At 37.2% G+C, this 144,179-nt stretch overlaps 1 protein-coding gene across 1 annotated transcript; it reads left to right on the forward strand.

Moving 5' to 3' along the window:
- Positions 1-13,039: 13,039 nt before the first annotated feature.
- On the forward strand, positions 13,040-79,377 carry LOC132151646 (contactin-3-like). The gene is made up of 23 exons (XM_059559909.1): positions 13,040-13,408; positions 20,792-20,929; positions 23,409-23,553; positions 36,319-36,494; positions 40,285-40,380; positions 43,625-43,828; positions 45,142-45,244; positions 46,635-46,819; positions 54,882-55,018; positions 56,064-56,193; positions 56,664-56,814; positions 56,899-57,026; positions 61,425-61,600; positions 67,018-67,135; positions 67,801-67,959; positions 69,871-70,020; positions 70,360-70,430; positions 71,776-72,010; positions 73,146-73,255; positions 75,865-76,051; positions 76,875-76,987; positions 77,955-78,120; positions 78,934-79,377. Exons 2-23 carry the CDS (start codon positions 20,827-20,829, stop codon positions 79,026-79,028), a joined length of 3,138 nt encoding a protein of 1,045 aa, XP_059415892.1. The 5' UTR covers positions 13,040-13,408; positions 20,792-20,826; the 3' UTR covers positions 79,029-79,377.
- Positions 79,378-144,179: the final 64,802 nt, after the last annotated feature.

Genomic DNA, 144,179 nt, shown 5'->3' on the forward strand with positions numbered 1-144,179 from the left:
GCCAGAGAGCATGCAAACAGGATTGAGGGTGCACAAAACTAGGCAAGTAGAGAATTTCAGAAATAGGGAACTATACCTTTGCTAAGCTCCAACTCCCTTGGTTACTGTTGATAGCTTAGACAAGCTATATATAACATCTAATAGGAATGAACTTGAGATATCTGTCAGCACGCTTTAAATAATGCTCATGAAGTGATACATATTGAGTAGTTATTACTCTTAGGTGAGCTGGAAGGAACATACTGCCCTATTTCTTTTAAGAAATAGTTACACTATAATCTGAAAGTTTGAGGTCTGTATAAGTTTTTTTTTTTTTAAGTCTCTTTTGAAAGTCCTCACCAAAGCTGCATTAATTTAATGAAAAACAGAATTACAAAAAATTATATCGTGAAATGTCAATGAAAAGTAATACATTTCTACCATTATTATTATTATTATTATTTATTTGTATTATGTAAAAGCGGAATTTTTGCTTGTTTGTTTGTTTGTTTGTTTTTTGCAGCTATTCCTCCAGTCTTCAGGGTCACACAGTCCTTTTTTTTATTTTTTTTTAAGGTGAGTAGGTGTGTGGCTGAGGATGCTTAACGTGTTTTAGGAGAAACTTTATGTCCATCAGGTATTATTCAACCCAGAAATAAATTCTATTTCTCTTTTGCAGAGCTTATTCTGCATACATATAAAGCAAGACATCCACTTTAGAGAGTCTAAACCAAATTTCATTTGAGAGTGAGGTGCAGAGAGATCTGCTTAAACTGACTGGCCTTGGTGATGTAAGAGCTTCCTCAACAAAGTCTGATATACAATTAGGAACTCCAGACTTTACACAACTCTCAGGAACACAGCACAGTTTCATTTTATTGTCCATATAGATAAACAAATATATAGTGGCATACCATACCATAAAATGGGAAATAATATAATAAATTCTAGTCACCACTGATATGTATTTGCATTTAAATGGAAACAACAATGAAGTCCTTCAGATATTATTCTAATATGCTGATTTGGTGCTCACAAAACATTTCTTATTATCATCAGTGCTGACAGTGATGCTTAACTGTTGTTATTATTATTATTTATTTATTTATTTATTTATTTATTTATTTATTTTATTTTATTTATTTTATTTATTTGTTTATTTTTATGGAAACTGATAGTTTATACATTTTTATTTTTTTATATATAAAAATGTAGTTCAAAAGAACAGCATTTAAAATGGAAACCAATGTATTTATTGTCACTTTTGATCAATTCAGTGTGTCCTTGCTGACTAATAATATTAATTTCTTTCTTTTCTCTATTTTAAACAGTAGATACAGAAGTATGTGATTAAAATGGCAGAGACTGCAGTTAATACAGCGAACATCACAAAGATCATGAAAATGAATAGAAATGTTTGTTTCTACAACATATACTCACAATTCTGAAAAAGTCTTTGGAAAAAGTCTAACTAGTAAAATGTTTACACGTTATGTGAAAACTAGGACAAGTATATAAATAAAATGAGACTTACTCATGTTTATGATCTCCGCTGAATAAAGTGCTTCATTCTTTTTTTTCTGAGGAAATCCATTTCTCAAATCCTCAACCACATCACATCTTTTTGGGGTGATTTATGTCTTATTCCTCTCATCGCAAACAGTAAAATAAAAAACTTGAACAGTCTCGCTGCTTTTTCTTCTGTGTGGGCGGATTCAAGCCGCGCGCTTCAGTTTGAATCTGAATAGCGCGTTCAGCGCGGGGGCGTGGTCACATTAGATATAATGAAGGGAAACGTGAAAAACGGACATCGCGTTGTTTTCATATGGATTACTTGATCACAGAATATCTGTTTTCGGGGGCACTTGTTTAGTTTAAAAGAAGACATGTCAAGCTTTCTATAGATATATCTCTCATGTCTCTTCGTTGAGTATTCACGGAGTTACAGTTCATTTTAATGATGTGTTTTTTAAATGAAGATCAGCGCAGACAAAGGCTGCAGACAGCACACCTTGTTTGTTATCTTTATTTTATAAGTGCACAAAGTTTTGTTGTTATTATGTCTGTATTAAAAAAAAGTAGACCCTTTACAGATTAGATTGATGTATTGCTCTTATCTGTACGATTAAAACTGAAAGTGTAATTTAAGTTCTTTTCGGGGTTCTACAACATATACTCACAATTCTGTTCTACTTACTATATTAATATGCATGTAAAGTAATGTAATTTTAAGCTTTACAGGAGTAGACATTACTGATGTTACTGATTACTGTACTATCTTATGTTCATTTGGGAATGAGCAGTCAACAGTTTGAAAAAGTGAGAGATAAAAAAATAAAATAAAAATAAATAAAAATAGGCAGAGAGAAAAGAAACTAACAAAAAGACAAAATTCTCTGTGAAGTTTTACAGTCCAGATTGTAATGAAGTCCCCACACACCATGTTGCCACACTGCTGTGGGGGCAGATTGTGTCTCGATCCTGTAACATCTTTTCTATTCAAAAGACATTGTTTGTGGGCAAAACTACAACTGCTCTTGTAGCAAGACTTAATGTTGTCTGTTCTTCTATCCCTTATGCACTTGCAACCCTAGACCTCAGATTTTCTGCATTGCCTCCAGTCTTCATGCTAGTAGTAATCTATACGCAGTTGTAGCCATGTACGAACTGTACCCATTGTGAATTCAAGAGCCATCACCACCTGAACCCTGGCTAAGCTTTGCTATCCACAGCTGCGGTGTGGAAAAAAAAACCCTCCTCCGAGCTTCTCTCAGCAGCCTGTGGGCTGCATAATGAGTAAAATACAGTGACTGATTGCTGTTAGGATGCCAGTGGCTATTTGGCTAACCATGAGGCTGTTTGAAGTGCGAAAACAATGTGAAGACGGTAACATCATCCACAGTGTGAATTTGTGTAATTTAGTGCAAACTGCTTTCTTACATCTACACTCAATTTTGCAATTTCAGGTTTTTACTAGAGCATAAATCTTTCTTCAATAAGCAACAACAGATAAAATATGCAAAGGAAGTTTCATCCATTTGGCCATTTACAAACGCCACATTTGAGTCACAAAATCTGGAAGAAATAGAGCAACCTGTGTCCTATCATTCATCCTCAATAGCCTTTTACCATAAAGCGCAATGATGAGTTAGGCAGAAGATGCGGAGGGGATGTTGGGAGCATTCTTGGGTTTGAGTGTGAAGCGTGTATGACCTGATTGATTGTGTTGTTATTGTTAAGGACTCTGCTCCGTCTGCCTGTGGGATTCACACTCTCCATTCATCCACTCGTCTCTGCTCTGGCTCTCATAAATTTCACAGGCAGATCCGAGCTCTGCTGGGAGCTTAAACAATTGCCTTATTGATGGATGCCCACGTACTGTATGAGTGGGGAGAGAATCTTTACATGAGCTGCTCCTTAAGGCCTTGTGGATTTTGGAGTTTGTTGGCTACATATATATGTATATATATATATATATATATATATATATATATATATATATATATATATGCATACAATGCAAAAGTGCATTTATGTATTATGCATTTTCAGCTTGAATATATATGTGAAGCTAATATTGATGTAATTCCTCTTATTAATATGGATTCTTAGAAGTGCTATAAGAGAACTGAAAAGATTATGTGCGCAATTCAGCACCTGAACTTCTCAAAAATGCATACGCTTGTAATATTTCTATAAAAGGTTATTTTAGACTTACAAAAATATGCCCTCTATAATATATGAAACTTTAATAGATAGTTATATTTTAATTATTTATATAATGAAAAAAATAATTACAACTTAAACCTCAGCATATCACAGAATTCTTTAAAGGGTTAGTTCACCGAAAAATGAAAATTATGTCATTAATAACTCACCCTCATGTCGTTCCAAACCCATAAGACCTCCGTTTATCTTCGGAACACAGTTTAAGATATTTTAGATTTAGTCCGAGAGCTCTCAGTCTCTCCATTGAAGCTGTGTGTATGGTATACTGTCCATGTCCAGAAAGGTAAGAAAAACCTCATCAAAGTAGTCCATGTGACATCAGAGGGTCAGTTAGGGTCAGTTAGAGGGTCAATTTTTTGAAGCATCGAAAATACATTTTGGTACAAAAATAGCAAAAACTATGACTTTATTCAGCATTGTCTTCTCTTCCGTGTCTGTTGTGAGAGAGTTTTAAAACAAAGCAGTTTAGTGATATCCGGTTCGCGAACGAATCATTCGATGTAACCGGATCTTCTTGAACCAGTTCACCAAATCGAACTGAATCGTTGGAAACGGTTCGCGTCTCCAATACGCATTAATCCACAAATGACTTAAGCTGTTAACTCTTCTAATGTGGCTGACACTCCCTCTGAGTTCAAACAAACCAATATCCCGGAGTAATACAGTTAAAACAATATTAATAAAACATGTTTTTTAATTAGAGACAGAAGAAAGCCCTGGAATATTTCTTAACCAATTTCAAGTGTTATCCTATAAACACTATATATATATATATATATATATATATATATATATTAATATTATATCCCATATATTAAAAAGACAGCATACTGCATTATAGAAATGATGCATGAAGTGAAATGGTTGACTGAAATAAATGCACTGATTTTCAGTGTATCAGAGTGTTTGGATATCTTTCTATAATTCAAATAATGAAGCAACATCAATCCTAAATGCTCTTCTTCTGAACTGCTCACCTCAGCAATGCCCTGCTTATTTTGTTCCTTTTTTCAAGAACAAATACTGCTATAACATGTTTAATTCTTGCATGCATTAGCTCAAGGCACACAATGAGTCAGTGGGGGAGCTGGCGAAATGGAGTGCTGAAATATTTATCAAGGCATTGCATATTCAGCCTGAGGTCCTTTGTGAGTGCTCTTGTGATCTCCTGCAACACCTTTGCAAATTAAATATTGATAACATTTAAATAAATAGGCAAATGGCACGCCCTAGCTTGAAAGGATGCCACGGTGGATAAGTGAAGATATCAGTGGTGGCTGAGGTGCCCCTTTATCATGAGACAAAAGAGTGATAAAGGGAGATCCCTACTGTATCCTGCCTTCTTGGCCTGCCTTCTCGCTTCACACTGAGCAAAAGCATTGGTTCAGAGACAATGTGTTTAACCAAATAAGGTCATAAAATAAGAAAAATAGTATCAATCGACTTAAAAGGTGCTGTCACATTTACTGTTGCACTGCAAACATTTTGCATGTGAAATCTAGTAATTCTAAAAGGAATGCACAAAAAAATTTAAGAAACTTCCCCTTGCAAATTTCACTCATTTTCAAGCTGGTCACATGAATGTTGAGTAACAAAAACCTGCTCAGTGACTTCATCAAGACATTTTCAACTTCAACCTCTGGGTAAATTTGAGTCTTCTAAACATAATATTGCATCCTCTGGTAAAAAATAAATAAATAAATAAAATAACTTTTTTTTTTTTTTTTGCCTTCGTTTGAATCGGGAGAGAAATATGCAAAGATCAAGCAGCGTTTACAAGTGAAACCATTTCTAAACAAATATCAGTGGATTTATTTTGATGTGAGAGAAAACATGGAATGGTCTTTTTCACTGGAGGAAGCATTATTATGGATTATGGGCTGGTATTTCGCCCAAAAGCAACGCATTGAAGATAAAATGTTTGTTACAAATACACAGCATTCCACTTCAATAGACTGTTAGTTAAGTGTTAATTGATTGACTGAAGCATCATGTTATGTAACAAGATGTGTCTACATTTTATACTTGTAGTCAGGTGTCATTCCCTGTTTTCCAAACTCACGTCATTGCCTCTGGGTTTTCTGATTTTCTGCTGCTGTCTGTGTATGCTGTTATAAGATTTGCTGCATAATACAGATGCATACTGGTTAGAAAATAATTATAAAAAATAATAAATAAATAACAACTGCCATATGTCTAGAAATCTACAAAGCAGCCACAAGAGTGATATGTGGATGAGTAACAAATCCAAATGTATGTTCAATAAAAACAATTAGAAATGCCATCAGAGAGAGTGAGAAAGAGAGAAAAATAAATGAGAAACAAACTGTTTCTGTTTTGGCATAGCCAAACATTTAACACATGCATATAGACATTGTACAGAAATTTGGTGCTTCCATATTGCATTTCCGTTCCAAAGGCATAAACCATAGAAATGCCACACTATAATAACACATGTATTGGTTCAGACAATGCTGTGTAGAATCACCCAGCACCAGGGCCTTACACTTTCTTTAACCTATTGAAAAAGATAAGAAAGAAACCATCAAAAGCTCACTCACTTCATGTTCTTCCAGCATAGAAAAGCTCAATGGGAATACAGCATCATTTATAATACTTCTGATTACAAACAGAGCAGGATAAAGAGATGGATTCAAAGGGCTAGTTTGCATTAAGGTCTTGCCTTTCTGGCTTCTGTGTGCATATGATTTGTTGTTGAGCATATAAATACGGTGATCTTTTAGCTGTCAGATGCAGGCTTGCAGGGGACTCCTGGGATATGATCCAGTTTTAAAGATCCCCTTAGGAAATTCAGAATCCCTAGTGGTGATAAACATGCTATTAATAAGCATATGTCAAAAAGCAGATATGTAAAATACTGTACTTCTATTTGACAGTTACTTTGTAGCAATCCAGAAAAACAAGGTGTTCATTTGCACAGTGTTTTGACAATATTTCAAATTAATTTTAAAATAAATAGTTGTTATACTTAGTTATTAAATGAAAAGGCCTACCACTCTTTGATATCCATACAAACTAGATATAGAAATTTTATTTTGATTCTGTTATGGATATATGCATATAAATAGTTTTGTCTGCAAGTCGTTCAAAACGCTTTCTGTTTGCAAACCAGTTTGATGATTTAGACCAATTATGATTCCTTTACGAATGTGGCATTGCTGCTGCTGGTTCTGTTTTTAAACAGTTGCCAGAAAACGGAGGAAATATTTCTAAAAATTATCTTAAGGTCAGAACAGCAATCTCCATTATCAGACAAGAATTTATCAGAGTTCAAAGATTATTTTATCACAAGATGAAGTGGGACGCAATGGATTGAAAAGCTAGCAATAGGTTTTTGAGTGAGTGTTGCAAACTTGCTCAGTCAAGAAAAAAAAATCCTCTATCTGCTAAAAGAACCAAACACAGGCACTAAACAAACTCGGTAAGATTGATATTGGCAGCTGCAACACTCAAACAGGCACAATAGATATTTCATTTCTAAAAAACTCAACAGACATTTTATATGGCTTTGTCTATTGAGAGTCTGAGCCCATATATTCTTTCCCCTGAGGAACAGTTCACCAAAAAAAAAGAAAAAAAAAAGAAAATCTGTCATCATTTCTTTGCCATCATGTTTTTCTTCGTTAAAAACACATACACACACACGCACATTCTTTAGAAGACTTTGAAATATAGTGTACAAATCATATGGATCACTTTTAAAATGCTGTATCATTTTTCAGGACTCTACTGCTTCCCTACTGCGTGTTCTAGTCCGAGTGTGAGGAGCTGAATGAACTGAGGTGAACAGATCATTGTTGTTTCCTTCATGTGAGTAATGAATGAAAAACACACATCAGAGCAAGCAGTAAAGGCCCATTAACACCAAGGATGGACTATAACTAGAACTAAAGTTTAAAAATAACAATAAAGATATAGTTTTAACATTCATTTTAAATGTAAAATAATAGCAGATAATATAGTTATCATTAAAGTAATCTTTTAAAGTTATTGTTCTTGTTCTTGTCGTGAACAGGCCTTAAGACTCTTCTTTTTTACTGAGATTTTTACCAATGTTGCATATTTGTGGTTACGACGAATAAACAAATCACTTTCTGAAACTAGTTATTCCTGAGTCATAAAAAATCTGTTCAAAATGAAAAATCCTTCACCAACGACTAATCAATCAGTAAAAGCTTGAAAGATTCAGTTCTCATTCATAGTAACTGCATGGAAAAGAGTGTGTAGCATAACCTTTTTTGTCTTCAATAGAAGAAAGTCAAAAAAGATTTAATATTATTTAACTGTCTACTCGGCAAAACTATATTCACATAGAGTGTTAGATGTTTCACAAGAGTCCGCAGCACTGCATCGTGTTCAGAATAAACTGGAGTCCTGACCACAACCATGCAATTATTTACAATCTCGAATCATCACTCTGTAAACCATGTGGCCAAAAAACCTTAGCAGCAGAGTCTTAGGAGGGCACCTAATTGGGAGCAATGTCTGTTGTGGGTCAGAGCTGAGCGGTACAGATCTCCCTCTCTTTTTAATTAATACCAGTGGGCTGTCACAGCCTCCAAATGAGAAGTCATGAAAGATGAGTGTGTAGTCGACCATGCAGCTATTTGAAAAAAGGCACTATGTGTGTTTGTACTGATGCCTCGTTCCCTGTGTTTTTGTGCACTTGCTTCTGTGTTCTCTGTTGTGGATCAAACAACTTAGTCAATAGGGCTGTTTGGTGAGCTGGACACGTTGAGAAATGTTCCAGCAGTCCTGAGTTATGACATACAATAAGAAAAGCAATGTGAATCAATATTGCACAATAACCAAACACTGATCTTGTATGACACAGGTATGATGAAGTGACATGACAGTCAAAGCATAACAATAACATACAAAGGGCTAAGTGTGGAACTCAAGATGAAACCCCAACTATGATTTTGCATGACATTGTGTTTTTTTAGCATTTCTTAATTGTTGAATGAATAAAATCATGCTGGGTTAATTCTTAAATAATAAAGACACATTGATTAGCCCTCTATATGTACAATATGCAAACAATGGTAAAATAATAATAATAATAATAATAATAATAATAATAAAACAAATCATGCAATTTATTTATTTATTTATTTATTTTTAATGACCAGCAGGATGTATTTTGATAAATAAACACATCTAATTGGTTTATTTGAATCAATCTCATCATTACACATAACTTTATTGCCATTTTATGAGCATCTTGCATTTGGAAATAGAAAAGGAGTTACCCTGATGGAGCATCATGCTACAGACAAAAGGGTTAAAACTGAAGGCTGATATGAACAGCAAGTTATGCTTAACTTAACTTAACTTAACTTAACTTAACTTAACTTAACTTAACTTATATAACTCTTTTGAAAATTTCTTCAATTAATTCCTTGTCCAGGCAGCCAATGTTGGAGATACTAATGATTTTCAGTATGTTTCATCAAATTGTTGACCAATTTTTTAGATGGTTGATATTAAATGGCATTTTACAGCTTATATTTTTTTGTAAATGCATTTTTTGCAACTCTTTTTTGCAATTTTTTTTTTTTTTTTTGTGATTTGCTAAAAATAAAAACTAACCAAATAAATCAATATATAGGTCAAGCGTTAGGTTTAATTAAAAGTTTCCCCACAACAGTTTGATCGTGATTGATGATTATGCCATTTATGATTGATGACAAGTCATTAAAAGTTTCCCCAACTGTTTAGTTATGATTAATGATGAGCCATGATGATTGACAAGTCATTCAGGAGTTCCATTAATAAATATATTTTAAAAGCTAGAAATAATGATTTTCTAGGAATTCGGGGCATTGTAAAATGGCACTGCAAACAAATTAGAAGAAAGAGATTTATGAGTTCCATAAATAAATTAAAACTTCAAATATATTATACTTCAAATATATGGTGCAATACTCCTCATCTGACGAGATTAGCTTTGATTTGGAACTTCATTCACCTCATTTAAACCCAAGCCATTCAGAAAATAATTTTAACAACATTAACTGCATTTGGAAACAATGTCTTCAAGAGTATTCATGTAGATTCAACTGTAGATGCCAATTAGAAAAACAAAAATAGATACACAAGAAACACAATTCAGGAGAAAACATATCACAAGAGAAAACAGCTCATCGGTGTCTCAAGAATGCCCAAGTAAGACAAGGAAATACAAGGAATACAATGAAAAACACGTCATGCTGAATAAGCAGTGAGGCGCCCTTGATTTACAGGTACTCAAAGCCTATAGGGGAACCAGATGGATCTGTGTAACCTGCCCAGCTTTGAAGTTCACAAACCCAGGCTGGATATTCACCAAATGAGGGATCAAATTTTGTTGGATGCCATTTTTTCCTCTCTGTATTGGAAGATAAAATAATGTGAGAAGATTTATAGCCAGTGTCTCATCCTCAAGTCTGGATAATTAAATTTGAGGGTAAGGCTGCATTTCATAATAATGTTTGCTTGGATGTTTAGGTCGCTGGTTCAGCTAGGAGGCAACAACCTAAAGTTACTTGTCTATTAAATATTATTAAATATGTAAGCCATAAAACCATAAATTGTGCAAGGATTATATATATCTTTCCTCCTTGTTTATATATTAACATGCCTCATATGTTCGTATATTTTCTCCATAAGAAGAATTTTTGAGTTTTCACACAGCTATTTATATACAGAAGCTCCTACACCATTTTTGCAGTGTATGATAAAGTATACTTTTTCACTCTGAAATTACTAATCTTTTTTTTCTTTTCTTTTTTTTCAAAATTACAAAGAAATGGCACTTAACACATTGAATTAAACATGAAATTTTGGAATAGAAAAATACTGAAATAGCATTTTCTTGTAAAACACACTCCATATTTAATTTACAACTTTGAAAAAAAAAAATTACCGTGACCGAATCTGTCAAGCTCCAAAAGGATAAGAAAAACACCTTAGAAGTATTCCATATGACACATAGAACAAATTCCAAGTCTGTTAAATCTACTTCACTTTTTAAAGAAAAGTCTCTATTCACTGATATTAGCCCCTTTTAAAATAAGATTTTTAAAAATGTTTCATGTAAAATTGTATGCGACCTATGCGGGTGGGAAAGTAAAAATAGAGTTTTCAGTTTGGGTGAATTACTCTTTTAATGTTTATATAGCTGTACAATACCAGTTTATGCTCACCTCAAGCTAAAAGTCGCATGTGACTGGCCGGTGCAAACAAACAGTCGGCTTCACTGAGTGTTGCACAAAGCAACAGGTCATGCCGTTGAAAGCCAAAGACGTTTTTTTCACTAGATGAGGGTCCAGTGCACATAATTAAATGAAAAAATTTGCTATTATTTACCAGACATTTCTCAAAGACCATTTGCTCCATCTCTCATTAGTGTCTATTTTAAATCTGATTCGTAAAAACGCCACTGCCCTTTGAACCAGGGACGAAGAAAAATATCCATCCATGAGCCACAATACCATGCCATGAATCCAGTCTTCAAATATCACAGTCTTTATCGACTGACACTGTTAAGTGTTTAGTTTACTCTGCAAAAAAATATTGATGTATTCTTGGTTATCCCTTAAATATGTTTTATTGCAAATATTACAGGATCAATGATTGGTTAAATTATAACAGGAAATCTATTTTATTTGGTGATGAAAATTAACAGCTTAAACCAGTAGCAGTGTTTTAGTACCTCAGTCCAGATAAGACGAGACTTGGACTCTTGTCCGAGACTAAGATCATATTTTCAGGAGCATTTGGACCTGGCCTGCACTCGGACTTGAATTAACTGGTCTCAGCTAGTCATAGACAATATGTGCTTGAAATCTGACTTGAGGTGGTCCAGAGTCCAGTTTAGTTCATAGTTCAGTCTGGTTTAAGTTTGTTCAGCTGGTCTCCTTGCTTTACCAAGGTGGCCCCAAACCCTCCAAAACCATCAAACCAGTCTGGACAGCAGAACTCAGACAGATAAAACCAGCAAACCACCTTAGGCAGGATTATTATTATTATCTTTCAGCAGTCTATTACATTGAAGGACAAAGGTTGTGAAAGGTTCAGAAGAGGAACAGTAACTGTGTTATGGTGGGATTCGGCAGTAGGGTGTGCTGTTTTGTAGCCGAATTCCAAATGACCTGGAATGGCAGGGTTATCTGAGATTCACTTATTTCCTAGTCAGTTTAAATTATGGCAGACCGGGGCTAATTGTCACACAAAGGCTATATGTCAGTACCCATACGGTTTTGAGGCAAAAGTGCAATTACACAAATGAATATTTTCTCTAGCTGTATCTTTTGAATGTTTGTTTAAAAAATACTAATAAATACCTATAGTTCATATTACATTAAACCTTACATCAGTACATAGGATTCTGTCCTCCAAACTAAAAATTTGAATTATCATTGCATTTTAATTGTTGTTGCATAATCAAATTAACACAAAATGGCAGCTTACAGTAGGATTTCATTTATTGGGGCAAGTTGTCACATTTGTTTTCCACGCTGTAAAAAAAAAAAAAGCCAAAATATTGCTTTAACATACATATATGATTTTTTTTTTCTGTTTCATGTACTGTGTTGTTATAGCATGACAATGTGCCACACTGGGTTGATTGCTGTGTATTGATGTGTGTTTTATTGGTGAACATGCTTAAGTGCTTTTTTGTAGCCAATACTTTAATTGACTTTCAAAAATAAACCTGCCCTGACAAATATTCACAGGAGTAAAACATGTGACAACTAGCACTCACCTCCCCTAAGTCGAGCTGTGAACAAACTGACAGTGCTTCGGGGGAATACTTTTGTGGAACAACTGATTCTTCTTACATATTAGGTTTATCCTCAGCTGCCCTTGTCATATATCAGCATAGCACATATCAATGCAATGACATAATAATAATAATAATAATAATAATAATAACTCATTTTTTTCTTTTCTTTTTTTTTCTTTTCTTTTTTCTTTCTGGTAGTCAGTAGGGTATAAAATACATAGGATTATTCAAATTAACTGGGAATTAAAGCAGAGCCATTGCATGCTATTACATTTCTAATATTGCAAGATTGCAAATGAAATTCTTAATGTACCAGTTTATGACTGCACAAACCAGAAAATAGCGAATGGCACTACAGGAGAAGGCAAGCATTAGACAAATGATGCAAATGATCACCATCACATAAAAATCTTCCCTTAGAGGCACTTATGAATTTGGGGCGTGCTACAAAGCCACTTTCAGCTGGAGGTGCATCAGCATGTTAGGTACCACAACTGCGCATTTCATCCACAGAGCGCCAGCTGGAGGAGGAGACACGCATCATATAGCCTATACCTAACCAACCGTCTTTCTGGATCACTCTCCTGGTCGGAACCGATCACGAGGCACGTGCGTGCAGTGGATACACCGGGGCGCTGTGATTCGTGGACTAATTGCGGGGCGCTCTCGGGAATACGAGGAGCATCTCTGTGCACGAGATGGAATAAATATAGTTTTTCTGTCCGACTCCATAGGCTTCGATATTAGAAGGCATTTCTTTGGTGCTAAAACTGAGAGAACGATATAAGGAAAGATGTTACACACGACATTATGGAGTTAGAGGTGCTGAGGTTCATCCCATCACTGAATATGGAATAAATTCCCACGTCTTCTCTTACTTCGGAATACAGTGAACGGAAGCGCATCACGGTGAGTTGAATCATCAGCCATGCACTGTTCAATTATTTAGAGTTAAACTGTAGCTTAAGCCAAGTTTTGTTGGAGATGCCAAATAATGTAGCCTAAATGATTGTACATTACGAGTATCGACCATGATTTATAATCGGATTCTTTAAAACCGTGCCACTTGTTATCTTTTAGTACTTTAAGGAAAGAATATATGGAGGTAAAAGCAATGCAATTTTTAAAGCATTAGACTCGGCTGAATGTGAGATAGCCTAATTTAAGATTTAAGAGGACAGAGTTTATAACACATAATAATAATAATAATAATAATAATAATAATAAAATGTTTAAACAGGCTTAGACTTTTCACTTAGATTTCTTAGAGTATTAAATATCAAACTAAATTTGTGGTGATTTAATTCATTCAGTCATTCATGACACCACTAATTATATCAGAACTCTAATGTGCATCTTTCATGTGTAGCCTGTCAACAAAACCTTTCAGCTATAAGTGTAACATAACATAGGCTTCATGTGAACAAAACAAAAAGAACAACTTGATGTTCAGTAAGAGATCACATCAACATCACGACGGGTCCATAAGATTCACAAAACAATATTCCGATTTAAGAGTCATTGGTTCGAGAATTGGATTACCCTGTTTGAATTTTATTCACTGAAAAGAATCGGATTACAATTTTTTTTTTTCTGGAATCAGACCATACTCAACGCTCAGTATATTTTGGAGTAAGAACAGGGCTACAAGAGAGTCATTTATTCAAGAGTTGTACTACATGAATCATAATTCTTCGAGAATCAGACTAAACTTGTCGCGTTGGTGAGGTGCGGTTATAGCACTGCGGTAAGAAAATCTCTTAAGGTGTAGTAGCCTATGTATGAATTCAATGAAGTACTTAGCTACTTCTGTATCGATGGTGGGTGTTCTTCATGTATGCAGGAGTGCAGTTATTTATTTACCGACAGTGCATCTGCCATGTTGGCATGACTTTTGACACGTATGTTCCTTGACAAATTATATTTTATCAACAACAGTGAAACAGTTTTTGTTGTTAAAAAAAGAAAAGAAAAAAAAAGAAAAAAGATTTTAACCACAAGTAACATCTTTCTTTTTAGACATATAGCACGTGAACACTTGTGTTTGCACGTGTGATTTATTAGGTGAACTGCAGGCTTATCTCATAGGGCAGAAGATCACTATAGGACACAAACATCTCTCATATCTTGCAGATAACCTTGTATTCCCTCAGACTTAAGAAATTATGTATAAGGGATACATACTGGCAGGTGCTACCTATAGGTCTTCAAAAATCTAATTTTTTTTCTTATTCAAGTCATCCGTAACAAAATTCCCCTTTAATGCATTCCTCACACAGTATGGAAGGCACATGTATATGGAATTCCATGAAGAGAAATTACATGGAATTGTGCTTTCCAAGCCTGAAAAAGTGATTTTTCTGGTTTTGCGCTGTTTTTAAACGGATAGATATTGCTAATTTGTAAAATGATATAACTTGTCAGCTTGAAACATCAGTTTTTTTTTTGATGATCTTCTTTGAGTCATATGAATGCTAATAAGAATAATTGTTTAATCAAATTCCACAGAGTAATCAGGAATGACTGGGAAAAGGATGGAAATGAATTTGTTGAAACATTTGAGAACACCACAGTTGTCAGTAAGACGGTAAAGCCACGTAATAGTTTTCTGATCTGACCTGGGTTAGTTTCTTTAGAAGTTAACCCTCAAACAAGTGTTAGGTGGATCAATAAACTATCAGCTTCTCCATAGTTCAGCCAACACGACCTCTATTGCCTGGTTTATAATCTCACAAAGATGTGACTAAACTGTGGAAACTTTAGTGCCATTATGTATTGAAGGCGTTAGACAGAGAGGCATGACAGACAGGTGAAAATACACATTCGGCTTTCTATCCGCACCACATCTGCTATTCAAATAGGAATGGGATCCTTCTCTCGTGTGATCATGTTTATTTATGGATGCATCTGGGATGCATTGCTCATCTAATTTTGTTGCTAACAACCACAGCCAAATTAGAGGTGAGAACACTGGGAAACAGCAGTGTGCAGAATTCGGTCGAACCACTCCACAGCACAGCTTGGCTTCCTCTGAGACTTGGCGTATAAAGTTTATTTAAAGAGAGACTAAAGATAAATTGGAACATGTGGGAGGAATTAATTAGAGATAAAAGTAATGTTAGTTTATATAACAATGTTTTTGTCTGCCTTTCTTTAAATCTATCTCTCGAATTTGCTTTCTGCAGTCTGGATCACAAACTTTTTTTTCTCTCTCTCATTATCTTTCTAAGTCTATCTTTTTAAAATCTCAGGCTGAGGCCTAAAGGAATACTTCACTCCAAGATGAAAGTTGACATTGTGTTGTTCTAAACCCGTATGACTCTCTCTTTGGAACTTAAACAAATACATTTTGTAGAATTTACTTGTGGTCCATGTGATGCTATGTCCCAAGTCTGCTGAAGTCAAGTCAATTAAGTTTGCAACCAAATCACTCACCGTCTCTGATTCATAAACAAATCGTTCAGACTGATTTTGTGAACCAGATCAAACAATGTATTCAAGATCTTTTAAAGTTATTTTGAAACATAATATAGCACAAAGGTTATTAATTTAAAGAGGTCATTTAAAGAGGTCATGAACTGAGAAATCAAAATTCCCTTGATTCTTTGACATGTAAAAGGTAATTATACTATAAAAAAAAAAACCCTGTAAGTTTCAGAACTCAAAAATTTCTCTTTAGTCTAAAATCAGCCTATGCGAAAGCCAATCTGCCACAACAACCAGTCATCACTGCCTGTTATATTCAAAAATATAATTTTTCTTATAGTTCGGTATTGATAATTATTGTCATTTTTATAACCTTTTTTAAAACAAAAAGCTCTATATATATATATATATATATATATTTTTTTTTTTTTTTTTTTTTTTTTTTTAACCACTGTCTTTTTAAATTAACGCAATTTATTGAGACAAACATCAAATAGTTTTTGTTTTAACAATCAAACACAAAATAAAAATTTAACAAACATCTATTTTCTAATGTTTTATATGCAGATTAAATAGATCTTTATTGTATAGGTCTAATTGTCTCCCGAGGCCACAGGAGGGTGCAATGAGCAAAAAATAATGCAGCGCATTTAAATTGTTAACGCAATCTCTCTTCTAACAAAACGTGCATTACGTCTAAATTAACTCAAAAAAATCTAATGTAATTTTGTAAATTCCTTAAACAATTACGAAAAAAAACAGCATCATATATTTATGCATTGCTTAATCCAAAGAGTCGAAGCGCCATTCACACAGATTGCATTTGAAGACATATGAGATGCAGTGAAAAGGAATAAACCTCCACAAATTCGTGACGTTTTTTTCTAAAAGTTTCAACTGTTTAAACTTTGCATGCCTTTCTATACATCTCTTGTGTGAGTCGCGAGTGCAGCAGTCATAGTTGTCTGCCTAAAAAATGTGCTGAGTGTGCATCTATGTGAATGGCTAGGTTTCGGTTTTAACCTTTGTCAGGATCTTCTCCACAATGAGCTTCTATATTCCTCTAATATTTTGACTGAATAACGCAGCAGTGGAGCATCTCGTGGGCTAGAGTAGACTAACAAAACATTAAAATGCAACAATGTCACTTAAATTATCACAACATCTCACATGCCACTGATGATGTTCCCTGATGCACATTTAACATTCAAATGCAATTTTAAATTCAACAAATATTCATTATTTATTCACAATCTCCTCATCACAGGCAGGCACAGCTCTCAAATCAGCATGTGTTCATGTTTGTGTGTGCTGTCTGCGTAACTCACAGCAGGTGCCTATATCGTGCGCTAGGCCTATATCGAACATTTTTTATATCGATGTCGAACAAGGTGTACCGTCGATAAATATCTATACAGTTTTATCGCCCAGGCCTACTCCCTGTTTAGCCCCGCCCACTGATTCGCATGTAGTGTAAATAACGAGAGAGGCAAATGCAGGTCTATTTAGAAACCAAATTATAAATATGCTCCGAAGTCAACAAGACACTGTACAGTACCAAACTGTGCCAAGTCCTTTTTCTCTCTTTTCCCCGCGGCACTTTTATAGAACACACCTTTACATTTTAGAGGAAATCTGTTTCTAACAATGTTGGCCTACCAATCTAAATACTGTGATAGATAAGTATGGTTGAATTATGTATACCGCTGTTCAAGAAGTCTGCTTTAGTTGTGCTCACCTCTGTATTCATTCATGTAGGTCATTTGCACTCAAGGTGCTTCAAGGGGTAGTTCACCCAAAAATTACCCCATGATTTACTCATATTAAAAAATGTCCTAGCTCTTTCAAGCTGTATAATGGCAGTGAATGGGTGAACTATCCATTTCATTCAGTATTTGTTGCAATTGTTATTTTAGTATCATTTATATACTATTATAGTATTTATTTTTATTTTTTTCTGCTTTCATTTAAAATGTTGTGATTTTGTTTTGTTTGTAATTATTTTGTTTTCATTTACATTTTGGTTTTAGGAAATAATTATATTATTTTTAGTTTAGAACTTCAACTTTATTTCAGTTAGTTGTCAAAGCAACATTTATATATTTTACTTTTTTTAAGTTTAAGATGTTCATCTAATATTTTGTCTTATTTTATTTTATTATTCATTTCAATTAATGGAAAATATTTGTAATGTTTTAGTTCACAATAAAAACAGTGGTTAAAGCAGACATCATCACAGTACATTTTTCTCCATTGGATTGCTAAGGTTTGATGGTCAGGCATGGAACATTATTTACTCTCACTGTCAAAAACACAATATACTGTCAACTTCACCACATTGTTACAAGAACTGATGATTTATAGCAGGAGTGTGAAACCAGCTCCCACACCAAATGTTTAATGTCAGCCGAAGTACCGCCAAGCAGTTGATCTACAGTAATTATAGACTATACGTACACGTAATGCTCAGGTTCAGGGCTTTAGTGTAAGAAGTAATTTAGCTGACACTTCTTTCCAAAAAAGTATACTTATTAAAGCGATGATCCCCGTGGAATAACCTGGGGTTAAGTGGCTCGCTCAAAAGTATGATGGGAATGGTTTTAGGGGCTGTTTCCTCCAGAACCTCAGTTTGTCAGGGGACGAGTTTGCCATGTAGGACACTTCATCAATCAATGGTTGCTTTTGGTCAGCGTTCTTGTTTTTATTGACCCTATTTTTAGGGTGCAACCAACCAGCTAACAACCACTAGCCTAACCCTAACCCTTAAATCTGACTGGTTGAAAAAACATCTGGTTGAAAACACATTTTTATCATCAACAGTAGGTTGCTGGCATATCGTGCACCATAATCATAAGAGCTACAGTGCTTGGCATGTTCATTAAAGCTTCTCGTACTGACTATCATCTCTGTTATACATAGTGTTATCCAATTGTCACATGTAGACCATTGTGCATGCTGGTTCAGTCCTCAGATCTTGATATGTATGAAATCAGCCTGAATTGCTTCCCACTTGTCTGACATACTTTGCAAAACAGACACCTTTAAACACTTATTACGTATATCCATTATGTGCCAAAACAGTGTTTATGCTAACCAAGTAATGGTGCAATAAGAGCACAAAATGGTTTTTATGGCATGGCATTGTTGCAGAGGTGATGCTGCACCACCTCATTACATTTGCTAGTTGAATGCTGATCATTTTGCTTAATAAGATGATTGGAGGAAGCTAGTGGAAATGACACCACAGCTCAGTTTTTTGGAAGGCTCTTGAGAGATTGGTTGTAATTGCAATTCATGCCCTGTCTCTCATGTTGCTGGATGTGACATGCTCACTATTTGAAATCTACATCCAGTTTTTTTTAAATCACATTTTCTTTTTACCAACATAAATCTGCTCTTGGAAGCCTTGCTGTGGGGTGTGATTTATCCTTTATTTTGTCAGCTTGCCTGTTAGCATGCTTTTTTTTTTTTGGGTGGTTTGGGGGCGTGGGGAGGGTATGGGGTTGGTTGCATGCAGAGGTCATAATGAGAAACAATAACAAATGTAATGTTTTTCATTGGAGGACTGTAGCTACAGTTCCTCTTCTTTCTTGTCAATAGCTGAGCTATGTAATCCAATCTGACAGAGTTTCCTGCGGCATAATGTGCCCCCAAACTTAAAAGACACCGGGCAAATCCACCCAGAGACCCCCTGTCCCTGCAATTACGACAGACACCCAGCAGTTATACTCACTAGGATATAGCACTAAACAAGGGGCTTCTCTAAAGAAATTATAATGAAACGATAGCAGATTACCCTTTCTCTAAGCCTTCATGCCTTTATTCATTTAAAGGGCCAGTGCATCAGAAATTAGTATGTGCTTATGAAAAAGAACTGAGGAAATAGTGTGTGCAAATGGTTTAACACCTCAAGGGGTTGAATAAAGACTGACTAACTGGTTCTGTAGATAGAAAAAAAAATCACATAGCCTCAGGCCATAGAGCTGGAACTGTGACAGTTAGGGATTTTCAAAGCAAAATAAAGCGAGTAAAGGAAAATCTCCAATACTCACAGGAGTGAGCCCCTCATGAAATAAAAATCCCAAAAGGGCATGCCAGTCTGTTAAGATAGCTTTTATAATAGTATAAAATACAGTAAATGTAGCTTTTTGACCCAGAAGCCTCTATGATGGACTTTCTGAATGTACAGTATATAAGTGCTAAGTTATTTTAGAAAGGAACATTTAAAAGATGAAAAAAAAGAATTAGGGACAATCAATCAATTATGAATTATGAATAAATAAAAGTAACTGTAGCCAGATTATGAGTAAAATCTATTAATTTTCTGATTAATCCAGATAACATGTAATCGTTTATTACACTGTACTGTTTAAGACGCTGTGTTAAGTTGAAAGTAATTTAACTTTGAAAAACACATCTCGAGACCACTGCTTTTTGTCCCATTTGGTTGCACTCCATCTGTTATGAATGCAAGAATGTTTCCTGCAAGATGGCATCACACTGTAATTGAGATATGCATGAACCTCATATGTAAATGTCTGCATTTCAATCAAAATGAAAGGTCCTCTGAGAAGTCATTGCGAATTATTCTGTCAGAATCAACCCTACGCAGGGCCTCAGAAGATGTCATTTTGCCTGTATATGTGGGTGGAATGCTATGTGCTAGTGAAAGCGGCTAACAGTATTTAGGTTGGCTTCTAGCTCCTATTAATAGTCAAGAGAAAGTAGCTTTTGAGGTCAAAAAATTCCAGCCTCCTGATTTCTCTGATGTTGCAGGTTTCTGTTTGTTTATAAAAGCAGCATGTCTGTCATATTTGACTCAGAATATCTTATTTTAATTATTTCTGTAATTAATTTCCCCCACAGATTATACGTCTCACATTCAAGGGAGAAATCATTCCATGCACAAGCAGTTGGATGAGAGTCATACTTGCCCCTGGCAACTAAAGATGACATTACTATGGAAACGACTTGTGGCGCTATCAATCATTGGCTGCCTTGCAGGTAAATTATTGTCTTTTTTTTCTATCTGTCTTATTGTGGGTTGAATGTATATGTGTCATGATAGGAATATTTTTGTTACTATCGTAAGCCTTGAATTCATTCAGTCCTTGGAGAAGGTTTGAGACAAGACACTGAAGTTGGATAAGTTTATATGTCCAATCATGTCGAGTACGTTGTTATTTTGAATGTCACAGAACTTAAATATAATGTTTTGTTCAGAATGGAAATAATATGATATTGAGAAAGTAACCCCCTTTTTGTGCTTAGTTTTCGAAGTAATAAACTTCAACAAGAAAGCACCTCTCATATGTTAAAAAAACATTCATTTATTAATTTATTAACATTAATTGAACCCCAAGTTATTTTTCTTTATATATATACACTGCAATTCTCAAAAGTTTGAAGTCTGTAGATTTTTTTTTTGAAAGCTCAATTTATTTGTAACAATTCAGGCTAATGTCCAATTTATGTTAATGCATTTTAAAAACGAACCTTCAGAAATCATTCTAATATGCTGATTTGGTGCTTAAGAATAATTTCTTATTTAATGTCAATGTTGAAAACTGATGTGCTGCTTTAAATTTTGTGGAAACCATGGTCATTTTCTCTTTTCTGAATAGCAACATTATGAATGTCTTCACTGTTATTTTTTTTTCCCTTGCTGAATAAAAATATTGATTCCTTTTAAAATGTAAAAAATTTACTGACCTCAAACCTTTGAATGGTAGTGTACTTACAATATATATTTTTTTTGTTTTATCCATTTATGTTTATCAGGATGTATCTCACTGCCTCTTTCTGCCTCTGTGGATGCAGTGGATTAGAAATGCAACTCAGAGGGAACTTATTTTTGTTCGTTGATGGCAGTATTTACAACAGGTTTGATTAATGACAGTACATATGCTATTGTGAAGAGAAATATAGATTACATTATTTTATTTTAATCTTCTATTCATGAAACTGAAACACAGAATAATTATAACTGGCACATGCATCAAATAGTTATAGTTACAATAGTTGTAATTTTAGAAATGATACACACAAATGTTATTCTGTTGATACTACCTCAACAGCAGCTGACACTGGAGTTTATTTTCCTGTAGTATTGTGTTTCAACGTGTTTGCAGAATTCTCTGACTGTATCGTAAATGTGGCTGCGGGATGTATCCCTGTATATTATTAATTAATATAGAGAAAATAATGGCTGGAATAAAAGTCTCTGGAATCTATTTCTATATATTACATGGGGGCGTGATGTCTTCTGAAGCACCATTCTTGAAACATGAAGTGTGGGGAGCTGTAAACGATGTGTGAATAATGGTGTTTTTCTGTAGTCCTGGATATTTTTAGTATCAAATAAAAGAAACTGTCAAAGCATGTATAGTATGTGTGTGTGCTCTTGTTTTTGTGACATATCAGGACACAACTCTGTATAATGACATGGGTATGACACAGTTATTACAAGGAGAGGTTGACTTATGAGGACATAACCCATGTCCCCATTTTTCAAAACGCTTATAAATCATACAGAATTAGTTTTTTTGAGAAAGTTAAAATGCACAAAGTTTCCTGTGAGGGTTAGGTGTAGGGTTGGTTAAGGGCGATATAATATACAGTTTGTACAGTATAAAAACCATTACGCCTATGGGATGTCCCCACTTTTCACAAAAACAAATGTGTGTGTGTGTGTGTATGTTTGGATGTGTATAGCATCTTCACAACAAATATCATGTACATTAATTCACGTTTTTGTCAGCCAAATTTCTTAAAATGATAAATTATTGAAATATAAACTTCTTCAGGGATATTTCAAGTAATTATTTTAAGACATTTGCATGTTTACACTTCTCTGATGTTGGTTAATGGTCACATCGACATGCAGGTAAACATAAAATATTTATTTTTTAGTGTTTACATAATTTTTTTCTTACATTTTTATTATTTAAATAATATATCATTTCAACAACTCACAAGCGCACTGCAGTTCTTACACTAATAGCCCAGATTGGGAACCCCTGTGTAATGTTATGTTTAATGCATTTTATCATGCTTATATCAAAGAATGGAACACATTTTCTTTCTCTCTTCTTTTTTATATCGATATGGTACATATTATGGTAAGTTTAATTAAAACAAGTGTAATTAAAAAAAAATAATAATAATCTAAGAAGTGGTCAGATTACATTACCTAAAATGAGTAACTTAGATTAAGTTAATAACTACCATTATCATCATGCAATCTGTAATCATTAACGGAGTACAATTTGTAAGTGTGTGTATTTACATACATACATACATATACATACATTGTGTTTGCTCAGCAGCAGCAGCATAGCATATCTCTTATGTAAAAATGAAGCTTATGCACATTACATTCCTCATGCCAGTAAATGCTGATTAAAATCATTCACTCAGAGAGTTGTCATGATTGAACTGTATTATTATTAAATGTAATACAAATGGATTTTCTCTGTCTCAGTCTCATCAGCACAAGCAGAAGACCCAAAGTTTCTTGGTCCAAGCTGGAAAAAGGAACCAGAAGATCTGATACTGCCCATCCATTCTGCTGAGCAAGAGGCTGTATTAACCTGTGAGGCATCAGGACTCCCTTCCCCTCAGTATAGGTATGAGTCTGATGTTTTGTGCTAGCAATTTATGGAAACTTTCATTGCTATTACAAACCATTTAAGTGGTTGGTTTGGCAAATTGGTAGCTTATTCCCATAAGGATCAACTTGAAAAGTCATGGCACTGATTGCCATTGATTTTCCAGGTGAGAGGCAATTTATTTGCCATTGCATAATACTTCATGTTTGCCATTGCATAAATCCAGTAAACTACTGTATTTCTAACAGTCTATCCTAGTGGCATCCTGCTGCCATTTTCAATTTGCTTTCCAGAGTTTCACCAGTTTCAATTTTAAATGTGCATCAACTGCTTTACTAAAGACTAAAAAACAAAACAAAACAAAAAACAGTAGTTTAACCTACTTATGGAGATATGTTTAAGATTCATTACATCTTTGGTGTGTACTATAAAATTACATGTAAAGTCCAATACTGTTTTCACTCTATATAGTAGGGGAATTTAGCATAAATAATTTAACAGGTTTTTACTGTAGCATTATTATAGTGTTTTACCGTTAAATTCACAGTCATTTTTTTTACACTGTACATTGCTCAGCAAGAGCTTTAGGAATTAGCATGCCAAAATTTATCTTTCTGAGAGGGTAATGCATGCTACTGTAAGGACGAAAATTGGCTTTGAAATTGGGAGGGGTTTAAATGGCTAATTTGTGCTAGAGATTCCAAAATACTGTCCCGCATATTCCCTGGTGTGGCGTCTGCTCTGAAAATAGCAGCATGCTCCAGCTCTGTTGAATATTGTGTTTCGTAGCTTGGGTCAGCATCATGTAAATGCTCAGGCAAGCACAAGGAAGAGAGGTAATAACCTTTGTGAGTGATATTTAATTTAAACGCTTACATTTCCCTTTAGTGCATATTTGTGGAAAACACAGATTTAACCAAATATTACGAGAGTATCAATATACAGGAAGAAGCAGAGCACAGTGAAAGCTGAAGTTGTGACACTACCTTTTCTTTTAATTTTATTTTTGTGTGTCTTTTCATAAAACCTATACCCATCATTCAATGAACTTTACAACAATACATCCAGATACTGATAAAATCAGTGACACTCTAAAGATAATTTCTTGACATTTGATAGGTTGTCACAGTAAATTCTTCAAAGCTGGTCTTATAAGATCCAATCTGGTCTAGAGACATCCGAAAGGTTTGGTCCATCCCAGCAGTCATTTTGAGCATGTTAGCAGTTAACAGTTGAGCCAGCTAATGTTGACAGAAGAATGGCCAATTCTGCTGCAAATCAGCCAAAGGAGGAAGAGTCTCCACAGAACATCCAGTTACTTTCTTTTGTCAAGAGAAACTGTGAGTGTTCCAGCAAAGTCTGGTGATATTTCAACGTCTGCAGGGGCCGATGTGAACTTTAAGAACACAACGTGCCAGGCTATTTTGCATCTTGGTTTCAGATTCCAAGGAAAAGTAACTCAGAGCTGAGTCAGAGAAGAGCACTTGGGTTCTTGTGGCTGGCAAACACTCATAGAGCAAGAATTTACATTAAACACTTATGCATTTAACAGACACTTTTATCCAAAATGACTTACAAAAAGGAACAAAAGCAATTCCTCGAACCAACAATATTCGTAAAGTACAATGGCAGGTTTAATTGACAACTAGATTAGGAAGCTAGCTAGAGAAGAAGAAAACTGTGCGTGACTGTGCAATTGCATTGGTTTAATGGTTTGTAGTGGATAAGTGCTTTCTGAAAAGGTGTGTTCTTGTAAAGTAGGTAAAAAAAAAGTAGGTCTCAGCAGTTAGATTGGAGGTTTGCAGCTCATTCCACCAAAGAGGAACAGAAAGAGTTTTGGAAAGGGACTTTTTGCCTCATTGTGAAGGTGCAACAAGGTGTTGCAAGTAAACTTCTTTTTCATTCGTTTTAACAACTTGCATACAGGGTATGTATTTTTAACAGTTTATGCTTTCCTGGGGGGTCAAACCCATAACCTATGCATTGTTAGTGCAAAAGAAGTTCTGTTTTACTCAGTCACTTTAGGTCTCCCTGTGATGCTGTTTTAGATCCTTTGATAGAGCTCAGAATCTGTTTCCCAGCCTATATTTAACCTTACGGAATTTTCAACCTGCCTAGAATACTTTCAGGATTGTAAGGATTTGAACCTTGGTCCATGGAGCAGGCAGTCATTAGAGACGAGAATGTGAAGGAGAGCTGGTTAAAATGCAGAGATTAGACAGAGAAAGTCAGAGGTGCTCTTGTGTCGGCCCTCATTACCTCGGCTCCAGCGTGATCTTTGTTGAATGCAGGTTGCTTTCTCAGTTGTACTGCGGAGCATTATTTTGGAAAGATAATTGGAGCTGACTGTTTTGTACGTCACCATTTTTTTTTTTGCACTTTCCATGTGCACTTTTCGGATATTTTTCTAATGAGCAGGTGTAGGCTTTGTCTCGTCTCTTGGCAGTTTGTTAATTTAGTCTGAAGTAACTTATACTTTAGAATGATGATTATGATGATGGCGACGTTTAATCGTGACAGTAATAATAGTGTTAGGATCATGATACCAATGGCTGCTTGGACAGTTCGGTGTGCAAAGGCAGCATAATTGTCCATTAAACTTCTTAGAGAACTTTTGGTCGAGGAAAGAACAGTACTGGAGGCCCTATAGGTCCTCTGCTCATTATCTGAAAATACTTCGGCTCACTGTCACTACTAAGCATTTTTGACTCTTGTTAAGGGGCTCCTTGGAGACTGGATTGTTTGTACTTTGTTGTCTAGCATTTAAAAGCGATCATTCATGGACCAGTTACCATCAGGATACATGAATTCTGTTACCTTAACCCTCTGGAGTCAATTAACGCATATACGCGTTATGAGTCATTTTCTCCTGATAACCCCTAAAAGAACTTAAATTACACTTTCAGTTTTAATCGTACAGATAAGAGCAATACATCAATCGAATCTGTAAAGGGTCTACTTTTTTTGGATACAGACACAATAACAACAAAACTTTGTGCACTTATAAAATAAAGATAACAAACAAGATGTGCTGTCTGCAGCCTTTGTCTGCGCTGATCTTCATTTACAAACATGTCATTAAAATGAATTGTAACTCCGTGAATACTCAACGAAGAGACATGAGAGAGATATCTATAGACAGCTTAACATGTCTACTTTTAAACTAAACAAGTGCCGCTGAAAACATATATTCTGTGATAAAGTAATCCATATGAAAACAACGGGACGTCCATTTTTCACGTCTCCCTTGATTATATCTAATGTGACCACGCCCCCACACTGAAAAGCTCTTCAGATTCAAACTGAAGAAGACACCCCTCGCTGCAGACTGTAGCGCGGTGACATCACGTACGTACGTCACGCATGTGTTTACCGCGCATGCGCTTGTAATTTGCATTGCGTGATGACGGTAGTTGTTTTCGCATCGTGCGTGCATTAAAACGATGCGCATACTTAACAGAAAACTCTAATAAAATGTTAATATATTAAAGAACATTAAGGTGTAAAAAAATTACGGGAAAAATAACCATGTTTCATCTGAGGTAAAATTATACGGAATTAAAGTTTATTCTGTAATATATGTGTAGTATCTTACTTACAATATATTAACATTCTGTTGCACTTAACTTCACTGTGTATATTGTAATATTACACTTTAATGGCACCTTATATTTTTCTTATTGAGCTAGTCAAAATTACAACAGATAAAGTACAGTCCTCGGCTCTAATAGTGCAGATGGTAAAACGTGTGTTGTTCACAATTCGATCCGGATCCTGCCTTTTGACAGTTTTTTTCTCCCTTTTCAAATGTCAAATCACATCAGAAAAGCATTTATTTTAAATAAAAACGAAGGAAATAATCAAAAAGTTGTGAGGGAGGGCTTTATTGTCCTAATATGGTGGCATCCATTTAATAATTTGAATTAAAATGATAATTTACACTCAGTAATTATTATACTGTTTTATAATGTACTACAATACCGAGGTGCAGATAATTGCCACTATTTGAAATAGCAGAAAATCCTGCTATTTTAACATAGTATAAATAGAATCTATAGCCATTTGCACTTAGTGTAAATAGCCACTGCCTTTCTTATTTTAATCTTTCTTTTGCTATGGTTCTTGTTTATCTATTTATTAACTATAAATTTGGACATTGTTCTTTTGCTTTGGCAATTCTGCATGTGAAACATTTAAGCCAATAAAGTAGTTTTAAGTTCAGTTGACTACATACAATATATTTTCAGTGTCTGCATCCCATTTTATGCAAGGCGCCGCCAAAAAAAACAAACTGACGACAGTGATCTTTTTTTTATTTATTTCAAAGAACAAAACAGAAAATATAATTGTATATACAAATATAGATTAAGACTATAGACATGACACAAGAAAAAAATCACCTCCATCACTGATAAAACAATAAGCCAAGCAGTAGTCCTCAAATTCTTTGAATGGATAAAACCCACACAGGACTCTCCTCCTGCGATTCCTCACAGAGCCAGGTGGACAGTCTTTAAATATCTCACTTCACCATATGCACTGGGTCATACGTGATGTACAAATGTGACATGAGTAACATGAGTAAGTCTCTTTTTATTTATTTATATACTTGTACTAGTTTTCACATAACGTGTAAACATTTTACTAGTTAGACTTTTTCCAAACTATAATTCCTGACTAAATGTATAATCAAGTGAAATATTATGAAGTTTCAATAATATACAATACTATACCATTCAAAAGCTTGATGTAAATAATATAAATGTAACAAATAAATGTAACTGTAACAAATGTAACAAAAAATGGTATTCTTTTAATTTATCCCCCCTAAAAACCCTGAAAAAAATATTCTCAGCTCTTTTCAACATGAATAATAATAATGATAATAATAATAATAATAATAATAACAATAACAATAAATGTGGTTTTTTTGTAGAAAATAAGATTGTTAAAAGGATTTCTGAAGGATTGTGTGACTGGAGTAATGATGCAAAAAATTAGTTTGAAATTGTTGATTGTTCCTAATAAACTGTTTAACTGCTTCCCCAAGTGGATATTAAATTATGTTGTGGGATAATTAAATATATTCTAAATAAACTACAAACATAAAATTATATAGATTTATTTTATTCTCACATTCTTTCTTGTAACTCCTCCCTCACAGTGGCACAGCTGACTGAGAGGCTCATTATGCAGCTCATTATGCAGCTCATTATGCGGGCCTTTGTCTTCTCAGATGTAAATCACAATATTCATGATAGTTGACGCCTACTCGCATATGACTTTTACCAACAAAAAGTGTCTTAGAAAATTTAAATCAATATATTGTTTTCTGTAAGTGAGTAAACAAGATGATTTTCACATAATTTAGAAAGAAAAATTTCTAGGCTACAAGCTCCAGTTCTCAAAAATCCCGGGAACCATTGTTCTTTATGTGTTTTTTTTGCCTTATTCAATTGTTTTAACATTTACTAACCACGTAAATGTTTTCACTAACCACGTATAACTTTTTTTTTCTCAAAAACTCAATCATGAACATACATGCATTTCACATATTATTATAGGCCAGTTTGTGCTGATTACAGTGAGATTAGACTTTACCCATTTAGATATTTATAAGTAACTGAAAAAAGCACAAATGTCAGGGCATGACAAAACTTCTCCAGGCCCCAAAAATACCCTTAGACTCCAGAGGGTTAACCTACCACTGTGATTGTGATCAATGCAGTCCTGTAATATGATTTCAAAAAGGACTGAATACAAAAAGAGCATCTTATCATGGGAAACCACTAAAAAATCTTTGAGATTTAGAGTGTATGATGTCAGGGTCTTTTGAATTTTTAGACACCATGTGCTTGTTGCTGGTTTTGTACAGTTTAATGGTACTATGTGACATCTGTATTGGTATAAGGGAACTTTTGAGGGTACTGTCCCAGAATCAAGCTGTTGTATTTAATAAATGCATGTTACTGATCTTATGTTGAATGATTCATCCATACATATGCACATAAAAATGGCCTTGTAATTAGTAATCAAAATGTCATAACTCAATCTGCCAGTGAAACAACAGACTTCACTCTGGTGATGTACAGTACTGGACTTGTCCAGTTATTTTGTCTGCATTTACCACACCCCTTTCTTACAAATTCAGTTCAACCACCATCCAGTCCATAGCTAATGGACTTAACCAAGTCCCTGCCATATATATATATTTCTTTTTATGACAAAGCACTCATACAGCATCTCAGCACATATGGTAGAAATCAATATTTCCTATTTCCATATTATTCTAAGGCTATTGATCCATCAGAAGCAGCTCGCTTCAGCTTATCCCACATGGAAAAAACCTATATAAACATATATGTTTCAATATAGGTTTTGATATAGGTTTTTAATATATGTGACATATATAAAATTGGCCGTTTTCCTATATTATATGTACATATATGTACATATATGTACATATATATATATATATATATATATATATATATATATATATATATATATATATATATATATATATATATATATATATGTATGCATATATGTACACATATATGTACACATATATACACATATATGTACATATATGCACACATATATTTACACATATATGTACACATATATATGTGCATACATATACCTAAATAGGTACATATATGCACGTATATATGCACCTATATGTTCACCTATAATAGTAAAATTAAAAACCATAGCTGCTAGGCAACATAAATAAAAGTCCAAAACGTAGAAATGTACATTTATTTATTTACTCAAGATCAATCAAATAGTACAAAACAAAAAATATGAGCTAGGCATCATGTATGACAGTCAAAAATGAGATATGAGCTACAAAATGACCAGATCCTGCCATTAGCTATATAGAAGACATATCTTGTATGTATAGGGCTCATATGTGGATATGAAGAAGCAATACAGGAGACCTATATTTCCTTTATATGCACATATATGCACCTCAATTTTGCCTATATGTGGCATATATACGCATATATGCGGTATATATACGGCATTTATGCAGCATATATGCAGTATATATATATATATACGCATATATGCGCATATATGCAGCATATATATATTATCATATATGTGTCACGATCGGTGTTACAAAGAAACACGGAGAGATCCAAGTGCGGGTATGATATTTATTGAAGGGTAATCCGAAGGGGTAACAGTCCAGGCAGGGTCAAAACCAGAATATCCAAATCCAAAACATAAACAAAACATGAACACAAGACAAGGCAAGGCAAGGCAAGGCAAGGCAAGGCAAGGGCACGACTAGATGACGGACATGAATTAACATAACATTAAACAAGGACTCCGTCACACAGACTCAGACAGACCGGGTATAAATACACCGAAGGATAAAGGGGAAACAGGAGACAGGTGGGGAACAATCAATTAACTAAACAAAGAGGAAGGTGACCAAATAAGGGAACAGGAAGTGATAAGGTGACAGACACCGTGGGAAAGGAGGACACCTAGTGGAAACCCAGGGAACACAACCCAGACACTGTGACAGTACCCCCCCTCTACGGAGCGGCTCCCAGACGCTCCACGACAGATACAAAACAGAGACCAGGAGGGAGGCGGACAGGTGGAGGCTCAGGGGGAGGGACGGAGGGCCAGAAAAGAAAAACATGGGGAACAGGCACCAGAATTGAAAACACAAAACAGGGAGACCAGGAGGGAGGAGGACTGGAGGAGGTTCAGGGGGAGGGACGGAGGGCCAGACTAACAGAAAGGAACAGGGACAGGAGTGAACACAAAAACAAAAAGCAAAAAAAAACAACATGAAGCCCCCCAGGGCGGAGCAGAAGACCACCACAGCCGTGTGGTCAAGGCGGAAGCCCCCCAGGGCGGAGCAGAAGACCACCACATCCGTGTGGTCAGAGCGGCAGCCCCCCAGGGCGGAGCAGAAGACCACCACGTCCATGTGGTCAGAGCGGAAGCCCCCCAGGGCGGAGCAGAAGACCACCACCCCCTTGTGGTCAAGGCCAGAGTCCTCCAGGGTGGAGCAGATGACCACCACGCCCCTGTGGTTGATGCCGGAGTCCAACAGGGCGGAGCAGCAGACCACCCAGTGACTTGACTTGACTCTGAAAGTTCAACGGTGACTGGCCCTGACTCTGGAAGGTCATCGGTGACTGGCCCTGACTCTGGAAGGTCATCGGTGACTGGCCCTGACTCTGGAGAGGTCACTGGCACCTGACTCGACTCTGGAGAGTTTACTGGAACCTGACTCGACTCTGGACTGCCTGTGGAGACTTGAGACGCCTCGGCATCGGGCACCGCCTCGGCCTCCGGAACCGCATCGGCCTCCAGAACGGCATCGGGCACCGCCTCGGCATCAGGCACCTCCTCCGGAACGGCATCGGGCACCGCCTCGGCCTCCGGAACAGCATCGGGCACCGCCTCGGCCTCCGGAACAGCATCGGGCACCGCCTCGGCCTCCGGAACAGCATCGGGCACCGCCTCGGCCTCCGGAACAGCATCGGGCACCGCCTCGGCCTCCGGAACAGTCTCGGGCACCGCCTCGGCCTCCGGAACAGTCTCGGGCACCGCCTCGGGAATGTCCTCCTGGACGGCATCGGCCTCCGGAACGGCATCGGGCACCGCCTCGGCCTCCGGAACAGCATCGGCATCGGGAACCGCCTCGGCCTCCGGAACAGCATCGGGCACCGCCTCGGCCTCCGGAACAGCATCGGGCACCGCCTCGGCATCGGGCACCGCCTCGGCCTCCGAAACAGCATCGGGCACCGCCTCGGCCTCCGGAACAGCATCGGGCACCGCCTCGGCCTCCGGAACAGCATCGGGCACCGCCTCGGCCTCCGGAACAGTCTCCGGCACCGCCTCGGCCTCCGGAACAGTCTCGGGCACCGCCTCGGGAATGTCCTCCTGGACGGCATCGGCCTCCGGAACGGCATCGGCCTCCGGAACGTTATCGGGCACCGCCTCGGCATCGGGCACCGCCTCGGCATCGGGCACCGCCTCGGCCTCCGGAACGGTCTCGGGCACCGCCTCGGCCTCCGGAACAGTCTCGGGCACCGCCTCGGGAATGTCCTCCTGGACGGCATCGGCCTCCGGAACGGCATCGGCCTCCGGAACGTTATCGGGCACCGCCTCGGCATCGGGCACCGCCTCGGCATCGGGCACCGCCTCGGCCTCCGGAACAGCATCGGCATCGGGAACCGCCTCGGCCTCCGGAACAGCATCGGCATCGGGAACCGCCTCGGCCTCCGGAACAGCATCGGCATCGGGCACCGCCTCGGCCTCCGGAACGGCATCGGGCACCGCCCCGGCCTCCGGAACAGCATCGGGCACCGCCTCGGCCTCCGGAACAGCATCGGGCACCGCCTCGGCCTCCGGAACAGCATGGGGCACCGCCTCGGCCTCCGGAACAGTCTCGGGCACCGCCTCGGGAATGTCCTCCTGGACGGCAGCGGTCCGCTCGGCAACATTCTCCGGGCTTTGAGGAACGGTAGACGCCTGTCTCCTCCTCCGCCCTCTATGATGGCGAGTCGGTGGCACCTTTTCTGGAGACTCAGGCGTTGAGTCGGCCATCTTGTGCTGTGGTGCTGGGCTGGCGGCCATCTTGTGCTGTGGCTCTAAGCTGGCGGCCATCTTGTGCTGTGGCGCTGGGCTGGCGGCCATCTTGTGCTGTGGCGCTGGGCTGGCGGCCATCTTGGGCCATGAATCTGGATCAGTGACTGACTTGGGCATTGGCGCTGGGTTAGCGGCCATCTTGGCGGAAGAGACAGGAGTGGCTGGGGCATCCCACAGAAGCCTATGCTGCAAGAAGTACACGAATTCCCAGAATTCCAGTGTCTCTAAATGCCCCATCTCCTCCTGAGAAACTGGATCATCCAGCCCGCTGTTGAAATAATCCTTCAGAGCCGCATCGTTGTATCCCATACCCTCGGCCAGGTACCAGAACACCTGTGCCAGGGCACCCACCTCATTGCCCTCTTGGCGGAGGGCGAACAGCCGGAGATACTTAGCTCTCCGCTCCGCCATCTTGGCTGGGGAACGGGAAAAAGACATACCGCTGGATCTCAGTGGGACGGAGTCCTTCTGTCACGATCGGTGTTACAAAGAATAATGGAGAGATCCAAGTGCGGGTATGATATTTATTGAAGGGTAATCCGAAGGGGTAACAGTCCAGGCAGGGTCAAAACCAGAATATCCAAATCCAAAACATAAACAAAACATGAACACAAGACAAGACAAGGCAAGGCAAGGCAAGGCAAGGCAAGGCAAGGCAAGGCAAGGCAAGGCAAGGCAAGGCAAGGCAAGGCAAGGCAAGGCAAGGGCACGACTAGATGACGGACATGAATTAACATAACATTAAACAAGGACTCCGTCACACAGACTCAGACAGACCGGGTATAAATACACCGAAGGATAAAGGGGAAACAGGAGACAGGTGGGGAACAATCAATTAACTAAACAAAGAGGAAGGTGACCAAATAAGGGAACAGGAAGTGATAAGGTGACAGACACCGTGGGAAAGGAGGACACCTAGTGGAAACCCAGGGAACACAACCCAGACACTGTGACAATATGTGCATATATGCAGCATATATGTGCATATACACTGCATATAGGTTTCATATATGCGCATATATCCACATATAGGTTCTTTCCATGTGGGATGTCAGTTCTGATATATATTTAATTTTCTAGTCTAAATTAAAAAAAAAAAAAAATATATATATATATATATATATATATATATATATATATTTCAGATGCTACTCTTATAGAGTTCATCCATATATCTGCATTGGCAGCTCAAGCAACAAATGACATGTCTTACAGCGTCACGGTTCATTTTACTTACAGAAATATTGATTATAACTGAAATATGGCATTATAGTGACCAAATGAAATCACAGATATGCAGTTCTAATAATTTGAAGAACTATTGTTGTATTAGGCGGTCCGTGGATGTTCTGGTTAAATCAAAGTTGTTGGAGAACCGCTAGTCTACACTAAGAAGTAGATGACAACATTATTTTGTGAAGGGGTATATGTACCAACACAGATGATATTAGATCCTTTCAGCATTACATTCTGGTTATTTCATTCATTTTATACACAGAGGGGCCCACTTTATGTGGGATGCGGGAGCTTTGTTGATTCATCACGCTATTGAAAGTGTATCAGAAAACTAGATTAGTTTGATGCTAATAATATTATACTTGACTACTCTGTGAGAACACAAATATTGTCTGTATTTACAACAAAAATCCTCACAGTAATCAACTGCGTAAGCCTGTAGGCTGAATGTCACAGTAAATGATATCAAATACAGTGGCTATGATATTAGACTCACAAATGATGACTAAAGGAGTTAGATTAACTTGACTGCTACTGCTCAATAAATAATGCAGCAGAAATGGGCTTCGGAGAGCTGCAGTAAATCGACACTTTGTTGTCTGTCAGATTTGGGACAGACTAGAGTCTCTAGTTACCTTTTAAAACTGCATTGTCCACCCCACTCATTAGTTTTTCACACCATTGTGGATGTAGATCCTGCCAACACCTTTATTTCCCCATTGTTTCCATCATTTCAAAGGTTTCTGCCAAGTTTTCTCTCTCAAATGCCTGATTCAGCATGGCTATGGGTGGTTTTTAAGGTCAGTTCTGAAAAGTAGAGTGCTAAGATATCTAATGATTCAGAAAGGTCGGAATTGATGCATTTTTCCCTGTTACAGAAGTTAGGTATACATTTTATGATTACAGTTATGTTTTAAACTGGTTTTATGATGGGAAACATTCCACTTTTACTGTATAATATTATTTTCCTATTGTGTAAGGTTATGAATAATAAACATGAATAATAAACCCGCAAATTAGGAGGAATGTTATTGCATTATATAACAATATATTAAACCTGTTGGCATTTATTTTAAAGAAGGGAAAATTATTTTTTTTTTTAAATTCACCCTTCAAAATACAGAAATAGTATTTGGATGCTTTCTAGTTGCTGAACATCGTTGGAACATGTCCATAGTTAATATGATGAACTTCACATGTGGTTACTCTGAAACTCGAGGCAAAACAGACACACACACACACACACACACACACACAGACACACAGTGGTGGAAAAGTAGCCACAAAAATGATAAAGAACAAGATTCTGAGAAAAGTTCTTGCATCGTCTGGTTTGCAGATGCCACAATGGTTTAATATTAAGTTCAAAACTTTTGTTTGTAAAATAAAATTGTAAAAAAAAAAAACTCTTTAGCAACCAGCAGATAGTTACATTCCAAATAAGTCTCGAGATATCACATTATTTTTATCAAGCTGTCCAAGTTGCTGTTTAATTTGCTCTATTGCTTCACACTCCATGTAGATTTTTTTTTAAATATTATATTCCAAATGTAAGTGTAGCTAAATAATTGAAAGCACACTGAAAAATAATGAATCTTTTATCGTTTTTCATAGCAATTTTATCACTGGAAACTAAAACCAACCTACTCGTGACTTAAAATTGCAAATCTTCAAGGTCAATAAATAATTAGATATTTCTTATTCTTAAGCACTGTTTGCTTGCTTTCATCAGTTATTAGTCTGAAGACTGTACTGCAGAAGAGCAAAGAAGGAAAACAAGTGGCAGCAATGAGCTTTGTTTCATGCTGAATCTGGCTGTATAATGAAGCAAGCTTCATCAGATCGATGCATGTGATGAATATTGGTGAGTTAGCTTCTCTGGAGACCACAGCCCTGATTGTGTTTGCGTCTCTCCAGATGGTCTCTAAACGGAACGCTCATTGATCTTCATGGTGACGAGAGGCGTCGCCTGTCTGGCGGTAACCTGATCATTACTGGCCTGGATCGGGACCAAGACAGCGGTGTCTACCAATGCACTGCCTCCAACACCCGAGGAACCATTCTCAGCCAGAGAGCCACACTACAGTTTGCATGTAAGTTATGTGAAAGTAGTATTTTTTAAAGATGCTGTGTGTCATTTTTCGTTGTTAAAATTAGGGTTTTCGGTCAATTTGTCAATGCATATTATATTTTTGATCCATATCCCAAAGCCACTTATATAAGAGATTAAATAAATTATGATTAATAATAAATATACTATAACTGTAAATATTTATAGTAATAAAAAAATGTTTCTTGAACACCAAATCAGCATATTAGAATGATTTCAGTGACCATGTGACGAAGACTGAATTAATGGCTGCTAAAAATTCAGATATACATCAAAAGAAAAATCGAATTATAAAATATATTAAAATTATATTAAATTACACTTACATTTTACATGTATTAATTTTATCCAAATTGAATTACTAACTAGGAAGACAAGAAGCAATTCATCATAAATTGTAAGAATATTTCATAATATTATTGTTTTTACTGGATTTTGATCAAATCTATGCTGCCTTAGTGATAAGTCTTACTAAAATATTTAAATCCAACATAGCAGCATTAGTTCAACCAATACTATTGAGTTTGGGGTGCCATTTGTCCAAACAGTGGCAAACCGGAGGAAGGTTTGACTGTATATAATATAAGTGATATTATAAAAGCATCAGCTTTGGTGTTTGGTATTCACATGGCATTGCTGAAGAAAGAACAATCAAACGAGCTGTCAAATGTGACAATTTCACTGGGTGAAGCACCATTTCATCGACTTCAAACACCATCACTCATTCACATTAGTCACCAGCTTCAACAGCATCTTTGTATGCTGTGTATTGACTCACTATATATTAATATCTGTGCTGTCTGCTTCACAAAGTAAACTGCCAAGTATGAGAATAGTCGTAGCCACCTGGACTCTTGCATGCTCAAAGAAATCAGAAGCTCAAATGAGTTGGGAGAAGGATTGTTTGAGATGAGAACACGCCTGGCCATGGACTCCTTTTGACTGACAGTGAAGACTCTTCACTCTCATGCCATCTAACTATTGATCCAACCATGGGAATACTTAGAGCATCCCACACCCCCTTAGGAGAGAGATTCCCATCTTTATGGGTGGGATAATGACTCTCACTTCAGGGGACTGGTTAACAGGACTTGCTTGACATTTATTTCCTGTATTGATCTTTGGTTAGTCAAAGGGGAATTATGATTTTAATAGGATGATAATGCCGCTGGCTTTGATAATATGTCATTGTGACATTTCTTATCTTTGAGACAGCTGTTGAATACTGCATCATGCGTTTGCAAGCCAGTTTGAAATACATGCTTAACTGTAAAATTTGTCATTGGGAGATTTATTCCATGGTAGCTTTCTATTGGCTGTGGGGTAATCCTCTCCTGGGGCGAGTTTGGAATGATTACCTTTTCTCAGGAGTGCAATAGCAGCAGTGCAGATTTGTGACCTGACAAACCGTGGCTCACACAAGCTCCCTAGAATTCTAAGCCAATTCAGATCTGTAACCAGTAGACCCTATATAAAAATAAATTTGTGATGTGGTGATCATGTTTAATTAGATTTTTTGTATATCAACAAATAGAACAGTTTAGCAACCACATGGTTATTATAGTTTTGCCTTTGCCAAAGTTTGCCTTTGAATTTTGTGTATTTTTTCTTAGTTCTCTGATTACACACACACACACACACACACACACACACACACACACACACACACAAGACAATCTCCTGAACTCCAAACTGAATGTCAGAATGGAAAAGAAAGGTGATTTAAGCAATTTTGAGCGTGGCATGGTTGTTGGTGCCAGATGGGCCGGGCTGAGTATTTCACAATCTGCTCAGTTACTGGGATTTTCACGCACAACCATTTCTAGGGTTTACAGAGAATGGTGTGAAAAGGGAAAAACATCCAGTATGCGGCAGTCCTGTGGGCAAAAATGCCTTGTTGATGCTAGAGGTCAGAGGAGAATGGGCCGACTGATGCAACTTTGACTGAAATAACCACTCGTTACAACCGAGGTATGGAGCAAAGCATTTGTGCAGTCACAGCATGCACAACCTTGAGGTGGATGGGCTACAACAGCAGAAGACCCCACCGGGTACCACTCATCTCCACTACAAATAGGAAAAAGAAGATACAATTTGCATGAGCTCACCAAAATTGGACAGTTGAAGACTGGAAACATGTTGCCTGGTCTCGATTTCTGTTGAGTCAGAATTTAGCATTAACAGAATGAGAACATGGATCCATCATGCCTTGTTACCACTGTGCAGGCTGCTGGTGGTGGTGTAATGGTGTGGGGGATGTTTTCTTGGCAAACTTTAGGCCCCTTAGTGCCAATTGGGCATCGTTTAAATGCCACGGCCTACCTGAGTATTGTTTCTGACCACGTCCATCCCTTTATGACCACAATGTACCCATCCTCTGATGGCTACTTCCAGCAGGATAATGCACCGTCACAAAGCTCGAATCATTTCAAATTGGTTTCTTGAACATGACAATGAGTTCACTGTACTTAAATGGCCCCCACAGTCACCAGATCTCAACCTAATAGAGCATCTTTGGGATGTGGTGGAACGGGAGCTTCGTGCCCTGGATGTGCATCCCACAAATCTCCATCAACTGCGAGATGCTATCCTATCAATGTCAGACAACATTTCTAAAGAATGCTTTCAGCACCTTGTTGAATCAATGCCACGTAGAATTAAGGCAGTTCTGAAGGCGAAAGGGGGTCAAACACAGTATTAGTATGGTGTTCCTAATTATCCTTTAGGTGGGTGAGTATATATATATATATATATATATATATATATATATGATTTTAATTTTCATCAAACGTTTAATTTGTACTATTTATTAACTTAAATACAAAATAAAATATTATGTATGCCTAGCTTGGAATTGAATCCATAAACACTCCAGATATGAATGTTTTCCATTTATGGAACAACGGCATTCCCTGTGAAGATGTTTGGCTAACCGCACAGCCTACACCCATCACATGAGTCCAGCCTTGTAGATTTTAACACAAGAGACCATTAATCAGCTTCCGTGGCTCTGCCGCTCCGGCTGTTAATCCATTCATCCTTTTACTATGAGCTGAGTGAGTCCAGCTCTTTCCACTTTCATCACAGCTCAGTATGACTCGGCGGTGTGAGACTTCTTTTCGGTCAGCGGGGAATCATTAAACTTTCCCACTGTTTTCCACCACCTCTCCCTAACCCTGATGTTTTCTTCTGCTTCTTTTGTTTTTCTGTTTTTTTTCCCTACTGTGCCCCCTTCGGGCACATTGACTCTATATTGTTTGTGTTGGGGAGCCAGGCTCTTGGCTTGTTTGCTTAAGGGTGTGAAATTGGCACAGCAGGGTATGGTTACAGAAGGCCTTCTCTGTCACGAAACAAGGAGAAGGTTTTTATCATGCCAGGTATATGAGCCGTGTGCCAACTTCCTCTCCTCCTGTTCATTTGTGAGGATGAATCGTGTGGACATGTATTGACAGGGACGTTACTGACACAGTGGGTGAGATTAAGATATCTCTGGTAATGATGCGGCTTACTGCTGGTAGGTGTATGTGATGTTAGCATCCCTTTTTTCATACACCCTCATAGTGTTTCACTAGACTGCATTGTTAGACACCCACTGTATGCTTTGGAATATTCTCAATCACTGATTCTGTTTCCTTCTTTTTTATTTTCTTAAATACTGATCTCTACTAAACGATTGCAGTCGATGTTGCTTCTCCTTTTGTTTTGCTATACTATGAGATCATGTTTTCTTTATGCATGCAAATGTATTTCATTCCATGTTTAATCTGTTACAGATCTGGAAAATGGCAAAACGCAGACAAGAAGTGCTGTGAATGTGAGGGAAGGCCAAGGGGTTGTTTTGTTATGTGGCACACCTTTGCATTCTGGAGGTGAGTCTGTATATCTGCCATTTAAATGTGTCTTATACTGTGAATGATTCATTGTTAGTCAAACAAAACATTTGTCTTAATGTTTAAAATGCTCTTCATCTTCAATGGGATCGCTTTTCATTTGACATCAGTAATGCAGCAGCAGTGTTATTTTAGTATTCTTTATAAACCATTATATTTGTTTAGTAATATTTTCAAACATATATTTTATATTTGTAGCTTTTATTTTATATTTAATTTACGTGTTAAAAGTCCTTCCATAGATTTTTTTTCTTGTTTATTATCGTGCTTCACAATGTCAAATTATGGAAGTAAAATGGGTTGCAAAACAGCAATTCACTCTCGACATGAATAAAAGCAGTCAGAATCTGTGAAGTGCTGCCTGCACACATAGTGTATGTACTTGCTCTTAAATCCTTAAATTGCTTACTTTCATCCCACTGAATGACATGAAACCATTTTTTCTTGTTTCGTCATTCCTGGAAAATTATATGAAACGTAGGGCTTTTTTAGATGAACTGTTTGTGAAACAACAACAACATTGTTCCTTGTTACCTCCATTGATACTAGCTGTTTTTACTGTACTGTTTGAGAAGTGTGATAAAGGTCCGTAGAAATTCACACTCCAATGCTGTTTCACAAGCTGGAACCAAAAGTGGTGGAAATGCATGTATGCTTGTCCGTTGTGCTTCTCTTGGGCATATAGTGCCTATTCTTACACAAGACTGAGGTTGTAACTCAACCAGCTGTAATTGGACAGAAGCCATTAGACCCCAAGTGCAAACAAGAACCAGGGAGTGAGAAACATCAATATCAATTAGAGGCCATGACTATCACTGCGACAAATGAGATGTCAGAATTTAGAAGATGTGAATTGGTTTCATAGGCTGGGCAATTATAGTTTGCTGAGATAAATCTGTAATTAAGCATTTGTTTTATTAGAGAACCCAGAAGAGAAGAGTTTCATGTGAGAATATTCTTATGTTTGGCTTTAATGTCACAAATGATTGAAAACATTGGCTAACTATGCCTAAAAAGCCAGAGATAAATAATTCAAAGGTGCTGGAAAAGGCAGAAATGTAATCAGGACACTTTGTGGTGAAGAGACAAGTTCTGAAGCACTGATGGTCATTTTACTCAGAGTAAGCATGCTGTTTAGCATTAGACATTCTAAAGAAACTCATTTACTATGGATCACAGATCCTACTATTGATTCTTTGGCTTCAATTTGTTTTCTCATTTGCATCACTTTCTTTTCAGTCAGACCTGAATCTGGAGGCAAATAGAAAAAAAAAGACTTGAAATTGAATTCTCAACCCTATTATATGAGTTTTTTTATTATTATTATTATTTTTTTTTTTTAGACAAATTCTTTTTCTGTGCACAGTAGGTAATCAATTGTGTATCACTGCAAACTGCAAACAATAATGCTAAGCTTTGCAAATTTACATCTGATTCTATTATAAAACTTTTTGCTGTGCATAAGTTTAAACATTACAATATACAGTAGTTGCTCTTTATCTATTTAGATTTAGGCTGCATATTGAACTCAAAAGACAAATGGGTTATTACCAACCTGTTTTATCATTGTGGAAGAAGCTGTATTGTTTTACACTAGTAATATTTAGAACATCTCAACAATTTTTTTCCCCCAGAGCAATGCTGAATGTTCATTTTGGCAAAATAGCATGTGATCAAATGTTTTAAAAGCAAGTTTTCTCTGCTCAACCTTTCCTGTTATATATATATATATATATATGTTTTATCATAGTATACGAAGCTATATTGTTCTACACTAGTAATATTACCTTTTTTTTTTTTTTTTTTTTTTTTAAAGGGTACATTTTTAAATGTTCTCTATTGAAAAATAGTATGCAATCAAATTGATTATCTGCTCCAAATCTAAAAATCCAAAATCCAAATCCAAATCAAATGCTAAAATCCACTATAGATTACAGTTAAAAGTTTGGGGGTAAGTAAGATTTATTATTGTATTGTTTCATCCAGCAAAGAATCATAGAATTGATTAAAAAAAAAAAATACAGAAATGACAATAATAATGTTACAAAGCAAATGCTGTTTTTAAAGAACTTTTTTAAATAATCCTGAAAAAAGTATCACAGTATCCACAAAAAGTTTAAATGGCACAAACTTCTCCTTCAACATTGATTTCTGAATAATTTCAGATGATTAAATGAATGTATTTTTGATGCTTTAAAAAATACATTTTCAAAGTACCTTTTCAATTTTGTTGCTTTTTCTGTGGGTGAATTCTATGAATTACATGTTTTAGACATGAATATGTTGAATGAAAAGACTGATGGCACAACTAGTACATTCAAAAAAAGTATCTCTTGAATTTGACCTTGTCTGTCATTATTTTCCAGCTGTTGGCAATTTTTCCAGCATTTCTATTATGCCTCACTTCATTAAAATGCCATAATATAGCATAGATAGCTCTGATATGTCATGTCATATAACCCATGATTGCCCTGTTTTTCTCAGTGTAGGCCTCTAACATCAGACCCCCTTAAAAAAACGCAGATCCCCTATTGTAGTTCTGAACAGCATGTTTCAGTAATCATTGCAGTTTCTCTCTTTTCAAATCCTCTACCTTCAGCACTATCGCTTCTTATTAAGCTAACAGGACTCTGAAGCAGGGATTCCCGGGCCAACCTGATCATAAAGAATTGCTTTCAACTTCACAACAGCCAGCCTGTCAGCGTGTTTCCCCTTCTTAGGATGGGTGGTGCAGTCTCGGGGGACACTTTTTGAGTGGCAGCCATCCCATACACCATTCCAACAGTTGCATCATGTACACGAGCCACTCTTTCCCATTCCCTTCCCCCTCTCAGTCTCCTGTAGATGACACACTAATGCACTGTGGCAGGGTCTTCGGTCTTCTCTGGTTCAGCCCTTTCCAGTAATAGCCAGCCATGCATGAATGATGCCAACAGAGAAGCCTTCATCCCCAGTCACGGCGAAGCCGGACAGGGCATGTGTCATAAGAGTGCCAGTGAGGCGCTTTAATCTAGTTTGTTTCGCTCCCTTTCCTGCCGCCTCACAAAGCAAGAGTTGCTCTGTTTACTGAGCCTTACCTGCCCTAAGGACGTCAGCCCGAGGCGAAGCGAGTGGTGTAACAAAGATACTTTGTATGCGGTTTTGAGCTGACATTATAGTCACCTTTCTGAAACTATAAATGTCTGTGTCAGGATCTAACACTCTGTTTCTGACATCTTTCTAGAGCTTACATTCACCTGGGTCTTCAATGAGTACCCTCACTTCGTCCAGCAAGATAGCCGGCGCTTTGTATCCCAAGAGACAGGGAATCTCTATATAGCTAAAGTGGAACCGTCCGATGTTGGGAATTACACCTGTGTGGTTAATAACACTATTACCAAGGAGAGGGTGTTCAGTTCGCCAACACCTTTAGTGCTGAGAAACGACGGTAAGACAGGTGTCTGTCAAATACTGTATAGTTTAGGTGCAATATAGGAGTATACACTGTAAAAATGATAAAAGATTATAAAAATGCTATGCTAAAAGCTATATGTTCTTTTTAAGGCCCATTTACACCAAGGACGATAACAATAAAGATTGTTTATCTATATATATATATATATATATATATATATATATATATATATATATATATATAGATATATAGATATATATATATAGATATATAGATATAGATATATATATATAGATATATAGATATAGATATATATATATAGATATAGATATAGATATAGATATAGATATATATAGATATATATAGATAAATGTAATACAATGAACTACAACAACTATAACTGGAACAGCACAGAGGAACCATGTAGTTGGAATCATTCAGAAAAACATTGATATGAAATCTGAATTTTTTTTTTTTTTGTTAGAACATTTAACCTGGCAGATGACAAAACTGCAGCATGTGCTCAATAAACAATGTTATTGTGCATTGGTGTGGATGCTAATATAGTTCTCATTATAGTTATCTTCATAGTAATCATTCATTCTTGGTATGAACAGGCTTCTATACAGTGGAAAACCAATGATCTAATGGGATATATATTTTATATATATAGATATATAATTTACTATTTTTGGAAGTGAAAAGAACAAGTCATCTTGTGAACTCACATTCCCAGAACAGAAAATGTGAATTTGCATTCCCAGAATTCTTTGTGTGTATATTATAAAGGTTAAAAACATAGTTTAACATTTACCATTATGTTTAACCTTTTTTAGTTAATGAAATATGTTTTTAAATGCAAATGTAAGCTCAATCTGTAAAACTTGGCAAAATGTTTGATATAAAAAAAGGCACCATATTTTTTTTGGTTTGTTTCAAATAGATTTCACAGGTTTTTAACAGTATATCTCACTTGGGTCCAAGAAGCTTGTGACATTTTTAAGGTGATGTTCATTCATAAATGTCAGAGAGGTATTTATGCCACTGTCTTGAAAGCTAAACTGCCTCTTTTAAGAACATTAACCTGCACCCTTGACAATGCCTCAAGGTAGGCTACATTTCCATTTGAGATGGATCCAGTTTTTATTATGTGTCTTCCATAAATCTTTAATAACATGTCTATGTATTTTTGGCACAATCTTCTCAGCTCCCCTGCTCATTGACAGGTCTTTGTGTTTTGCCATTTGTTGTTGTTTTGCTTGTATTTTGGAGTACAAAGCTTGTATATCATAAATCATGAATGACAAAGCCATATGCATCTGTGCTGTGTTGTCTGCCCATGGCAGGAGCAATGGGAGAGTATGAGCCCAAAATAGAGCTTCATTTCCCCGACACCATTCCAGCTGCTAAAGGATCCACACTGAAGCTAGAATGCTTCGCCCTGGGAAAGTAAGTCCAGCATCCACACATTTGCATCTGTCTGCCTGAGTTCAAACCTTTGCTTAGCGTTATTTATCTTGCTTCATAAAAAAACACCAAATTTGTGATCAGCACTTCAGGTTCATACTTAATGTGATTTGCAATCTGTCATGGAAGCTTTTTTACAGTGAGCTTTTCACAATAATGGCTCGCTTTGCAGAGGGCAATGACCCGCAAGATTTACTCCTTAAATAGTGTGGAAATAGAGCTGCAAGCTTCTTTTCAAACGGAGAGCAGAAGGGTTGTCGTTTAGAGAGGGGGTAATGCAGGTTTTCAAAAAGTGGGAGATGATAGCTTTTCACAACATACAATGAGCGCGTCGCCCCAGATCCAAACGTGAATCAGATCCATTCACACTCAGATTTTCTTAATAGGGTAGAGCTTTGAAAAATGAGGGGGAAATGGATTTTCTTTTGCCAAACATTATGGAATTTCACTTCTTCAGAGAATGTTGCTGTAGCTGATAGACCTTGATGCTATCAATGCCAGGATGGTGTGTCATGGATTTGAGTCCTAGGGAAAACATGAACAGATCAAAATGCTTAAGTTAAATGCAGTTTAAATCACTTCTACCATAAAAGTTTGTGATCAGTAAGGTTGTTTAACATTACTAAGTCTCTTATGCTCCTAAGCTGCATGTTTTTGATCATTTTTTATAAAAAAATGCACTAACCCCTAAACTTACATATGGGTAATTATAATGAATAATAAATGCATAGCTTGAATGCAATGAATGTCACTTTAGATAAATTCAACTGCCAAACTGATTTAATCTTATCAAACATAACATTAAACTATAATTGTGACACTGTAAATCCTCAAATGGAATTGTGTGAATGGAATAAAACAGATTTATTTATTTTTTTTTATTTTTTTTTTTGCTTTCAATTAAAAGTGTCTGCCTAATGCATAAATGTAAAGGCACGATCTGCACATAATAATAAAAAAATGCATTGATTGCCTCTTTGGATAAAAGCTTTCCTCTCACAAAACATGTAAAACCATAATTCCATGGAATTCTCTGAATGAGAAAAGGTTTCTGTATTTGGTAGATCATGGTGGTATAATCGACAAGAACATCAATTTGGTTCCTACGGAATACATGCATGATTAAATATTTAAATGCTTTGAATAAGAGTATCTGCCAAATGCATAAATGTAAACATAATACCTTTTGCATATTAATTAAATGTGTAGCTTGAATGCAATATGTTGTTGGATAAAAGCAATGCCAATGTAATGATTTAATTCTCAGGGAATAAACATACTGATTAAAAAAAAAGTATATTTGCTTTAGATAAAGGTGTCTTTCAAATGAATCTGTCTTTGTTCTAATGGTGGCTGTGTCCTGGGTTCACAGTCCAGTTCCCAAGATCAGCTGGAGAAGAACCAGTGACGTTTCATTCCCAAACAAAGTCAAACTGAAAAATTCTAATGCCATTCTGGAGATTCCAAGTTTTCAACAAGAGGACACTGGGACATATGAGTGCATAGCGGAAAACAGTCGTGGAAAAAATGCAGCGAGGGGTCGTTTGTCTTTCCATGGTGAGTGGTTATTTTTCACCCTTAACCCATTTAAGCCCACCGGCAACTATAGTTGCCGCAGTTTATAGTTGTCATTTTCCTTTTGTAAGTATTTTTCTGGATGTTATCCATGTTATATTTCTCAATGACATGCAAGTAAACAACCAAATAAAGGATTTCAAGAAAAAAAATAAGGTATCCACTTCCTTCCTGTCACATGAGGCTGTCAACTTCCTACCCCTACTTCCCGGAAGCATGGCGAAGGCAAACCCTCCCAAAGAAATGTAATTTTTATATTACTAATAAGTTTTTATTGTTGACATAAATATATATATATATATATATATATATATATATATATATATATATATATATATATATATATATATATATATATATATATATATATATATCAATATAATCATGAAGTTCTCAAGAATCATCCAAACAAAACAAATCTTCCAGGAGATCTATAGTTTTTTGTAAACTTAGTCAAATGTCCAAGCGTCAACTATAGTTGCCAGCGGGCAAATAACTTGTAAGTAGATATCATGGGGAAATGGGCTATACTGTGTTAACAGATTAATAAATCAAGGTTTCAAGGTAAAACATAACTTAACCCTTTAACTCACATCACTACTGTACAGTAGACTTTAATTTAATCGGGAATAAATCTGTCAAAAGGAGGAGATGAGAGAGAAATCTTTCCACAGCTCTACTGCCCCTCTTCTGTGTCTGCTTTTACCATGGGGGGTGACAGCAGCAGTTTACAAACTTCAGTCAGTCACACAAAAGGAAGAATGGAAAGATAAAGAGCTAAAATATGGGATTAATTGATGTAGATCATGTTTTTCACCCTTTTATGACATTATGTCTCGTAAGGGGCAAAATATTGAGGCCCCTTTATCCAGTTTGGATGCGTTTCAAACAATCATGGGTGTAGCCAACAAATGATCGAATGTTCTTCGACTTTTAGGCATAATTAATTTGTTTATGAATAAAGATTGATCTTTTGAAAGCAGTTATTTTGAGTTAGATGCCAAATGCTCTCCTCCTATTCAAATTTGACATTGAAAGGATGAATACAACATATTTGCCCACAATCAAATATGATTTTCAAGAAATAAACTAAAACCTGGGGAAAATAAATGCAGAACATGTTCACATAGGACACTATTAACATGACTATATGCATGAAACCATTCAGAAAAATTTGGGCACAAATGGGTTAATTTCTAGTTTATTATTTTATTTATTTTTAATGTATATTTTTATTAATTACTGTTTTCTCCTTTCAACATTTATCATAAACACCCTTGTCAACAAACATATATAATTTCTTCTACCTCTAGAATTAGTTCTTTGTTAAAAAATAAATAGATGCCTTTGTTGACGGTTCAGCCCTGTCTCATTAAGCTTTACAGTAATTTGAAAAAAACAAAACTTAGCTGCTACCATATGGCATGTCTGCACTGCATTGAATCTGCATTAATAACGTCTCAGGTTACGAATGTAACCATGGTTCCCTGAGAGGGAACGAGACACTGCGTCCTCTGAGGGGACACTATGGGGAACACCTCGTCGTGACCCGTGTCTGAAGCATAATTTGAAAAATGCCAACGTGTTGGCCGGCGACAGCCTCTGACGTCACTACCAGCGCGACTATAAATACGCGCCCGTAGGACCCGTCACTTATCTTCTTAGTGAAGCTTGCGTCCGAAGCATGGCAGGGAGCTAGAGGACGCAGTGTCTCGTTCCCTCTCAGGGAACCATGGTTACATTCGTAACCTGAGACGTTCCCTGTCAAGGGAACTTCGAACTGCGTCCTCTGAGGGGACACTATGGGGATCAGTATACCCACGCCGCCATGCTGAGGAGAGTGCAGCCCAGAATCATGGCAAACACTAAGTACCAACTCTACCATTTCACCGGGAGTCGCCCCTGGGACGGTTCGACGGCTGTCCATGACATTATCCCTTATGGCCAAAGGCCTAAGCTACATACCCAACTTACCTGTAGGGCCTCGGCCCGGGGTAGAGCTAAAGGCTTGGAATCACGAAAGATTCCCTTAAAGGGATTAAGGGAATAAAGAACCTAAGCACTGTCTAAGAATCTTAAGAACCTAGCACTGTCTATTACCATGTCTTGCCTGTCACAAAGGAGGGGCTCTCGTGGCACTCTGATAGAGCAGCTCGTAGATGGAATGGCCCGGGAGCAGAGCAATTGGAGGACAGAACGTACAGATGAAGCCTCGGCCATGCCTGTACCATGGTGTCCAGCCCCCAATGGAGCTGGCTGAGTCAGAAGAAGCCAGAGGGGATAGTGCGATGCTCTCTCGAGCCGAAAAAACCGATCCGCCCAAGTCTGGCCAACCTCTCCAACTCTGCTTCAACACCTTGGTGCGAAGGCGCCATTCCCCGAGCCTCAGCCCCTGCCTTAGCAGGATGTCTGCTCTCACAGTGCGTCTCAAAACAGTATGTAGTACTGGAGCGCTCTGAAAGAACCGAGAATCAGTCTCCCATGAGAGGAGGACTCCGAGCTCCGAGCAGCATGCTCATAGGCGACCCTTTTTGAAAAGGGGAGCGCTCCTAAACCACCGCTAGAATTGCCCACACAGACCCCCATGTTGAGGGGCGATGCTTGAGGTGTATAACAAATACACACCGGTTGAATGAAGCCCAAGGGACCCCGGGGCTAATCATCTTAAGAAGGGGAACGAAGCGGAGCGCGTAACCCTTACCGTACAGGATTTCAGAAAGTGCACAGAATCTTGCGTGCACACTTACCACTTACGTGGATTTCAGACAGTGCGCAAAGCGTTAACGTGCACACTGACCACCATGTGGTTTTGAGAAAGTACACAGGCTTAGCGTGTGTACTGAAAGGTTACCTGACAACCACAGTATGTGGGAGCTCACATTCAGAGAGACCTAGAGAGGCCTACTACCTGTTACCAGACAACCACCTCAAGTGGAAACTGAAAGTAATATGGAACTCGACTCCAGGGAGGCATGGTGAGGCCTACTACCTGACAACCACAAACCGTGGGAGCTCGCTTTGTAGTGGAAACGCACAGTATGTGGGAAATAAAAATCTCCAGGGAGGCCTGGTGAGGCCTACTGCCTGACAACCACAGTATGTGGGAGCTCGCCTTCAGAGAGACCTGGTGAAGCCTACTATCTGAAAACCACAATATGCTATTTAGTTGAAACGCACAGTATGTGGGAGCTAAATCTCCAGGGAGGCCTGGTGAGGCCTACTACCTGACAACCACAGAATGTGGGAGCTCACTATCAGAGAGGCTTGATGAAGCCTACTACCTGATAACCACAATATGTGGGAGTCCACCCAGCCCCTCATGTTGAGGGAAGCGATGCTTGAGGTGTATAACAAATACACACTGGTTGAATAAAGCCCATGGACCCCAGGGCTAATCATCTTCAGAAAGGGATTGAAGCGGAGTGCGTAACCCCTACCATTCAGGATTTTAGAAAGTGCTCAGAGTCTTGCGTGCACACTTACCACTTACGTGGATTTGAGACAGTGCGCAAAGTGTTCACGTGCACACTGACCACCATGTGGATTTGAGAAAGCACACAGGCTTAGCGTGTGTACAGAAAAGTTCCTAAGCATCGCAGAGGCGCTGGATCGCAGGGGAGAGGTGAGCTCCAACCCTCAAGCGAGGGGAGCATCACCTGAGGCAGTACATACAGAGGACTCCGTAACTACCACTTCCTCGGATGCACGAAGCGGCCAGGCGGCCCCTCAGGGTGACCTGGCCGGACATCCATGAAATTCCCTGCAGTGCTGTGCCAATTCTGATGATCAGCCAGGCTCCTCGGGAGGGGGTGTGGGATGGACAACCGCAGAGCGCTTGCTTCCCACGCGCGGGTCTCACTCCGCGGTGGGTGTCGCACCCCGGGGGAGCGGAACCCACGCGGCGCGGCCGCCTACCAAAAGCCTGTGATCTTGGCCACCTAGCTTTTTCCAGAGCACTGTAAAGGAAACTCACAGAGTTTGTTAGTAGACATATAACCACCAGCAACATAACACCCATAAGCAGGTAAAGCAAGGGTTACGTACTCACCCACCCTCCTGTACTGGAGTCCCGCCTGCGGGTGCCCCCTTCTGGTCCGGACCGTTAGTAAGGCGGTTACTATGAACATAGAACCAACCTAAACATCATCCAGGAAAGGAGACTGTTATGTGAGAAATTTTCCACCTAACCTCGATCAGGTGGAGAGCTGGTGGCTACAGGGGAATTAGGCAGGGGAGGATAAAAACAGAAGTTAAAACAGAGGTTAAAAACATCCGGAGCTACTAGGTATCGCTCTGATCCGGGCGAGGACGCTGCCTCGTCTGAATCACATCCCTCAGACCCTGCTTACCTCTCCGTGACCCGTGGTTCCTCTTGCCCCTGCCCTTAGGCGGGGGAGGAGCGCGAGCCGCGACACTAGCCTTCTGCGCCCGTCTACAATCCTCAGATCGAGATGGGCCAGGACCCCTTTGTTGTTCGGGCTCGGACCTGGACCTTCGTGGAATTAAGGATTTAAAGGCAGCTGAGCGCGCCCTTGCCTCCCTGAACTTTTCGACCACCATCTCGACGGAGGTACCGAAAAGCTCAGAAGGCGAGACCGGAGCATCGAGAAGAAACCCCCTTTCTTCCCTCCCGATGTCTGCCAGGTTCACCCACAGATGTCTCTCTGTTACCACCATGGCCGCCATAGACCTGCCCATGGCGGAGGCGGCCTGCTTGTTAGCCCAGAGAGAGAGGTCTGTGGTGCGGCGTAGCTCGGCTACCTGGTCAGGTGAAAGGCCCTCGCCTGTATCCAGGTCCTTCAGCAGGTCAGCCTGGTAAGCCTGAAGCACTGCCATCGTCTGCAACGAAGCCACAGCCTGACCTGCTGCCGCGTATGATTTGCCATTTAAGCGGGATGTATCCTGGAGGGGCTTAGATGGCAAAGAGGGAGATTTAAGAGAGGACGTTTCCCCCACAGGGAGATAGCTAGCCAGCGTCTCTTCTACAGGGGGCATCCTCTCATAGCCGTTTTCGAGTTCCATAACTCGTATGCTGAAACCGATGGATGCGAGAGGAAAACGGCCTCTTCCATTCCTTTTCGACTTCTGCATGCAAGTCAGGCAAGAATGGAAGGCTCACCTGGGCTGGAGGGCTATGGTCAGACAAATAACGCTCATCGAGGCGACCTCGTGACGTTACCTTTCTGGCACGCTTCCATGGCAAGTCTAATTTTGCCGTGGCGCGATCCATAACCTCTAACAGCTCCTCATACCCAGGGCAGGAGGATTGAGAAGGCTCAGCCTCAGCTTCTTCGCCACTCTCAGACATCTCCTGCTCTTTCTGGGTAGAACCCAGCAGAGCACTAACTTCAGTGTCAGAATGGGTTAATGACAACGCATCTTCCTCCTGAAGTTAACTCTTGTTTGCCGCCGGAGAGTATGAAAGGAAAAGTCCCTCTCTACACTCCTCAGCGAGATCCACCTGTGATCCCCACGAGCTCATTCTCCTCCGTGCCTCGGCAATGGCGGGTCCTGAGCCGTGGGATCCAGATGGCTGTCCCTCTTTCCTCGAAAAGAGAGACAAACGAGAGCGGAGCTTTTTCACAGAAAAACGCTTGCAGTGCATGCAGATTGCCCCCCTCAAGGACATCGCGCGCGTGCTCTTCGCCCAAACAAGAGACGCAAAGAGGGTGTGTGTCGTCAGGTGTCAAATACCGCTGACACGGATGCACACACTGTTTAAACGCCTTGCTAGTGGATGCCATGATAACAATAATAGATCGCTCTTACCATTTTGGTCGTTTCTCAGATGCACGCTTCAAACAAAACAGTCAATGAAGACGAAGAAGATAAGTGACGGGTCCTACGGGCACGTATTTATAGTCGCGCTGGTAGTGACGTCAGAGGCTGTCGCCGGCCAACACGTTGGCATTTTTCAAAGTATGCTTCAGACACGGGTCACGACGAGGTGTTCCCCATAGTGTCACCTCAGAGGACGCAGTTCGAAGTTCCCTTGACAGGGAACTCAGTAGATAATGGCATTGGTTGTTACTGCAGTTATTTATCCATTTGGAGGTGTTTATAGAATGCAAATTCTATTTATACAAAAAGACCATTATGATTTGTTTTTTGTCTGTTGAGAAAAATTAACACGAGATAAATGTTTATAGTTCACTTTAGCTGAGATTGCAGCAGATCCAACTGTAGAAATATCAATTTAAATGAATGTAAGAATATCAATTAAACAACATAAGTAATAGATACATTTTAAGATTTTTAATATTATTATTTAGAACTTTATTTAAAATAATTTATTTATATTTTTTTTTTTATTTTTTTTACTTCTTTACTATAATTAATAAAGCAAAAAAAAAATAATTAAAACAACGTTTACCTTTGAGAGCATTTATCAGAAATATGCATGTGCCAGAAAGAAAATTTGCATATGTAAGTTTAATATGATTCGTTAGCAGCTTGTAAAGTTCTAAACTACCTCAAGTTGCATTATGACACTTTTCCACTGTCATTATGCCATGTAAAACTGCACTCAACCTTGCCATGCCATTTGTATCATAACTCACAGTGAGAACATGTCACAACCAGTGTCTCATTTGACTTGTGTCCTTGAGAGACATGACATTTCATGATGCACGTGATTGTGACCTTCTGCAGTGAGACCTCATCGTAGAAGGTCACAGTGGCATTCCATAAAAAGTCAAGCTTAATTTGAAATGTATGGCATTGTTGTATTAATAATTTTTTACCCTTTGTACCCTTTATAAAATCTAACACGCAATCAGCAGTCCTTTTAGACTTTCTGTATTTGAACTGACTGCCTTAATGTAATTTGTGCATCTGTGTGCTGTGAAACTGTAATACAATTCTGTAGGATAAATGAAAAAGGGAGCTTGCCTTGCCAAAGTAGATTTTCTATTCCACTATTTGACATCCTGCAAAAAACAAGCAGTTTGAAAAGCACTGGTTTGGTGTCGGTCTTAAAGGATTCGTAGGTCTTATCCTGAGCCTTTTAAATTACCATTTGTGGGTAGAAATGCAATCGTATGAATTTGTTAATTGAACTCAAGACTTGGCAGTGGAGTGTTTGCCAGCTGAACAGATAATACAGCTTCCAGAAGGAGGTCAAAGGATTTGTAGCATGGAATTGAGTGTCTGCCCATAGTGTGATATAATTGAAATATTCACTGGGCGTCTTACTTTAGCAGTGAGATTCATATGCACATGGCTCTTGTGAAATGGGTGATATATTGTTTGTTTCTATAGAAGCGTCATGCTTGCTTTCAGTATATTACAGACAAGCAAGAGGGTGTATGGCAAGCCACCTGGAGCTGATAAGGTGGCTTATGTGGTTCTAATATAGTAGCCTTTTCCAATAATAATGATTAATAATCAGAAGGGGTTCAGGGGTCACCGTCAAACTGTGAGATTTGACAAATTTGAGAGAATGTGGGTTGAGATTTGCTACAAAAGTCTGTTAACAAGGAACTGTTCAGAAGCTTTTAAGAAACAGTTCATATATAGTCTTCAAATTAAGCTTTGCCATTACAGGAATAAATTAATTTAAAATATAATCAAATAAAACATAGTTATTTGAAATTGTAATAATATTTCACAGTATTGCAGTTTTATTTGATTTTTTCATTCAAATAAGAGAGAAAGAGAGTTATTTCAAAAACATTATAAATTCTTACAAACTAAACCCAAACTTTTGACGGTAGGCTATACTTAGTTTTTTATTTGTTTGTTTTTAACTTTTATTGTAAAAAGAGCATCCAGGAACAGCCTAGCATCTTATTTTTCACAGACGAAAAGTCATATGGGTTGGAAATTAACTTTAGGGTGAGAAAACAATGCCAAATTTTTCATTATTGGGTGAACTTTTACTATACAGTAATTGTTTCTGTCATCAAAGCCTTTGAATTCATTAGCCTTGGTGTATATGTTTGGTTTTAATATAAAATGCTACATTTAATTTATGTGTGTTCTTGAATCTGTCCATCATCAACTCTTCATCAATTTAATTTATTAATGTGCTTTCTTTCCATAGCCATGCCTCATTGGCTGCAGACTATGACAGACACATCATTGTCCATTGAAGAGAATCTGTTTTGGGAGTGTAAAGCCAATGGGAAACCAAAACCCTCATACAGCTGGCTGAAGAATGGAGAAACTCTTTTATCTGAGGTACTCTGCGGTTTCTGAAAGGCCTCTAATGAGATTGAAAGCTTTATCTCCACTTACTGTAGTCCAAGGTCAATGCAAACATAGATTCTCATTGCTGGCATAAAAGTGATGCAAAAAAAGAAGCCAACAGCTGTTTAAGTAGGAGAGACTCCTATCAACAAATATCAGCAGTGATGAGGCAGCAGAAAGAATCCATTAGATGTGACCTGCATTCAAGTCGAGAGCTACCCGTACCTCCTCCCCACCCTTCCATCACACATCACGTCAATCTCTCCTTGTGACTCTTTGTGCTGAGTTCAGCCTTTAAGAACAGCTGATAGGCTTAAATGTCTGCTGTGCCATTATCAGAACTATCAGCTCAACACCTCCCAACCTGTCTCATGTACTTTTCCGACTGGGCGCCCAAGCCAAATGAATTGGCCATTAGTATTTCACTGCTATGGTCAACATTTCTTTTCTGTTCATTGGAGCAGTGGGTCAACCTTTTTCTTTATTCTCTTTTAAAACCTCCTCCACCCTCTTTTTACCCATCCTTAGATATTCACCTCAACATACTTTCAGTGTTAGTGTGCAGTCATGTTGTAAAAAAGCAATCATTCATGATTAGAAAATTGTAAGTGCACAATATATTGGTTGATACTGAGAGACACAGGATATACATTTCATGACTTTTTTATTATTATTATTATTGCTCAGTTTCTGTATTTATTTATTTTTTTCACATTTAGATTACTTTTGACATCGTCTTCCGCTCACTTAAAGCTGCAGTTTGAAAACATGTAATTGCAGCTGTTTGCAGAATTATATTCCTTGTGTGAGTTATTTTAATTCTTGTTTAATTTATTTCAAGTAGTTTTACTTTAATTAAATTTAGTTTAATTGAAGGAAGGACCCAATCCATATCTAGCACCCAGAATATCATAGAAACCTGCGCTGGTCTCTTTTGACTCGGGCTAGTAAGCAACCATGTAATCAATCAGTCCAGAAATGCCCTAGCAACTGCTTAGCAACCATTTTATTTGATTGTCTGTTTTTATGTCTGCAGGGCCGAGTGCAAATAGAAAACGGTGCTCTCTCCATCTCCTCACTAAACCTCCCAGATGGTGGGATGTATCAGTGTGTGGCAGAGAACAAGCACGGCATCATTTATTCTAGCGCCGAACTGATGGTGCTTGGTACGACCTCTGTGTTTTCACTGCCTGTTCTCCATCCTTTGGATTTGAATTCTAAAACTTCATTGTGTATTCACAGCCCAGGCTCAAATTACAAGGCAGCACTGAAAACATCCGCTCTATCGTAACACTCATATTTCCCCCATATTTATTGTGAAATTATGTCTGCGCATGCTGAAATTCATTTATTTTAATCACAACACATTGGTCAGCATTGTGCATACGAGACCAATTTCAAATAAATGGCATCTATTGAAACACGGCACAGTAAAATGTACTTTTAGTTTAAGACAAATGGCCTGGAAGAAGCCAGTGGAAGTGGACAGCTCTATCTGTTAAGTCCTTTAGACTTTTCTAAAAGAATTTATTCCTTTTTTTGCCTGCGGCTGTTTGAACGTCAGTTGCTGTTCATCACATATTCTATTGAGGCTTTAAGTATGAGTCTGAGGACCAAATCTCTCTGTCTCTTACAGCCTCTGCTCCCAGCTTCTCCCAGAATCCTTTGAGCCGAGTGCTTAAGGCTCGCTCGGGTAGTGACGTTAGTCTAGATTGCAGACCACTTGCTTCGCCCAGAGCCGTTAGCCTGTGGAAAAGAGGGACTGAGATACTGCAAAGAAGCGAAAGGTATTTACCCTTAAGAGTTTATATTTAATCTCAATGAAGCCATGTGATTCTTTGTAATGCTAAGAAATCATCCATTACCTTTAGGATTTCTCTCTTCCCCAATGGGACTCTTATGATTGCCAACGTAACTAAGCGAGATGGAGGTAGTTACACGTGTATTGCTAAAAATCAGTTTGGCACAGCTAGTACAACAGGAAGACTGATCATCACAGGTAAGTCATTGTGTTTCCCATTCTAGATCAATGTAATGGTTCAGTGCGTGAAAGAAAGCTGATTCATCTTCCTTAATATAGTGTGGGATTCTTTTGAGAATCATACATTTAGATTTAGGTCCTAAAGTAGTTTTATTTGAATAGCAGCTTTATTTACAATATAGAGTCCGGTCCACTCTTATTGTTGACTCAGATACTGTATTCTTGATGGTTTGCCTATGATTAGTTTTGAATGAAATGCTACATCTGGCACATATCATTATGGATTGCTTCAGCTGTTTCATGAAATGTATTCGCCAACTGACAACTCCATTCTTCTAAGTTTCTGTACTGCTGTCAGCCTTTCAAGTCAAAAAATCAGAAAGCATAAGATTTGTTTTATATAATCAAGCACACTGAGAAGTCCTACACAATGGTGCTACGGTATTTCAAGACAAATGGCTTTTGTTATCAAGTCTTTATGTCTAAAAGTTTTACAGCATCTTTTCAAACTCCTATTTAAGGAATAGCTCATCCAAAATTGTTAATTCTGTCATATTTTTTTCTTATTCTAAAGTCATTCCAAACTCGTTTAACTTTCTATCCTCTGTGGAACACGAAATTAGAAAATATGAAGAATGTACTGTTCTTAATTTTTCATGCCATTGTAGTGAATGTTGACTGGAGTTTAAAGCTTCAGAAAAGGACAACAACAGCTGTGAACCGTGTTGTATTTCAAGTCTGCATGTCTTTGCTTACTACCATTGTTTCCCTCCAACAAGCTACGAACTTGAAGCAGGTAAATGGGCATTGAGTTGAACTTTAGAGGTCAGTCCGATTTGTGAATTAATCATTTGATTTTGTAAACCGCACAAATGGATTTGAATAAAAGAACTAATAATTAGATCACAAATTGATACTTCAATGAATCATTCAGGTAGAGTTCCAGTAGAGCATTGCACTAGCAACAACTTACTTTTGATTCCCAACTCACGTCTGCCTTAAACTTTTCTAATTAGGGTTCAATGCTAAGCATTTTTTTCTACTGACCTGTTTGGGCCAGTGGTTAAAATCTTAACTTGCTCAGTCAAAATTTTCATTGATCCCGCAACAAAAAGAGCCTTCTATATTGTGGAGTTACAACATTCTTTTCTCTAGTGTTCTGTGTAGTTCATGTGCCCTCTTGTTTCACTCTTCCACACACCCCAATCCATGTTTCACTAATTACTCATTAAGCCCTTTCACACATACAGACTTTTCCGGAAAATTACCGGTAAATTGCCGTAAAGAGATCATGTGTGAACAGGATCTTTTAAAAAATACCGGTAAATTCGTTCAGGCAATTTACCGGTATGAGAAGTTGTAACATTACCAGTAAGTTGCCGGAATTCTGCTCTGTGTGAACACAGAAGGAAAATTACCGGTATGAGTACGTACGAGTTCAGAACGCGGTGACGTAAGACGTCTACTCCGGGCCAATCATAACAATGTGACGCATTCACGCACCGTTTAAGAAAATTAAATAAATGTCATCCAACTGAAGCGACAGTGAAATTGAAGCGCTCCTCCTTATCCGGGCGGATGAAGAAATTTGTCGTCAATTGAGAGGAACTGTTAGTGATGCAGTGACGTATGATAAAATAACTGTTAACTGTCTCCAATGCATTCACAGGACAAAGTCAGGTCATCAATAAACTGAAAACATTGCGTCTTAATATCTAAAAAATAGACGACCATCACAAACGAAGTAGTAGTGGAAGTATTTCTTGTTCCTATTATGAATTTTGTCAATCTATTTGGGGATCCTGCTACTCCACAAATCCTGTAGCTCTAAACCAGTGGATCTCAACCCAAGGCACGTCATGAAATCACACGCGACCCATCATGCCGAACAAAATAATAAAAAATAAAAACTTTTAAGTTTTACAAGTTATTTTAGTTTGTACCTAGGGAAAAACACATAGGGTACAAACGAGAAGTCGGAGCAGTGACGAAGAGTGCTGGACATTCGGCATCAACTTTCAGTTTGCCCCGCAACACACTTGAGGATGTTCAGCCCGTCTTTTTCCCCTATTCTCCCAAAACAGCTAATACTGTTTCAGCTATTAAAATAGTTCAGTTTTGTATGTTTGGAGCAGTTTTTGATCGTTAAACAGGCCTATAAGTTTTGTTTTTAAAGTAACAAGCGGCCAGCACAGAGAGGGAGAGTTGATCATAGCCTGTTTGATCAGTTTAGCCTTCTCAAATCATCACGAATTGTCTAAAATAAAATCTAAAGATATAAAACAGTTCAAGCATGTAACGATGTTTTAACGTTAAACCCATATAAATGTACACTATATCGAATATTTTGTGCGGAAATTGCAAGATAAAGCACACTTTTTTCGGACATATAGGTGCCAGCGAGATAATAATATAAAAAAAATAAAGAAATATAAAATAAAGAAAATAAACATGCTTTCTGCCGTCTTGTCTTGAACAGGAGCGCTTACAAAAATAAACTGAAACTCAGCGAATACATGCCTCACAGACATGATACATATATCAGTAGAAAGCTTTAAATTACTACTTAACGAAATAATAAAAACAAACAAACAAAAAAACTATTTTATTACAATCATAATCCATATAGAATGCGTGTCTAATAAGGAGATGACAAGTCAGGCAACTTCATCCTTGGGACACAGACTCAGAAAACACTAGTTTATTAGTAAATAATTAAAATATATATATATATATATATATATATTATTATTATTTTTTTTTTTTTTTTTTTTATTTCCCTCTGTCACATTCATGGTAATTACTTTTTTCCGGTACTTTGCAACATATTTTTAACTCAATTTGAACGCAGAACTGTTTATCTGCGCTGATAGACTATTTGATATTAATTTTGATCAGCATATAGTTTACATTTGTGAACGTACCTTTTCTGCCATGTCGCGCGTCTTACAGACTGCAATTTACAATCGCCACTTCATTGTGCTATTAATCCTTTCAAGACGAATTTCACTAAATTGGTCAGCTCCCTACAGCATCAGGTGTTTTATTAATGGTGAGTATAATTATTCAATCCAGTCGTCTATTACGATGTCTCTGTAACAAAAGCAGTTGCAAGAATACTAAAGTTTGAAACAAAAAATGAAACCATCAACAGAAATACTGACCATGTATTACCCTCCATGTTTAAAAATACGAGCGCAGCTGTTTAGAGGTTAATGACGTCACAGAATTTACCGGTATTTTGGAATGGATGTGTGAATGGTGCTTTTCCGGAAAAAAGACGGAATGTTGTTGACTGTGTGAACAGCGCATTTTTGAATTTACTGGTAAAGTCGTTCCGGTAATTTTACGGCAATTTACTGGTATTACTGTGTGAAAGAGGCTAGTGTTAAGGTCATCTGTAATTGCTGTGGCCATTATCTGTGTGGATTGTTATCTCCTCATTAAGTTAAAAGATTAATGTTATTCCTCACTTTTGCTCCTCATTATATAGGTTATGGGTTTAATCAGCAGTATTTTTATGGCAAATCAGAATAAACTCATTAGCTACATACCATTGAGCCCATATGTCTTTTATAGGGTTTTTCTTTCTTCTCTTCCTCTTATATTTCTCTCATTATGTTTTTTCATGCTCCAGCAGTTGACCCCCTTAATGTAATTTAATTAAAATGACCTTTCTCTCACAAAGTGTCTTCAGTCAACTGTATTCTGCTCACAGAAGTCATGCTGCCAATTCATTTGGCTCTAATTAAAATCCACGTTATGTTCTTCTCAAATTAATAACCCCCATATGGGAAGACATCAGCCAAAAATCTAAATATAGTACCTAGAAATTAAGAATATTTATTACAGCAATAAACCACCATAGGTTGTGGTAAAATCGTTAACCCACAGCCTACTGCTCCTCGGGATAACAGCAATGCAAGTAAAATATTGTTACAGTTGTTTTAGAATAAAGTTTTGTTTTATCAAAAAAAAAGCAAAAAAATTTATAAAATAATTAATGTTGTTGTCACTTCTTTTTAACATTTCTAATCAGGAGATTTATTACACATTTTTCTGTGATTTCAAGCACATTTACTCATAATTATTTTGTATTTATTTTTATTTTAGTTAATTATTTGCATAGAATCTTGAAATTATTATTATTTATTTTTATTTTAGTTAATTATTTGCATAGAATCTTGAAATTATTATTATTATTATAAATAACAATAATTGTGCAGCCACGTGTCAGGATCATGCCTAGGATGCCTTAAAATGTTTCCTCCAGAAGTTAAAAGCTCAGTAGTTAAAAAAAATAATAATAATGATAAAAAATATTGTAAAACAATCCTGGCAACAGAAGATGTTCTCTCGCCTCAGTTTGTGTCCCAGAGCTAAACTGACTGATTATGTTGACACTGTAACTAACAGAACCCACAAGGATTAGCCAGGGCCCCAGCAGCACAGAGATCACGGTGGGTGAGAGCATCGTGCTGCCCTGCCAGGTGACTGCTGATCCATCCTTGGACGTGGCTTTCTTCTGGGCCTTCAACGGTCAGCCCATTGATTTCCATCAAGAAGCCGACCACTTCGAGCGAGTGGGAGGGGTGAGTATTGTGTTTTAATGGCTATATTGCAACCTCAGCATCCTCATCCTACACCATCACCTCTGGGCATGAAAAATGAATTGGGAACATATCTCGGAAAACAGGATTTCAGTTGCTGTTTTGAAAAAAATAAATATGTACTGTGTAAATAAGCTAACCTTCACAAATAATTTATGAAAACTTGCCTGCAAAAACTCTTAGTTACAGTAGCAAACAGCCTGTTTAATTATAAAGGTCTGAAATGAATGACTAAATTACAGTTAGAAATATAAAAGAATCGTTGTTGATAATAATAATAATAATAATAATAATAATAATAATAATAATAATAATAATAATAATAATAATAATAATAATAATAAAAATTCTCCAGAACTGTAGAATATTGTCCTTTGAATAAATTACAAGAAATCTGTACAATAAAATACAGGTTGTAGTTTATTTTAACAAATTCAAAGATGAGTTTGAGTGTATTATTTTATTTGAGTAGGAGTTTCTGAGTAATTAGTTTTAGTTATTTGTGCTCATATTTGAATCATAAGAATTCAGCATGTATTAAAGTCCATCTTATTGAATACTGTAGATCTCAAACAGAAGCACTTGAAGTATTGTAACTGGGTTTTAATCTAATCATTGTGCTAGACAGGAACAAGCTATTGGGACTTTGAATGCTCTCTCTCAAAGAGACTTGCTTGTCATTATGTCTGTAGTTTGAAATTGGATTCTTTAGATAAATTTTACCATCTTGTTCTGGATCATTCCATCATTGACCTAAACTGAATGTGAATAATTCAACATGTATACCAAACAGCTGCTCTCTACAGAGTGAACCAGGGAAACAGGCCAGATCAATTAAGTGTCTTGTTCCCATTTTACCCTTCCAGTTTCGCAGGACATTTTATATCTCTGGGGAGACAATTCCTTATTGCCGCAGGACTCCAATTAATTGAAATCTTGCCTTGAGAAACGTTCTGTGTTGTGTCAAATTCCATTTTGCTGTTTTGGTTTATATTTTCCCTTTGTTGGCTAGGGGTTTGAACAGAATAATAAAGCGCTTTTGATCATTTTCTTTTAAGGATTTGAAACCTGAGCACAGGCTAAGGTACTTTTTGAAAAGCACAGGACCAGATGGTTCACTTACTAGACAGTTCATAACTTCTTGAATTTAATTCAGCTGAAAATGTGTTATTATATTTTATAATTATTTTCTATAATTTATTAAAAAAATATATATTATAAAACTTGTATAAAAATAGAAAAAAAACATAAATATTATTTTTATATTATATTACTTTTATTGTACTTTTATTGACACCACTTGTGGTGGCAGTTACATAAGCTCCATAGATTGGGCTTCTCTCAAGGCCTGTTAATACAAATACAGATGTGGCTTAAGCTTCCATCTTTGCAAGATCTGATGGGTGCATTACCTAATTTAAACATCACCCGCTCATTGGTCTTCTCATCCAATCCTGAAATTTTGTAATCTATCTAGTGAATGGGCTCTCTTCTTGATATTGATTGCGTTTAAGGCATTTTTTCACAGGAATTTAACTTGATGGAGAGGAAACCAGTGTCAAACATAAGTGCTGGCTTATATTTTTTTTTTTTTTTTGAGCTTGGAGTGCTTACATACTTATATGTACTATTACAGTAGAGTAGTACTTTGTGGTTTGGGGCTGGTATACCACTATCAATGTGATATGCAGGATTCATCTTGTATAAAATTCTGGACATTCTTTTTTTTAAGACAGGGAGAAGCACTGAGATAAATTGTGTCAGCAAACCTATTTTCTTTTCTTTTTTATTATTTTAAAATAGTAAAAGTTGTATAAATATTATTATAATATTATGTTATTTTGTTCTATTATCTGTAATGTTTTTTTTTTTTAGAAAGTGATCAGATAAAATGAGATGGTCAATGTCAGTTAATCAGAACCTTAAGGGTTTTCTGATTAAATCAGCTTCTTTCACACATTGTGCTGTGTTATACTTGGCTGTGTCTCTATTTAAAAAATGAAAAAAAAAAACAGACATGCATGATTTTAATGTGCTGTATGCTTATCTGAAACAATATTAACTTTCACTCTGCATTTTTTTTGCACATTTACCTGGTCCTGGCTTATGTAACTGTAGAATAATTAGTATCGTCTTGCCAATTAGCCACACTGTCTGTGCGTGTGTTTTACTGAGCTCCTGTGTGGCTGAGAGAGCTGGATCTGAGTGAATCCTGGAGGCTAGTCACTAAGAATGTTTATTTAGGTCCACATGTATCTCTGAGCACAGCAGCTATTTTAAAGGGAGGGGTGAGTGTCTGAGTTTGCAGAAATGTGCAACTAGCATGACAGGAAACATCAGCACATCTGCCTTAGCTTTATATTGGTGATAATTACATCACAAAATGGTATACCAGACACAGATAGCTGTTGAAAACAGGCCCTTAGTTACTCAAGATACTTGTACTGTAGTTGCAAGTGTCCAAAATATGATTACACTTGTGATGCAGTTTGTGTGTGTCTGTGTAAATGTCTCTGTTTCATATGGTAACCTTCGTTCCCTGAAGGAGGGAACCGAGACCTCACATCAGCTGACCGATGAAATTGGGATCTCGCCAGAGAGACCAATCCACTTGGACTGTAACTAAACAGGCCAATGCACATTGGCATGCGATCATTGCATCCAGCTGCCACAGCGTGAGTATAAGAGGCAGCATGTGCATCGAATTCATTCATGGTTTCGCTGAGGAGCTGAGCTGGTGACCCAGCAACTGTGGCAATGGGACATGATGTCTCCATTTCCTCCTTCAGGGAACAAGGGTTACCATAAGTAACCGAAATGTTCCCTTTCAGTAAGAAATTGGGATCCCTATCAACATGCCACAGGTGCTGTCCCCTGCACCTTTTTAGGCCTCCTGATCCTTCCTTTAAGGCAGACGATAGGACCGGGCTTTACATACATAGAGAAGGTTGACTACAGTTGTTCCTTCAGTCTGCTTCTGTGCGGCCGAGAACTGCTGGGTGAAGCTCTTAACAGCATCTACGAAGAGGCCGGTCTGGTACACGGGAGAATTCAAGAACTGTATCTTATCCTACTCACTCATGTTGGCCAGACACAGCCAGAGATGGCGCTCCTGGACCACCAATGTGGACATCGCACGGCTCAGGGACTGCACGTTCACAACAAGCTCTGTAAGCACTGCCAGTTAAGCATGACAAATACGTGCAGGTGAGGGGAGGCACGGGTCACCCCGCAAAGTGGAAGCGGCCAAAGGACACAATTGCATGGTCACCGACCATTCCACTGAGGGAATGTCCGTGTACCCCCAGACGGCTCCGCCATCGAGGGTGGTGAGAGCGGAGGAGCCACAGGACTTGTTTCTGGCAGTAAAAGGTGCCTTCCACGATCGTGTGAGCTCCTCATGGCACCAGAAGGGGATGCTGAGAACAATGTTCTTGGCAGCCCGGGAAAGCATAGCCGTCATCTCTGGGTCTGGCTCGGGCAATGCTGCCACACCCAAAGGGGGCAACGCAGCATAGTCATCATCCCCGGAGAGAGAGAGCCTCCCCCCCTCTCCGATGCACCAAACGAAACCTGGTCTCGAGGGGGCGAACCGAAGAAAATGGACGGCTCTCTCCACTCTGTAGAGGGACCAGACCACTCCTCCGGCTGCCCTACCATCTGCGGAGTGCTTCAGGGGTGACGACCTCCATCTGAGGAAGCCACCACTGTGATCTCTTAAATCACCTCTGACTCCACTGGAAGCAGCATTGCCCCGGTTATGAGACGAACACTGGATCGCGACAGAGGCAGAGGGATGCCGCCATGTTTGACATAGCGGAGTCTCTGATGTAACTCCAAGAGAACAAGCACCATCCACGAATGCCTAATCAGCGTGCTCGATGCCCAGACACATGAGACCGTGATCGTGACCATCCTGAGATGCCAGATAGCGACTGCATCCAGAAACGCACCAGTGTTATTTAAGGCCATGTCCACACATACTCGGGTATTTTTTTTTTAAACAGTCTTTCCTTAAATTTTGAAAAAAAAATTTTTTCCATATACATGAAATCACAAAAGCTTGCTATGAAGCAGTCAAGAGCATGCCAAACCAACAAGTGGCAATATAATCTCAACCGTTAAGCCATGTTGGGCAATCAGAAGCCTAAAAAATTATTTCAGTAGGCGGAGATAACAGCGCATTCTCTGATGTCGAAAGCCAAAATAACCGACTTCACTGTCTACACGATAACACTGCAACCACAGTTTTTGAAAATCTTCACCCTGGCGGTTTTCAAAAATGTTCAGTTTCAGTGAACTGAACGTTTGCGTTTGCATGTGGACAAACCGCATGGAAAAAGCTGCGGTTTTGAAAATACATGTTTGTTTGGATAGGGCTTAAGTATCAATGAGATTTGTTAGTTAATTTAATAGTTTTTTAATTAATATTTTGAATCCGTCTTTATTTATATATTTTCAGTTCTCATTTACATTTTTTAAATTTTCATGATTTTGTAGGATTTTGATGTGCGATTTTGTCTTTTTTTATCTTTATATTTTATTCATTTTTTTTTTAGTTGTAGTTATTTTATTACATTACGTTAAACAAAATAAAATTGAGAAATGGTGCCTTGGCAACAAGCTGAAATAAAGTTATTTTCATTTTTCTTTTTTTTATTGTAGTTGGATAGTAGTATTGTTTATAGTTTAATTTTAGTTAAGTAGGTTTCAAGTAACACATATATACATATACATATATGTGTGTGTGTGTGCGTGTGCGTGCGTGCGTGCGTGTGTGTGTGTGTGTGTGTTGTTTTGTTTTGTTTTTGATGTTGTTGTTGTTTTAGTTAACCACAATAACTCTGGAGTAAACAGTAAAATAAAAAAAATAAAAAATTAATAAAATAACATCACTGAATATGACATTTGATTTGTAAATCTGACTTTTAAATGTGATCACATATTTTTGGCAGTTAGTGTGAAGTTTTTGTTTATTTGTTTGTCTGTTTGTTTATGTCATTCTAACTCTAGTTTATCCACACTGAAGTAGTTGGAAAATTGAAGTAATTTAATTGCACTATTAAGTATTACACAGAAAGATGCAAAAATATATTTGCATAGCCTTTTAAATGTGAACAGAATAAGAAAAATCAGAATCAGTCTCTGAAGTCTTTTTGGTGTGTAGTACCTGTTTTTTCTTTTTTTTTTTGAAATAGTGCCAGAATTTCATGGCACAAGCCAAAAATATAGAGCATGCCTTGAGGTTATGTTTTGATTCATAAAATATGTTATGAATGATAATGCATCATGCTTTCCGAAACTACTGTTTATCAGTATAGAGTGGATTTGGTGTCTTGTGCTGTAACAACAGAAATTCTTATTAATAATTAAGAAAGAAATTTTCCCTTTTCTTACAGAGCTTTTCCGGTGATCTTATGATTAGAAACATCCAGCTTAATTATGGTGGGAAGTACGTTTGCCTCATCGACACGGATGTCGAGAGCTTGTCTGCTGATGCAATATTGGTTGTTAAAGGTAGGACCAAATTTTCTTTTGTTTAATATATCCACATTCACTATATTTGCATTCTGTGCCAATTTTTATATGTATTTACAAGCATCTTCCACAGTGAAGAGCGTCTTGCGAGATGTGTATTTCAATGAAAGGGCACTGCTAATGTAGCAAGAGTTCAGAGAGTGCTAAATGTGTCACTTGGGATGGTTTATGGGGCCTCCTCTTTGCTTCTGTTTTTGTGAGTCACATTAGTATTCATGGCCATTACGCATCACGGTTCTGTCCCAGGCGTTTGGAGAGGAGCTGTTTATCATAGAGGATGTCTTTAATTGGCTCATTTACACATCGGCTAAGCAGCACGGCCGGCTCCCAGAATGCAGTGCAAATGAAGAGAAAACATTTAAATGGCAGAGAGTTATTTGGAGCAGAAATGTGAATCATTTAGTTGTGCATATACAAGCGTGCATACACACCTTGTTGAACTTGCTAAAACTCAAGCAAGCATGCACAAGCACAAACCGCTCGCCATGTCTAACACCTTAGAACACACTCCTAAACAAATAGTTGACATTCCAAGTCATCAGTATGCACAATGCATGGACCGAATGTAACGTTTGAGCAGGTGCAGAATATAATCAAACACTCCTAATTAATTTAATTCCATATGGGCTGTGTGATCGAGTCAGGTCCCCCCAGCCCCCCAGACTTGGTTGTGGTGGAGGAGGTCACTGACAGCACGGCCCAGCTGTCCTGGAGCCCAGGCCAGGACAATGGAAGTCCCATTACTGGATATGTCATCCAGGCCAGGACTCCTTTTACTGTCGGCTGGCAAGCTGTCGACACAGGTAAATCATCACCCATCACAGGCATATGCCATTGGGTCTGTGTGTTTAAGTTGCTTTTGATTCAGTTGGTAGTACATGGGAAGCACTGGCAACATAATAGATATATTTTTTATTTTATTTTTTATGTTCTTAATTAAAAAGCTAAATATTTTATTAAAGGGGTCATATGATGTGATTTCTCTTTGCAGTTTTACAAGCTCTTGGTGCATAAAAAAGATCTGACAATTTGCAAAAACTAAAGTCTCAAATCTAAAGAGATATTCTTTATAAAAGTTAAGGCTTTTCCACACACTCCTAAAACAGCTTGTTCTAACACACCCACATGCCTATGTCACTATGTGGGAAGATTTGCATGACGCCGCCCAAATGTTCACGCAAAGAAAGAAGGCATACCTTTTATTCTCTCTGTTGCCGCCGGCGCCATGTCTTTGAGTTGTTGTGTGTTTCCTTGTGAAAGTGAAACTACTTTGTTTGGCCCTTCAAAAGAGGACAAGTCTAGAAATCAGTTAAGCTGAATTCCAGAACAGTGCAACTCAAATATCCAGATTTGTGCTGCGCATTTTATGGAGGATGATGACTGTTTCCTGAACCTGTAGCCTGCAACACGTCTGTGGCACAAAGGCGGTTTCTATAAAGTTGGGCAGTTCAAACATTGCAAGGACAGTCTGGCGCTTCTGACTCGTAGCCTGTAAGTACATTATTCATATTTAAATAATTTGCCAGTGATGATTTAAACGCGAGTCTTGAGCAGTAGAGTAGGCTTGTTGTTTGTTGTTTCTCAGATCACAAATGCAGACATGGTTTCATGTTTAAGCAAGTGATACGCAACGCAACACGTACAGTATAAGTCATTATTATCAGTAATTATGTCCCCACTGGATGCAACGAATGCCTCGTTTGTAATGGGTTTTATTGGTTTTGTCTCATCTGTTGTCCGGATCGCAGACAAATCTTTCTATTTAACCGGATCTTCTTAGTGAACCGGTTGAACGGTTTGCGTCTCCAGTACGCATTAATCGACAAATTACTTAAGTCATTCGGTTTATAAACGTGCCTTACACTCCCTCTGAAGCGAAATAAACCAATATGCTGAGTTATTCAGTTACTCCAAACAGTACATTGACTGAACTGCTAAAAGAGAACCGATGATGGGATGTGCACGAGCAGAGCAGCTGGACTGAGTCTCGTGCTGCTGGCCTGGGAGACGGCATATGATAAGGGGCGTAACATTTCCGTCACATGCTTGAGGCATTCGGCCAATCACAACGCACTGGATAGCTGGCCAATCAGAACTCACCTCGCTTTTTGATAATGATGAGCCTTGTAAAATCGACGTGTTTCAGAAGGCGGGGCATAGAGGAGAAACAATAATCTACATTACATGGAAAATAATGTGTTTTTTGAACCTTAAACCGCATAAACACATTGCATTACACCAAATACACAAAATAATGTTCTTTTTAGCAGCATCATATGACCTCTTTAAGAAATAGTTAATTAGTCTTATATTTTATTATTATATTATCCCAAATATATTATACATTTTATTATTTATTTTGTTATTGACGTTTATTTATTGTATTAGTTTCATTTCATTTTAATTACTATATATAGTATCTATCTATCTGTCTGTCTTATATACTATTATAGTGTTTATGAGTATTTTGAAATAGCTTTTGCGTTGTTTTGTTTTTTTATTTGTATGTCTACATGTATTTATCTCATCTATATATCTATGTTAGTTTTATTTTGAATCAGCTATTTTTTTTTTCATTTTATCTTTAGTTCAAGATTATTTTGTTTTGTTATTTTAATAGTTTAGTTTTTTAGTCATTTTAGTGCTTAAACTTTTAGTGCTTTATCTATTTTATTTCAGTTAGTTGCTGTATTTTACTATTCGTCTTTCCTCAGTTCCTGAGGCGATCAATGGGAACACTCTGACTGCAACTGTGGTGGGTTTGAATGCTTGGTTGGAATATGAGTTCAGAGTGCTGGCCAGTAACAGTGTCGGGATGGGAGAGCCCAGTCCCCCGTCTACTAAGATCAGAACAGAAGATGCTAGTGAGTATGCTAGTGTGAGGCTTCCCTGAATTTCTTTTTCCATATTTCAGACTGAAATTGAAAGCACTGGAGCAGACCATACATCCTCAATTCCCCCGTCATATTTCACAGCCATTTTTATTCCATATGCAACACTCAAACCTATTCCGGAAACACATTCTTTTATTCAAAAATTTCTGAGGGATGTTCTAAAGAAGGTAAAAACTCTGTGAGAGAGATAGTTTAGAGTCTTTATGTGATGGAAATTTAAATACACTTTTGATGCTCAAAAATGCAATAAAAAATCCCAGTCAGAGCTCTGCTGGCATTTTAATCTCTTTTTGGGGTTTTTGCCTGCAGTGCCTGACACGGCTCCCACTGATGTCGGAGGTGGAGGAGGTACCAAATCAGAGTTAGTGATAACATGGGAGGTAAGTCATTTGTCAAATTGTACTGCTCCCTCGGCCAGCCTGGGCTAAATGCCGGTGCTTAATTGTGTAGAATGAAATGTAGCCATTTTATGATCGTTGCCTGTACCAAGACCCCTCCCTCCTGGCCTCCGGACTCCGGCTTTACTACTTCTCCTCCAAATGGAAGTTAACTCAGGGCCAGAGAGTTTCTTTGAAGTTTATTTCACCCGCAAATATCCAAAATACATCATAAAGGATATAAAGGGTTTAGCCAGGGAAAAGTCTAACATTTAAAATAAATGCTGCAAAAATGCTTTAATTTGAATTTCCAAAGCCTTTCATGAACTCTAGCAGTGATTTAGTGCCATTTTTGCCAACTATTCTGTAACTATTCAATATATTCCAATAGTAAGCAGTGGCGCAATAGCAGTTTCAGCAAAAACAGAGTGATACAAACAGCAAATATAGCTGTTTTCAAATTAATACATACACGATTGTTCGAAAGTTTTAAATAATCTTTAAAAAAAAAAAACATTTTTCCCACAAAAAATGTTAATATTAAAACATTTTTCAGCATTGATAATAATAAGAAATGTTTCTCGAGCATCAGATCAGCTATTATTATTTATTTAAATAATCAAGAAGGATAAACAGTTATTCTAAGTTGCAACAATATTTTGCAATATTACTGTTTTTATTGTATTTTTATCAAATAAATGCAGCCTTGGTGAGCATAAACATAAAAAAAAAAAACATTTAAAAAAATCTTACAGACCCCAAACTTTTGAACAGTAGTCTTTTATGTATTATTTTTCCCTCATATTTGTCCCCATTTCACTTTTATCAGGTAACTTAAAGGAACAGTTTAAAATGAAAATGAAAATGTTGTCATTAATTACTCACCCTCACGTCGGTCCAAACCTGTAAGACTTTTGTTCATCTTTGGAACGCAAATTAAGATATTTTTTAATAAATCCAAGAGCTTTATGACCCAGCATAGACAGCAGAGCAACTGAAATGTTTTATTGGCCAGAAAGTTAGTAAGGACATCAGTAAATATAGTCCCTGTGTCTTCAGTGGTTAAAATATAATGGTATACGGGTTTGGAACGACATGAGGTTGAGTAATTATAGAACGGAATTTTAATTTTTGGGTGAACTATCCCTTTAAGTTCTTTAAACATTCCATCTAGTCTCTATATAGTAATATGAATTCATGAAAACTGCATGCATAACAATTAAAACAACTTGAGAAAGAAAGTGGTCTTTAAACTAAGTGCTAATGAAGCCCTGTTATCATGTGGGTCAGTTGGTGTGTTGACCTCAATTTGTTTTAATATCACTATAGTTTTGTGTTCCACTCTAAGCCTGTTCCAGAGGAGTTGCAGAACGGAGAGGGCTTCGGTTATATCATCGCTTTTCGGCCAGTGGGCTTGGTCACTTGGACCCGTGCCGTGATCTCTGCACCCAGCGTCTCCCGCTACGTTTACCGCAATGACACCATTCCACCATTCTCACCATTCAATGTTAAAGTGGGAGCGTTCAACAACCGTGGAGAAGGACCTTTCAGCAGCATTGCAACAGTGTTCTCCGCAGAAGAAGGTAAAGCTAGATTTGTGTACATCAAAACTCACAATCGCAAACTCATGCGCACAGAAAAGCTTAATTCTTAACCATATTTTTAGATATTTGTAGAATAATATAACAATGTGAAGCCAATATTATAAAGATTGGAATATATAATAATAATTAAAATATTATAATTATCATTTTGCGTAACTCTTTTACTATATGAATATAATTCAAAATGCGATTTATTCCTGTTATGGCAAATTTTCAGCATCATTACTCCAGTCTTGAGTATCACATGATCCTTCAGAAATCATTCCAATATGTTTATTTGGTGATTAAGAAACAATTCTTATTATCAGTGAACAGAAACTTCCAAAGATCACCATTTATTTTAAATATATATATTTTTTGTAACAATGTGAAATTCTTAACTGTCACTTAAGATCAATTTAATGCATCCTTGCTAATTAAAAGTCTTAATTTCTTAAATTAAAATAAAATGAAAATAGTACTGTATGCTTTTTTTTTTTGCTTGCCATCATTCACTGACATTTTCAGCAATAGAAAAAATAGCACATTATTTGCTATAGAAAATAATAGAAAAATAGTACAATTAAACCACATCACTAATTCTACATATAAGCCTAATTGTCTGAGCCCTAATGTAATCTGCTATCAATTCTGGCCTAATCATCCGGAAATACTAATATAGGCCAGTCAGCAATACGTTGTGTTGGCCTGTGGAGCTGAAATATTACGAGCACACAAACACAGTCAGGCTCAGCAGTAGTCCCTTCACGTTCTCAAGCACTCTTGGTTCCTTCCCTTCGCACTTACAGGTGTGACCTTGAATGAGTATGATGGAATAAGCTGATTGAGACAGTTTACACCCCTCCTCCCTTGTTCAAACTGCGAATGACAACCTTATATTAGTTATTGCGGCTATAGGTTACAACAAATCCTGCTAGACATTCATGTGCTAGAATGTTAATTGGATTTTCCCAGCAGATTGTCTCCTTCTCTGTCAGTTACACCCATTAAATAGAAGTAGGGCCTCTCTCAGGTGAGACCAGAGCTTCATTCTCTGACTTAATCCAATTTTACTTTGATGGCTGTGTAAAGTTTTTTGTATAAGAGCCTAAACATCTCTTCCATTTATCCACAGTCCCGAGCTTAATGCTGGAGAGAGTGTCGGCAAAAAGTCTGTCAGCAGCTGACATTGAAGTTACCTGGGAGCCGATTGCGTCAACCCCTGAAAGAGTTCTCGGATATGAGGTTTGATTCACATTATCTTTCCCTTTTGCCATATTAAATGTCATGTTTTCCCTGTTAATGAGCAAGCGATGATTAAAAGTGCCTCTCACCTCTCCCCTGCCACCTCAAACACGGAGAATGCCAGTGTTTAGACTGTGCTGCAGCTTTGTTAAATGTCTTCAGCTCTGGATGAAAGCTCTCCACTGGCCTTTCAAGAATGCAAAGAGAGTCTCGCATTCTCACAAGCCACTCTCTCCATCTCTGTCACCCCAGCCCTGTGGCACAAAACCGCCATGTTGCCATGGTAGCCGCCATATTGTCTGGAAAGAATAGAACTATCATGTCAATGGATTCTAGACGAGGGGAAAACTTTTAAGGTTTTATTTTTGTCTCGTCTTTGGTTAGTGAGGACTAGGACTAGTGAGGATTTGGTAAAGACCAAATCAAAGCAGCATGGATCAAGGAACTGCGCTGTATGTGTATATACCATTTATTTGTGTCCACAGTCCTTAGAAGCACCTGCCGTATTTGAAATGGGAAAATTCCTTTTTAAACTATTGCTGCATTTCCTCTTGCAAAAAATAAATAAATAAATAAATAAAAAAGTCTGAGACGTCTAATGCAGAAACATCTGTTTTGCATTTTTTTCTAATTTAGTGCTACTCTTTAAATATAAATTATATCATCAGCATAATAATTAGGTCATCTTGTGGTTCAGTGGAAGCAAGAACATCTGACTTCTTCACATGGAATACACGTGGTCAATGTCAAAGTTCGGCTTTTTTTTTGTTTTGTTTTTTATGGCTTGGGATTTATATTGAATTGGTCACAACTACAGGAAGCTGAATTGGAATTAAATGAGGAATAACAGGAGGAATTTGCTTTGCATTACTTTGCATACTTTGAATTGCAGTTTCAAGTAATTCAACACAGGTAATGCATTCTGGGAAATTAATTGTTCTTCTTCCCTGATCCACAAAAGTGTATTTAACATGATGATATATATATATATATATATATATATATATATATATATATATATATATATATATATATATAATGTATATATAGATATATATATATAATGTATGTATGTATATATATATATATATATATATATATATATATAATGTATGTATATTACTACTATTCAAAAGTTTGAAGTCAGTAATATTTTTTAAATATTAAAAGAAATGTGTCAAGGTTTACACAAAAATAATAAGCAGCACAACTTTTTTCAACCTTGATGATAATAATAAGAAATGCACCAAAACAGCATATTACATTGATTTCTGAAGAATCATGTGACACTGAAGACTTGAGTAATGACAGCTAAAAATTGCAATCAAGCAATGCAATCACAGAAATAAATGACATTTCAAAATATTTTAAAATAAAACTTATTTCACAATATTACTGTTTTTACAATTTTTTTTTTGTATCAAATAAATGCAGCCTTGGTGAGTGTATGAGACTTCAAGAAGTAAAAATCTTACCAACTCTTTTAAACAGTATTGTAAAAAAAAATAATAATAATACATAGGTGGCATTCAAACAATCACAATATCAGTTATCAGAATACATTCTTTTGAATTTGTTCATTTTTTCCCCCTTACATTCAGTTTTGAAATGATAATTTGCTTCCTGTTTTCAGTCTTAGTTTGAATTTAATAACTGAATTGAAATTAAATATATATATATATATATATATATATATATATATATATATATATATATATATATATATATATATATATATATATACTGGTAAAAAAAAATGTATAGCCTGAATGCACTGTAAGTTGCTTTGGATAAAAGCGTCTGCTAAATGCATAAATGTAAAATTTTAATGTAAAATGAAAAAGTAAATTCTCAATTCAAGACTGAATGACACAATGTGCTATTCTGCAAAATATAGAAAGCAGAATGTAGAAAGCAAAAGGTGGAAAATAAATTATTTAGAAATATACCTCCCTTGGGCAGATCTCATTACTGTCTAATTTTGAAACTGGCTTAAATCTTCCTATACTAAATGCCCCAATACTGATATTACATATGACCTGGGTTAATAATTGATTATTTCATTTCCACACAGCTAAAAGTTCAATCAAATTGCATATCCTCAAGAGAATCTACATAGCATTTCACAAGAAAATCATATTTCCAGCAGCCAGAAATTTTGCAGAAAGGACACAAATGATCAGCTAAATGAAGTGAATAATGAAGGTGAAGTCAAATATGTGTATCAAATATCTGACTTGATCGCTTTGTTATTGATTGACTCAGTAGAAATCTCTAGCCAAATAGAATTTTCATAGAATGTAATGAATTCTGTCCATATCATATGTCACCTTCTTTGGCAGCAGCTAATAAACACTTGGCATTTACTTTGTATATTTTCCTGAGATTTAACACTTTCCCAATTAACGTATTTCTGTTAGCAACCATTTGAGTTAAGTGACCGTGCCAAAAACTTTGTTATTTTCATAGTAGCCTATCTTATTAGAAAAATCTGCATATTTAGGGTCACAGTGGGTTGCAAGAGTGATTGTAATTGTTCTGGCAGAGAGCTGTTTACAACTAATGTCAAGGGTATATAAAATGCCCTTGTTGTGTGTCCTGGCGAACAGGTGGTGTACTGGGAAGATGACACCAAGCCGGATACGGTGGATAAAGTGCGGATCACTGGAAACTACACAGCAGTGAATGTCAGCGGCCTGCAGGGGAACACTCCGTATTATCTAGCGGTGTGTGCTTTCAATACTGCAGGAACTGGCCCCCAGTCTGTACCTGTCAATGTTACCACCAAAAAGCCACGTAAGTACTCTCTGCAAGATGTAAGTTACTCATCCGCAGTCCGTTAGTAAAATGTTCCATGGGTATAAGAACAGCGTTCTATGGATGTCTGTATCTCTTTTTTTATCATCACATTTATGTTTTTACCCTGGTCAGTGTTATGGGAATCTATTTCTGCCTCAGAGTTTTTCAGAGGGAACATCAAATCTTTCCAAGTCTGCAAAAAGATTTTTGCTTGAGGCACCTAGTAGTACACAAACTAGCAGAATTGTACAATCTTGCTTTAGTTTTTATTTATTTTTTTATTTTTGTTATTTAGTAATGTCTGTGAAAGATTTAGAACTTATAACTTTTGGACCGATCACTAAGTCAACACACACTTGCTGTGAACCTGCTGTGACATGACTTGAAGGTGTTTTTTTTTTTCCCAATGAAAGTTATTCCAACCATCTATTTTGATAGTAGTCAAGTCATGTTTATTTATAAAGCATTTAAAAGCAGCAGAAATTCACCCAAAGCGGTGAACAACACTCTATAAACTTAGAAGCTAAAGTAAAACCAGTCAACAAATAAATAAATAAAAGAAAAAAGACATCTCAGACAATATCAAACTGTGGAAACCAATTAATCTAATTGGTATGAATCACAGTTTCCAAGTCCATCTGTGAAAGAAACGGCTCTGATTTAGCAACAGATTTGTGCTGAAAGAAATTTCCCCTACTGACGGTACTAATCTGCTTGTCAAACATTTTGGTGTCATCGAATGCAGTCACACAATTGATTGCACACTGTCAACCCTTTCTTTCTTTTTCTGCCCATTTCATTCATACACAACAAACCTCAGCGCCTGGACAACCCCCTCAGAATGTGGAGTGGAATCTGATTGGCTCTCAGCTCATGCTTCAGTGGGATCCCGTCATCGCTCTCGAAACTGAATCTGAGGTCACAGGATACATAGTGGGTGATGTTACCTCTCTGAACCCAGAAAATGCTTTGGTATATTTTATAAGAGTTTCACTGGAGGCAATCGATTGTTTTCCATTCAGCAGTCAGGCATTTTATTCCTACACTGTGAGCCGAACAAATGCATCTGATACCATAGATATACATAATAAGGGTTGTCAGGGTGCATTAATTTAGCTACAAAGATACAGTATGGCTGTTATGTGGCTGAAAACCATTCATTTGTGTGTTTTTATAGATAAGAGCACGGCATATGCTATTTCATGTCTCGTTCCACCTCTCTTAATTACACATGCATGCAATTAACAGCTCTCACAGTGCTAATTTACCCACAAGGGAAAACAGTCATGAAGCTCAGGGGAAAAGCACTAGCCATTAGCATCAGTAAACATTATCTAGAATAACAGGGCATCACCTGTGTTTAACTCCTTTCATGGTTATATATGTGTATATCTCACATCTTTAGTGGTGTTACATCACTGTTGCTTATACTTAGACGATCTCTGAATATTAAACTACTTCAAAATGATGCGTCAAATCATGTGGCTTTTTGAGAGGAGGTATACTATTTTTTTACTATAAACAGAGGAACGTTAGCCATATTGGTCCACAATACATAGCAAAATTACACACAACAATGTAGTATCATTGTTGCATGGAAAAGGACTTACATTTTATCCAGATCATTTTAAAAATCAGCTTCAGTTTTTATTAGAGCTGTCAATTTTTTGATGCATTACTTCAGTGTAATTTTATTTTTATTTTTAATAATGAGCACTTTTATAAGTCCTGTATGTCTATTGCAGTGCCACAATAATTATCTTCATTTGGGGGCTTTTTTTAATATATATATATATATATATATATATATATATATATATATTAGTCAGCACTAGTTATTTAATTAATTCAGTTCAGTCTGAATGAAGCCTTTGATATATTGGGGCGCCGTCATCTGCAGGTGCTGTACAGAAGACACCGGAATAACGACATGTACTCCATCATCACCAGCAAAACCTCGGTTGATTTGACCCTCAATCCGAACGACAACTACGTCATTCAGATCAAGACCCTCAGTGAAGGGGGCTTGGGGGAGGGAAGTGAGCCCATCCACATCCACCAACTCAGTAAGTCTGTCATTTCCTGTTGTCTTCTGCCGGCATTGATGAGCTCATAATGAGAATTCAGTCAGTTTGGATGCTAAATATTTTGCTCTGTTCGCTTCAGTCTTTCAGTGCATCGTAGAATCCAACCTTTTAAGAAATGCATGCTCCTCCACTATCTATCTCTGTCACTGCGCTGCCAGAGCTGCATATAAATTAGTGAGAATCACCCCCAATTCCTTCACTCTCTTAAATGGGCAGCTATCAGTATGTGCTCGGCTTCCCTTCCCCTTCTTACAGAGTTGCTTTCAGATTCACCTCGATTCTTTCAGAGGATTCTTTCCTCAGTAATGATTCCTTACATGAATAGGGTAAAAATTGATTTAATGAACAATAGATGCAAAAGTTATAAAGTTTTAAAAGTTATAAAGTTTTAAAGTTATAAAAACTAAAAATAAAGTTTGTGATTTTACAGTAGATAAGCTATAACATGAATACATCAAATGTTTCATTTAATTTGTCAAGCTGAGCCATTCAACTGAACCATTGCGTATTTTAACAACATAAAGAAATACAGAATTATAAATTAGAATGTATTTCATTAATATTTATTTTGACTTCCTGATGCTTACATTTTTATTTTTATATTTATTTTTGTATAGTTTCAGACCAAGTTTTGTCTTGGACATTCCATATCAGGTCCACTCCACTATCTTCATTATTAGGCAATTTCTCTTTGATTTGGGAATGAGCTGTCTGAAAATGTAAACCATAATGCTCTCTTTCTCTCCTTTGGGAGGTTAAATCGTTTTTCTTAATGGTTGTGTTTGCTTACAGGCATGGGTGCCCGTGGATCCAGAGCAGGAAGGCTGTACACACTCTCTTTCTCTCCACTCCTCATTTGTGCTCTGTCGACGCTCAGTGCCTCCTGATGTTTGCCTCCCATGAGCACCAGATCCTGCCACACCAAGAAACACATACTTTCTGCTCTTTGCTCATACAAGGCTTATGTTTCCCATCACAATCTAACCAGATGGCATTCTCCAGCTCCAGCAACATGTATGGAAGCGCCTGATATTGAGATGTCATGGGAAATGTTAAGGAATTCATCATTAGTAAACATGGCAGAGCCCTGCAAGAGAGTCATTAGGGCTTTTGGGATGATAGAGTAAACTGCAGACTTTTTATTTATTTATTTATTGAGTATTTTTGTTGTATTTTCCTGTAAAAACATCCTTAAATAGGATGAACTAAAACACTGCATAAAACATTAAGACTTTATTTCAGAGAATATTGATTTTAAGTTTATTTTTCTTCCCCCATTGGTATTTTTTATTTTTTTTTTCTAACCAAATCATGAACTAAATGCTTATGCTTAAAAGGTGGGGGGGGGGAGGGGTCCCAGAGAGTTATGAAAAAAAATGATTAAATTGTTGTTGTTGTTTTTTTAAACTAATCTCATGAACTGGAAAACGAGACAAACATACAGTTAAAAAAAAATTGCATATAGGACAGTTTCTTTGGCACCCTACAACCAGAGAAGAAAAAAAAAAAAAAAAAAAACAACGGACAGCTTTTGTTCTTTGTATAATGTGCTGCTTTATGCAGTGTGCCAATGCATGCATCATCTTTTCCTCTGATCCTTGAGAACAATCAATGCCTTAAATTCATGTACGCACCAAAGTAGATGAAAATAGTTTTGCAGTTGAGGATAAGGGCTAAGAAACCAATGTTGGTGGGAATTGCTCTTATATATATATATATATATATATATATATATATATATATATATATATATATATATATATATATACATACACACATACACACACACACACACACACACACATTGCTGGTTTTTTGGATCTCTTGTGGCTTCATTGTGCTAGCTAAGTTCTGGGTCTGGGTTAACAAAGCCGAGCATTGATTTGTCCTAATGGGAATCTTCCATTAGTTAAGAAAAGTGTGTTGCCATCTTACCTCTATTACCGTGCCATCGACTCCAAAGGTTCCCTCTCAGTCTCTTTGATGGGTACTAGCATTTTGTTCAACTTTTCATGTCGGTTAAATTATTGATGCGTTACGCATTAGATACTTAAGGCTACACAATTAAGGCATAATCTTCCTGTGAGTATTTGCTCTAGCTGAACCAGATTTACACTTTTTTCAAATTTACACGTTTTTCTTAGCTAGTGCTGCCCCACTGTATCGTGTTATTCACAACCCATAAATAAGTAAGCTTTTGAAAGGCACTTAAATGCCTCACACACATCTACTGTACCTGTACTTACTGCATGTTAGTAAACTGGCACATAAACTGCAAAACAAGTTGTCAGAAACTAAGTGACAAGATGTGGAACACTGCTGAAAGGGTATACATTTTTTAAAGCTCTAATGGCCTTGCAGATGTGAAAAAATTGAAAGCCTTGCAAACAAGTACAAGACTGATGCGTGAAAGTCCCCAGAGTTTCCTTACCAGTCTAAATGTGTTGAAAAATATAAACCGCATTGTTCAAGGCGTTTTTCCATTCTGATCCTGTAGTATTGCTCAAATGTCATATTAGGGCTGCACTATAAATAGTATATTAATCGTGATCACGATTATTGTTCCTGATGATTAATTAAGCTCTTCCAGCCTGTGATATTTGCCCACTGGTTATTTATTAATTATTATTATTTATTTATTTTATTTTATATTTTCGTCCCATTTGACATTTGCATTATCTTATATAACAAGCCTCCAAAAGCTTTCATGCTTGGGGTTGCCAGATGTCAAGAGCTTAAATCCCCCAATCTGAAATTTCCTTTTAAAAGGACACATTTTCTGCACAGTGTAATAATAAATATCCCTAATCTGGCAGCCATGTACACACTCTCTCTCTCTGAATGGAGATAAAAGCACTAACAATATGAAAACACCAAAAAAAAATGTTAATGTTCTCTTGCCTATGCCTCTTGCCTTGACACAATGTTTTCCTAATGAATGTTGTTCAGTTGCTTTGACGCAATGTATTTTGTTTAAAGTGCTATATAAATAAAGGTGACTTGACTATGTGAAAGTGGAATAATCCGGACTAAAGGTAAAAAGTAATTCCTCAAAATAAAAGTATAGCGACAACAGCACAGCGAAATTATATTGTTGCAATCTTTTCCCAAAAGATTTTCTTCCAGCTGATGAATCCATCCTGCTTTACAGAGATCAAACATTTTAAAGGAAAGACTACAAAACTAATAAACATAACAATATTATGCATAGGTGTGGACACTAATATAGTCATTCTTTGTAGTTATGGTTTTTGTTTTAAACGGACCTTAATAATCGTAAGTATAAATTTTGAGTGAAATAATAGTAATTATCAGTTTAACCATTATTGTGCAGCCCTGTGTGACATCATGATATAAGATTTCCAGCATATTGGCATTCATATTTCATTTTGATGCCCATCTAACAAGCACTGCATTCTGAATTTTTAATTTGTACCCTCAATGAGACAAGAGGTGAGGCGCTTCGGGGGTGACCTTTTAATGCAGAGGTTTGCTGTCAAGGAATATGTGCCTTCACTGGACAATATGTTCCTGGCTCTGTCATGGCAGTATCAGGCTGTAGAGTCCATAATTTGCACTTGTTCTTCTTAATGTCAGAAGAAAGCACAAGGTAGTGAACCAAGGTGACATAGCCTTCCTGCAAAGTCTCCAGAACAGGTGCGGTACAGCCCATGAAGACATGTTAAAAAAGGTTAGCGAAGGAGACAAAAAAAATAGGCTGCAGAGTCCCAATCAGGACAGCCAATCTGTTCTCCTTCAAGCTTTCATAAAGGTCTGGGCACCTTGATTAGGCTGTAGTGGCCCAGTCAATGGGATATCGATTTTTCTGCTGTATATGGCGGCTGTCACAATGCAGACACTTGATTGACTGATGTCAGTGTTCCTGCCGTCTCGTGTGGAGTTTGTGCTGTGAGTGTCTGGGGTGTCCTTGCCTCCTCCCGCTCAGAGAGTTGGAGTTTTTAGCAGGAAGATGCAGAGAACAAAGAGAAGTTTCTTGTAAGGGGAGTTAGCTACATTTTGCAATCCTACATCTGTGTCAAAGCAGGTGAAAAACACAGAAACTACATTTCAGGATATGCAGCTGTACACCACTGTTCAAAGTTTTGGGGTTGGTCTTACCAAGACTTCATTGGTTTGATCAAAAAGAAAGTAACAACTGTAATATGTGAAATAATATTTAAATGTAAAATAACTGTTTTCCATTTAAATATGTTTTAAAATGTAATTTGTTTCTGTGATGGCAAAGGTGTATTTTCAGCATTATTACTTCAGTCTTACATGATAACATGATGCTTTAGAAATCATTCTAATATGCTGATTTGCTTCTCAAGAAACATTTCTGATTATAATCAGTGTTGAAAACCACTTCATATTTATGTGGAAACTGGTGATGCATTGATGAAAAGAGATTATTTGATGAATGGAAAGTTCAAAAGAACAGTGTTTATTTAAAATAGAAATCTTTTGTAACATTATAAATGCTTTACAGTCACTTTTGATCATTTTAATCCATCCTTGTTGAATAAAAATGGCAATTTCTTTAAAAAAAATCTTACTGAGCCCAAACTTTTGAATGGTAGTATACATTTAAGCATCATCAGTCTTTCTTAATATTGGTCCTTGCTTAATTCCTGGTTTCATTGTAAGTTATTTCAAAAAGGCTCCGCCCCCTGAAATGACTTTCCATTTCAGCTGATGTCATCAAGTCCTCTTATTCTCCAACACCCTTCATATGAGACCACTTTTAAGTTATTCCTGATGAAAAGATTCCATAAAATTCTTCTCTGTTTAATTACAGAAAAAAGTGGGTTGCAAACACTAGATTTTGACTTTAAAACTGCTATCATGAACAGTTGTACTGTGTTTTTATGGTCAAGTGTACTTTACAGCTCTATAGTTGTTTATCTCTTTGAAATGACAAATTATTTATAGGTTGTCTATTATTTTCAGACAATGTTTCTTTTTCAGCATAGAAAAAAAACTTAAATAGAAATGTACTATAAGTATTTCATATTACAGTAATTACAAAGTTAGCACTGCTTATCACACCCCTTGACACTAATGATATGTTCGTTTTTCCATGCACTGTTTCCTCCTACTCTCGGTTTGTTCTAATGTGCCCCATCAACCCTCAGTCACAGTATCTTCGTAATGATGCATATAAACACTGAAACAGTAATTGTTGTTTAATAGCAATGATTTTTTTTGGTACTCTTAAAATTGTGAAGTCTAATTTGCCTAATTTTGTGTACACCGTATAATCGGTGAGCTTCATTTCTTCACATTATGGTTTCCCTTTGGCAAAACTTTGATATGATATGAAAATCTAAGCTGTTAATGACAGATCTTATTGCTACAGTCCAATTATGTTTCTAAGTAATCTGAATTGAAAAACGACAATACCTTGGCCAGATGTAAATAGTGGCTATATATTTTTAGAGTCGCCAGCATTGTCAACCTGACATTTTCTACTGCACACGGCCCTGAGAATTTAATACTGATGTATTAGTGAATAATCTCTGTGAGATGGCGTACATATAACATGGTATTTTCACATTGAAAAGTAACTGTTTTGTCTTGTATACTAAAACTGTGCATGTGGAAAAATGTTTGGTGCATATGTGTTACTGTACATTTTATAATTCTCTTAAAAACTTAATAAAAATGTCAAATGCCTGGTTTGCTGCTGTATTTCACAGGGGGCTTTAAATGGATAGAAGGAAAATGGTAGCCTCACAAGCTACTTGTAATTTCAAATTACGGTTTTGAAAAATTAGTTTCAATCTACAGTAGCTAGCTTTTTTTGAGTAGCTTGTAATGTACAGTAGCTCACTATCTTTTTTTACAACAGCACCTTGACTAATATCTATCTATCTTTCTATCTATCTATCTATCTATCTATCTATCTATCTATCTATCTATCTATCTATCTATCTATCTATCTATCTATCTATCTATCTATCTATCTATCATCTAATTGAAAATAAAGCAATGAAAAACAAATGAGTTGACAAAAACATCTAAGATTTAGTGATGATATACCATGAGAGGTTTCCAAGCAGTTGGTAAGTTTTGCTAACAGTGTTCCTATCAAAAATGTTTAGCAGGCATTCAAATAATTCAATTTTAAATAAATACAAAAAATTATAGTCTTCTCTATTGTAAACAAATTTGATCAAGGGAAAATCCATTTAAGGGATGATGCCATGTCTGTATTCACCATGCATGACAAAGAAATCAATGCCTAATTAGCTCATATGTAGCTTCTTAGATGTAAGCTAATGCAAGATTTTTTAATTCAGAGCGTCTTTGCTGTGCCGGCTTCAAATTGTACATGAATAATACGCTGACCCTTTTTAATCTGCGGAATCTAAACTGGATTAAGCTTTGCCATGGCTGCTTGTAGAACAAAGTAGAACAAAGCGTCTTTTGATGGCTTATATTCATTTAAAATGTCAAGAGTAGTTAAAGAGTTTAATAGCTCCTTTGAGAAGTGATATTATCCTGATAATAGTAGGCTACTAATGGTAATTTAATTAGCTGGACGTGCTAATCAATATTTGGAGCAGCTTGGGAGCTGATGTCTGGACTCTAACCTTCACTGCAGATAAAGCTGAGTCACATCGACTTATTTCGGGACAGTTATCACTGCTTTGTTTGATATGCAGTGATGTATCACTCCCCAAACAAACCTGATTTCAGATGAGTGTAGAAAAGGTTTGGATTGGGTCATCTCCAGCAGCTGGATGAATGGTGTGTAATTAAAGGTTCAGCAGACCAGAGTGTTTTCCTAATTAAGTATAAATGCCAAGCATGTCAGGAAGATGCCCAGGCTCCATCTTAATGCCAGAGAGAGAGTTTATCACTAAACAGCTTGTCTGGAGGAAGTCTGCATGTCTTTCCTAATTGCAAATAAACACTGACATGAGACATATACATACCATTGTGGCTGGTCAAGATGGTATTAATAAGAAATGCAGGTACCACCGGTTCTTATATGTCATGTTCCCAAACATTTTTCTTTTTTCTTTTTTTCCTTTTTTTAATAATTTTTAAATATTTTTTTCAATTAAATTTCATTTCAACACATAAGCTGACATCTTCAAAACTTTTCCTGGTTCATTTTGAGTCAAACTTGACCAGAAATGTGAATTGGTTCGACTGAATCAATGAACAGGACCTGTTCAACAGAACAATTGATTGTAAAATCTGATATTTCTACTGAGAATGTCATTCACTTCAGTTATGAACGGCAAAATCTATTTTTAAATCATCACCTATTCAAAAAGATATGCAATATAAAACGTTGTAGAAGTACTGTATAAACTTTTCCTGTTAGGAAATATATTAAAGCCCATAAAATGAATAGTGTAATATTGTGGCTTTTAGTCCATTCATTTTGAGGACATCATACAGAAAAACTAAGAGCACACTACTGTTCAAATGTTTGTAATAATTTAAGTAGTCTCTTGCACTCACCACAGCAGCACTTATTTTATCAAGAATGCTGTAAAAACAGTAATATTGTGAGGTATTAATACAATTTAAATAACTTATTTCTATTCAAATGTTTAAAATGAATTTCCTGATGGCAAAGCTGAACGTTCAACAGCCATAACTCTGGTTGTGGTAACTCATAACTCTTGTTTGCAAGAAAAAAGAAAAAAAAACATACAATTCTTAATTATTCCATGTGCCTGTACCCACATTTCTACTCAAAAACATATCTAGACATACCAATCGCTGGAGTTTTTTCTCACGAAGTATGATTGAGAGGACAGAGTTTTGATTAAGAAAGCCTTATTTTGTGAACAATTAGTGTGAGTGAGGACGTGGGCATGGCTCCTCATTATCATGGCGTACTCGGTCTAATCTGGCACAAGGGACTCTTTAGTGTAGGTTTTAAGAGGACTTCATCTCTTATCACATATATAGCTACAGGATAGTTTGGCTTGCTTTTCTGATGTGCATTGAGACAACCCAATAGCATTTGGACAGAAGACCCATCACATAAATGTATAGTATTTACTGTAAATTTTATTATATTTGATTTTATTTTATAGCAAAAAGTACAAGTGCTCTCAAAGTTTAATTGGGATTTTGGAAGTAGGAAATATCTGTAGGGATTTTGATTAGAGCACCACAGTCTTATTTTATTTATACATTTATTAATTTATCTGAGACAAATGAGACATGAAACCTATAATTATATATTTATTTTTATTTATTTATTTATTTATTTTTTCAGATCAAAATCTAATTTCAACTTTTTCGTTTCAACTCATGTATGGGTTTCCAAAATTATATAAAACATTTTGATTTAAAAAAAATAAGTGTCTCTTACAAAATATGAAATATGTAGCAAATGAATAAATAAAATGATATGATAAAAGAATATGAAAGTAACTAACAAAAAAAAAAAATACTGTAATTTACTGTTCTGTATGGCTGAACTAACAACTGCTCAAGTATACTTATTCTATTATAGATTATTTTCTTGCCTACTAAACAAATGTTGTTTCAGTACAATTAATAACAATAATTAATAATAATCTATAATAACTACTATAGTTTTTAATATTTTGAATTAAACTTTTACGTTTTCTCTTTTTTTATATCAGCTAAATCTTTAGTAATTTTGTTTTGTATTTTTTTTATGTTTTTTTTATAGTATATGTTTTTATTAAGTTGTAGTGTTGTTTTTTATTGTTTGTTTTTTGGGGGGGGTGGGGGTGGGGGGTTGTTTATTTAAAGCCACAACAAGAACATAAACAAGTAATGTTACCTTGGCAAATAGCTGAAATAAAATAATATATATCATATACTTTCTCCTCTATAATAGATTATTTAAACCTATGAAAAAGAATTAAGAGATTGAACAGATCCTAGGACTCATTATGGTTTTGGTTTTGATTATCAGCAGAAGAGTTAAAACACTGATGAACTGATAAGAGCATCAGAACATACAACATCCCAGAGGGAGAACTCAAATCTCTTTTTCATATTTAATATTTTCTTTTCAAAGTGGTGAGCAGTCCCTCTAGGGGGATTTTTGGGTAAGGTTATATTCACAGAAAATCTCTCCATAGAGTCACTTTAAAAGAATAATTTACATGTGCCTCAGTTTGTGTGGCTTCATCACTATCATATTTTTCCCAATTTATTGTCAAGCCTTTTATTACTGGGATTTCATTACGATTTATGTCCTCTCTCTCTGATGCAACTAGTGCCCCAGTCTATAACGACAGCAAAGGCTTAATGCAGATCATAGGTTTTGGTTTGTACCCTTAATAAATATCATACTGATTTTGCATTGAGCAAGTGATTCTGGCTGACATGAAGGAAGCAGTTTACCATATTGAGTGTTGTAAGACTCCCCACCAGGGTAATTATCTTGCAGATTGCTTCTCACTAGACATCCTGATATCCTTTCTTGACAACATGCTGGCACCATTAAATCAAGAGAGAGAACAATTCTCTCACACTGAACCCATACTGACAAGGATGAAAACTTGATATTGCTTAAGGTTGATACATGCTATGCATACATCTGAATGGGACCAGAACCAGTTTTAGCCATTCAGATGCTGAACGTCTCTTTGAGTTAATTTTATCCCCTATGAATGCGCTCAGGATCTGTTACATCTGCTTAAGGGCAAATGTGATTTGTGGATGAAGGTCGTATGTGTTCACCACCTTAAAGAAGTGTACAGAACAGCAACACTCAAATAAATAAATAAAAATAATGCACAAAAACTATTGCTCCCAGGAAATGAATATGACTGGGCAACACTGGACCAAAAAAAAAAAAAACACTGAACAAGGGCAAACATAGACTGTCTTGAAGTTTCCGTCCTTACATATGACATGCTACTCCGTAACTCAATAAAACAATCCAAGGACATGTCCCAGCTAAAAAAAAAAAAAATAATAATAATTATTATTATTTGTTATGCCTACAAGTCACGGCAGCTCGTTGTTCTCGTGGCAAGATTTTGAAGAACCTTATTTTGCTTAGTGTAAAACAAATGTTTAACAAATGGTTGCGGCTGTTATTCTATTAAGTATTCTATGATGGTGGGGCATAGTAAGCCACACACGTGTAAGTACTGAGGTTAATAGGTAGCAAGCACCTCTCATCTCATCTTTTTGTGTATAATTTATCTAATGCAAGTGAATTTATTCTGTTCATTGATCATTCTAACTGGATTATGAGTATAAAATAGACATTTTACATTACAGGAAATGTGAATGGTGCAAAAGTCGCAGACATGATGCTAATAATAATAATAATAATGTGGTAGAGCATTGCGTTATCAAGCGCAAGGTTGGGGGTTCGATTCCCCAGGAACACATGATAGGTAAAAATTGATAGTCTGAATGCACTGTAAGTCGCTTTGAATAAAAGCGTCTGCTAAATGCATACATTTAATTTAATTTAATAAGGTGTTGCTATGTGCTTGCTAATTTCTTCTGAGTCGTTACCATGTTGCAGTTTGCTATTCTGTTCTAGAGGTTACTATACATGACTAGGTAAAATATAGTAGTTTTTATTATGAAACTGTATAAAGTTATACATTTTAAGGTGAATATTTTCATAATGCATCAAGTTATAAGGTTCCTTATACCACTTTTACCTGCAGCGCTTTGCTGCACTTGTGCCAATAAAAAATAAATCACCCGAGTTGTGAATGTGAGTTCACAGTCTGTATTTATTGTGATGCAATAAAAAGATAGTTTACCGCAAAATAATGGCAAGAAGCGTCTTACTGTTGAGTTGTTCTTACAAACTGAATGCAACAACAAACAGCATGACCAGAGTAGTCTGTTTGCCGAACAACTGACTCGAGTCAGTCGAAAAAAATAAACAAATAAAAAAGGGTAAAGCTCATGGATTCAGTTGAACCTTAAAATGTACTGTATACCCTGAATTCATTGCAAGTTTATTTGGATAAAATAGTCTGCAAAATGTATACATCTAAATAGGTATCAGTTAAATGATATGCATAATGAGTCAGGGGTAAAATAACCTCTACACAGCTATATAAGGCAGATCTGGTTTAGACAATTCATGGGACATTTTGCATCCTATTTGCAAGGTCAGTGCTGCTTGTCTCTTGTCATTTGTGTTAAACAAGATACAACAGAAGTGATGACACTCGATTTTCAGCTAAGGGTCACAGACTACCAATATCTTTCAAAATTCGGTGACCCCAAAGGGACATAAACAAACACCAGATCGATAAAAAGGAAGAATTCTTGCTGGAGGGATGCTAGTGTCAATAAGAAACAAAATGAATCCCCTTCATAAATTTGCTCCCCGTGGCACTGATCACATTTAAAATTCTTTATTCAGCTACTAAGGAAAAAGTAAAACTGACAGACATATATTCCTCGGCTGCTGCTTAGCTGAACAAGTAAAGATTAGATGGCAAAGGTCAAAAAACAAAGGACAGTGGAATAAATTGGAAAGGTGTAGCACAGTGGAAAGGTGAAGCATAGCAAGATTATACATAGAAAAAACAGTATACTGCTGGTGTTTTTGATCAATAGACAAACTATATACGCCCCTTTAGGAAAGATGTATATAATTTAGCTTCTAACAACAGTGGGCCATTGAATATAGACTAAAGAACAATAACAAGTTATTTTATATTTTAGTAATGGAAATATTCAAATATGCATGGTGATCCAAATAAGTATATCAGCATAGCAGTATTTTTAGTTCTATTTAGCTTTAATTTATTTTCATACATGTGAATGGCAGAAGCCAGGAAACCTTGAGATTTCTTTATCTTTATGTCAGTACGTGGCGAAAAGTGACATTTATGATTGAATCATTGAGTCATTTGTTTGCACCAATTCTTTAAAAATTGCAATTTATTCAAGAACTATACTATGGACTAATGAGTTGATTGGCGCTCACTATGTAATGAGCTAATGCCATGTAACCTATTATTTAATTAAAAAACAACAAGATTGTGTAGCCATAGTGTATAACATTACAGAGTTGTTTTTGTTTGTGTGTTTTTCCAGCTTCTTCCACATCATTGTTTGGTTCCAGTTATTTCCAAGTTCTTCTCTGTCAAGTGTTTTTCCTCTCTCACAGCAGTTGGGCTACATCTACACCACTGAAGTCTCAACAGTGGTTAAGCTACCACTGTACATATTTAAACTAATGACATCTTTTCAAAAAGCCTAGCGACATGTAAAAAGAAATCATATTGAGGCCCACCACAGATCAAAGCACACTGTAACTGTGTTGTGCACTTGTTTGCACTGTTTAACAAAGCACCCTTAACCCAGCTGCTGACTGAGAAATAGCTGGTTTTCTGGTGCGTAGGAACATGTGGGTGGAGAAAGAAATTTTCATGGAGAAGTTGCTATGCATATATATTGCTTTTTACTCAGTGTATTGAAGCTGTTATTAAGAACAGAGGATAATGGCAATAATAATTATGATGAAATTTATAATTATATATTAATGAACAATGAGACAAGTGAAGCTTCTCATAGCTTTGATGTTGAAAGTCTTGTATGTGCATCTGGCAGATGGGCAGATTGCATCACATGCATTCATCCTCAAAATCCAAGAACAAAACTATGAAAAAAAACAATAATAAGGAAAATAGATGTGAACTATTTTAAATGCAGGTTCACTTGCAGCAAAGATAAATTGTATGCCATAAAATCCTCAGAAAAGTCTAAGATATTTAGGGGGGCAAAAATACATTTTAATAAAACACATCTGAGACCTCCATTAAATCTATTGCGCTTTAAATGAGCAACCTCTGCGATATAAAAGTTTTCTGATATGCTACAGAAGACTGTTAATTAACTTAACCTGGTCAGACAGATCAATACAGATTTCTGCTCTTGTTTAATTGGTCCACATTGTTTGGCACATGTCCACCATACATGTTAATGTTTCTGGGCATGATTTCAGAGTGTGAAGAAACACCAGCTGTTCATGCTAATAAAGACAGAGAGAGAGAGAAAAAAAAGATGTAGAGAGATAGAGAGAGAGAGAGGTAGAAGAATAAGCTACCATTTTATAGAAGCTATTTTAAGATTTTGCAACAAGGGGCGCATTTTAATACTGGATGGCATTTCAGCAAATCATTCTGATGAATATTTTCACAGCCTTTCTCATTGTGATAGTCCCTCAGGCACAGACGAGACGTACTTACAGAGGCTTGTCAGAGGGCAGTGTTTTTATACAATGCAATTATTTTTTCATTCACTGGTCAAACAAGGGCACTACTTAGGGATCAAATGAGTCTGACAATATGAACTCATTATACCTCCTGCACATTTGAGTCATGAATCATGTTTTGAATTTTGAAGTGTCCCCATAACCTTTGCATTGTCACCAAAAACCTGAATAACCTACAATGTTGTTCTCCACTCAGCTTTAGACATAGAAAATGCTTTGACTCCTTTAGATAATCACTCTCTTCCAAAAACCTGCCTACCATGCATCACAGATACACTCCAAACTGTTTGAAAAGAAGTAGGTTGTGGACAAATCTTAAGGGCTGCATACCATGTATCCTTCATCTATTATCCTTCATCATATTACGAATCTACATCCCCTCCAGAAATCTGAGATCTGTTAGTGAGCTACGCCTCTTGGTACCATCACAAAAGAGGCTCATAATCACTTTCCAGAACATTCTCGTTCACCATTCCTGGCTGGTGGAATGATCTTCCCACCCCTATCCGGAATGCTGAATCCCTGACAATTTTCAAGAGACAGCTGAAAACTCATTTCTTTCTAAACTACTTGGCTTCATTGTAAAAAAATAAAATAAATCCTCTTTATTTATTCCTTCTTTTTCTAGCTTGACCTTATTTGAACAATGTCTAAAACTTGGTATTATGAGCAATTCCTGTGTCTGTTTGCTTTAAGAAGAATCGCTTTGTGTGAATGATTACATGGTAGAAATTATTTACATGCTATAAACTATTATTTTTAGCTTAGATAACTGAGGATTTGTGTAGCACATAGAGTTACTACCGTATTTTCCAGACTATAAGTCACACTTTTTTTCATAGTTTGGCTGGTCCTGCGACTTATAGTCAGGTGCGACTTATTTATCAAAATTAATTTGATATAAACCAAGAGAAATGAACCAAGAGAAAACATAACCGTCTACAGCCACGAGAGGGCGCTCTATGCTGCTTAGTGCTTCTGTAGCATACCCCTGAAAACATAGAGCACCCTCTCGCGGCTGTAAACGATAATGTTTTCTCTAGGTTCTTCGTTCTAAATAAATGCAACTTATAGTCCAGTGCGACTTATATATGTTTTTTTCCTCATCATGACGTATTTTTGGACTGAATCGACTTATACTTAGGTGTGACTTATAGTCCGAAAAATATGGTACCTATATACAGTGTTCCAAATTAGTGACGATTTCAGTTAGGATGATGCCGCAGGGACTGTCCACAGGATGCGTTATTGCATTGAAAAACCACTCGCCAGCATGCAGGTGTTAAGAGACACCTTTTTTTTTATTGTTTTTTTTTTTTTTTTTTACTTCATGGTACTCATTACACAAGGTGCTTAAAAACAACCAAACATGAACTCCATCTAGCACAGTGATTCCCAACCAGGGGTCGAGTGTGAGCCTTTTGAATTCATAACATAAATCTTTAAGGTATTTTATTTAAATAAATTCTAAAAACTAGCAGTTTTGACAAAATCGCACCAGGCATACCAGAGGAAATGCATTAACCAATATGGGGGGCCTTTGAATATTGTGTTGGACAATAGGGGGCCTTCATGTCAAAAAATCTGAAACACCGATCTAGTGGATGTTTACATAGAAAAACAGACAGACACAAGAAAACATCTTCTGTAGGCAGTACACAACAAGGCAGCTCAGTAGGTTTTTAAACCAAGCTTTTGTGTGAGCTGAGCTTCTTTTAATCAGGAGCCAAGACACTTTAATACAAGGAGGACAGCTGGCTGTCAAGTTTGGTGGACACACTGATGGCCAGCAGTGTGATTAGTTCCATTGTGTTAATCATGGCTCTCAGCGCATCTGTCTGATGACCATCAACGCAGAAAAAAATAAATAAATGAAAGCCGTTCAGTTAGTCGCAACAACAACAACACAGAAAATAACAGGACCTAGCCAGGCATCCTTGGAGTCCTTCTTTTTCATCTCAGAGCAAAGCCTTGAATCATGTGACCAGATATCCAACAGAAATGGCCATGTTTTTTACCATGCAAACAGTCAGAAAAGTAAAATAATATCTAAAATAAAAAAATATACATTATTTGCATTGTACTTTGAGTAGTATCGACCCCTTAAGTTCAAGGTCGTTGGAATTTAAACATATCAAAACATCAAATGTACTTGCATTTTACAATTTTCAAACCCTTTACACACATTTATCCTACTAAATAATGTCACATGATGTTACATGCATAAAATGTTAAATGTAATGCAAATGTCATGTTATGAAGCTTTCAGTTATGATCATTGATCATTACATCTATTAAATATATGCACATTCATCATTAGGCAAACTGATGGGTAAACATATCAGTCATGAACTTTCCACTGAATGCAAATCTTCAAAATGCTGTGGTTGTATTACAGGCTACATAATTATATTGTTTGCTCAAAAATTAAAATGTTTCTTTTTTTACATTTAAAAGAGGCACTGGCAGCAGTTTGCATTGAAATGAATAGCTCAAACCCAGATCCCATGGGTTGACATATGTTAATATGTTCTTTGGCTACACTCTAATTCACTGTTCTGCACATAAGCCTTAAGCGAACAAAACTCAAGACGTGAATTATACATGAATTATACATATTCAACACAAAAAAAGCAAAGTCATTGGCATTCAGGTCATAAACATGAAATGCTGGATTTTATGAATCTGCTTGAATTCAGAGACAAAAATGTTAGAGTGTACACAGAGTGGGTTTTATTGGAGTGATTGCAAAAGGTCACACATGTCCACTACAAAATACCATCCTGCCAGCATGCCACGAATTTAATCAAATTCAGTTAGGAGGAAATATTTAGTTTCCACTGTGGATGGTGAAATAAAGTTGAGCAAAAACAATGCAATTCGGCAAAAAACCTTCTACTACCAAAACACTGTCATTTACATCCCTTTGTCCACATCATTGCATGTGCATTCTGCTCCAATTAGAGCTGGCATTCCAGTCATTTATACTGTACTTGAATTCTGTAGTAGGTAAATGATAAAAGCTGACAGACGAGAACAAAATTCACAAGAAGCAGTGTAGGCAACCTATTACCAACAGCCTAACTGACAGGAAAAAAACATAAAGCTATCTGTTCAAAACACCATTATAGTGTCCAACAGATAGAATGCAGTCATTGTAACCAAAAAGTTGCATCATTACCCAGCATAAAGCACAAGAGAGCTCAGGATCAGAAGTGTCTATCATGATCCACAGCTCCAGAGTGACAAACACACTGTGACTCTAAAAAAAAGATCAGAATCCTAAGCTCACTGTTTCACTGTGGCCTGTCTATAACATCCTAATTAACCCATTATAATAGGCCACGTATACAAACATTTATAATGATGATGTACATGCCTTCCCTGTTTTGGGCTCATGGGATTGCTGCTTTGCCCAGGCAACAGGCAAGACATCATTAGAGTCAAGAGTCAGAGGTCATGATGAATCTTTAACGGAGTGACGTTTACAGCATAAGGCGTGCCACGCAAGACATCGACTGCTCAAGACATGCAGCAGGTGAAGTTTCCATTGTAATTTTATGAGGAAATGCACCCCTCTTCAACTGAGATTTTTATACCCTGTGCACTTCAGCTGCAGTGCAATCATATGCTATCTGCAGTGTATTGTGACGGCAGATTTCCTAGTTTCTAATTGGCATGAGAATGATACTAATTAGCTCTAATGAGTATGCAGTGAGAATCCATCTATGATTGTTATGAGGACTTTTGGCCCTGTGGACTTAAGGTTTCCTAAAACACTCTTTTTAACTTTCACTATAGTATGGCTCATTTGTGTTGTAAAGGCTAAATTTATTGTACACAATAAAAACATTAAAATATATATTTTTCAATTGCATAATTTGGTAATTTGTTTTCTTCGTATATTACATTTCATATTTTATGCTCTTCACTGATACTGTTGTCTCCTTGGTAAATAAATACATTAACTTTATAATTAATTTGACTTAAAAAATATTGATGTTTAAAGCATGGTACAGTCAAAATTGTGTGTCAAAATGTGAATTAATATTATAATAATGAGAATCTATATTGTTTTGCAAATTTTTGGCATCGTTCAAATTTTGGCAACTCAAAAACCGAGGTTCATATGTTCATATCAAAATCCCCAAAAAGTACAAAAATTATACCTTATGTATATATGTATGTTTTTATCCTTTTTAAGTAGCATTTTTAGGGAAAAAGAAAATCCTCTCCAGGAACACAACATGAGGGATTTAACCATTATATTAAGATGCCAATGTATTATTTATTTTTATTCCATTCATAAAAGATCAAGTTATAACTATTTTCTTTCATGCATCTTTTTAATTTAACTGAACTTCACAGGACCTACATACAGTATTATAATTTAATAAGAACTGTTATAAAAATCATATAATTTTTTTCACTGCATGACAATGTTCGGTGGGCTTTTCCAATTTATTTGGATGTGTTTGGGTGTACCTGTGCAGTAGTGATGGTGGATTCATCGCCAGTGACAGGTGTTTGATTGCAGGCCATGATTAGAAGCAGCTCTGCCTTTGGGAGAGCCTTCCCTTCTCAGCTGACAATATGAATTAGGATGTCCAGCTTCTCTGAGCCTCTAAACACACACACACACACACACACACACATAAAACGAGATTAAGGGGGAACACAAATGCATGCAGATTAATATGCGTTCTCATGAGAGTTCAAGAGAGTGGCTGGAGCTTCACAAGTGTAAGAGTGAAAGAGCATTTTGTTGTACTTAATCTTACTTCTCCTATTTTTACATGTATTTGTGATTTCTTCTTTGGATTTGAGTGCCATGCTAGTGAAAGTTGTTACTATTAAAAGATATTATCTACAAAGTTAAATACAGTTTCGTGTTTACTTATTTGTGATCATTGTAGGAAAGGCTACTCAAAAAAATGTACCTAACAATAAATAAAATATCAGTTGAGAGAAAATTTAAAGTGTCTCGTTACTATTTACAAAGTGGGAAAATCAATTCAGCGCTGTGTGACTGAATCATTAAAAAGAACTGACTCTGATATTGATATCTCCCGCTCTCTCTAGAGAAGCCAATAAGGAAGTGACTAAAACTGCAATTCGTCGACTGGCCGCTTGAGGCTGGCTGCAAATGAGAGTCAATCCCATAGACTCCCCATGTTAAAATGCCCAACTTTACAGCAGAAGAAAACATGTTTTCAGCCTGGTGCAAAAAATGATTTTGGTCTATATAGCAAATTTTGCCCTTCGCAACAACTGTGAGGGGGGTGAATTGTTTTTATACAGTCTATGTTGACAGTACAGGAATCAGGGAAAGAATATTCTCAGTGTAGAAAGTATTTTATTAGCACATGTGTCTTTGATACAAGATTAGTCATCGATATTTTTGTTAACTTTCCAGGAAATGAAAGGCTGTAAAATTTTAAATGCAGATCTTCTAAAAATGCTTTTAGGAGTGGTGCATTGATTGCAAACCACAACACTCCAATGTTGATTAAATGGGGTTTCAAAATCATTGTACAATTCAGTTCACTTCATACGTATTTGAATAGTAGTTTGTAATACAAATTATTCAAAGGCAGATTTACAAAGAACAAAATACAAACCCCAAGTAAAAAAGAAAAACTAGCAAGACAAATCTCCTCAAAATGTTTAAGTAATGAAGCAAAACTTGCGAGGAACCAGTTTACAATTAGTGAGACAAATTTGCTACTTTATAAAGAGTTTCATTTTTGCAATATCCCTTACAGGTGTTATATATTATATGACTCCCAGCAGGTTGGGACTTTTTTTTTTTCAAATTCTGCTCATTAGTTTGTGTACTGCAGTGTCCTCCTCCAACCTCCTGCAGTTATATTTTCTGCTTTCAAGGCATCTTCAATTTGCCTCCGAAGACACTGATGAATTCTGACATGTTTATGTTTGTGGTTCAGTGTCAGGCAGGCAGCTTTTTACCTCCACCTAAAAGTGTTGCATCACTTGTCTTCCAAAAAAACTTCTGAGAATATTCCTTGGGGAGACACCGCTCCATCAAAAGATGGAACAACTTTTCAAATGTTTGGTGGAAGCAAGTAACGCTCCCCTGCAACTTTGATACAGTACACTGCTGATGCTCTGCTAAAAGAAACTGCCAAGAAAAATGAACGGCTTCTATTTACAATGACATTCCCAGTAGAGTTTTGACTACATTTGAAGGGGACTTGACAGTCATATCATGAATGGAAAATCTTCATTTCATGCATTGATTGAGAAATGACTGCTACATTACTTGCAGAAAAAGAACTGCGTCAGTACCATGGTACAGTGAAGGTCATGAAGTGTAAAAAAAATAAAAAAAAAAAAATAAAATAAAAATGGTTGTAAATAAAACAAAGATTATCAGATTAAGTTTTCACACTTAATTTAACCCATTACAAATGGTTCTTTGTAATTAATTGTGAAATTTACTAATTACTCAGTTAAAATTGTTTCTACACTATTTCTTTTCTCCTTCAGTGTGCTGATAACCATGGCAATGTTGTTAAAAACAATGCCATTCCATTACCATACTCACAAAAAATGGACCAAATGTACAACGATATTGATCATTAGTACATTGGATTACCATGTAAATACCAAAAACGTGTTGTAATACAATTGTACTGAAAAATGCCACTGCACTAAATTCCATCTAAGTACCATTGTATTTAGATGGTATTCCAAGGTACTTTTAAGAATACCATGGCAAACATAGTAGCATGGTACTTTTTGTATCATGGTGTATTTATAAAGTGGGATTTCAGTACCATGATCTCACCACCTGATATAATTCCTGTATCTTGCACGACGACATTAATTTTTAGATATTAATGAAAACATAAAAAGGACTAAAATAAAGCCTCCAGGAACCATGCAGGTCTGAAAAAATGTTTAACTTTGTTTTTTCAATGTTCCAGCAGAAATTTGATTTATTTAGTTAGTTTTTGGAGATAAAATAGGGTGTTTTCACAGCCTTGCTGCCTACTCTGTTGTTTAATTACCCTTTGATCATGATGTCTTGAGATTTAAAATACCACAAAGACCCATCATGCAATGGGCCATGTGAGCGATACTTAATATTTCCATTGATGTGAGAGATTTAGATGAGCGGGGTATTAATTAAAAGCTCGATGTCATTCGAGGGCCTGTGATCATGCAGTTATTATTGAACAATAAATTGTTCAAACTGTATTTTAGATGATTGTGCTTCAGACATTGTCAAAATCAAAAGCTTGTTTATTTATTTATTTTTGAGTTGGTTTATTTGCCAATACCCTTCCTTGAATATCAATCTTTTTAAAAATGCAAACATTCAGAAACAACCAAACAAACTGAACAATAAAACTTGCCATGGCTAAAAGCTTTTATAGTCATAGTACTAATTTGCATACTACCCATGATAAATGTCAATTTTTAAGAGAATTTGTGGTATAAAGACTTATTTTTAGACATTGCAGTGTGCCGTATATACTGTATGCAAACTAAGACACAGCCAGTGTCTAACTGAGGTTAGATACCGTGTCAAACACTTTTATACTTGAGTAAATGTTTTGTAACATCTTCCAGCCACATCGGGAGGTAGTAGACCTCAAACCGCTAAATGTGAATGAGGACATGACCCTGTGTTATATCACAAGCTCTGCAATTGATTACCTGCCATACTGACTCTGACGGAAAGATATTTCAGATTCAGAGATGTTGCAGCTTGTTTTCACGTAATCCGGGAAGATGCTTTTTGAAATACTCTTGCATTTAGAGTCCAGCCTCCCTCTCCTTTATTCACGGCACACTATCTTTCCCTCACTCAGTGTTTCTGGGACACAGCAGACAGCTCAGATGAATGACCTTGGCCACGGCATTGATCCACATGCTGTTCTGCCAAGGCTTGCATCCCAGTATACACACACAGGCTTGCCATCCCAGTATTTGAAAAGGCCTAAAAATTGCAGCCAAACTGAGACCCTGACTTCAGCAGAGCAAAAGCTCATAACAACTCGGGGGAGGACATTACCAAACAGATGGCAGAGCAATTGCTGTTTATTGCATGTAGCTATAAAAAAATAAAAAAAACACCACATCAACATCTTTCCAAGCGCATTGCAACAGAGTCAATGATATGATGTAGGAGAAAATGATCACATCAGATCAGGGGGGGGGGGGGGCAAGACTTTTACTATTACACTACTGTAATAGACTAAGACTAAGACTAAGCTATTACACTACTGAACTTCTAAACTGTTTACTTCTCCCACATGTACACAGCAATGTACAATAAAAATAGCAGTCTTACAAAAGTATATTAACGCAATTCGACCATTCCAGGTTTTCTGGCGTATTTTGTATTATCCTCTAGCATTATATTATCAACATAATTCCTTATATTTTGCCTGTGGGAACAGTTTGCTGAATATGATCGATATATATTGATGTTTTTTTCAATTTATTCTCATAGTTACAGTCAGCACCCTGTCATACATGGGGCTTTGGTTTACTGTGGTGGAAAACAATCCCATTAGACTGAATTTAGCTATTTTATTTTTAGCAACAGTTATTTTTCCTGCTATAAAATCTGCTAAATAAAATAATCGAACACACATACAAATACAAATACAGTACTGTACAGACGTTTGGGGTCAGTAGGACTTTTAAATGTTTTTTAAAAGTCTCTTTTCAGGAAAACAATACAGTAAATGCAGCAATATAACTACAATGTACAATAACTATTTTCTCATTTAATATTTTTTTTAAATGTAATTTATTCCTGTAATGGCAAGTCTGAATTTTCAGCAGCCATTACTTCAGTCTTCAGTGTCACATGATCCTTCAGATTATTCTAATATGTTGATTTGTGGCTCAAGAAACTAAAATTTATAAAGATAAAGATAAAAGATAAAAGATAAAATTTATTATTATCAATGTTGATTACAGTTGTGCTGCTATGTTTCTGGGAACCAATGATACTTTTGGGGGGATTCTTGAATATAAATTTCAAAAGAACAGCATTCATTTATTTTGTTACATTACAAATGTCTTTATTGTGACTTTAGATCTATTTAATGTGGCATTGAATAAAACTATTAATTTCTTTTGAAAACACCATTCTTAAATATTCAATTTCACAGATGTCACAGATCACCTTGTTGCTGAATTGCTGCCTTGTTACTTCTTAAAGCTTTCGTTCATTGTAACAGTAAATTATATTTTAAATTTTATTTTTAAGTATATAAAACTATACAATGTTTAATTACTATTATTATATAAACTGTATAGAAGCTGTATAGACTATGGATAGAAATAATAAATCCATAGAAACAAATGGTTAACACTGTGGTAAACATCTGTTTTCCACGCTAAACACAACCCTTCTTTCTCTGATATATCACCAACAAGATTCATAACATTGTGTTTGTTATTTCTAAGGTCTCCATTAAAGTTATAATGCGGTTTATGTAGATCACTACCCACGTAGGCATTAGACAGCAGTGACACTTGGGTAGTTGCAATTCAAATCATGTTCAATAAAGAGAAAAAAGTGAGCTCTAACTGTCTAAGTATGTACAGAGCATGACATGTACCTCTCAGGCTGCTATGCCTTAATCTCATTAGTTAGAAAATGAAGTCTCGATTATTGGCATGTTGTCAAGCATAACCACCCCCATTACTGGTGGCAGGCAGCCTGTTCATCTGTGCCTTCGACAGATTCAGTGTGCAAATCCAGAAGCGCTAGCTAATAAACGTCAACACGAATACCAGATATATCTTATTCACATCACTGAAAGAAAAGAGTAAAAGAGAGTATTTGTAGTACATAGATGAGCTGCTGTATCTGTGTATATCACATCACAGGTTATTAACTACCTAATGATAGATCACACAGGGAAAGAAAACATTAGCTCAGTTTGTTGTTATAGGCAGTGACACAACCCTTGTGAAAATATTTCAAATATGTATTACTATTTTATTTAAAAACATTTAGTCTGAGCATTAAACACGTTTAGCACACCTCTTTGCAACAAGCCACATAATCTGCTATAGAGGTACATGCCAAAGTTTAATTCTTAGGGCTAGGGGTGCATTCACTCCTTAAAGCAAAGACACAAACATGTTACATACATTCACATGTGTAGATTTAGAATGGAACAGGACATGCTTTTTGACCTCGCTCCGGACATTCCTTCTAGGATTTCCCATGTTTTCTCCCTCACGGGTCATTACTTCACTTATGCTTGTCATCTTTTGTGTGAAACACCACTGTGAAGCTCCCAGATGGGAGTTCAGAATAATTTTTATATCAAGACAATGAATTGCCTCGGCTTACATCAGTCTTTCGATCCTAGAAAGAGAGCACCTGTGAGAAAACTGTTAATAACTATAATCTATACTAACACTTCACATTCAAAATATCAATCTTACTAATTCTTCTTTAATGTCCTGGCTTGAGTGTGGTGGTTATTTGTGGAAAGAAGTCTTGAAAGAGGATGATTCAGAGCGTAATGTGTTCACTAGATTACAGGCCAAGCAGACTGCTCATTCTCAGCCACACCTGATCTTTGAGTATGTGTTCGTCTACCACCAGCAGCAAGCTAACATACCAGACTACTGCATTATTAACCACAACCGCCTAATGAAGCTGATTCCTGTTAAATTTACAGTTTTTGGAAGACAGCAGGCAATGATTTACATCCTTGAGCAACATTTTGATTGCGGCTGTATTTTCACAGATTTTCTCCAAGAGCTTTGAAATCTGAAGGCACAATGAAAGCAGCAGATATCCAGTGAGAGCTAGATGAGCACCTCTTAAATTATTCATACTACACACTCTCTTCCATCAAAGCTTTGAACAGATACACGCAACAAATAAGAAAGGAGAGGGCCTGGAATTGTCTCCTTATAATAGCTCTGATGTGTGGTTCTTAATTGTTTGGGAATTTGAGTAGGGGAGGTACTAGATTTCAAATGTTCATGGAACATTTCCCAGTTCTTTTCATTTATTTATTTTATTTATTTTTTCAGCACATTGAATTGTTTGTCTCATCTTCAAATTATAAAAATTCCAAACAGCTTTTAATGTCCTATGTCTGTTATTATCAGTGAGCAAGTACCTCCAGGATTTCCACTTTATTTATTTATTTGAATAATTTTTGAATAATTGTATAAAGATTTAAGCTTATATACAGTACAGTTAAAAGAGTGTACAGTTAACATATATATAATCATTTTAAATTGCATATTATAAAATAAATTAATATAAACATAAATATTAAATAATTAAAAATAATAATCTCCCTGTGTGTCACACCGCTTGTGTGCAGACCGTACAATCAGTTTCCTGGCTACAGTTTTCAGGAAATGGGTCACCCCTTACCCCCCAGTCTGAAGAAAGCAAATAGAAAGACACTTGTGTGCTTTGAGGTATAATGTGTAAATTTTCACAACAGAGGCTGAAAATTCGACATCGGCCACTTCCCCAGATCAGCATCCTGGAAGCTGACACAATGGGGCTGCAGTGCTGTCACTCCGCTCAGAGCCTGTTTAATTAAAACAGAGCCACTAGAGAAGACTCTGCCATTGTAACCAGCCCATCAGATTTCAACTTCACTATCTGAGGTAAAAAAATATATATAAATAAATGGAAATGTAACAAACTGCTCTGAGACATGAAGGCTAAGGATCCAAACGCAGCGTTTATTCAGAGGATAATCCACAATCGTAATCCAAACACAGGCAAAAGTCATAAATCAGCAAAACAGTCCAAACAATAACAAGAAACACAGACAAAGAGTAAGCCAGAACACAGAGAGAAAAACCCAAGACACAGGAAATAACAGCCTGGTACTGAATGAACCAGGATACATTATATATCTATATATATAAAAATATATATATATATTAGGGGTGTAACGGTACGTGTATTCGTACCGGACCATTTCGGTACAGGGCTTTCGGTACGGTGCACGTGTATACCGAATGACTGAATGCAATATTTTGTTTGCGGAACATAGGTAAATTTTCGTGTTTCCAAACGAACATATTAAGTGGCGGAAGTCTCCGTGTTCAGCGCAAATCCCGCCCTGCAGCTGATTCTAATGCCGGTGACACACTGGCTGCGTGGCGTGAGCGTGGCGTTTCTGCTGAGTGTCAGTTGCTTCGCATTTTCTGTGTCTTTACACACCAGAATGGTGCCTGACGCGGCGCTGGCAGTGTTGCCAAGTCCGCTTATTATAAGCGACTTTGGGCTTGTTTTTCTGTAAAGTTGCTTACAAATATTGGTAGTCGCGGGTCGCGTTTTTTTGGGCTTGTTTCTAAAGTGTAGTTGCTTATTTGGGCTTGTTTCCAGCTCCATAATAAGTTATCAAGCAGATATTTTCTATATGTTATTTAAACGTAGTTCTAGCCTGTTCTCTCTGTCCCTCCCTTTCCCCCATACACACAGGAGACAGCTGAGTTTTTTCCCACCCACATCCTGCTTCTAATTGGCTCTGACCGAGATGGCAACGAGTACTAGCCAATCAGAGGCAGAGCAGGGCAATCTGTTTTTTTTTTTCTGGTTAGGAAAACGTCGTCATTGAGTGACATAAACTTTAAATAAACGGTATGGGGTGTAACGATTCACTCGTTTTCTCGATGCATCGATTACAGGCCCTGACGATTCATATGCATCGATCTTGAAACATGATTTTTGAATCGTGAATCGCCGATCTCGGACAGTAATCAATTTAAAATACTAAGAATCGAATGAATCGCGATTTCTACAGTGATTCAGTGCTTTCAAAATATATACACATTATATTACTTCACGCAAAATTAATGGAGACCTTGAAGAGTGTTTGTGAATCGTGCCTCTAATCTGTCCTTCACACGCTCCACTGTTTAGCACCTGTGACTGTCACAGGATTGCGCTCGCGCTCCGTTCCTCTCTGACGCAGCAGACCTGCGATCTATAGACCTCATGGACCGTAATACTAAAGTGAAGTAGTTTTACTTTTCCGTAGTTTGTTAATGGCTCTCTGCATACTGACAACATTACCTGAGCAGTCGAAAGCTGCGTATTTATTGCATGGACGGAGCAGAAAGTGTCTAAATCATATGCACAGTTCCTATGAATGATAAATGTGTTTTAACAATGCTGATGAACCGAAAATATGAGGGAAACACTTAAAATAACCACAATATTAACAAGAGCGCAAGGTTTATCTGATAATCAGATGCATGAAAGTAGCGTTTGTTGCTATAGAAACAGACATCGAGCACGTTTTCTCTCAGAATCATTCGATGATGGAGAGGAAAAGTTAGAACATCTACTATACCATTTTATTCTGTATAAATGAGATAAAGAAGTTTACACACTGAAAGATAAGTTATCTCGATCTCATAGACGTGCCAGGCTATATCAGCAGCTAAACTGAATAAAAGCAGAATGAACTGATGAAACATTAAGAAAAAAAACACAATAAATAAAATTTATGAATGATGCAGTGCTATTTGACATATCATTTATTACAGTACAGAAACTATAAAGTATATTTTCTGTGCAGAAAATTAAAATAATAGATAAATGTAGTAGCCTATATAAAACAATCATAAAATTGCAATTAGGAAAAAATTATCAATTTTTTATTGTCGAAGTATTATTGTCGAGCAGTGTATTTGATTTCTTACAGCAAATTAAAAGTAATAAAAAAAGAAGAGAATTCATTAAAAAAAAACATATATGAAAATATATAAGCTACATACATAAAATGATTTTATTTGACATTTTTCACTTCAGAAATGATGGCTACACCCCTGGTGTGACAAAATGTTAGTTGATAAATGTTTAAATGTTGGGGGAAAAACACCAGTGAGAAGTGAATGAGTGAGGTTCAGTTTCAGGTTCAAAGGGTTGCTTGGCCAATTTATTTAATTACTTAATAAAAATATGATTAAACAACACAATTCTTGATCATTTTTTCACAACATGATTTAATTGTGTTCAATCCACTTCAATTCAAAATATAAGTTAAACCTTTTTTATTTTGAGACACGAATGATTTTTGTTGAATGTAATTTGTATTTCAAAGCATTTATGACATATATAATATTCTGTTTATAATATTCTGTTTTTATATTATTATTAAATAATATTGTTTATTATTCAGATATATTTAGCATGGATGTGCTACATTAGAATGCAGCTTCCCATGCAGAACAAATATCTCACTTTGTTTAGGACAAGAGCAAAAATGTCTCCATTCTTCTAAAGCAAAAGTTCATGTTTTTTAGCTAAGGCAAAAAGGGAATGCAGGTTATTTTTGTCTTTTGGGCATTTGTCACGTTTGGCGATGTTTTTACCCAAGGTCAAATGGAGCTGCTTTCTAAGGAAGCTGACCTATGGTGGTCGAACAACTTGTAAGAAATTCTGCCCCAGTCTCACATATGTAATTTAATTCTGATGCTCTTTTACCGCAAGACCTTAAAAATTAAATTATCCTCAGATGGTAATGCAATGTCCATGGAAAAATATTAATAGTATTTGCTGAAGTGACCTCCCTAACAAGTTTGATTCTCTCTTGCCTGTTGTCCTTGTCTCAAATGCGGTTGTGAGGTTGGTTTAAGCAAAGCCCTATAACCCACAGTCACTGTTCTCAAGCACTTAGCAGGATGTCAGTTTTCCTACTGCCCTCTTTTTACCCTTCTTTGCAAAAAAATCCCAGTCACAGTGCTCCCAGATCCCCCTGGAGGCCTGGCTTGGGCCAGATTTTCAGACAATATGGAGCATTTTGGCACAAGCACATAAACAAAATAATTATTTAGATGATCTTAACTGAGTTGAGTATAGTGGTTACACACATTGGATGTGGGGTTTCTTAATATTAAGTTAAACCAAAAACTGTGCTTAAATACCTTACCGTATAGGAGAAAAACAATGAGTTCACACAATAACAATAACTCATCTGAATCTCTTGCAGTTAACTACTAGCTAGAAACAGAACGTTATATAGTAAACAAATCATTTATTTGATTTTCAGACATGAAAGCAAATTTAAAGAACATTTAATAGAATTTGATCAACAGTCGTTCAACTGAATAATTACTGTTTACTATTGTCTTTTTAGAGCTGCATTACAGCACAATTTAATTCTGTTTGTACTGTTGAAATATTATTTTCTATGTTTGTCACTGAAAAGCTGCTTTAAAACTGTATTGTATAAAGTGGTATATAAATAAAGGTGCCTTGACTTGACATACATTTTAATAAACCATAATAACTGTGCTTATTAAAAACAATTCAATTACTTACTCAAAATGCTAAAAGGCTCTAATTTATTTCCACTTGCTGTAAATACGTAATGTGATTAAATATATTTGGTGAATAATATAATTTGTGAATGATCATAACTGTCAAACAGTGTTTAGAAAGCAGAATGAAATGGTAATAAATGTCAAACACTATAATTTAACATTTCATTATTATTATTAGTATTAGTATTAAAAAAAACTTTTCTTATAATATTAATAATCAAACTTCACATTTTGCTCATCTTGACTTGCACTAATGTAGACTAATACGATTAATGATTTTAATGATTATGTTTGTGAATTTCTGCAGACAGGTTTGGAATAACATAAGGGGAGTAAATTAATTTAAGACTTAACGATCCCTTTAATACACATTGCATCAAGAAATATTATTCTACCAAAATCACCACAACCACACATAAGGAGCACACTTTTTTTTTTTTTTTGAGATAAGTAATCAGAGAAGCCGGAATGTTTCTCTGACAGCACACGGGTAATACTTCAAAACAACAGGCTCTGTCAGCTTTGAGAATGACACTTTGAATTAAAGTCCAACTTCATCAGACAGAAATGAGTGGCTGGATCAAAAAAGCATGAAATGCATCCAAAGCTTTTGTTACCAATTTCCTCCACCCCAGGGCACACACGCTGAAGTGGAGGTAGCCAAATTAGACAGCAAATTGTAAACTGAATTGATGCATATTTTGAGGCCGGTGTGTTTGTGGGGGGAGAGGGGGTGAACCGGGGATAAAACATGCCTTCATCAGAAAAGAGTCATGAAATCTTCCAACCTCTAACGAACCCTGATAATGACATCCACTTCAGTCTATAGTGTCTTACCCATTATATGTGCCATCATCCATAAGAGGATGTAAAATAAATATAAAGAAAGCATACTTGCTTACAGATGTGTAAGACGTGTAATTGCTACTAACATCATTACTGAAAAAGTGACATAATGCAGAGACTTATGTGAAACAGGATGGCTTGCTACAATAAACATCATTAATCACAATTACCCTGCATTGAAAAGCATTGAGTTTTTGCCACTAAAATGTCTTCCTTCCAATGAGCAGAATGTGATTTCTATCTTACTTAAAGATGTGCTAATGGTTTTCACTGTCTGTGAAGTCCAGTTGAATCATCACTGCCTTGTGCTTGAATCAATATCAGGATGTGAGACTGAAGCCGTTTTTTTTTCACCTGCTGATTTGAGATGGTCTTAATTGCTGAAGGCTATTCAGTTGATAAGGAATCACTCCCATTAATGTGCAGCTCATTAACTTACAGCTAATTAAAGGGGTGAAATGAGAGACAGAACTGGCTAATTAATTGAGCTAGGCTCGATTATATTCAAACATCATTGATGCCGTGCTCGTTGTTTCAACCAAGTTAGATCTACTGTATACACATTCTAGCTGGCAAGATGAGGCTGGCTGTGAAACAAAGAAAAATGGTTCTTTTCATCAAATTCATTCTCCAAGCATCTCATTTCCTTACAAACATGCACTTTAAAAAGGTCTATCAGCAGGGAAATGGCTATTATGTGACTGTTTGGCATTCTTAAAGGAATAGCCTACCAAGAAAAGAAAAGGCTGTTATTATTCATTCACATCGTTCCAAACTCATATTCTGTTGTTTATTCAGTGAAACACAATAGTAAAAAAAAAATAAGAATCATTATGCTGCATGTTGACAAAGTGACAAAAAGGACAAAAAACTGGTCTATATGACTTACACAATATATTCCATGTTTTCTAAAACCATATAATACATTTGTTTGAAGAACAGACTGAAAAGAAACTAAGTAATTGTCTCTGGAAAATAAATAACTAAATACATACAAAATACATACATGAAAACATTCATGAATCAATGAAAATGACGATAAGTTTTATTAACTGCACTGCTATTGAATCTACATTAAATGTTTAACTTTGTGAGCTTGCGGTCCTGAATTATGCAAGTTTACTGAAAGAGGAGGATACGATGCTGCAAACTAACTTCATTTTGTGTGGTTTATAAGCTGTTTGTATGATTTCTAAAATGTTCCACATGGAGACCAAAAAATATCCCCACAAGGTCAAAATGTGTGTGTGTGTGTGCACTGGTATTACTATCCATGTGGGAATATTTTGTCCCCATAAAGTAGGAAATACCAGGTCCACACGCACACACACACACACACACAAACACAAACACACACACATACACACAACATACTTGCAGTGCAATTACACTGCAGGAAAGTCATATCTGGGTGCTGCTCCATGGACTATTATAGCAGTCATTTTATAAATATTAGTGCTGGTGCATATTTTCAGCTTGGCTGGTTCCATTCATTCTTATTAGATGACAAATAAGAACAGACCCCCTTGTTTTGGAGGCAAAAAGCTATGCCTGCCTTCTCAGAAAAAAACAACATACTTTTAGAGGTTAATGCTACACTGCCAAAAATGGATATAAAAATATAATATATGCTTAAAAACAAACAAAGAATATTGCAATTGAAAATAGTTTTCTGCAAATTAGTACTACTTCATTAGACAGACTTAATATGGTAATTACTGAGATCAAATTACCTTAATTCTGACTATGATTAGAATAGCCAGATTTGAACAGTGAACCATATAACATATAACCATACTTGTCAGAACTATTATTTATTCACAACTACTATTACAAGTTGTTTATTAAATATTAGTAGCTTTTATCATATTGCTGTTGCCAGTATTTTTTTAAGCAATATGCGCTGAATTGTTCTGCTCACTGTGCAATGTCACTGGTCAAAAATCCCTCTCCTACATCAAGTATTGTAAAAATGTAATGTCTCATTGCACCTCATAATAGATTTTTGCTTTTATAGAATGATAAGGTATTTTTACTGAAAACAGCAACCGATAGAACAACAGAACAAACACATAGATTAACACTGGGGAACTTAATCACATTGTTCTTTTTTGACCACATACAGAGTAAAACAGTCCAGAATAGCATTTGTAGTCTATTTAGGTCAGCTTATTGTTCTTTTTCAAAGGTTGTGTTAATAATTTAATAACAAATGCTGCTTTTAATGTAAAAAAAAAAGACCTACAATTATTTACACTGAGTTCTGAGAATTGACGCCAAGGCCTCACAGTGGCACTTTTCATCCTTCTGTTTCTGTGGGTGTTTTCATGCCTCCCTTTCCCTCCTTTTCCCCCTGAGGATGTTTCATCCTCAGTTAATCAGCTCTTTTCTCTCCTCATGAAGAATTTGTGAACAGATGTCCATTAGAAAAAAAAAAAGAACTCATTGGAGAAGAGCGGAGAGGGAGAAATTGAGATTTTAAAGATAAATAAAACACAAAATGAAGTCCTGAAGCGGGGGTCCATGAACACACATGCTAGCTCAGCTATTTTTAGCTGCCGGGGGACATGAGCTGCTGCAGCCAAGGTGGCACGGACAGAAAGAGAGAGAAAGACATTCATGAGAGCCGGCCGTTCTTTATCAGGGAGTTGGAGATTACTCCTGGTACTTTTTTTACTGCAGTCCATCACCTCTGCAGCCCTATAGGCTGCACTCATTTACAGAGTTCAGACGTAAAGGACTGCAAGCTGAGAGAGTAAACAACATAAACAGACCTGTCTCGCTCCTTCTGTGAGATACTGCATGGTGCTTCCTTTACCCACAGCAAATGATGCCCTTCTCTGTACAGAAAAAAAAAATAACAATAACATCCATACTGGAGTCTGTTTGTTTTTTTGTTTTTTTTTCATGCCACATTATATGACAGTTAGGAACAGAATGTTTTTGGGGTTTAAAAGCAATACATACATGTATGAAAGCTGCTGCTGAGGCAAAAGAATAGCTAGTTGTCACACTTTTTATATGAAAAGTCTACACACAAAGCTTGAAAGTTATCATATTTATTGGTTTGATTTTCCTCTTTTAAGATACCAAAAAGTGTTAATGCAGAAAAAAAATATATATTTGAATAATTCAGAAGATCAACAAAATGTTATATTGAAAATGTGTCCTTTTTATTTAATTGTTTGTCAGCCTTAATCACTGAAAAAATATTTAATTATACCAATATTCATCATCAGTATTATACAATAATATTCAACAAAGCTGGGTTACACTAAATAAATAAATAAGTAAATAAATAACCAAAAGACTACCAAAAAATGCTACTTTCAAATAAATTATATAAAATTACATTTAAAATGTGACTCCTAGATGACCTTCATGAAAAATATCAGTGCAACCTTTTCTCTTAAATTTTCCTTCATTATAGCTGGTCTTCATGGAAGATTGTTTCCAAAAATTAAAGAAAGAAACCTATTGTGACTTTTTATCTGTAAATTTCTTGGACAAATTCTCTCACAATTTGGATTTTCTTTTCTTTTCTTTTTTTTTTTTTTTATTCTGGAATAAATAAATCTCACAAACTCAAAATTGCTGAATTCCAAGGAAAAAAGTCCATATTTGTGGGATAGAAAGTCACATTTACATTTTTATTCTTTTATTCTTTTATTCTTCTTTTATTTACTACCAAAAATGACATTTGTGTCATTTTATTTTATTTGACTCAAAATCTTTTAATTTCTGAAATGCAGCCCTTGTAATAGCTAGTCCCAGTCTCCCTTATATAGGTCATAACTGCCCCCCTCCAGGTGGAATGAAACTACCCCGGTACCGTTTGACCTTTCCCGCCATGTGAACTTGCCTCTTTCTGTATTTCTATTCCTGCACAGATTCCCAAGCATCTTGTGTGTTTGTTTCTCTGTGGTTTTGGCCGACATTTTAAATGATCTCATTAAGATATGGGAGACTGACATTTTTACGGGAAGCAGGCATGCATCCTTCTGGCGATTCCCACATGAAGGAATAAAAAACATACACACACACAAATCCCCAGCTCTTGAGACATGAAGACGCACGGATGTTTATGTGATAACAACGAACTGGCTCAGTATTTCAACACATTCCACTGGATACGCAATCCCCTCTTGAGATGAGATTATATCTGTCTGGATGTGTACACGCGTCTGCGTGTGTCAAGGGGCCGGGCTAATGTCGATGTAGGTGGCCGGAGCCTTGTACTCACATGTTATTTGTGTTATGGGTTCAAGCCTTGACAAGACACACCAAATTATATTGTGTCTAATGAGACACCAGCAAGCATCGGGAGATCAGTTCTCTCTCCCTCACCAGTCATCCATCCCATCACCCCCAAACTCCCACCCCCATCATGACAGAATGTCAATCCTTTGGGAAGACCTTCTGGTCATTAAAGTCTATGGGTGGATGGACATTATTCACAGAGCATAACTGCATTCCAACTTAACAAGATAACATGGAGCTTCTTGAGGGGTGAATTTCCCAGTAGACAAGTTCTTGGTCACTGACTTGCACTAATTTATCCTAACAAGTGATGATGTTTAGTTTTATGTTATTTATTCTCAATGACAGGCATCATTAGTCATTCTCACAGACTGTGGCTTGACAGTTTTTCAATACAAAGTTGCTCGAACCAGCTGCTACCTTCTGAATAACGTTCTTATCTTCTTCCTAGATGTTTGCTCACATATAAATTGTCAGTTTTGAAAACCGTATTTCCCAAAAAAGACATAAAGACTAAGCTGGTAAGACACTCAAAGTAAAGATAAATTAGACACGGTAGGCGCAACTTTCTCACTTGGGACTAAAACCAAAAAAAGACGGTCATTTATAAGACACTTTGATTGCCAAACCAAAGAGATTTAATAATTTATTGCACCCAAAAATGAGCATCTTGTCATTATTTAATTCACATGTCATTCACGCAGCTGTTTTTTGATGCCAAGACCGTCAAAATATGATCCCTTTTCAAAGGAACGACATTTATGAAACAAAATTATATTTATTGAGTTTAACAAATGCTCATTAGGATCGATGTTGAAAACAACTGTGCTGCTATTTTTGTGGAAAACGCAATTATTAACCATAATTATGTGAAAATAAATAAGTAAATAAAATACAATAAAGTTACACATATTTAATATTTTATAACAAGTTAACCTTGACTTCTATTAAAAAAAAAATACTTTTTGTAAAATTCTCCAGATCCAGCTGCCAGATCCTAGTTTTGAAAACTATAACTTTCTGAAAAAACTGAAAATTTGTATCTAATTTTTTTTTATTATTTTTTTCTAAAATCTCACCCTTATTTGTTATCAAACTTTATTCGTTGCAGTTGAGCATCATAACAAATGCTGTTCGCCATCTTTGACATCAAAACAATGCGTCTTCATGCACTGTATTAAAATACATGCAAAAGTGAACGAGTTCTGAAAGCTGCAGTAAAAGAGAACGTAAGGGTTAGAAAATTATGATAGAATGTTCATGTGACGAGTGGGGTGGGGCCGAGGGACGTGGGAGCGAGGCCGGTGGAGTGATTGGAGATGAACTACACCTGTTCGACCCGCCGGTCTCGAGGCCCATGGAGGAGATGGAAGGATATAAAACTGGAGCGACGACAGTGAAGGACGAGAGAGGACCAGGCCTGGAAAACTATGCTTCATTCTGACACCACATTTCAAACTCAGGTTCTTTACTAGCTCTTGAGGTGATTTGTAATGGACTTGAATACACACTTAGCATTCAAAAACAACTTTAGATGAAATGAAAGAGCATGGCATTGGTTACAAAGTGCATTTTGTGCTTGAGCCACAAGCTACACTGTGGAGCTGGCTACTTTTGTCAACATTTCCCAGTGAACTGCCCCTTGAAATTATCCAAAGGTATATTTACACAGTACTGTCATGTGAAGTACGATAACACACTACATCAAGGACCTTACCCATCATCCCTCTCTAACACACAGTGACATTCATAGTGCGGTCTTGCTTCAGAAAAATTAAGCAGTGTAACCTCCTTTCAGATCTACCGTTTCATGCTCATTCTGCAGAAATATTGCTTTAACCCAAAGCCACTCTGCATAAATAAAGTTCAAGGAGAACATCCATTCATCAAATAGCTGATTGCTCTGTTCAGCTCCCTAAACCTCGGGCAGCTGCAATTAGTGTCTCTTACACGACATCATTTGAAATCTTCAGAATGGAAGCAGAGGAAGTCTACAAGAAACCAATAAATGGTGATTAATTACTGTTATTTACTGGATATATAGATTGTTTGAACAGAGGCTAGATTCAAGATAATTTATGATGAATGAGAGTGACCAAAAGATCAATGTGCAAAGATTCACTACACTAAAATTGCAAGAGATAAACATTATAAGTATTATAAGTATTTTGTTATAAGTTATCAGTACCATACAGTGCAATAACAGAATAGTTCACCAAGAACAACATGCTGTACTTGGATAAACATCCTTGTTGATCCTGGAACAACATTCCAATCAACCAATCAGAATTGAGATATAACTTTTCAGGAAATATCTGTTTTATGCTTACAATCAGGGTTAGGTGCTTCTTCACCCTTGTTAATCAGCTATCATTTTACATCACACTGATTTTAGGAATAAATTATATGGTTTAGGGGTAGATCTATATTTTTGGACAATAATGTTGATCCAGGATCATCAAAATATGTTGATCCAGGAACATGTCTTACTTGGCAAAATCTCAGCGACCTTCTTTCTGGCGTGGAGAAATGAATGAATGAATAAGATATTTTGATGAACGTTTCAACAGTTTTGTCTGTATAGTAAAAGACATGGGTCAAAACAATATTGGGCCCCATTCACTTTCATTGTATGAAGAAAAAAAAGTCATACAGGTTTTAAAAAAACATGAGGGTGAATAAATGATGAACTATTACTTTAAGCTACAGCATTGTTGATTAAGCTTATTAAACAGCCTGATGGGGACTTTCCTGCAGGGTGCCTTATCTTCCCTCTTTTTTATCAAACATTAGGAAGATTCCCTCCTGTTCTCATCATCCCTTCCCTTCTCTTTCAAACAGCAGGCACATTCTCTCTCTCTTTCTGCTTTCATCTTCTGAGGGTTTTGCTGTGCCATTAAACATGTATCCTGCATCATATGTTTTCCTTACAGTATTTTTATATATATATAATTTATTTAAATGAATTGGATAATTGATCTTTATTTAACTATGAACATACACTAAGAAACATGATGAGTTTTGTTGTGGTTTTGCTAGGATTGTACCAGCACACCAGCACACATCCCTTTAAATTTAAAACTGTACATCACATAAAGTTATAATCTGAAGACATGAGGATGATTAAATAGTAAAGGAATTTTCATACTAATTTCAATTACAGTGTTACTTGCCATTTCTTTGTAATTTTTTGTGAAGTTTACTAGTAACTTCTGACTGAAATATTTTCTAAATCAGTGTGGTGAAAAATAAAAGAAAGCCTTTTATACTAAAACGACAACCATTTATTGATATCAGCGTTTTTGTTTGAAATGATGAAGCATGGGCTTGTTAGGTGGTTAGTACCATAGTTTGTTTGCCTATGAATAGCAATTCATCTTTTCTCTGTGCTAATTAATCTGAAAGGGGTGTAGGGCAGGCAGCAAAGTCAGATTGAAACCGATCAAATGACTTTAAAACCCCATAATACCTCGCGTTCAGTTAATACAGCAGGTTTCCCAGTCTGATATGAGGCACCGCCATCTCAGAAGTGAACATATCGAACAATGTCAGTTAATGAAATTACTTTGCCAAGTTTTAAGACATTATGTGCCATTGATATGCATGCCATGTGATGATAAATGTTGTGATAGACACTAATAGAAATATAAAAGGAAAGAGCAGAGGGAAAGAGATGTGTGTGGTGTGATGTGTGTTTCTTGTGAGTGTTGGGTGGCAGAAAAAAGTTTTGCAGAGAAAGAGAGCATACAGCATAGAGGATGATGTTTTTGGGAGTGATACAAAGGCTACAGCATTTGAGGATGTCTCCAGAGCTCCAGCATCAGTTTGAGGGAGATATATATATATATATATATATGAACTGATGGAAACCAAGTTTCTAGCAGCATGTGAAATGTATAATGCTGTTTATAGTGAAAGGATGGTGCCAGCTGAATATTTTAGCTGTTCTTATGGGAGGTAGATCCCAGAAGGGTAAATCCCAAGAATTCTGTATTGACCATTTTTTTGCAATATAGTCTTAGGCAATATGTGCAATAATATATGGAGTTTTCAAGGTTCAACAAGTGAAGATTGTGTAAAATATTCCTAAGGTATTAGAGATCAGGGATGGTTGTACCACTTTTTGCTTTAACATCTGTAACTCAGTGTTTTTGCTCTATTTATCTAAAGTTTTTATATATTTTCCCCACATATATCTGCTTCAAATCAAAGTGTGTTGTTGTAACACTATAGCATCTAGAATTTTTTAGAATACTATAGATTTTTTTTAATTACTAGCAACTACCATCAACCCCTTCCCCCAAAGCATTTTATTTAAAAAATGTAGAAAAACAAATCAGCAAACAATTTGGAAAAATAGTGAACACATAAAATACAGGCCAGCAGTTAGCAGAGAGAGAGGGGGGGGGGGGGGTCATTACTACCCTCCTCATCAGCTCAGATGTGATTTTTTTTTTATGTTACAATTTTAAGTTAATGTTAATTAACTGAAACAAGATTACCCGCTGCTTTGTATAATACCAGTTCTGCCATTTAAGTGTTTACAGTTGCAATTTTTTATTATTATTATTATTACTATAAATACGTTATATTTCTCAACACAGACTTGAAACTTACTGAATGGTGCTCATGCATAATGTACCCTGTTTCTAACTGATTGTAGCTGCATGTTTTAATCCCCAGTCTCCCTGTATTTAGTATTCGCTGAGTCCATCAGCAGTGATGCAAACTTCTGCAAGAAAGTTTTTCTAAAAAGAGTGTGTTGTTAATTAGTCAAATCAAACTTTGGATTTATTGCAATGTCTGTAAATGATGTCCTGAAGATCAATCTAGTGCCACGCCGATCATGATAGATGTTAATATCAGGCAATTATCGTTCAAATACAGCTCCTGAGAAATGCTGACTGTGAGAATCAATCCCTTTGATGAATGATATGCCTCTTTATTCAACATAGCATCTGCCATTGTTCTCTTTATGAGTTATGAGTTATACCAATGGCTGGGAATATTTTATACACGCTTAACAGTTTAATCATGCTTGGTTGTTCTCATCTGAAAATTTATCACAGCCCATTTGAACATTATGGAAAGTGTTTGTGAGTAAATTTCAGTGCCACTGCTCCATATTTATTATAGAAAGTAGATTTGCAGTATAACTGAAAAAGCCAATTCCTCAGTGTTTTATGAATTAGACCCCTCCCCTGGACGATACATTATTATTTCTCATTACCAACAGAGTTAACCACCAGGGGATTATATTTGGAAGAGCAGTGCACTTAGGCTTCCCTTGCTCTCTCTTTCACTCTCTTGCTAGAATTGATTACATTTGTTCTCCCACCGTTTCTATTTAATCTCAAACTCAAAATACATGATCCCAATCTTCATGAGATATGCTCTGTTAATGGTTGTGGCCATGTGACAGTTCTGGGCCACTTTTAACACAAATTTGCAAATTACACCTGAAAAGAGATCATATGGATATTGTGTTACACAAAGGCAATAACAGTGGATTGTGCTGCAATATAAATATGTAGCTCTGCTGACTGAATTCATACTACTGTTTTCCTAGATATTTGATTGAGACTGAGAAATCAGGCATGCTGCTTCATTTTAAAAGATGAAAATTAACTGTACAAAAAGTGATGTTCTTACTATTGTACAAAAATGCAAATTCTGTATTATATTTAAGCAACGCAGCTCCTGTGTGAATCAAGCAGTGTGCAATTGTGAGTGTGATTTAGCTTTTATACAACAGACTAATAATGAATTAGTAACTTACATGTTAGATGCAATATTACCTTCAATGAAAATAGTTCCAAACACACAGCCACAGCAGAACAAGCATTGTGCATCTCTGAGCAACACTATATATATATAATCAGTGTCTCATTCAAAAAGACAGTCATTTGTCATCACAGCGTAACAATGTAACCTGAAAAAATCCCCACCGCTAACAGACGAACTGAAAGCCAGCTTCAGGACAAAAAATGCCATTGCTGTTGTATATATCTGTATATCTGTAAGAGATATAGAGACTTTCTTGAAATCAGAAATAAAAGATGGCCTAAGAAATAGGGTTAGATGAAGATATAATTGGCTTTTCTTCCTGAAATAGACATCACAGTCACTATGGACATCAATAGCTTGTGAATCACCATATTGTATCATTTTTTTGTTTGAGATGTTCAGTACTGAAGCACATACTTAATGTTTTTCACATATAAACAGGTTAGTTTACTGATGAATAGCTTGATCCAGGTCTTTTTTTTCCCCCATATTGGCATAAAGCCAGCTTTTATGAAGTCACTTTTAGAAATACAGTAGGCCTTTTCCACTAGCACTCTTGCATGTAGATAAGCATTTGGAAACTTAAGTCACACTAAAAGGAATTTCACTGCATTTGATAACAAAAACCCAAAACCAAATGGGACCTTTTCTAAGAACCAAATTCCCTATTCTTAGCCTTTTTGCAATTACTTTTAACCTCATCCTAAAGTCATTTATAGTGGATTTGTAAGAATAATAAGACCGTGAAATAAATTAAGCTTTCTGACCACATTGCTTCCAATTACAGTATCTAGGGCAGGAGACATAGTAACAATTAAGCTCTAAATTCTTTTGCAAGATTAATAGGTGCGTGTTGCCAAACATCAAGACTAATGTATAGGGATTTAGTCTTATAGTCATTTAGTGCCTGTAAGCAATAACTTATGGCAAAGTATTTAAAGTGTCTTGTGCTGAGCTTTAAACTCTTAACACTCATGTCAAAGATATAGCTAAAACGAATTGCAGCAAAGTTCAACGGCATAAAAAGCAGCACTAGGTGACACAGCATGGTGTCTGCACCAGTGAGTATCAACACTACACCTTTAAAAGGGTAATGCAGCACCAACAACTAAAAACCTCTTAAAAGGAGTAAAGCACCATCCTTAGGAACAAGACAACAGTTACAGATGCAGCACAAAGGCAGAAAATGAGAGAGTGCAATTGAGCATGTTCTCAAGATAATATGCAAATTGGGTAATTTCATAATTGTGTCATATTATAATTAGCAAGTAAAAAGCCAATAACCCACCCACACTGAACAAATATATATTCCAAAAACACTATATAAGATTATACCAGTTACCACAGAATGCCTCCTAATCAACGTATGCATGCTATCTTTCTTTAACAAAAAATGTCACTTGTTTTAATAGTTTGAAATGCAATGACATTTTTAAGTGAAGTTTAAGGTTTTGTTTACACTGCACACAAATCCAGTCAGGTTTTCTAGTCTTTATGACTGACTGTAATTTTGCAAGGGATGGATTCTGAACATCAGCTGCTACTGATGTAAGCATCAGCACAATGCTAAAATACTTTCTCATACTAGGACAAAACTGGACATTTGCTGAACTCTGCTTTCATTCATCATGTCACGGCGGTGCTGAACTCACAAGATGCACGAGGGAACATAAGCGGCCGAGACATTTTACCCATACATGCATATACTTTGTCCAATACTGCTGACTCATGCAGTCTTTCACTTTTTACTAAATAGTGGATGTCATGTGAAATATGATTCGGAATAAAATAAAATATAAAGAATGAGACAATCTTGAGCATATTGTATGACGTTACATACAGACGTCACATTCTGAGTCAAAAATATATATATTTTTTGCAGCTGCTACTTAGTCTAATAGAAAATAAACATATTTTATATGTATACATACATACATATATAATATTTTATATATATTGTGTGCAAATACTTTTTGGTGTCAATGTCTTTGAATCTGATGGCAAGAGGCCAGCGTTTAGCGAACAGAGCCTGCAGGTTTCTGTGAGTGAGCTGACAGAGAAATCATGAAAGAGAGAAGAGAAAAAAGAAGTGGGCAAACGTGGACTTTTTCTCTAAAAGCTAACAGCAGTAGGTGTATGACTAAATTGGAAGGGGGTGAGCGAGCAAAGGTCGACAGTATATTCAGGGGCGGCACATCTCCTGAAGAACCAGGTCAAGTTTGTTTGCCAGCCTTGTGAGACAAGAGCTTTCAGCAAGATCAAAGATGTGAAAGAATACTTGTAAAGCAGAACACTGACGTCTCCTTGAGGAATAAGTGTGGAGTAATCATTGGGGAGTGGCTGAGAAGCACGACTTCATCTTGATAATTGCCCAGTGGACCTGAACGAGGGCACAAAACTACAATATTTTAGCTTAGCAAGGTGGGCTGGTACATGGGCGGATCTACAGGTGCCCCCCAGCTGCCCCCCTAACTTTAATGATCCAAAAACTGTACTTACAAAAACAACCCACCACTATGTCCAATACATTTACCAAAAGTGAACAATTTAATTTTTAATTTTAAATGTATTATTCGCCCTTCCCCCCTGCCCCTCAAATACTTAGTTACGTCCCTGATTCAAACGTGCAGAGCGGCGTTCGCTCAGTCTGGCTCATACACACAGCGAGTCTGCTTCGGTGCGGTGGCCCTGCAACCAGAGACTGAGCTGCCCCGGACAGATCCTCTGAAGGTGAAGTGAGTTTCCCCAGGTGTAGTTTAAACACACGTTTAACTTAAAGTTAAATTTGTAATGAATGTATTGTATGCTAAAGACGATTCAGCATCAGCAAAAACAGCGAGTCTATTATGTTAGGCAAAATCAGTGGTCAAATCGCTCCCTCGTGATTTGTAAGAGCACTCTTCTCTTTGATTAGCCTGATTTTGATTTTAGTAAAGACAAGAACAGCTTAATAAAAAATATAAAATATTGAGGGGCAGCGCTAGGGCTGGGCTAATGGGGCTTAAGCCCCGAAAGTTTTTAGTAAAGCCCCGAATATTTTGTTAACTTGTCTTTCTCACAGAGCAAAACAATTCATCAGAAAAACAAATGTGAATAAGATTACAGCGGCCACGATTAACTAATCATGAACAGTGCATATTACATTTTTATTTATATTTTTCCCTTTGCATTAAAGGTACTTTTGACGTGCTTTTGCAACGTTGAGCATTGTAGCCAATCACAGACATGTCTGTTGATCACATCGGCCAATCAGAGGCGTTTAAATGAGTCGCTGTGCTGAAGATGTGTTTTGCGCGAGCTCACCGAGTTCACGTTCGCAAACCTGTCATTATTATTGGCAATAAACTTTAGATGCAGATAAGTGATTCACTTGATATTATTATTCATGCTGCTCTGATGCACTACATTACGCAACGCTCTGTTTGTTGTTATGAAGACTAAAAGTTCAGCAGTCTAGCTCATCAATGTCAAAATTATTAAATAAGTTAACAAATGTCTGGTAAAATGTGAGTAGATAACTTATTTGACTGTTTTACAATAGAAAAGTTCAACTTTTTTTATTTATTTATTAAAATTTTGCCTTTTTGAATTGAAAATATGCTATAATTTCCTTGATTCATTTATGTAAATTAAAAATAAAATATTAGTTGCAAATAGTTACAATTATTTCACTAATACAACAAGCCTTTCTTTTTCTTTATTCCCTTAAATCGCTTTAATAATTAATTAATTACTTTAAATAAAAATACCCAATTTTAGTTTGGGCTGTTACGTTACAACACACAATACAGTGCCAGTTAGGAGATCGATCATTTGATTAGCTAAGCCTAAGCAGTCCTATTAAATCCAATTCCTCTCAGATATCACAGCAATGAAACCAGGTTACAACTGGGGAAATAACAAATACAATAGAATTAAGTAGTCTAAACATAACTGGTGTGTGTGTTGTGAATTAAAAAACGTTGTAGTGTGTAAGGGCATGATTAAACAACAACTACTGTAGTTTAAAAGTGTTTTTGTGTTTTTTTTTAAAGCAATTCATATATAGGGATTCCATGTACCCCTGCCACCCTGCCAAGACCTCTTGCCACCCCTTTGCCCCCCCCATGCAAAATTTTCTAGATCCGCCACTGGGCTGGTAATTGAAAAAAGAGAGAATAGAAAGTTCAGACTGGTGTAAGATGAGTAAACCCGTGTTCTTTTGCGACTAAAAGGGTGTGAATGCAGTGAATAATCTGTAAAGTAATTGAAATCTTTGTGAATGCCTGAAGATGATGCTATCAAACTGTGCTGTGAAGGTTTCTACTTTGTTTAAGAGACATCCAATGATGTGAGCTGATCGGATCACTAGGTTTACTAGCTCACAGAAAAGATGTCTGGACAATGGTTAAGAGGAAAAATATAGAGAGTAAACAAATACATACTGTGGTTAAATAAATAAGTACATTTCTTAGAATATATTTTTTTTATTATTTTTTTTTTTTTTATGATTAACAGTTCCAAATATATATTTTGTCCAACAAGGAGACAAAAGGAAAGGCAACAGCTACAAAGCATGACTTGTTCATTTAAAGTTTTTTTTAGCAAGAATAAAGCTATAGCATGTTCAAAAATGCTAAACTGTGGTTTTAATATCAACAATGCATCACAATGAAACTTGTCATCTACGTCTTATTATTTGCAATGATCACTCTACTTTTAAGATGGTGAAACACTTTTCACACAAAGAGAATTCATTTTAAAATATTTTCATTGATTCATGGAGAGCTCATTTGAATTAAAAACTTAATATGTGGTGGTTTTGTTTTCTCTGAAGATCAAAATATTTAGAAGATCTTCTTTCATTTTCTGCAAGACATGCTTAAAATTTGTAATCGCTTGCATGTTGTGCCTTCTCTCAAGAGATCAAAGATCATGCTCCATGAATATATTTTGTACATTTCCTACAATAAATATATAAAAAACGAATTTTTGATTAATAATACGCATTGCTAAGAACATTTGGACAACTTTAATGGTGATTTTCTCAGTATTTTGATTTTTTTAACATTTTTAACATTACTTAGCTCAAGGCTTAACATTTACAATTAAAACAAAATTCTGTCTTCATTTATTCACCCCCATGTTCTTTCAAACCTTTATGATTTTCTATCTTCAGTGGAATGGACACTGATTTTTGTCACAAGAGCATCGTCTTGGTGGTGCAAGATATAAGCTGCTACATTTTCCTTTGCAATGCCCTTGCCCTGGTCGGAGATACTGTACATGGGTTATTTGATCTCAATCTAGCATGAGTCACTATAATGTGAGTGGGGTTAATAGAGTTCACTTTAATGATACATGCAGTTCCAGCTGAAAAGGCACAATGTCACATTCTGCAGAAAAAAATAATAAATTATGCAGTTTATTTACTAAAACAAAAGTCAGAGACTTGCCACAAATTTGGAGGATGAGCAGGTAAAGAAAAGTGTAATGTCAGAAATTGTAGTTCCTTTTCAGGAACTCGAGCTGCGTCAAGCGCTTTGGGGAACGTCCCTGACGAGACCGACTCTGAATATCGTGTGCAATCTGTCCATCGGAAAGGCCTGATGTCACGGGCGGGGTGATGTAGCGACCAGGAAGCTATAAAAGCACGTGCCGTGCAGCTGGCTTCAGCTTGGCGTCTGTCAGCAAGCGCTCTGTGTGTGCATGTCAAAGTCTGTCCCGTTGGTCCTATATATTGTTGTCTGTCCCTTAGCCATTAAAAGATCGCTAAAACAGCTCAATATGCCAAAAGTAAAAGCTAAGACCAACATATTAAGGGCGATTCCAAGCCACGTTATAGATTGTGTGTTCCTCCCTGCCCTCGCTACATTACGAGTGGGGATACACACAGTTTGTGCATGGCTTGCCTGGGATCGAAGCCCGCTGAGTCGGCTCTCGAGGGGGCCGACTACCCGCATTGTGAACAATATGCCAAATGCGGACGCTTCGATCCCGGAGGGCTCTCTTCGAGAAGTGAGCCTTCGCCAGCGTTCCTCGCGATGGCGGTTCCGCTATTTAATCTACGAGGGGATTAATATTGTTTGTGTGACTAAGCTATTCGCGCGCTGTCGAGGCAACGCGTGTATTACATCATTTTCAGTTTTGATGTGAATTTTTCCATACCCGACCGCGTGTCTGGTTATTTAAACTCCATTTAATAAGCAGGAGTTAGTTCTATCACTTCAATGTGTACTTTATCGCAATCTAGACCGTGTTTACTTGTCTGATTGTTTGATTATTTTAAATTCTGAGGAATATTTATTTACCTTTATTTTACCAGGAAGTCTCATTGAGATCAAAAGTCTCTTTTGAAGAGAGACCTGGCCAAGGTAGCAGCCATACATAAACAACATATTAAAATGCTACATACAAGATAGCAGCCATACATAAACACAACATAGCTAAAAACATACACACATCCAATCATTCAAATACAAGGACCTCTCAAGAAAAACAACTGCATGTCTCCTTCATCACATTTTTTATGATGGTCTTAAATGCATTAATTGATATACGCGTTTCTAGTTTAAGATCTTTTTGCAAATTATTCCATGCCCATGGTGCATAGTATGAAAATGCAGTTTTCCCCAAATCTGTCCAAACCCTAGGTACATTAAAAAGCAACCACTTGGAGGAGCGTAGCTCATAACTAGCAGAATTGAGACAGAGAAGGGTATAGAGATAAGCTGGAAGTTTACCTAGCATGGCTTTATATATAAAAATATACCAATGCAGTTTTCTGCGGGTGGTCAGTGCTGTCCCACCCACCAGATCATAAAGAATGCAATGGTGAGTCAGAGACTTTGCATTTGTAATAAAGCGCAGAGATGCATGATACACTGAATCAAGGCTCTGTAAGACGGAGGAAGCTGCGTGCATATATAATATGTCACCATAATCAATCACAGACAGAAAAGTAGCTTCCACAAAAAAAATTTTGGCATTAAAAGTAAAGCTAGATTTATTTCTAAAATAAAAGCCAATCTTTATTTTAAGCTTCTTAACTAGATTAGCAATATGTACATTAAATATAAGTCTGTCGTCTATCCATATACCCAAGTACTTGTACGTGGGTACCCTTTCAATGGATTTACCATCAGACGTAAAAATGCTAAGATCATCAAGAAACTGTAGGCAGGTTTTTGAAAAGACCATGAACTTCGTTTTCTGAGGATTTAAAACCAATTTTAAATTGAGCAGATCAGTTTGTAATGACTGAAATGCAGTCTGAAGCTCTTCCACAGCCTGTGTTATGGAAGGAGCATATGTATAAATGACAGTGTCATCAGCATAAAAGTGTACTTTTGCTTGAACGTCCTTACCTAAATCATTTATAAAAATAGAGAAAAGAATAGGTCCCAAAATAGACCCCTGGGGGACCCCTTTAGATATCCCAAGAAACTCAGATTTGTGGCCCTCTGCATGAACACACGGAGTTCGATCTACAAAATAGTTTCTAAACCAATTAACAGCATTAGGACAAAAACCCACATCCTTAAGTTTGTTCAGCAACAATTCATGATCTACAGAATCAAACGCCTTGGATCGATCTACAAATAAAGCAGCGCAATGTTGTTTTCTGTCCAAGGCACAAATAAGATCATTTATCACCACCATAGCAGCTGTAATGGTACTGTGACCAGTTCTAAAACCAGATTGAAAATTGCTTAAAATATTATTATCAAATAAGAACCGTTTTACCTGTAAATTTACTTGGGATTCAAGGATCTTAGCCAGGATCGAGAGTTTGGAGATTGGACGGTAATTATTTAACTTTGAGGGGTCCCCGCCTTTAAATAAGGGAAAAACATAAGCAGCTTTCCAGATTTGGGGTTTTGAATTGGACATAAGACTCAAATTAAAAATGTGAGTAATAGACTCAGCAATAACATCTGCCGCCACCTTTAGAAGATAAGGATCCAGATTGTCAGGACCTGCAGATTTTTTGTGGTCAATGCCTATCAGAGCTTTACAAACTTGCGCAACTGAAATAGTTTTAAAATCAAACAAATCCAGATTTCTATCAGTTGCAGTGGTGGCAGAACATGGGACAGGTGCATTTACATTTGAGTTGTCAAATGCAGACCCAGCACAGATAAAGTGTTTGTTTAACTGACTGATCATAACAGCTTTATCCTTTATTTCATCTGAGCCTACCAGAATGTGTTCAGGGAGGCTTGAAGCAACATGTGTACCTGACATAGATTTAATTACTTTCCAGACTTTGGAGGGGTTATTTATATTCTCTGTAACTGTCTTCAGATAAAACTCTGATTTGGAATTTCTTATCATCAAGGTGCACTTGTTCCTTAGGGTTCTAAACGTAGTCCAATCAGCAGGGGAATTTGAAAATCTAGCTTGGGCCCAAGATTTATTTCTTAAATGAATTAGCTCTGAGAGACTGTCTGAGAACCAGGGGTTTTCCCTACCACTGATCCTAAACTTTTTAATGGGAACATGTTTATTTGAGATAGACAAAAAAATTGAATGAAAATATTCCCATGCCAATTCAACATCCGGAATCAGAGTTACTCTGTTAAGATCACTATTATATAAATCACGCAGGAAAGCCTGCTCTTGAAAACCTTTAAAATATCTTTTAAAAATGAACCGGGGTTTTACCTTGGGAATTTTTGTATTCCTGACACAAGCAATTGCACAATGATCGCTAACATCATTGCAAAATATGCCAGTTGAGGTATATTTGTGAGATGTATTTGTTATAATTAAATCAAGCAAAGTAGATTTATGTTGTGCTTTAAGATTTGGCCTTGTTGGAGCATCAATGAGTTGCACTAGGTTTAATGAGTCACAGAGTTCTTTAAAACAATCTCACTTCACTGAAAGCCAGTCCCAATTTAGATCACCCATAAGGATGAATTCAGAATCATTTAACTCATGTAAAATATCTGAAATAGATTGGAAAGCAACCTTTGCGGCAGACGGGGGTCTATAGCAACCAACAACAGTGATGTAAGAATCCTTTGATACGCCTACTTTGATGACCAATACCTCAAACTGTTTAGCTTTAGTAATTGACAGAGTTACAGAGCTAATGAGCTTGGATTTGACACATATGGCAACCCCACCTCCTTTACCCAACCGATCAGTTCTATAGACTTTATAACCATCAATAAAAATTAAATCATCAGTTACAGATTTCTTAAGCCAAGTTTCTGATAGAACCATTACATCAGCTTTTGTCGTATTTGCCCAGATCTTGATCATATCCATTTTAGGGACCAGACTTCTAACATTTAAATGTATGAAACCAAGGCCTGATCGACTTTTGAAATCTGAGGGAGTGGGTAGACATTGCACAGAGGTAGTAGGCCCAGGATTTGGCTGAACATTGCCAGATAACAACAATAAAAGCATCACTATACATCGCAGTTTTGATTTAACAGGAGATGAATTATCAGAAACTCTGTTACCTGCAAACTGTGAAAAAGAATCCTCTTTGACAATAAAACAATCAGATAAAAGCATTAGATTCTGAAGATACGGGAATTCTTTAACTTGCCCTTCAGAATAGTAAATCTTAAGTTGATGAAATGGACTAATTATCTGATGATTTGACTCAAAAATTCTCGTCTGAAAAATTAAGGGTTGCCTGGATTGTAAGAGGTACAACGAGGATTCACTCTCCGCGTTGTGCCCAGTTGGTACATTTAAACCCGGGTTACAATGAATAAGCATCAGAATTATAAAGAAATACATGATATCCGAGATCCGCAGACTAGGAGAAGCACAATCGCCCCACCTCACCCAGGATCCACTGGTTTGACAGTCAATGGGCTACTAGTCCTTAAAATCCAACATCCAGCAGCAGGAGCAAGCCCCCACCTAGAAGATCTGAAAAATGTTATGTCCTTCCCAGGAGCTGTACAGCAGCAGATGGATTCCAGGTACCAACAGACCAACTTCCAGGCAGGTCTAGGCCTTAAACAGACCAAACTACCACAGTTCTGTGGCAATCTGTGAAAATCTGCTAAATGTTATGTCGTTCTTAGGAGCTGTACAGCATCAGATGGATTCCAGGTAGGTCTAGGCCTCAAACAGACCAACTTCCAGGTAGGTCTAGGCCTCAAACAGACCAAACTTCCAGGTAGGTCTAGGCCTCAAACAGACCAACTTCCAGAGTTATGTGGCAATCCAAAGGCATCTAATAAAAAAATGGACCATCCAAAGATCCAGACTGAAGGAGAAAATGTTTTTCTTGGAGAGTTCTACTCATTCAGACCCAAATTACATAAAATATCTTGCATAAAAACATAAAAAACTCAGATCTCACATGCTAACACACAATGTGTGTTACACATGTAACAATGTGACTGATGGCAGCCAAGACTTTGAGAAGTCAATATATCACTACAATGTGTACTTTATCACAATCTAGACCGTGTTTACTTGTCTGATTGTTGGATTGCATTGGATTCGAGAAGTTCAATATATCACTTCAATGTGTATTGTATCACAATCCAGACCGTATTTACTTGTCTGATTGTTTAATTTCATTAAATTCTGAGGAATATAATGACAGTTATTTGACTCATGAAGTTAGATGTACTGGAGGGACTGCTGGGCGGGAGCAGCCCCATCCGCATACAAACAGAGCATTGCCGCCCGTGTTCCCCGCTTAAGGAACGGGACCAGAGGCTGAAGCAACGCTCTAGGCCAGTGACTTCTCAGCCTAATCCGAATCCGAATTGGAGTACTTCAGGCTGGGAGGTCCACGGCCAAGAAGTCATGACGCATTTCGGTCACGACTACAGAGGGTGGCCCCTACTGGGGTAGAGCGGTGTCCACCTCATTACACGGTGCCCGTCTCACCTCAGTGCCCTCGGGAGGTGGGTCTGCCAACCCTGCCAGAGTTTCAGGGTGCAGCGGCCTCCAGCGAGCACTACTCTCAGTTATTTCCGCCCGTGAGCGTAGCGGAGCTGAGATGCTCGCCTCCCCTTTGGAGGCCTCTTACACCAGAGATCAGTCTTGAGAGACTGATTCCCTTAGTACATTAGTTAGCAGCGTGGAAACTACTGCCAATGTATCTCAATGGGTCCTGCACACAGTAGAAAGAGACTATCGCATTCAGTTCGGCCATCCACCGCCGACATTCAACGGGGTTACACCGACAATAGTCGGCCCCCTGCAGGCTCTGGTTATGGAACAAAAAGTGAATGCCCTTTTAAGGAAGGAGGCCATCGAGGTGGTCCCTCCTCTAGACAGGGAGTCCGGGTTTTATAGCCGGTATTTCATAGTTCCAAAGAAGGATGGGGAGTTGCGTCCGATCTTAGACTTATGTCATCTAAACCTCTCAGTAATGTCACTGAAATTCAAAATGCTCACTGTCAAATAGGTTGTAGTCAAATCAGATCCGAGGACTGGTTTGTCACAATAGATCTCAAAGACGCATACTTCCATATCCATCCTTCCACAACACAGGAAGTTTCTGAGGTTCGCTTTTGGGGGCAAAGCCTACTAATATTGAGTACTTCCCTTCGGCCTTGCACTCTCACCCCGCACGTTACGAAATGTGTAGATGCAGCTCTGGTATCCCTCCGTATGCAGGGCCTCGGCATTCTGAACTATATCGACAATTGGTTGATTTTTTAGCTCAATCAGAGCAAATGGTGGTTCGACATCGAGATGTTGTTCTCGCACATATGGGGGAGCTGGGTTTGAGACTAAACGCCAAGAAGAGTGTACTTTCTCCAGTTCAGAGAACCACCTATCTAGGCATAGTGTGGAATTCGACCACGTTGCAGGCACATCTGTCTCCTGCTCGGATTGAGTCGATCCTCACATCAGTCGAGAGAGTCAAAGAAGGTCAGTCACTCACTGTCAAACAGTTTCAGAGACTGTTAGGGCTTATGGCAGCTGTGTCCAACGTGATACCTTTTGGCCTCCTGCACATGAGACCCCTACAGTGGTGGCTCAAGACCAAGGGTTTTTCCCCAAGGGGGAATCCATTACGAAGTATCAAGGTCACGCGGCGATGCCTTCGTGCCTTAGACATATGGAAGAAACCTTGGTTCTTGAATCAGGGCCGGTGCTGGGAGCTCCTTGTTGCCGTGTAACGCTAGCGACAGACGCGTCCCTCACCGGTTGGGGTGCGGTCATAAGTGGCCACCCTGCCCGCGGTCTGTGGAGCAGTTGCCATCTGGCATGGCATACCAGTTGTCTAGAGATGCTAGCTGTGCTTCGAGCATTGAAATATTTCCTCCCAGACCTAAAAGGTCACAATGTGTTGGTGTGCACCAACAACACATTGGCGACTTCTTATATCGGTCACCAGAGAGATCTGCATTCGCGCCCCTTGTACAAGCTGGCACACCAGATCCTTCTGTGGTCCCAGGACAAACTCCTCTTGTTCGGAGCAGTGTACATTCCTGGGAGATTGACTGTGGGAGCAGACATACTGTCGAGACAGGGGCCGAGGCCCGGGGGGGGGCTTCACCCCGAGGTGGTGAAGTAGACATGGAGAGTTTATTTGGACCTCTTTACGACTCAGGAGATATCGCAATGTCCCCTCTGTTTCTCTCTAGTTCATCCAGCTCCTCTAGGACTGGACGCTATGGTACGGACCTGGCCGAGGCTTCGTCTGTACCCATTTCCCCCTATTTTTCTACTCCCGGGAGTTCTGGCGAGAGTACGCTGGGACGGGGTCCGTCTGTTATTAGTAGCCCCGTTCTGGTCGGGCCCGTTATGGCTCGCAGATCTGATCTCTCTCCTCGACGGCTCTCCATGGGAGATTCCGATCAGGACAGATCTGCTCTCTCAGGCGCAGGGCAAAATAAATCACCCTCGCCCGAAGTTGTGGAATTTGTGGGTGTGGCCCCTGAGGGGGCACAGCTCATAGCTTCCGGTCTCTCAACCGAGGTTGTTGAGACCCTCCTCCAATCCAGAGCTCCCTCTACGAGGAAACTGTACTCCCTGAGGTTGAAACTCTTCTCCTCATGGTGCAGAGACCGCCAGCTTGACCCTGTTAACTGCCCAGTTGGTACAGTTCTGGAGTTTCTACAAGCTAGGCTCTCTGCGGGGTTAACTCACTCCACCTTAAAGGTGTACTTGGCGGCCATAGCTGCTTACCATGTCCCCTTCAATGGTCAGTCAGTGGGTAAACATCCCCTAGTTACATATTTCCTTCACGGTGCACTGAGGCTGAGACCTAAAGTACGGTCCCGTATTCCCCCGTGGGACCTGGTTGTGGTGTTAGAGGTTCAGGCCCCTTGGTGGCCCCTAACTACTTAGACTTTGCCCCTGGTATGGCCAAAGCATTCTTATACCCTCGAGCGGGTGTTGTTCCTAAAGTTCCCTCTGTTACTCCACAACCCATAGTACTGCAGGCCTTCTGCCCTCCTCCCTTTCAGGGAGCCAGACCAGGAGAAGCTAAACTGTATGTGTCCAGTTTGAGCGCTGGACGCATACGTCCACAGAGCTGCCCTGTGGACAAAATCTGACCAATTGCTTGTTTGCTACGGTCTTCCTAAAAAGGGTTTTCCTGCCTCTAAGCAGACCCTTAGTCGTTGCATAGTCGAGGCTATCAATGTCTCCTATGAGTCCTCTGGTCCTCCCCCTCCTTTGGGGGCCAAGGCTCACTCTACTCGAGGTATGACGGCCTCTAAGACCTTCTCAGCAGGTGTGTCCCTCTTGGACATCTGCAACGCTGCGGGGTGGTCCACGCCCTCTACATTTGTCAGATTCTACAACCTTGATATGCGAGCCACTCCGGGCTCTTCTGTTCTCTTGCCTTAGCTGTGCTCTTCGGATACACACTAGGCAGGGATTTGGAAGTCTGGTAGCGTGGGCACATCGTTCCCCAAAGCGTTTGACGCAGCTCGAGTTCCTGAAAAGGAACGCCTCAAGGTTACGTATGTAACCCTAGTTCCTTGAAGGAACGAGACGCTGCGTCGCAGAGCCATAGTCCCGGCACCCCTGCCGGCGCTTGCTTCCCTACTCGAAGCTGAAGCCAGCTGCACGGCACGTTCTTTTATAGCTTCCTGGTTGCTACGTCAACCCGCCCGTGACGTCACGCCTTTCCGATGGACAGATTGCACACGATATTCAGAGTCGGTCTCGTCAGGGACGTTCCCCAAAGCGCTTGACGCAGCGTCTCGTTCCTTCAAGGAACTAGGGTTACATACGTAACCTTGAGGCGTTTCTACTGACATGTTAGGAACATTTAAAACAACACTGGCATGCTTTTGAACCTAAAGTTTTTCCAAACAGCAGGCATCAAAACTATTTTGCCTTCTAAAATTATTAGTTTGGGCTAAATTCCAAAGCAGAAAAGCATATATACGTTGCAGAAAAGGCATTCCCTTAAACAAAACAAAGGATAGATCTAAATATAAGTATATGTTAGATTATTATATATTATTTAAATATATTTTACTCAACATCTACTGTAATATCCATGTGTGCTCACCATTTTATTATTATTAGAGCATTATCTTCATATGATCAACATGCTAACATAAAACAGAGTTGCCAGAAAAACCTTAACAATTGTTATTTAGGTCTCTATAAATGAATAAATATATGCAGACAAAACAGTTTGCTCAAGTTGGCTTATGGGGTCAGAAATCTCAGCAAGACCACCCTGCTACCCTAGACTTGTCATCGAGAAATTAGAGCATTAAATGACTTGATTAAGTTCATTCCAGTACTCCATGCGGGCAGGCAGCCATCAAATTGATTCTGCCGACACAGGACATTAAACATCATGCATAACAAGCAGTGGGTTTGGTGTGTTGTATTAGCATTTATTTACTTCTTATTACAATTAAACAGAAACATTGCAACCAACATTATTTCTCAGGACATTATTCTAAACCTTCAGTTTTCCTATTAAGTAAACTGGTAGAGAAAAAAGCATTGACTAGGAAGTAACTCACCCATAAATGTGTAGACGACATAGCAGAAACCGTGTAAAATTGATCAACCCATCTGTGTGGCACCCTCAGGAATAGCACTTCTCTATCAGTGTCGCTGGCAGGCTGCAAGTGCTAAAATATGATGTGTGCCCAGAAAAGTGTTCCATATGGTGTGTGTATTTTGACAGAACTGTGACCTTTAAACAAATGTGTCAGCTTTTCGGGTGTGCATGCTGGGTGGGTGTCACACCTGTTTTGTTTTTTTTTTCTTCATGACAGCGCAAGCACAAGAATGTCAGTTTGTGTAAAATGACAACTCAAAGAATCACTGGTTTGTAAAAGGATCCAGATTTTACGACGCAACAAAGAACAGAAATTGTTTAGCTTCAAAAAAATCTTCGAAATCATTAATGTTTATTAATGTTACTTTGAACTGTATGGGCCCAACAAATTAGCTGTTAATGTACTTACCCTCAGGCCAAGATCCAGATGATAATTTTATTTTTAATCGAATTTTATTTTTTTGCATCAGAACAGATTGAGAGAAATTTAGCATTACGTCACTTGCTCACCACTGGATCCTCTGCAGTGAATGGGTGCCGTCAGAATGATAGTTCAAACAGCTGGTTAAAACATCACAATAATCCACATAGTTGTGATTTACCAAATACCAAATATAGTTTTTTTGTATATAGTCAGTGTAAATTTATATAATAATAATAATAGAACATAATAATAGAACACTTCTCTTAATAAGCTTCATAGTTAATACTTTGGTTTAGAGATTTGTTCAAGTCCCTAACCCTATAAGCAGCAGTAGTAATTCAACCCACCACTAATAATACTGAATGATCATAACATTCACCACAGGGAGCCTTTTTCCAATATGTGTCAGTGATGTAGCACTCACTGCTGTATATTTTCCAGTAGACTAACTCTGTAAATTATGAAGCCTGTCAGTCTTGATTTAGTGCATTATCTCCATTTCTAACATAAGCATGTTAAACATTCATAGAGTAAACTGACTGTATATGACACTTGATCGATATTATATTGTGAAAGCACACAACAGCGCAGCTGGTATAATAACTTCTTGTCATTTTTTTTTTTTTATAATAATTTGTAATTCTTGACTGCATTAATTATTTGATGCTAGCCAAAGGACAAAAATTAGGAACAATACATATGGTTATGGCCAATGTAATATCTGCCATAAAGGCCAAACGTAACCCTGACAAAATGTGTAGTGCTAAATATACAAAACAAAAGAAGTGCTTTAAATCAGGTCAAAGGATGAATTAAATCCATTTGTTTAAAAAAACAAATCACTATTCATGAAATCAAGCATGCATTTATGGAGACAAATAGCCATTTAATGTGCAATTGACAATTTTAATTGTTTAAATTATTTTTTATAAATATATAAAAATACTTACTACAGATAATCTCTACCACAGACTCGATCTGCATTTTTTTTATGATTTAACATTAAAAGATAAAAATATCTGAGCATATGTAAAACTGGCTTGATACTGCAGCTCAATAACTTAACAGTGGCACAACAAGGCAAAGGTTTAGCTCATGAATATTAATTACATTACCTGACTGGACAGCCTTTAGAGGTTCAACTGTTATTAACTTGACACAGCATGTTAAATCCATAGTGCTCATGACCTGCAAAACAACCAGAGACATTCATCTTGTAAATGTTTCCAGAGGAAAAACAATTAAATAAAAGTACCAGAATGTATCCTGTGTATTCATGACCTCAGTCAAACTTCCTACGTTTGTCCCCCCACACTACTTTCGAACACCACTGGTTGAAGTAAAACCAAGAAATTGATTTCTTCTTCCATGCAACCGTACTGACAACAGTCCATAGCGCACTGATATTTTTCAAGAATATAAAATACTTTCTGAAGAAGCCAACCTCTGCAATCACATGCTTTCAATCCAGAATGTTTGAAAGTTGAATCATTTCATATTTCATGTAGCTGTGCACCTGCGAAGGACACTGATTGTCACTTTAAAGTTGAAGAACAGAATCCTTTCAAGGCTGTTGTGTAAATATTTGGAGCACCAGCAGCATGCTTAAAAAAGTTTCACAGTTTTATACACCCACTATGTGAAGTACCATCAGAGAGGAGACACTGTGATGTGTATTCTATGGATCCATTGTGTATTCTAAGCAAAAGTGTTGAGCGTTGTGAACAGGTGTTAATTACTCCAGGTTTCACAGCATAATTTGTCTCAATGACGCATCTGTCAGCCATCTCTCTTTATTGAGGTGTGTCCGTTATACCTCAGAGTGCATCCAACAATTTTCCCAAAAAACGGAGACAGAATCTGGAACCAGTTATGTGTGACGAAAACATGGAAGGTAGATTGATAGCTCATTGAGAAATGAAGAAAAGGAGATATTAAGCATACCACATACCATTTTGTACTGGGACAAATACATAATCAGTTTTCGATATCTAAATATCTTTACAACAAGATACATAAAAAATGCAACAAAAATATAAATACAAAACTTAATATAAACACACTTTAAGAAATAAATACTTTTATTCAGCAAGGACCAATTAAACTGATAAAATGATATCTTTCAAATACATGTTGCTTTGTTGTATTTTATCATCAAAGAAGCCTGGGGGGGTATAAAAAAAGTATTAAGCAGCACAGCTGTTTCAAGATTTTAAATAATGTTTCTTGAAAACCAAATAACATTATTCGTCACCATTATCATTGTTTAATTCAATGGTTTCTGCAGGTTTTATGAAGGTAAATGTAAGACTTTTTAAGAAGCCACTTTAAGAAATAATTAGAATGGAACACAATACATTAAAATGGTCTCTAAATGTACATGTATTCTATTAAAAATGCTTAAAAAGTTGTTAAAAAATAAATCCATAATTAATCATAATAAAAAAAAACTGCTACGGACCACTGGAATATCAAAATAACTTGTATTTTACCTTCTGATCACACTACAAAATAATAATAATAATAATAATAATAATAATAATAACTTTTCCAGTTCAAATGTTTGAAGATTCTGAAATCAACATAGGTTTACTTGAGAAGCAACTGATCAAAATGAAGTGTTTTTATGATTAAAACAAGAACAAATATCTGCCAATGGAGTCAGAAAAAGTCAACTTATTTCAGAAAAAGGGAAAAGTTTTCTTCCTCCATTGACAGGTACAGTATTTGTTGTTGTTTTAAACATGAACCTAATTTTGTTCAGTTTCTCAGAAAACAAGACTTTACATGTTCAATTTGCATCTCAAGTAAATGCATCTTGATTTAAGGATGTGTAGATGTTTGTACTGAAAAAAAAATAAGGAAGACATTCATTTCATAGTAAATGCAATATTTAAAACTATAACTTTTCAGTGCTTTTCAGGCCTTAAATTAATAGCAGAAAAATAGATACATATGGACTACCAAGAAACAAACAATCTGATTGTGTATGAAAACATGACATAGCCTGAGACCTGAAGAGGGAATCTTATTTGAATAATGAGGTACACCACCTGTTGGTGACCAAATAATAATGATAATTGCATTTGTGCTGTATCCAAGTTTTAAAAGAGGAAATGAAAATGATGTTGATGCTTTCCTTAGACTAGATATCTGTTCCTCATATAACACTCTCCAGTGTATTCCTGAACTTTTTAGAAATTAGGTGCATTCTGCACTTTTCTATAGATGAGGAGGGGTTTAAATCTAGTAATTAAAGTACAATTAAGGTCCACTAATAAAACCTCATCTGATCCCTTGATGATCAGCAAAGTCAATTACTTTGTATCTGTGCATTTTATTTTCTCATTACAATTTCCAGCGCTCCCCTATTTGCAACTTTTAAATTAAAGCAAGCACACACTGGATCAAGCTCGGGTTTAATCAAGTGGAAACCTCCAATGCCTCTCTGACTCTGCGGCATGCAATCCAATCCAGCCTCTCAACCTATCACCAGGAGCCTGAGCTTCATCAGTATCAGCCACATTGTGCCATATCTGCATAACGGCAGTTGGAAATATTGGCAACATTCTGAAAAGGCCCTTGCTGTGACTAATGTCCAAAAGTGAGCTGAAATCTTACCTGTCTTTTAGAAGAAGATTAGGTGGGGAAGAGGAGATGACCTCTCAACTTTGTTTGAAAGCTATAATAACTTAAATGATGGCAGGCTGAAGTCTCATTGAATGATTTATGGCTGGAAAAGAGTAACATCTGTGGCGGGATGTCAGCTGTCAAGAGATGAAAGCTTTCAGACGAGGCTTGCAGCATTTGCCAATATGCCACAGTATCCTGCAACCCCGAGATAGAGCGAGGGGCATGGGGTGTCTTGAGCAGATGTCATGCTTGAACGCAGCCTCTGTAACACATTAAGATGTGAAACATGGGATGAAAAATGCTGGGGGACTATAGCCAGACATAATGTGGTGACTAGTGCTCTTGTAGAACGTATTGCTTTATGATAATCCCACACACAGGAGAGTCTGCAGGTCATAAAATCACTAAATGTGACAACAATGTTATATACACACATTCAAGTGCAAAAACACGTGTCAGAGATGATGCTATACAGATTATCCTGATGATAATTTCCTAATTCTTTAATACAGATGTTATATTACAGTTTCTAGCTGTATTAAGCAAAAATGTTGACTAGTGCATTAATCCTTCTTTATCCATATTCTTAAATATCACAATGTCATTAGGCTTTCTGTGGTCATTGCACGTTATGTTGGATGTACAGTAAGTTCAACTGAATCTTGCATTTGTTAAATTGGTTGAACTGCAAAATAAAGTCTTTTACTTTTGGCTCACCACACTTTGGTCAGACTTCATATTTGATAATAATAATATTTTGTAGTCAGTACAGCCTTCCTAAAACCTTCCCAGTAATTTTATGCTGGTTATTGTTCAGTAGTAATGTTCAGTTCAGTGAAGGTTACAGTTGTAATAGCATACAATGAGCGATTTGGAAAATAAATGCTACGGGTAAACGACCATCAACCTTCAAGTCATGGTCAAAAACATCAGTAACAGTGGTGTTTTAAAAGGGAAATACACCCTTAAAAATAAAGGCCCTTTACTGACATATATGGTTTCATGAAGAATCTTAAATTAACTATTTCATTATTTGTTTATTTATTTATGTCACGGTTGGTAAACCGTGATCTCAGGGTTTTGCACTTTGTGGGTGAAGTCTGTGTGTTACGCGTCAGCACTGATTAGTTTGTGGGCGTCTCCGCTAATTGTCATCAGCAACAGCTGTCACTCATTACTCATCCCTATATATTGGCTTGTCTAGCGTCTTGTGTTCGTGAGAGCGGTGTTTCATGTAATGGACTTATGTTTGCTTTCTTGTGTGTTTCTGCATTGGATGTCCATGTCTCCCCGGAACCCCGTCCACTCTCCGCACATCACCAACAAGCAACATCACTTATCTTCGGCTCGCTTCCCGTGTAACCCTCTACTTCTGCCAACTCATCTCCGCCATCCGGATCCTACACCTGCACCATCCTGGACTGTGTATTCCTTTCAGCGTCATCTTTGTGTCTTATTGTTGTCCTGTATCCTTTCACCCCGTCGTTACAATTTAACATAAAATACACTAAGAAAAAAATACACTAAAATGGTCATTGTAGGAACTTTTCAATGTAAGGAGAAACTTAAGGGGATTTTCTAAGGTATCACTGTGAAAGCCTCCCTTTGGAAACTTTATTTATAGGACTCCATAATTAACTGAAAATTCTGACATGGCAACCCCAACTTTTCATGATCTGATCCAATCAAATGCCTATAGATAAAATCTATTCCCACCCAAGAATCATCTTGTTTAATTCTGTGTTACTCAAAAGACCCATCTCATTCAACCCAGTCTATTCTAAAAGCACATTTTGTTTGATCATAAAAAGATGAGAATGATTTTGGCAATGTTTGATTAAGTTAGTTTTATATGTATTACGTAAGATCACACATAAAATGGTTAAAAATTGTTGGTGTTTTACTGCCACTATTGCTCATTTCAACTAGAAACTACAGTGAATTAAATTTGTAGCTGCGTTTCACAGATAAGTAGGTAGAGGTACATATTTCCAGTGAGTCTAGATTGGTCACATTGCAACAGTATAATAAGTTGCAAATATAATTTCATATTCACTTTGGATGGAAGACTATTTAAAGAAACTACACAGTGTACCTTTGACGCTTACAGAAATGTCTAATGTTTACACCTGAGATGTATCCTGAATTACGTGTGTATTCCTCGAGTCTCGTCAGAAAAGATTCAGCTCCAACTACCTCTGAAGTCACATTTCACATCATTGTTTTATAATGACTAGTATTTGTGGCTTATGTAACATCAGTATTTAGCAAAATTTCTAAATGGGAGATGGAGGACAACCACAATAAGAGTGCAGATAGAAAATAAAAGGTTTGTAAGATGAACATCCGATCAATATGACTGCAGACAATCATTTCAATCCAGACACATTGCAACAGCATCAGTTTTCCAACAGCAAAATTGAAAATGTATATATAACTAACATACATTTATATATGATCTAAGAGTAATAGAATTGGCTAGTGTTGTAGCATTGATGCGTAAATCATAAACAGAGTTATGTCTCATCTCTCATCTATCCAACATCATCAATAGACTCAAGCACCTTCTAGGGCTTCTGAAGATGGATGTTCTTCAGGGGCGAGTTCTTCAGAAAAAAAATCAAAATCTTTGGAAGTGTCTCTCTCAAGTTCTGGCATCAGGTAACCTATAGAAGCATCTGCAGACATGTTTGATGCAAGCAGACATTCTGGTGCATAATTTAGAGGTCTGATGCAAAACGTCCAGCTATTCCTTCTCATCAGTTTGCTCGCCTTAAACCAAAACGAATATTAATATGCACAACATATATGACACTGAAGACTAGAGTAAATCAGCTTACATCTTGATTATATTTTGAAATATATTAAAATACAAATTTTACAGTATTATTGTTTTTACTTTTGATCTACTATCAAATAAATACAACCATGGTGCATAGGATATTTATTTGAACATTAAAAAAGGGAAATAAAAAGAACTGTGCCACAGAGCAGAAACTTTTCTTGGCCTAACATTTAATTCTGATACACGTTTTATCCTCATATTGAATTTTCAAGATCACACAATTTAATAAGCACTCAAGCACTAAACCCATAAAATGTCCTCTGGTCCAATAAAAGAGTAAGACTTGAGGTGTGTTCTTCCAGCTGACATTAATATTCCACATTAAATACTTCAGAACCAGTGCTAGATATCAGACACCTTTTTAAAACCTCGATGAGATGTACTGGATAGTGTTACGGCCAGCTCGTAACCGCAACAAAGATGGGACAGCCACACCACTGAGTTAATATAATTAATATTACTAAATCTAGGGGTTTACACAATACAAAATGCAGACAACGATCGATCCCGAAGCGAGGCAACCCGAGGCCAACCGGAGATGATGCCAACTCTCCGTCCTCCCCTCATTGCATGAAACCACGATATTTATCTCCACCTCCTAATGGGAGTCAGGTGTCCTGTATCTCTGCGGCCGCCTGCAACACAAGGAAAAAACAAAACCAAATACCAAGAAAGGAACACACCCATACCCATAACACCTCCCCCTTAAGAGAGAGGATCCTTACAAGAGGACCTCAAAAATGTGAAAATTAGGTATTCATTAAGTTACAAAAGGTCTAAACATAACCACTAAACCCAAAATTATAATCCACAGCAAACCCAGTATGGTCCTTTAACCTGATCCCCCTCTACAAATTGAACCAGCAACTCCCGGTGCATGGGCACGAGATAAGGCATCAGCCAGTACATTCTCCACACCCCTTATGTGTCGAATGTCCAAAGGATAGGGTTGTAGGAAGAGAGACCATCGAATAAGACGCTGGTTTGGGCTCTGCAAAGAGGTAAGTGGATTGTGGTCAGAGTACACCACAACTGGAAAGGTACCACTTGTTAAATAAACTTCAAAAAACTGCAAAGCCCAAATCAACGCCAAGGCCTCCTTTTCAATGGCGGATTAATGCAACTGGTGAGACTTAAACTTCAGAGAGAAATAACAAACTGGTCTTTCTATACCCTGTTCATCCGTTTGCAACAATACCGCTCCAGCACCAACTTGACTAGCGTCAACCTGGATCTGAAAAGGCTGTCCAATGCGTGGAGCAACCAGCACAGGGACAGTGTTAAGCAACAATTTCACATTATCAAAAGCCTGTTCACACTGCAATGACCACTCAAATTTTACGTTTTTCTTCAATAAATCAGTCAGAGGAGAAACCACTGACAAAAAATTTGGGCAAAAGCTCCTGTAATAGCCCACCATACCCAGAAAACGCATAAGCTCTTGTTTCGTGTTAGGTGGAGGAAAACAGTCAATTGCCAAGACCTTAGCGCGCACCGGACGAACATGACCCTGCCCAACTACCTTCCCCAAATAGGTCACAGTCGCCTTGGCAAACTCACAAACTCACAGTTGACTGTGAGCCTAGCCTCTACCAAACGCTCAAACAGTGTTCGAATGTGTAAAAGATGCTGCTCCCACGTGTCACTATATACCACAACATCATCCAAGTAAACAGCACAACCATTTAACCCGGAGGTTACACGGTTCATCAAACGCTTGAAGGTAGAAGGTGCGTTTCTAAGGCCAAAACTCAATACAGAATACGAATATAGTCCTGAAGGGGTAATGAATGAGGCAATCTCCTGTGCACGAGTGGTTAGAGGCACTTGCCAATATCCTTTCAATAAATCAAATTTACTGACATATTTTGCTGAACCGACCGAATCTACACAGTCTTCCATTCGGGGCAATGGAAACGAATCTGGTTTTGTCACATTATTTACCTTTCGGTAATCTGTACAGAAACGGTACAATCCATCTGACTTCCTCACCAGTAAACAAGGTGATGCCCAGCTTGAATATGAATGTTATTTTCAACCATATACCTAATTTCAGACTCAAGATGCCGTTGTTTATCCAAACAGACACGATAAAAACGCTGGCGTATTGGTTTCGCATCACCAACATCTATATCGTGCTCTATCAAATGAGTGCGTGAAGGTGAATCTGAAAAAAATTTGGGAAACTTGGAAATCAAAGACAACAACTCCGCTCTCTGGTGTAGGGACAAATGCTGCACAAAACCCTCCAAGTTATTAAGAGTCTCAGAATTTTTAAGCCGGGGCTGCAGCATACAATCCTCAGGTACTTTAAAATCCTCAACCACTTCCACAGACGAAGCTACAGCCACCGCTACATGAGCCTTCTCAGACACCAACGAACGGGAATAAAAGGATTTTAACAAGTTAACATGGCACAACTGTGTGCGTCTTTTCCGCCCAGGTGTTGAGATCAAGTAATTTTGGTCACCAACTTGACGTACCACAGTATATGAAAACTTGCCACAGAAAGGAGAAGCAGGAAGAGGCAACAAAGCAAACACCTGATCCCCTGGACAAAACTGTCTCTGTACGTCGATCAAACAACCGCTTCATCTTCTTTTGTTTGTTAAACAAGTTGTCTTTTGCCATTTGACCAGCTAAGAGTAAACGTCGTCTAAAGCCGTCAACATATTGTAACAAACTCTGAGGTGGGTCAGGCCCTTTTTTCAGTCCATCATGAAGAACAGCCAATGATCCACGCACTTCATGACCAAAGACCAACGCATTTGGACTAAAACCTAGACTATCCTGAACCACCTCCCGAGCTGCCAACAATAACCAGGGCAAACCATCCTCCCAACCATGCTTCAATTCCACACAATAGGCCCGAAGCAAAGACTTCAACGTCTGGTGGAAGTGTTCCAGAGCCCCCTGGCTCTGTGGATGGTAAGCACTAGAATGATTGCACTTCACACCAAGCTGCCGCAAAACTTCCTGAAACATATGAGAAGCAAAATTTGATCCTTGGTCGCTTTGAACAACCCTAGGAATCCCAAACACAGAAATAAACTGTAGTGATTGAGCGAAGAGCATAGGCAGCAGGGTATCTAGTACTCTGGCACATGACTGTAAGCAAATAAGCATTACCTGATTTAGAAGGGGGTAATGGACCCACACAATCAACAATCAAATGCTGAAATGGTGGTTCAATCGCTGGTATTGGATACAGCGGTGCTGGTTTTAGACCCTGGTTCGGCTTCCCTGTAAGCTGACAGGTTTCACAAGTTTTAATATACTTCCGAACATCTCTTTTCATACGAGGCCAATAAAAGTAGCGCAACAGATGACTTTAAGTTTTGTTAACTCCAAAATGACCCGCAGCGTCGCCATGTGCAGTACGTAAAACGGTGTCTTGAAGAGATATTGGCACAACCACCTGAATACAGGCCTCACCCAAGGGTACTTCACTACCAGATAGCCATTTCCTTAACAGGATCTCATCCTCAATGAAAAAAACACTTGCTGCACTCGCTACCTCTTCAGTGGACAATGTGGCAGAAAACATTTCCTTCAAGGTGGCATCCTCCTGTTGCGCCACCATCAAATCCTGCTGAGAAACAGAAGGTAAAAGATACGAAAAACCAGGAATCATTCTCTTTTCACAATCAGATTTGAACTCTAAATCCTGATTTTCACACACATTCTTACTCATTGCCCGCGTAACAGCACAATTCACAAACACTTCAGAGAACTGTTGATCAACAACAGCTTGTGCTGGTAAGGAAGGAGAATCTGTTACAATAGGAGGAGGTGGTACATCCCTCCAGACACGCCCCCCAGCCAAATTATTACCCAGAATAACCGAGATGCCCTCCACTGGCAGAGAAGGTCTCACGCCTACAGTAACCTGACCATTGACCAAGTCTGACTCAAGTACAATTGAGTGCAATGGAACAGGCAGAACTTGTAACCCAATTCCTTTTATTAACACCTCATTTCCAGTACTGGAACTCTCAGAAAAAGACAAAACAGACTCTAAAATAAAAGTCTCAGAAGCTCCAGTGTCTCTAAGAATTTAAACGGGGACTTTTTCATCACTTCCAACCAGAGACACAAAGCCGTCAGTAATGAAAGGAGCATAGCTCAACTTTTCTTCATTACCTGACACCAAACTTTCTCGAATACCGGCTACATCAACATCAGGAACAGCCAATTCAATAACTGAAGACACAGCAAGAGCAGATTTTGGGTCAGATTTAGAACGGTTCACTTTTGCTTTAAGAGCTGGGCAATCTTTTTTCCAGTGTCCTTTATTCAAACAATAAGCACACTGATCACTTCTATCAACCAAACTTCCCTGCTTTTTCTCAAGTTTCACATTAACAGGCAAAAAAGAATGAGTCTCCATAGGAGCACTTTCCACAGAGCCATTTAAACGATGCCAATGATTTTTTTTAACATATCTATGAGTCAACACATATTCATCAGCAAGGACAGCTGCTGCCTCTACATTCTGAGTACTACGCTCTGTTATGAAAGAGCCACATTTTCAGGTAAAGTGTTTTTAAACTGTTCCAACAATAATAATTCATAGAGTGAATCAAAATCATCTGCCTGTGAAACAGAGCACAAACGATCAAACTGAATCCTTAACTCTCTTGCAAACTCCGTGAAAGACTGCTGCGTACTTTTTCGTAAAGTCCGAAACCGTTGCCTGAAAGCTTCCGGAACTAACTCATATGCCTTCAGCACCACGTCCTTTACCCTA

Source organism: Carassius carassius, chromosome 10 (genome assembly GCF_963082965.1).
Source record: "Carassius carassius chromosome 10, fCarCar2.1, whole genome shotgun sequence".
Taxonomy (NCBI): Eukaryota; Metazoa; Chordata; class Actinopteri; order Cypriniformes; family Cyprinidae; genus Carassius; species Carassius carassius.

Excerpts from the sequence above, each read along its gene's own strand:
- LOC132151646 (XM_059559909.1), top strand. The coding sequence starts at position 20,827 with ATGCACAAGCAGTTGGATGAGAGTCATACTTGCCCCTGGCAACTAAAG. Across the intron at positions 36,495-40,284 it reads AGCCACACTACAGTTTGCAT|ATCTGGAAAATGGCAAAACG; the intron begins GTAAGTTATGTG and ends AATCTGTTACAG. Across the intron at positions 57,027-61,424 it reads AGGAAGACTGATCATCACAG|AACCCACAAGGATTAGCCAG; the intron begins GTAAGTCATTGT and ends TGTAACTAACAG.